Source organism: Opisthocomus hoazin, chromosome Z (genome assembly GCF_030867145.1).
Source record: "Opisthocomus hoazin isolate bOpiHoa1 chromosome Z, bOpiHoa1.hap1, whole genome shotgun sequence".
Classification (NCBI taxonomy): Eukaryota; Metazoa; Chordata; class Aves; order Opisthocomiformes; family Opisthocomidae; genus Opisthocomus; species Opisthocomus hoazin.
This window is the reverse complement of record NC_134454.1, coordinates 56,412,589-56,556,767: the sequence shown is the minus strand read 5'-3', so window position 1 is coordinate 56,556,767 and position 144,179 is coordinate 56,412,589. Positions and strand designations below refer to the sequence as shown.

General features: G+C 41.8%; 2 protein-coding genes across 6 annotated transcripts; both read left to right on the top strand.

Annotated features, from left to right (window-relative positions):
- The first annotated feature begins 28,127 nt into the window (after window positions 1–28,127).
- On the top strand, window positions 28,128–126,791 carry MEGF10 (multiple EGF like domains 10). Of its 2 annotated transcripts, none has more exons than XM_075411005.1 (25): window positions 28,128–28,198; window positions 51,094–51,225; window positions 53,235–53,336; window positions 54,665–54,765; window positions 62,233–62,325; window positions 76,383–76,629; window positions 77,246–77,366; window positions 79,242–79,378; window positions 82,827–83,039; window positions 88,973–89,147; window positions 90,008–90,128; window positions 92,497–92,660; window positions 95,104–95,206; window positions 104,961–105,107; window positions 107,341–107,475; window positions 107,849–107,977; window positions 111,045–111,173; window positions 112,702–112,830; window positions 115,374–115,502; window positions 116,029–116,265; window positions 117,148–117,275; window positions 117,445–117,568; window positions 119,526–119,570; window positions 121,138–121,344; window positions 122,328–126,791. In XM_075411005.1, exons 2-25 carry the CDS (start codon window positions 51,110–51,112, stop codon window positions 122,486–122,488), a joined length of 3,393 nt encoding a protein of 1,130 aa, XP_075267120.1. In that variant the 5' UTR covers window positions 28,128–28,198; window positions 51,094–51,109; the 3' UTR covers window positions 122,489–126,791. The 2 variants fall into 2 exon arrangements, with proteins under 2 accessions (XP_075267120.1, XP_075267121.1); XM_075411006.1 differs by having other exon boundaries at window positions 28,128–28,235.
- A 588-nt stretch (window positions 126,792–127,379) lies between these two features.
- PRRC1 (proline rich coiled-coil 1) lies at window positions 127,380–142,671 on the top strand. Of its 4 annotated transcripts, none has more exons than XM_075411476.1 (9): window positions 127,380–127,462; window positions 128,506–128,616; window positions 130,246–130,632; window positions 131,891–132,036; window positions 132,797–132,899; window positions 134,774–134,937; window positions 136,100–136,203; window positions 137,865–137,967; window positions 141,138–142,671. In XM_075411476.1, exons 2-9 carry the CDS (start codon window positions 128,526–128,528, stop codon window positions 141,345–141,347), a joined length of 1,308 nt encoding a protein of 435 aa, XP_075267591.1. In that variant the 5' UTR covers window positions 127,380–127,462; window positions 128,506–128,525; the 3' UTR covers window positions 141,348–142,671. The 4 variants fall into 4 exon arrangements, with proteins under 4 accessions (XP_075267591.1, XP_075267589.1, XP_075267592.1 ...); XM_075411474.1 differs by having other exon boundaries at window positions 131,879–132,036; XM_075411477.1 differs by lacking the exon at window positions 141,138–142,671 and adding an exon at window positions 139,292–139,945 and having other exon boundaries at window positions 131,879–132,036.
- The last annotated feature ends 1,508 nt before the right edge of the window (window positions 142,672–144,179 follow it).

Here is a 144,179-nt window from a genome sequence, read left to right as displayed (position 1 = left end):
TGTCCTCTCCGTGGTCACGCAGGTAGAACCACAGGATGCCCCAGGATGTGTAGCCTCTGTATTCGCTCTCCTGAGCAGACAAACGCTTGCCCCTAATAGCTGAGACACTGGCCCGTACAGGTGGGGAGTAGGACATATTCTTTTCTAGTCGCTTGATCAGTTTCTCCACGGCTGAGACAAGGGAGGAAGAGAGACTTTCCTCATATTGCCGGAGTCTGACAGCCACCTCATCCACTGTTGGTGCCTCTTTACCTTTCCAGTCTACTATTGCCAGTGAGTTGGCATGTGAGGATGGTGCGCTCTGCACAAACTTCCTCCACATGGATTGTGAGCACTGGAGTTCATCTGGGTCTGTGGGTACCTGCTCATCGTCTGTGTCACAGTAAACCAGCTCCCACACAGCTAATTCCCTCAAGTACTGAATACCCCTCTCCATATTGGTCCACTTGCCAGGATAGCATACAAAATCGTCACTGAAGGGGTACCTCTCCCTCACGCCTGACAGAAGTCTCCTCCAGAGGCTGAGGACTCGTTCCTTTCTCCCAACGGCCTTGTCAATGCCCCCATCCCTGGCCAGGGATCCCAGCTGCTTGGCTTCCTTGCCCTCTAATTCCAAGCTGCTGGCCCCGTTATCCCAGCCCTGCAGCAGCCAGGTGACAATGTGCTCGACAGGGTGGCGGCTGAAATCTTTCCGCATGTCTTGCAGCTCGCCCAGGGACAGGGACCGGGTGATGATCTCTGCCTCTATCTCCCGCGATGACCCTGGCTCATCGTCCTCCCTCCCGGAGCGATCTGCTCTCTTTGCGTCTTTCTTTAGTTTTACGGGGGCGACTGCTACCGGCACAGGTTGGTCATTGGGCTCAGTCACTGTGCCTGTGGCTGGAGCTGCAGCAACTGCTGTGCCTGCTGGGGAAACCGAGGCAGACCCTGCAGCTGTGGCAGCGGCAGTGGTGGTGCCGGTCGAGGGGGCTGTGACTGCCTGCTGGGCTGGAGCGGCTGCAGGGCCGGCTGGGGGGGCAGCGCCAGTCGCAGCGCCTGCCGCTTCGTTTCCCTCCCTTCCCCTTTAAGGCACTGAACAGTGTTGAACAGGGCAGCTCGGTAGGCGTGGGCCAGACCCCAGCACGTTGAGGTGGTTTCTGTCTCTCTGGAGTTCCCAGGGTGGCAGCACACTTTTTGCAGGTACTTTACTAGTTTGTCGGGATCCTGCACTTGTTCAGGGGTGAGTTTAAAAAACATCGGGGGTGTCCACTGCCCTAGGTACTTTCCCATGCTGTCCCACACACCCAGCCACTCACAGCTATCCTGCCCTGGGGCAGGTCTCTGCACGATGTTCTTAACTACCTGTTTAACCCTAAACAAGACCCAAAACCCATTCAGGAGGCAGGACAATAGAAGAGTGCTGGCCTGAGCATCCCACGGGGACTCGAAATTCTCAAAAGCCATTAGGACCAGCCTGAAGGAGAGAGGGGGGGCGAAAAGAGTGGGGGAAGGTATCCCCTCCAGTTTTCCCCACAGATTGGGTTCGATTATTAACAAATTTTAAGACATAGGATCCGAGGTATGGAAATGACCGCAGTGCCGCAAGCAAATACAAGCCTAATTTCATGCACAGTGATGTTATCATGTCATAAGTCGATATCGTACAGTACAGCAAAATTATCATCCTGATCTTTTTCCCAGCGATGATGAACAGCACGGCATTGAATACATACTGCAAATAAGGATTCAAAAACCACAGTAATCTGATCTAAGTCAGCAACATTTTTTACCGGCGACTGTTTAACTAACACAGAAAAATGCCTATAACAAAATTTAACAAAATCTAAGAAAGCAGTTTTAACACCCGCTGCTCAGCCCTGTTGTTATCCCAGCCCCACGCTTGGGTGCCAAATTAAATGTTGTGGTTCGGCTGCAGCCGGCAACAAAAGCGCCACGTGGCTGCCCCTCCCCCCACCGGGGTGCGGAGGAGAATGGAAAGAAACAGGCAGAAACTGGTGGGTCGGGATAAGGGCAGTTTAACAGAACAGCAAACAGAGGGAACGGGAACAACAATGATACTGATAAGGGGAAAACACGACACAAACCGCACGACCCAGAGACCTGTTCTCCCGGACCGCACTGCCGCTGTGCCCTCCCAAGCTGTGACAGTTCCTGCCGCGCCGCCACCCCCACCGGAACCCAGCATGATGGCACATGTATGGAATACCCGGCTCTGTTTGGCCAGGTTGGGGTTGGGTCAGCCCACCCGGCTGTGCCCCTTTCTGGATTCTGGTGAAAACTAACCCTGTCCTGGCCGAACCCAGGACACATTCCCACTTTGTAATAAAAATACCGAATCATACAAACTGCAATACTAACTAAGATGCCATGCAGCTGTCATAGAAGCCTCAGGAGCATGATCCTTAGGAGGGGATGGATATGGTCTCAATCTTCCATTTATGCTTTCTGAGAATAAACAAATACAGAAACATACCCTCCCCAAGCCCTTCAACATTTAATTTGCAGATGCGTCACTCAGTCTTGTCTGTGCCACGGAGCTGCGGCTCAGCGCCAGCCCCACACATGCTGCCTCCATGCGAGGCTGCTGGGTTGTGGCCATGCCATTAAGCTAAACTGAGCCACAGCAGTAGCGTGAAGTATTGGCACACAAGTGTCTACAGCATTTTCTGGTTAGCTTGCTCCCTTCAACTTTTCTGTGGAATGCATCTTCTAGGACTCTTCTGAATAATGCTAGGTATGTGCAGGTGAGCGCATAAGCTAGGGTCTGCGCTGGCCGGCATGTTCTCTGAAAAAGTGAACATTTGTTTCTTTGTTTCCAAATGGAATTATGGGGATAAACCACATTTATTCATAGTGGTTCAACGGCAGAAGGGGCTTCCAGGTCTAGGGATGTGGCAAGCATAATTTTAATGCTAAATGTTTTTCCTTTCAACAGTAAGATGAAAGACGAACAAAGGGAAAACTGTGCAACTTCAAAATCCATATAGAACTTGTCTCCTGAACAGAACTATTCCAAGGCATGAGAATGGTTACACTGTGGATTTATTGTTCTTTTCTTAAAGAGGTATCTAAAGGCATGGAGGACTGTCTTCATCATTCTCTGCTTGGCCCTTTACGTGGACTTTCCTCTGTAAAATATGTTTCTTTTTTTCACCAGCTGTTTTAGCATGCCAAGATCACAGGGTGATGGTCCATGGGCCTTTTTACGGAAATCTGGGGGACCATTAATATATTGTGGTGAGGCAGGAGAGTCTAGAAAGGAAGAAGCTAGCTTGAAGGTTTGTGGAGATGTCTGTCTTTTGGGATATTTGCACAGCAATAGTTTCCTTAGTCTGAGGATGCCCAGACAAGGTTTAAACATGCTGTTTGGCTCTTGTAGCAGACCTAGAATGAGTTCAGGCCGTTCTAGTTTACTGCTTGACTTTGGCAACAGCCATATAGATAGACCTTTTATTTGTATGTTTAAAGGAATTGGATTGCCGAGATGAAAAGGGTTTTATTTCCTTCAATATAATGTGACCTAGCTGAACGTGATGTTACTATTCTTTTTTTGCAAAAGAGGGCTCTGACTTTCTGTGTAAAGCTTGTGTTACCTAAAATATGTTGAGCTATATGAACTTTATTATGTAGAGATCTCAAGGATTTGGTTTGACAGCAGCAAAAATCAGTTATGGTATGCTGCGTGGATCACTGAATGGATTAGATCTCAAACGGCATTCAAAGCTAAACTTCTAGAAATGGGTATCTCCCTAGCATGCAGGGCAGCACTGTCCCTGATACAAGAGAGACACATGATAGGCTAATTCATACCTTGGGTGTTGCTGTAATTATGATCTCATGGCAGAAAAGTTGTAAGGTGACAATGACAGTGACACCTGATTATTGCTACTGATGTAAAGCTTCTCATTGTGCTTTATCAGCTGCCACGAGGCCTTTGTAAAATAAATAGCCAGAAAGGATGACAGCTTTATTTCAGCAGCATTGCCCAGTTAAAGCAATTCAATGGCAATTTATGCAGAGATGCTATAAAAGATGAGCTTTTGGTTATATTCCTAATCAATACAGATACACCACACCCCACACACCCCTCTCCCTTCTTTCTGTTTCACTTAATTTCACAGTATTTCTGTGACTCCATTCAGTACCTTCTTTGAACTGTTAGGTTAAACTGGAGATCCTACAACTTGGACAGACAACATGCATATACTCAGAGTGGGCATTTTGTCCTTTCTATCCAAAAGTCAAGATTTTATCCAGCAGTAAGATTCAGCAAGACGTGTGTTTTTCCTTAGGTGTAAGGGGGAACGGAAGAAAGAATTTACTGTTTTCTAATCAATCCTTCAGCATTGGGCTTTTCATCACCTGAACAGCTTGTGTGTTTGTGCATGTGTGCATCTGTTAGCGGATTGAAAATAGGTAAAGGAGAGAGGGTCCCACAGTATTCACCCCTTTCTTCCTTGACACCTTGTCTCTCTGTGGGAGATCAAATCCTCAAACACAGATTCAGCTGCTGTTTTAAACTGAAGATTCTTTATTCTGGACCTCTCTCTATGGTCCAAATAGAAGTGTAGCTCATTAAGTACTTCTTTTTTTCCTTTCTGTTTGTTTAATTGTTAGTTCTGCAGGAGAAAAACAACATTAATCTCCCTCTGGGTTCTCCATTGCCACCTTTTTTTCTCTGTCCCTGTGGAATATCACCATATTGTGTGTTACTCAGGCTGGGCAAATTCAACTCAGATCTCTCTTTCAGTTGTTACTTCTCTGGTCCATCTTGAACTTGTCATAAAACATCTCTAATCCATGGCCTTTCCTCTTTATTTATCCAGCTAACATTCTTGACTGGGATCCCAATTTGCTGCTTGGTTGCTGCAAAAGCCTTTCTTTGTCCTTGAGAAGAGGAAAGAGGAAAGATGCAGTCTTGCTTCCTATGCATCTGTTCTCAATGTAAATAAAATTTCCTTAGCCTATTGTTTTCATCATGTCACCTGTCTAGTTTCATTCAGCCCATGACTTTTGCTCTATCAACTGTAAGCATACTCCTTGCTTACACAGCCCTCAAAGCTCACCTGTCATCTCTGATTTTAAATATAATCTATTATTTTTATATATAGTCCAGTATTCATTTTGCTGTGATGATGACCTGTTCAGTCATACTAATTGTCCAAGCTTCTCCAACTATCCATTTTTATCTCTGGCCTTATGCTTAGGTTAGATCTTTGCAGCAATTATCATAGAATCAGCACAGAATCATAGAATGGTTTGAGTTGGAAGGAACCTAATAGATCATCTGTTTCCAACCCTCTTGCCATGGGCAGCAACACCTTCCACCAAAGCAGGTTGTTCAAAGCCCCATCCAACCTGGCCTTGAACACTTCTAGGGAGGGGACATCCACAGCTTCTCTGGGCAACCTGTTCCAGTGCCTCACCACCCTCACAGTACAGAATTTGTTCCTTATATCTAATCTAAATCTACCCTCTTTCAGTTTAAAGCCATTACCCCTTGTCCTATCACTACGTGCGCTTGTAAAAAGCTCCTCTCCAGCTTTCTTGCAGGCTGCTTCAGGTACTGGCAGGCTGCAGTAAAATCTTCTCTTAGCCTTCTCTTCTCCAGGCTGAACAGCCCCAACTCTCTCAGCCTTTCCTTATAGGAGAGGTGCTCTACTCCTCTGATCATTTTTGTGGCCCTCCTCTGGACCTTCTCCGACAGGTCCATGTCTTCCTGTGCTGAGGGCTCCAGAGCTGGACACACGACTCCAGGTGGGGTCTCACCAGAGTAAAGCATACAGGCAGCATCACCTCCCTCAACCTCGTGGTCATGCTTTTTTTGCTGGAACCCATCCTTAATATGTTGCATCTTTGTATGAGTCAGCCTTGACTCTTGATTAGGTTTCCAAAACTGCTACAGTAATGTTAATATGAATAATATTATCTGTTGCACACTGACAGCCAACAGAGAGATCCATGTGTTGACAGCGTAATGTTCTCACAGCAGTCAGCTTCTGAACTTTGCTCAAGATAACGATGCAGTTCATTAGAAAGACTTTCTACAGAACAGGCTATTTTTGTTGAAGATAGCTAATTTTATTATTTCAGAAACTAACTGGACACAAAACATGTAGTCAGTTGGTACCTGTACTATTCATACATGTGCCTTCATTTTCCGTGGTTTTCTTCCACTTCCTTCAGCTGTTCTTTCATACTCAAGATAAAAGGACAGTGCTGTCAGGCAGCCTGTAGCTTCAAGAAAAATTGTGGCTAGCTTCTTGGTACATTTGTATAATGCAAAGCACAGCTGGAATGTCAACAAAATTGATTTCTGAGAACAACTCCAGAGGCTTCCGCAGTTATATTACCAGACTTTGTTTCAGTATGGTGTGTTGCATTGTACTTACTTTTGGTGAGAGAAAGGGATTGAAAGATATCGTAAGAGTGGTTCTGAACAAGGTAAAAAGATTTCTAAGTGGGGAAGGATAATTAAGTAACTCAATTTTAGTCCTGCAATGCAAAGGACAAGCTAGTTTTATCTAAGCAGTATAGGCAGAAAGTTTTAAAAGAAAATGCATAACTCTTTCTTTGGCTTCGTTGGGGCTGTGTAGATAGGGATTTGGTGAGTCAGTCTACATAGAAAATGAGCTGCATCAGAGCTTCCTCACGAAAAATTCTTTAATTCCTTGATTTATCTAATTTATTAATCTCTCAGACATGCTGCAAAACTTATTCCTTTGGGTGAAATTTTGGGTAAAAGGTGAGGAACAGTCCTGTTTTACTATCTTCCTGTCAATTAGTGGAAATCCAATATCTTGGGAAAAGAGTGTTAAGTATGGACAGGATCAGTTCATACTGTTTGACATATTTTTAATTCATACTTGGGTGCTAAGTATAGTGCACGAGTACCTACATGGTCAACGCAATACTTCAGATCAAAGAAATGAAATAACAGATGAAGTAACATATCTGGACTTATGATGATGGTAAACTTGAAGTGCAGTATTAGTAATTTATTGTAGCCACTTCTTTCTTTGCTCTCAAAAAAATAAAATTAAACTAGTTTGAGTGAGAAGCAGCATTCAGGATCTCTTTTAAAAAGTATTCCTCATGTGTCAAGGAAGTTCAGTTTTGTTTCAGAAGATATGCTATGATGTGCCTTTGGTTTCAGCTCAGTGGAGTGCTTGTCAGGAGGCAAAATTCAATTTGCCTCTGAAGCCTTGAGACTTTGTACATAATTATCTATTCAAGGACTTTCAGTTTGTCAGAACAGAACAATACACCCTGATTAAAAAGCTGTAAGCAGGACAGATTGAATTCTTTTAAAATGTACCTATGATTCTTCAGCCAGGCAATATAAATCCATCAAAGACTTTGAAACAAGCAATCAACTTTTGCAGGTGTAATATTTCATTGTAATCAACAATTCTTCACTGTAATGAGCTTCCTAATGCTTCTTGCATTTGTTGAGTTTCATAAAGCCATATAAAATTTTAAGTACTTTTAATCTTAGGTTTAATCATGGTTACAGTGTGCTAACATGGATAAAGAATGACATTGGACTTCCAGATATTATCCTTGGGGATAAACTAGCATTGTCTGAAAAACTGGACAATTAAACAGTTGGCAATGAAATAATCTTGAAAGTCTTGGAATCCCTATATTTAATCCTTAAAATCACAAGTTCAGTAGCATCACTGGAAACTATTATTTAAATTTGTGGAATATAACTGAAATAAATTCTAGTGTTTCAAACAAACTCAGATGCAGGGTCTCTGCCCAAAGAGTTCAATCTAAACAACAAAGTTCATGAATTGACAAATTAAAAGAAAATGGGAAGCCTCAACGTTATGTAAAAAATATCAAATCAATAGCTAGATGTTTTGGTTTGGCCTGGATAAATGCCAGGTGCCCACCAAAGCCGCTCCATCAATGCCTCTCCACAGCTGGACAGGGGAGAGGGAATATGATGAAATGCTCGAGGGTTGAGACAAGGACAGGGAGAGATCACTCACCAGTTACCATCACGGACAAAACAGACTGAACCTGGAGAGAAAAGGAAAGTTTAGTTTATCACCAATTAAATCAGAGTAGGGCAATGAGAAATAAAAGCAGATCTTAAAACACCTTCCCCCCACCCCTCCCTTCTTCCCGGGCTCAGCTTCACTCCCGAATTCTCTCCCTCCTCCCCTCGAGTAGCTCAGGGGGACGGGGAACAGGGGCTGTGGTCAGTTCGTCACACGCTGTCTCTGCCGCTCCTTCCTCCTCAGGGGAGGACTCCTCGCACTCTGCCCCTGCTCCGGCGTGGGCTCCCTCTCACGGGAGACAGTTCTCCACAAGCTACTCCAGTGTGAGTCCTTCACAAACTGCTCCAGTGTGGGTCCTTCCCAGGGGATGCAATCCTTCAGGAACAGGCTGCTCCAGTGTGGGTCCCCCATGGGGTCACCAGCCCTGCCAGCAAACCTGCTCCAGCGTGGGCTCCTCTCTCCACAGGGCCACAGGTCGTGGCAGGCGCCTGCTCCAGTGCGGGCTCTCCATGGGGTCACAGTCCCCTTTGGGCACACCCATCTGCTTCGGTGTGGGGTCCTTTATGGGCTGCAGGTGGAGATCTGCTCCAGCATGGACCTCCATGGACTGCAGGGGCACAGCCTGCCTCAACATGGTCTTCATCACAAGCTGCAAGGGAAAACTCTTTGCTCCGGCATCTGGAGCACCTCTTCCCCTGCTTCTTCACTGACCTTGGTGTCTGCAGAGTTGTTTCTCTCACATCGTCTCACTCCTCTCTCCTGACAGCTGTTTTCCTGCAGGTTTTTTTCTTCCCCTTAACTGTGTTATCCCAGAGGCACTACCACCGTCACTGACTGGTTGGCCTTGGCCAGCAGCAGGTCTGTCTTAGAGCCGGCTGGCACTGGCCTTATCAGACATTGGGAAAGCTTCTCGCAGCTTCTCACAGAAGCCACTGCTGTAGCCTCCCTGCTACAAAAACCTTGCCATGCAAACCCATAACACTATATAAACAGAAATGAGAAGAGTTCTGAAAACTATTTTGTACAAGAAGATATTCTGGCTGCAAAACTCCAACTCTTTGAATAGGATTTTTATGCACTATTACTTGTGCCTAAAGTCTCTTTAGCCATTTGCTGTCTTCTCTTTAGAGCAGCTGAGGAAATTCTGAGCTTTGACTTATTGGTCCCATGAATACTGCTCTAACACTGCACATTAGAGAAGAGATGGTACCGTGTTGCTTTATTCTTCTGCTAACATTAAACTATTTGCAGTCAAGTGCTTGTAAACAAAGTCTTCAAATGACAACTACAAAGAGATTAAGTGTTTTTCCTATTGCAACTTGCAGGACCTACTTATTACAACTTCAAAATTTACACAGTACCCTTACAATTGCTTTTTATACGTCAAATCAACTTACAGGTCATTCTGTGATGCACATGATCTGGTGAAAAGTAATTTGACAATACAAGATAAAAGAATCTGTTCCTGGGACACAAACTAATTGTATACTTCACTCCATATGGGCAACGTAGCAGAATTCCGTGGCTGTCTCACAGTCATTAAAGGTTTCCTTCCATATTGAGCCTTCTTACACTGACATTTGATCAGCAAATTTTCATTTGTGTCCTTGCCAAAACAGTGTAAAGCAGCCTAAGCAGAAGTGAAAGTTTAAATGCATTTGCAAACTTGAACTATCCAATGTTTATTCCTTTTGAAACTGTTGTATGGAAAGATATGCCTAAAAATGTTTTGACATCTTAAGGCTTTAACATAAATTCAGGACAACATATTAGTCACTTTTACTTCATTCCCAACTTTTCTGCAATCTTTTCATTCAAACACTTACAATCTTCAGTAATTGCACTGACTGCATTGACCTACCTGAAATTCATGAGGAGCCTGTGGATATCTCATGTTACAATGAATCAATCATTATTCATTACTGAATTTTAAAAAATAAATTTTACCCATGAAGAAAAATTCCCATGTCACAACAAGGAATTCCTGAATTCCATGGAGTTTCTGGAGATTTCCTTCCACAAAGCATTCAACAGTCAGTCTGGAAATCATATCCCTTTAAAACAAGACCATCCTGGGAACAGTCAGATTTTTTTTTTTAAGGGCTTTTTTTTGTTATATAATGATAACTGTATGGTAGTAATTAGCATGTACACTCTTCACAAATCTAAGAATTGAACCGAAGTGCTATGAACACTTGCTCTTTGATAGCTGGATGATAAATCTACTGAATATTATACTTCCATGTACTAAGAAAACCCTAATAAATAATCACAGTCCACCCTTTCTCCATGATATTTTGATCTTATCTGCCAATATAGCAAGCACTCTAGTTCAGCGGCATAACATTTTTCACACTGACTGATTTTCCATCCCTGATTATGTTCAGTAGTGAAATGGTATGCACAGAGAATTTCTAATGGTTTATTATTATTTTTGTTATTATTATTATTAGTAGTAATACTCTAACATTTACTTAATAGGTTTGGAGGTCTGGGTAAATTTATAGAATGATACTGGAAATACTGTATTATAGTGAATGGAATCAAAGCACAGTCTCTCAACAATATTTATGTGTAGTTGCACAGACAGGTGGGAAGTTTGCAAAGAAAATAATTGTGTATTTATATAGGAATGAGTACAAGATTAAAATAATTTTGACAGTTTATGCTTCGATATTCATTTTAGTGTTTACCATCCGTTAATTTTTTAATACCAAATCCTATCATAGATGTTTTTGGTATTCTTTAACCCAGCTTATCTCTCTCTGCTGCACTGCATGACTTTTTTGTAGCGGCTTTTTGAAAATAAATATTGCAGTGTCCTACCTGTAGTAAAGTTAGTTGCTATGTATTTTTTTATTTAGCTTTGCAGTTGGTTTTGCATTGCCATGAGGAGGTGCTGATGACTGGATTCCATTCGTATGTTAGAACCTCAGAAAAAGGTATAGGAGGTAGTTTTCGGTTCTTAGCTGAGAACTAAGATGAGAAGTGTAAGCAACAGAAATTAATAAATCAAAAAAATCTAGGACTTACAGCGAGCTGAAGTAGGATAGTCTTCTGTTTGTCATGTTTCTACAGCAGTTGATAGAAAAAGAATGAAATTCTCCTCAGCAAGGTAGGTACTAAAAACCAGGAGAATCTGTTATTCTTGAGAATTAGCACTGCAAGCTACTACAAAGTCAGCATACATTTCAGCAAGCACTTCTGCACTTTACGGTTACTACAAGAAGCAACTGTGAAGCATTATAATTTCCTTAACAAGGTACTTGCAACTTTCCTTACAAAGTAAACAAATCAATAATTTCTACTGATCAAGGAGAGCTGACCTCTGCCAAGGTGATTTTATTACAGATTTTAAACCAATCAGTGCGGACCATTTTTTTCTTGAAGCACACACTGGAAATAGCATTTAACTACTTAAAATATACTTCATATACGGGAACCGGTTGCCCAGAGAGGTAGTGGAGGCCCCATCCCTGCAAACATTCAAGGCCAGGTTGGATGGGGCTGTGAGCAACCTGGCCTAGTTGAAGGTGTCCCTGCTCAGTGCAGAGGGGTTGGGATAGATGACCTTTAAAGGTCCCTTCCAACCCAAATCATTCTATGATTCTATGATTCCGAGACTTCCAGAAGGCATTTGCAGCTGAAGAATGCGACAGATTTTAAATTAAGGAGAAGTCTGCGCATAATACCGTAACAGGTGGAGCACCATGATCTTGGGAGATCAGCTCCAAAACGTTAAGAGCCTGTCCAAGTATGGTACAAACTAATTACACCATAGACTAAAGCATCTGATCAGAATTTTATTTGGTGAGGGAGCAGAAAGAAACAGCGTTGTTTGGAGTTTGTCTGGCTCTATCTCTGTGCCGTATTCCCTTCTGCTCTGGATTTCATTCCTCATTTTCATGGGTTTAATTGCAGTGAAGAAATCATAACACACCTTTTAATTCCTCAAGGAGAGTCTTCAGGATGCAAAATCATTCCTTGGCTCTTCTAACTGCATTTCCAGGTATCGTCACAACTTTTCCTATGGTCCTAAATTTGCTGGGCAAGTAAAATGGGGAAAATGTTGGCTATTTGACAGTGAGAATAGCGGCACCCTGTGGCTTGTGCCTGGCTTTGCTTTGCAACATTTAAATCCTACAGTAAAATCTCTCTGGCTCCCTCTGACACGTGCTGATTATTATTCTAATACACATCATACTAAGTGATTTATTTTAGCTCATAAAAAATAGCATTTTTTATTTTAGAAACCTTGATTCTCTGTATATGAGATAGAGAGTATTTGGGGCAAGAATGCCCATCTTTGAAAAGTTATTAAAACACAATAACTTTCATCCTCTGCTGTTTAACTTCTCTACTTTGTGTCTTCATATTTTGTTATTCACAGAAAGCTATGAAGCCACCTCTGAGCTCATGTACAGGCATGTATATATCCAACAATATGGATTACGATGAATAAAAGTGACTTGACCTCAAGTAGTGCCTCAAGTAGGGCTTTGCCAGCCTAGTCTCCTGATATTTAGAAACCTAATATGTATTACTTCAATTCAGTTCTGAAATAAGGGCCCTGCTAGTAATTTCTGGAGGCCCTGTGTACCCCTCTGTCTGCTAGTGCAAAGGACTGTCAGTAATGAGACAGTGTTCTGAGCACCTTCCAGTATTAGACTTGGTGTGTCCCTGTACACCTGGCCCCTGGGATCTGGGCTGGGGGGGACAGAGGGAAGCTCTGTGACACCTTTGAGTGTCATTATCACTCATGGCATTTTGACAAAATTCTGCCACACCTGTCACAAAAGTGAGGCAGTGACATAGTAACAAAGGTGCCATTGCTTGCACTCTTACTCTCGTTTTATTTATTCTTTGTAAACCAACCCTAAAATCACTACAGTTTGTTTCACAGCCTATGCAATGATATTCCTCTATTAGTAAATCACTCCAGAGACTGGTGCTTTACTTGGAAACAAATGCAAACATTGATGTGGTTCTGGTTCACTAGCCACCAAATTTTCAGTGCTCAGCAGGGCTCAAACAACAGAAGACCTTGGTAATGGATTTTGTTGAAGCAACACAGACCTATGGATCCTGGCTTGAGCATGCAATATAAAAAACGGGTGCTGTTTCTTCATGAGTTAAGTACACCTAAAGCACCCAGAGAAGTATAAAGGATGTTAGCTGGGCTGAGTTTGGGTGGAATATTGGTTATATAGGTGAAAATGGCGCTTAAATAGCCCATGCTACCCAAAACCAAACCAGGCTGTGAAACACTTCCAGGAGTATCTGCTGGCTGTTGCATTCACACATTGGCAATGCCAGAGGTGCTTGCTTCATAAGACACACCCAATGCATCCTGATTTTGCACCGATATTTCAGGGGTTTGCCTTAGATATCAAAACAACAACCAAGTAGCCTGTGCTAGCTGACATTATTTCTCAGACACATTCAAATGAGAACTACCATTTCAGTGTGAGTGATTGACAGTCTGGTTGTGGCTGGAAGGGAGGCAACAGCACTGAAGCAAGAAATTCAAAAAAATCCCCCCAAAAATCCCAAAGCAACTTGACAGGAAAATGTAAGAAAAAGGGGAAAAGGGCAGAGAAAATGGGTTGGTGAGTGTACATGTGCATGAACGAGAAGAAAGATCTTTTTATTTTGTTTTTCATTTTGGACATCTAGCTGTCAGATATCCTTCCATTCAGAAGAATGACAGCCACACAGCAGAGATACCTGAGCTTTCTATGAACTGACTGCACAGAATACCAATCACGTTAGCTACATCATTGTAGAGGTCAGTGGGGAATTTGCCCTAATGAGAAGTTAACCAGCACATTTATGTACTAATGGCTATTTAGTGTTGTTATCAATAGTACTAACAGGTACTTGTTATCAATACTCAATGATGCCAATAATCTCTTTCTGGTTTGAGCTGTTAGATATTCTGTCAAGGGTTTAGGAACCAACACTTTTAGAATTATACAACTATATAGCAGGAAATTTAATTGAGAGAACTTGAGAAAATATTGCATTGTCTGGACTGAGTGGATTTGTGAAAAGAACACATGATTTTGGCCTCTGATATAAACATCAGGTTTCATAAGTACATTTACAATAATATATCCATTGTAGTTCTAATGCAGAACAGAAGTAATATTTTTGACACATTGTTTTGGTTTCGGCTGCCGCCGGCAACAAAAGTGCCACGCGGCCGCCCCTCCCCCCGCCGGCGTGCGGAGGAGAATGGAAAGAAAGAGGCAGAAACTGGTGGGTCGGGATAAGGGCAGTTTAACAGAACAGCAAACAGAGGGAAAACAGGAACAACAACGATACAAATAAGGAGAAAACACAACCACGAACCGTACAACAGCCGCTCTCCCGAAACCGGACCGGCGCTGCGCCCACCCAAGCCGCGAGTGCCTTCCCGCCGCGCCGCCCCCCCCCACTGGAACCCCGCGTGACGTCACATGGTATGGAATACCGGGCTCTGTTTGGCCAGGTGGGGTCAGCCCCCACCCCCCGGCTGTGCCCCTTCCTGGAGTCCGGTGAAAATTAACCCTGTTCTGGCCAAACCCAGGACATTATCCACCCCTTATTCCATACCATCTACGTCATGCCCAGGTCCCCCATAGTCCAGTTGATCACCACCACTTCTCCTGTCTCCAGATATCATTCCTTTAGTCTATGGATCATCACTCTAAAGTGTCCATTGAGTTCATTTAATCCATGACTTCAGGCTCCATCTGTCGTTATGGTCTTCCGTGGCAGGGGAGGTGATGTGTGGTGATGGGCGGTCACTTGCTGCATCCAGAGCTCACGGCTGATGTATCTGGTGCGGCCCGTGCCCACAGTCTGCAGGAGAGGTTGATCTTGATGAAGTTGCTGGATGCCAGTTGTTGAAAACCAGGTCCAGTTCCATCATCGCTGTGCTCTGCTAGGTTTTCATCGAAAAAGTCCATCCTTCTTTAATCTGGACGATTCTTACTATGCTACTACTGGTACAAAATATAACAATTATAACAGTGATAACAGACAGTGACAGGGCTATTTAACAACTAACTTTATACAATTTATTTATGGACTATTCTCGCCCAAAATTAAATCCCCATGAGGTACACATCGGACTTCCCCATCCTTCCGCATTACCCACCAGGTACACCCAGGTCCTTGAGCAAAAGCAATCCCGCGGACGGGCTTGCCTTTGCCTGAGGCAGGACTAACCCAAACTGTCTCCCCTAACATGTTCCGCATGTGCACTACAGGGACTTTATCACCTTCTACTGGGCGCTGAGGTTTTGACTGGGCAGGACCAGCCCGGTTGGTGGACCCTCTGGTGTTCACCAACCAGGTGGCCTTTGCTAAATGGGTATCCCAATTTTTGAAAGTCCCACCCCCCATTGCCCTCAAAGTGGTTTTTAGCAGCCCATTGTAACGTTCAATCTTTCCAGAGGCTGGTGCATGGTAGGGGATGTGATACACCCACTCAATACCGTGTTCTTTGGCCCAGGTGTCTATGAGGCTGTTGCGAAAGTGAGTCCCGTTGTCCGACTCAATTCTTTCGGGAGTGCCATGTCGCCACAGGACTTGTTTTTCCAGGCCCAGGATGGTATTCCGGGCAGTGGCATGGGGCACAGGGTAGGTTTCCAGCCATCCGGTGGTGGCCTCCACGATTGTGAGCACATAGCGCTTGCCTTGGCGGGTTTGTGGCAGTGTGATGTAGTCAATCTGCCAAGCCTCCCCATATTTATATTTTAGCCATCGTCCTCCATACCACTGAGGCTTTACCCGCTTGGCTTGCTTGATTGCAGCACATGTCTCACATTCATGGATAACCTGTGCGATAGTGTCCATGGTCAAGTCCACCCCTCGGTCACGAGCCCATCTGTATGTCGCGTCTCTTCCTTGGTGGCCCGAGGTGTCATGGGCCCACCGAGCTATAAAGAGTTCACCCTTATGTTGCCAGTCCAGATCCACCTGAGCCACTTCAATCTTAGCAGCCTGATCTACCTGGTGGTTGTTTTGATGTTCTTCAGTGGCCCGACTCTTAGGGACGTGGGCGTCCACGTGACGGACTTTTACAACCAATTGCTCCAGCCGGGCAGCAATATCTTGCCACAATGGGGCAGCCCAGATAGGTTTGCCTCTGCGCTGCCAGTTGTTCTTCTTCCATTGCTGCAGCCACCCCCACAAGGCATTGGCCACCATCCAAGAGTCAGTGTAAAGATAGAGCACTGGCCACTTCTCTCGACTGGCAATGTCTAAAGCCAGCTGGATGGCTTTCACCTCTGCAAACTGGCTGGACTCACCTTCTCCCTCGGCAGTTTCTGCGACTTGTCGTGTAGGGCTCCATACAGCAGCCTTCCACCTCCGCTGCTTCCCCACAATGCGACAGGACCCATCCGTGAACAGGGCATACTGTTTCTTATCTTCTGGCAGCTGGTTATACAGTGGGGCCTCTTCAGCACGTGTCACCTCCTCCTCTGGCGATGCTCCAAAATCTTTGCCTTCTGGCCAGTCCATGATGACCTCCAGAATTCCTGGGCGACTGGGGTTTCCCATTCGGGCGCGCTGGGTGATCAGAGCGACCCACTTACTCCACGTAGCATCGGTGGCATGATGCGTAGAGGGGACCCTCTCTTTGAACATCCAGCCCAGGACCGGCAATCGTGGTGCTAGGAGGAGGTGTGCTTCAGTGCCGACCACTTCTGAAGCAGCTCGAACGCCTTCATATGCTGCCAGAATCTCTTTTTCAGTGGGAGTATAGCGGGCCTCGGATCCTTTTTATCCCCGGCTCCAGAACCCCAGGGGTCGACCTCGAGTCTCCCCTGGTGCTTTCTGCCAGAGACTCCAGGTTGGGCCATTCTCCCCAGCTGCGGTGTAGAGCACGTTTTTAACATCTTGCCCTGACCGGACTGGACCAAGGGCTACGGCATGACCTATCTCCCGTTTAATCTGTTCAAATGCCTGTCGTTGCTCAGGGCCCCATTCAAAATCATTCTTCTTCCGGGTCACGTGGTACAGAGGACTTACAATCTGGCTGTAATTTGGGATGCGCATCCTCCAAAAACCCACAACACCCAGGAAGGCCTGTGCTTCCTTTTTGCTGGTTGGTGGAGACATAGCTGCTATTTTGTTGATAACATCCATTGGGATCTGACGGCGCCCATCCTGCCATTTTATTCCCCAAAACTGGATCTCTTGCGCAGGTCCCTTGACTTTACTTCGCTTAATGGCGAAACCGGCTTTCAGAAGGATCTGAACTATTTTCTCCCCTTTCTCAAAAACCTCCTCCGCTGTGTCGCCCCATATAATGATGTCGTCGATGTACTGCAGATGTTCTGGGGCTTCACCCTTTTCCAGTGCAGTCTGGATTAGTCCATGGCAAATGGTGGGACTGTGTTTCCACCCCTGGGGCAGTCGATTCCAGGTGTACTGGATGCCCCTCCAGGTGAAAGCAAACTGTGGCCTGCACTCTGCTGCCAAAGGGATGGAGAAGAATGCATTAGCGGTGTCAATTGTAGCAGACCACTTGGCTGCCTTTGACTCCAGCTGATACTGAAGTTCTAGCATGTCTGGCACGGCAGCACTCAGTGGTGGTGTGACTTCATTCAGGCCACGGTAGTCTATTGTCAGTCTCCACTCTCCAGTAGATTTTCTCACTGGCCATATGGGACTATTAAAGGGTGAGTGAGTTTTGCTGATCACTCCTTGACTCTCCAGTTGACGGATCAGCTGATGAATGGGGAGAAGGGAGTCTCAGTTGGCACGATACTGTCGCCGGTGCACCGTTGTGGTCGCGATGGGTACCCGTTGTTCTTCAACCCTCAGCAACCCCACAACGGAAGGATCCTCCGAGAGACCAGGCAAAATGGACAGCTGTTTAATTTCTTCCGTCTCCACAGCAGCTATGCCAAAAGCCCACCGATACCCCTTTGGGTCCTTGAAATAGCCTCTCCTAAGATAGTCTGTCCCAAGGATGCACGGAGCCTCGGGGCCAGTTACAATCGGGTGCTTCTGCCAGTCCTGCCCAGTGAGGCTCACTTCAGCCTCCAGTAGACTCAGCTCTTGGGACCCCCCTGTCACTCCCGAAATGCAAATGGGCTCTGACCCTTTGAACTCTGATGGCATTAAAGTACACTGTGCACCAGTGTCCACTAGAGCTTTATACTCTTGTGGATCTGACGTGCCAGGCCACCGAATCCACACCGTCCAATAGACACGGTTGTCCCTTTCCTCCACCTGGCTGGAGGCAGGGCCCCTCTAATCCTCGTCAGAGAAATTGCTGCTCACCTGCTGTAAAAATGACTTGGAGGTCCCCTCCAGAGGATCGGAATCAAGGTCAAACTGTCTACCTGGTCTGGAGAGCTGGCTTTTGGAAACTGGAGCGGCATTTTTCCTAACAGAGTCCCCTTTTGTGATTGTTTTACCTCGCAACTCACAGACTCGGGCCTCTAGACTTGAGGTGGGTTTTCCATCCCACTTCCTCATGTCCTCTCCGTGGTCACGCAAGTAGAACCACAGGGTGCCCCGGGGTGTATAGCCTCTGTATTCCCTCTCCTGAGCAGAGAAACGCTTGCCCCTAATAGCTGAGATGCGGGCCCGCACAGGTGGGGAGTAGGACATATCCTCTTTGAATTGCTGGAACTGCCGGGACAATTTATTCACAGCTGAGACAAGGGAGGAAGAGAGACTTTCCTCATATTGGCGGAGTCTGACAGCCACCTCATCCACTGTTGGTGCGTCTTTACCTTTCCAGTTTACAACTGCCAATGAGTTGGCATGCGAGGAGGGTGCGCTCCGCACAAACTTCCTCCACATGGATTGTGAGCACTGGAGTTCATCTGGGTCTGTGGGTACCTGTTCATCGTCTGTGTCACAGTAAACCAGCTCCCACACAGCTAATTCCCTCAAGTACTGAATACCCCTCTCCATATTGGTCCACTTGCCAGGATAGCATACAAAATCGTCACTGAAGGGGTACCTCTCCCTCACGCCTGACAGAAGTCTCCTCCAGAGGCTGAGGACTTGTTCCTTTTTCCCAACGGCCTTGTCAATGCCCCCATCCCTGGCCAGGGATCCCAGCTGCTTGGCTTCCTTGCCCTCTAATTCCAAGCTGCTGGCCCCGTTATCCCAGCACCGCAGCAGCCAGGTGACAATGTGCTCGCCAGGGTGGCGGCTGAAATCTTTCCGCATGTCTTGCAGCTCGCCCAGGGACAGGGACCGGGTGATGATCTCTGTCTCTATCTCCCGCGATGACCCTGGCTCATCGTCATCCCTCCCGGAGCGATCTGCTCTCTTTGCGTCTTTCTTTAGTTTTACGGGGGCAACTGCTACCTGCACAGGTTGGTCATTGGGCTCAGTCACTGTGCCTGTGGCTGGAGCTGGGGCTGGAGCAGCTGCCGTGCCCGCTGGGGAAACCGAGGCAGACCCTGCAGCTGTGGCAGCGGCAGTGGTGGTGCCGGTCGGGGGGGCTGGGACTGCCTGCTGGGCTGGAGGGGCTGCAGGGCCGGCTGGGGGGGCAGCGCCAGCTGCAGTGCCTGCCGCTTCGTTTCCCCCCCTTTCCCTCTTAAGGCACTGAACAGTGTTGAACATGGCTCGGTAGGCATGGGCCAGACCCCAGCACATTGTGGTGATCTGTGTCTCTCTGGAGTTCCCAGGGTGGCAGCACACTTTTTTCAGATATTTTACCAGATTGTCCGGATTCTGTATTTGTTCAGGGGTGAGTTTAAAACACACCGGTGGTGCCCACTGCTCTAGACATCTGCCCATGCTGTCCCACACACCCAGCCACTCACAGCTATCCAGCCCCGGGGCAGGTCTCTGCAGGATGTTCTTAACGACTTGCTTAACCCTAAACAAAACCCAGAACCCGTTCAGCAGGCAGAACAAAAGGAGAGTGCTGCCCTGAGCATCCCATGGGTACTCGAAATTATCAAAAGCCGTTAGAACTGGCCTGAAGGAGAGAGGGGGGGCGAAAGAGTGGGGGAAGGTATCCCCTTCGGTTTTCCCCACAGACTGGGTTTGATTATTCACAAATTCTAAGACATAGGATCGGAGGTACGGAAATGACCGCAGAGCCGCATGCAAATACAAGCCTAATTTCATGCACAGTGATGTTATCATATCATAAGTCGATATCGTACAGTAGAGCAAAATTATCATCCTGATCTTTTTCCCAGCGATGATGAACAGCACGGCATTGAATACATACTGCAAATAAGGATTCAAAAACCACAGCCATCTGATCAAAGACAGAAACATTTTTACCGGCGACTATTTAACACAGAAAAATGCGTATGACAAAATTTAACAAAACGTAAGAAAACAGTTTTAACACCCGCTGCTCAGCCCTGCCGTTATCCCCGCCCCACGTTGGGCGCCAATTTAATGTTTTGGTTTCGGCTGCCGCCGGCAACAAAAGCGCCACGCGGCCGCCCCTCCCCCCGCCGGCGTGCGGAGGAGAATGGAAAGAAAGAGGCAGAAACTGGTGGGTCGGGATAAGGGCAGTTTAACAGAACAGCAAACAGAGGGAAAACAGGAACAACAACGATACAAATAAGGAGAAAACACAACCACGAACCGTACAACAGCCGCTCTCCCGAAACCGGACCGGCGCTGCGCCCGCCCAAGCCGCGAGTGCCTTCCCGCCGCGCCGCCCCCCCCCACCGGAACCCCGCGTGACGTCACATGGTATGGAATACCGGGCTCTGTTTGGCCAGGTGGGGTCAGCCCCCACCCCCCCGGCTGTGCCCCTTCCTGGAGTCCGGTGAAAATTAACCCTGTTCTGGCCAAACCCAGGACACACATCAGAAGAAAACATGACTGAAATCTGTAAGTGTGACTTTTCAGTGATTGTGCTCCATCCTGTCTGTAGTTAGTGCAGGATGGAGTTGTTACCAGTTCAAGACCTTCCATAATTAGGTTTTTTGAACATTAACAAAAGTCTGAAAATTATATAAATGGTATAGAGAGCTTCTCAGGTCAAATCTGCTTGTGTTTAATTTTAAATGTACACAGGTGATAGTGAAATTTTAAAAAAATTCCAAATATTCAAAATATTTTTTGTAGGATATAAGCTTTCTTTGCAAAATATGTGTTGTGTTTCATGTTGAAGGATATTTTACCATTTACAAGTATGCACAGCTTCCTGTGCTGTGCATCATGCAGGGGGCATCTAGCTGAGAGGCTGGCTAGGTTATTGAAAAAAATTTTTAGAAACTTAAATAAAAATTCTTAAACTGTCTAACATATAAAACTACTTTCTAAAAAAAAATACTATCATTTAATGATAATCTGATTTATATATATATATATATATCAATTTCTTAAACCAAATAGCTGCTTTTGAACCTTCAAGGATTTTTTAATAATAGAAAAATACTTACAAACTATACTCTTAGATGTTCTCTCTGAAAATTTCCTGATTAATAATAAAACTGCAGAAGTATTACTTTTGCTTTCTTCATAATGTCAGCTGTTTTTTTAAGTTGTTATTCTATGGAAAAAAATATTGAGCTATGTAAAGTACCATCATCTCACCAATCTGGGTGTAAAAATATATACTACTGTAATGGGTTGTATGCATTGTAACTCGAAGAAAGCTATATATTTGCAAATACTAGTTTGTGAAGAGCCCATTCCTTAAGTCTATGCATCCAGTTTTAGGACAGCTAACAATGAACTGAATGAAAGAGGTGGAGGTTTCATCACAAACTCCATTCATGTAAAGCACAGAAAGATATTAGGCAGAAGCAGCCTTTCTTTTTAAATACTATGTGGCACATAAAACTTTTCTGAAGGAGGAGAATAAAACTCCTTAAACCTCTGGTAGCTTGGAAAGTCCTTCTTAATTTTAAAAATCTCTCCACAAGAACTTTACTCAGCAGAAGACTATGCCTCAGAAATTTCAAGAGGAAAATAATTTATTTGATATGTGCCAAATGTAAATAGCTGCTTAACAGAGTATAGTTTTATCTATAAACTAATTCATACTTCACCATAACAGTGGTTTTATAAGCATTAATGTATTTACCATAGTAACAGTCTGCTCATAAACTCTTGCAGAGAACAGGGACTAAAGTTGTGTAAGTATCCTTTTGCTGTATGTATCAAAATGCTAGAAAAATGTCTTTCAAAATAAGAACTCTTGCTTTCAAATACCTTTTTTTCAGCTAGACTTCTACATGAGACAGGAATATCTGCTTTGAAGTGTATTTTGGAGAACAGAAGACAGAACATGAGGTAACTGTTCAGATTTTTGGTAATCCTTCTGGTAACATTATGGAAAAGGCTGTGACAAAATGAGTCCTGATGTACATGGGCAGTCCTGGCATCCCTACCAGCCAAGTGCTGCTGCGGGTGCTCGACCCTAGGCTCAGCCCATGCTTGTTGCCTTGCTTGGTCTCCATTGTCAGTTCAGGGCAGTGCATACATACTTGGGGTAGCTCTGAGCAGATTCTTGCATCCGACAATTTTTATTTTCACCTGATGCTCTGCTTATACAAAGATATCGCTCTGCAGATGATGTCCTTTGCAAAGCTCTAAGCTGATGTGCATAGGCTGCTTAACAGATACAGAACACTTGAAGATGTCATTCAGACATACACTGAGTAGCCTCATATGAGCCTCATCTAAACCATCAGTGAGAGTGTGGCCAGGAGGAAGAAAGCACAGAGACAGTATCCCTGTTGCATGACTATCCCTGGCTTACAATCAGTGGCATTCCTAACTGTGCACTGCAAAGTCAGAGGAGAGCAATTTCAGCTTAATTCTGGCTTTCTGTGCAGGTCACCGGAAACCTAAAAATCAATACACAGATATCCATGCTGACATTATTAGCTCTGTTAGATGCTTTTGATTGCAGTTTTGGGTATGAAGTTATATTTTCTCTGGAAGTGCCTAAAACTGCACAATAGCTTTGACTCCTTTTTCCTGGAAAAACCTACAAAAAGAGTCTTCTTTGCCCCTAAGACTTGTGTTTGCCGTCTACTTTTCTTGATATTTATACTTAAATGCATCATAGCGTCTGGAGTGGCTGCAATTGTTCTTGAGACAGTGCAGTGAACTGCAGAGTAAAGTACCATGCAAGTGTTCCCCTGCTACTGTGTTGTGCCTTTTCTGATTGTGAATCTATAACACGGTTGATGGACCACACATTAACAAGCACCACATCAGCTTTTGCACCTTTCAGTTGGTGAAGTGCAAAAATAGTGTGTCATTTCTGTTTTATTATGTGGAATAAAGCAAACGTTGTGATGGTAGACTACAGCATAAAAAAAAAGAAAAAAGAAGAAAAAAAACCCCCAACAAAACCCAAAGGTAATTAATAATGCTAAAAACTCATACTGAGCTGCTGGGTCCAGTCTGAGGCACACTGAAGCTTCTGTGCCTGATCTACTGCCCTCTACAGCATAGGTATTTTGCTGTCAAGACTGCATAGCTGCAAATATGATTGCCTTATTGATTTCTTTCCCCTTAGACATCAATGTATGCAGCAGTAGTGGAGAGCTGTGCTAAACATAGACAAGTGTGCAATGTCTTGGACTTGCAGGTGACACCTGCACGCTTTCTTTGCAATTCTTCTTCCACATACCTTTTTCAATGCAACCATCCCTGGTGTGCTGCTTTCAGAGTAGTGGGCTGCACTTCCAGATGCCTGCCACGTTAGAAAATTGGAAATGCAGAACTCCGTAAAGAAATGAACATTCAGGACTTGAGATAAAGCAAAGTGCTGGTAGGAAATAACCAGTGGTACCTAACTGAACTTCAGGCTACTGAATGACTTTGGAAGGTATGTGGCAGTATTTCCCACTGTCGTTTTTCTAGCCTGGCAAGCTTTTCTAGTCTTTCAAATTCCCAGCTCTGACAGAAAATGTAGCTGCTAACGCAGCTTGCATTAACTTTGAAGAACATCCCTTTAGTGAGGAAGACTAATTAGCTGTTCAAGCCAAATTTGCAATTCAAAAGAATAAATCCCAAAACACAGTTTTCTTAAAAAAGTAAACAAGAAAGCACTAAATCTTTAAGGATAGTTGATTACTCCCCCCTCTTTTAAATGCTACAGAATTTGCTATATTTAAACCCTGAGCTAAACATATGAGGCATCTCTGACGATTCCCAGTGCAAGCTAGTTGGGCAGCATTCAGCACCAGGCAGCATGCAGCACTCCAGAGACATTGACATAATTGGCTGATGCTTTTCTTCTGTTTTCTGCATATAAGAGGTGTGATTGATTTAAACTGCACTTCGTTTTATGAGGCCCTGAGCATCTTAATTTTCTGGTCCAAACTTTGAGGATGAATTTGACTAAAAGGATATAACTTATTATTTTGTTTTTAGTTTTCTTTAAAACAGATTAGACTAAAAAATAGAGCATAAGCTGAAGAAATTTTTAACAGCCAATTTACATATGGCTTTGCCTCATCTAACTCTTTTCTAATTTCTCTTTGATGTTAAATTACTCAACATACCAGCCTCTGTTTTTTTGTAGCAGAGTTGTATGTAAAGATGTTTACGTGAACACCTCTGCCACCAAATCTCAGTTTCCTTTGTTTCCATATGCAAATGAGATCTATCTTATCAACAGGTCACAATGAAGTGGAAAATTAAATTGTGTGTTCTTATAAGGTACTAAAACCTGCAAGGGAAGCACTATATCTTCTTGTGGGTTCAAGAAAACCATTTGCTTTTATGTAGTGCAACAAACATAAGTGTTTAAATGTTACTTACACAAATCGGATCTAACTTGCAAATAAGGCTTTTAATTTATGTTTTTTTTTTCTTACTGTGGGATCTAAATGCAAGTATGGCAACATCAACTTCATATTCTGTACTGAAAAATGTGTTAGAGAGCCACATTAGCAAATTTTTTGAAAATTATAGAGTTTATCCATCACCTCAAAGAAATATACTAATATATACCATTCATACACATAAGATCTATTACTTGAATAGGAGAAATTATGGTTTTATGCTAGACACTGAATAAATAAAATTGTATGCCATGACTGTTTTGACTATAGGCACTTCACCCGGAGTATGTGAGCAAGTGTCTAAGGAGCATTTCTGTAGCGCAGTGGTTATCACGTTTGCCTTGCATGCAAAAGGTCCCTGCTTTATAACTGGGCAGACGACACTTAATTTTTTCTATAAAGTTGGACTCGAAGATTTTACGGGTCTTTTCCAACCTAAAGGATTCTATGATTCTGGTTACACAGAGCAGAGGTTCATCTGTTGTCACCACGTAGATAAAAATTACTTTATTAGATTGGAGTTTTGTCTTGGAATGGTTGACCTTTACATATATTCTTTTTCATTTATAGGTAATGTATCAGGCTGAAAACCTGCAATTATTGATGCAGAAAAGCAAACATTTTCCCGAAAATTAAATTTGAAGACTTTATTGGAAACCTTCAAGAAATTGAAGTGGCAGGTTATCAGACTCTAGTGCAATCAGAGATTTTGGGCTATGTTTTTCAGAATACCAAAATTTACTTGTGATGGAGGGAAAAACCATTTTTAAGAAGTAATATTGGGAAGCTGTGAAATTAAAAAGTAAATCTTCTTATTTTCTGCAATGATGGTAATCTGTTGTTTTTATTTCTACTCGGTGGTCTGTTAACTTACATGATGTTGTCTTAAAAAAAAAAGAGATTTTAGCTAAGAAGTCTCTTCAGAGCCATACTTTTAAACTGAGAGGTTCAAAACAGGAGATTACCAGAAAAGTTACGGCAATTTTTACTGTGTGTTATTTTCTTTTCTGCATGTGGTTAGCTAGTGTTTAATTAGCTATTTCATTGAAAGTGGTACTGTTTTATATCCCTTTTCTATGTCAGCGCTCTGAAATCAAAAGCATATTTGAAATCCATGGATGCTGCACCGATGGAGGGATAAATTCTTTGCAGAAATGTTGCACATATATTCATATATGATACAATAAATAATGCCTATGTATAATGATCTATAAAAATAATTTATATACATATATGTGCACCTACACATATAAACTTGGGTTTCTGTGACCTAAAATAAAATTCTAGTGAATGTTTGGACCTTATAGATAGTTATTTCTGTTACACTACAAGCATAATACCAGCTATTAAATGAAGAAGATACGATAGCTTTACTTTCAACAGTACATGTAAACATGTGGTAAAGCACAGTGATTGATTATGCCAATGGCTGTGTGCTGTTTATGGCCTAATAACTCCAAGGGACATAACTAGGTTTGTTGCATAAACTAGACATAGTTTCTTTCTTACACAAGCTTTCTGTGATTATATTGACTTGACTGTTCTACAGAACAGAAAATGGTTTAAAATTTGGCACCAAAATATCACAGAATGGTAGGGGTTGGAAGGGACCTCTGTGGGTCATCTAGTCCAACCCTCCTGCCGAAGCAGGGTCACCTACAGGAGGCTGTAGAGGACCTTGTCCAGGCGGGTCTTGAATATCTCCAGAGAAGGAGACTCCACAACCTCCCTGGGCAGCCTGTGCCAGGTCTCCGTCACCCTCAGAGGGAAGAAGTTCTTCCTCATGTTCAGACGGAACTTCCTATGCCTCAGTTTGTGCCCATTGCCCCTTATTCTGTTGCTGGGCACTACTGAAAAGAGTTTGGCCCCATCCTCCTGACACCCACCCTTCGGATATTTGTAAGTATATATTAGGTCCCCTCGCAGCCTTCTCTTCTTCAGACTGAACAAGCCCAGCTCCCTCAGCCTCTCCTCGTAGGAGAGATGTTCCAGTCCCCACCATCCTTGGAGCCCTCCGCTGGACTCTCTCCAGTAGCTCTTCATCTTTCTTGAACTGGGGAGCCCAGAACTGGACAGAGTACTCCAGATGAGGCCTCACTAGGGCAGAGTAGAGGGGAAGGAGAACCTCCCTCGACCTACTGGCCACACTCCTCCTAATGCACCCCAGGATCCCATTGTCCTTCTTGGCAGCCAGGGCACACTGCTGGCTCATGGTCAACCTGTTGCCCACTAGGACACCCAGGTCCCTCTCCACAGAGCTGCTCTCCAGCAGGTCCACCCCAAGCCTGTACTAGTGCATGGGTTTGTTCCTGCCCAGGTGCAGGACCCTGCACTTGCCCTTGTTGAACCTCATCAGGTTCCTCTCTGCCCAACTTTCCAGCCTGTTGAGGTCACGCTGAATGGCAGCACAGCCTTCTGGTGTATCTACCTAACATTTCTCCCATTTTTGTGTCATCAGCAAACTTGCTGAGGGTACGTTCTAACTCTTCATCCAGGTCGTTGATGAAGAAGTTGAACAAGACTGGGCCCAGTACTGACCCCTGTGGGACACCACTAGTTGCCGGCCTCCAACTAGACTCAGTGCTGCTGATGACAACCCTCTGAGCTCTGCCATTCAGCCAGTTCTCAATCCATCTCACTGACCACTCATCCAGCCCACTCTTCCTGAGCTTCCGTAGGAGATGTTATGGGAAACCGTGTCGAAAGCCTTGCTGAAGTCTAGGTAGACAACCTCCATGGCTCTCCCTTCATCTACAAATAACACATCAAGTATGTTAAAAGACGTCCAGCTTCCAAGAACGCATACATGTGCTTTAGTATGTTATACAGGAACACTGAACTCAAATGAAACGGAACATGTGCTTTTGCATTAGATTTCAGAGACTAAATAGCAAATCAACAGGAAGTCCTATGAACTTCTTTGTTACCCCAGACCTTACATTAAGCATAATTTTTGTACAACTGTAAAAGTTGCCGTAAAACTCTATTTCTTAGATAGGCTGTAGCTCTGTTGTGCTACAACAAACAGGACCTCGTGCTTGGCTAATCTGAAATGTGGCTGTCGTTAGGGTACCTAATTTGAATCACCCCGAAAGCCTTCATTTCTATTTTCGTGTTTGCCATCTCAGTGCTGCTTCTTAGCGGTTCCTCATCATCCAGCCTGGAGGTCAGAGCAAGCTCGCTCCTCCTCCCCGCCATCCGGCTCTCCCGAGGGACCCGCTGGTCCTAACATTTGATTTCGTGACGGCGGGAGGCTGCCTCGGGGCGGCGGGGGCGTGGCCGGGGGCGCGCCCGGAGCCGGGGGCGGGGCCCAGGGCAGGCGGAGGAGGGGCTGCGCCCCGCCGGCCCCGCCGCACAGCCCGCCCCTCGCCCGGCGGCAGCGGCGGCTCCCGGCGGCGGCTCCCGGCTCCCGGCCGGACGGGGAGGGCGCCCGCGGGACAGGTAGGAGGGACCCGTCCCGTCCCGACCGGACCCGCAGGTGCGGCGGAGCAGCGCGGCGGCGGCCCGGGGGGCGGCGGGACGCGGAGCGGGGGTTGCCCCGGGCGGAGGTGCCGTCGGGGCGGCGTGCGGGCTGGCCCGCCGGGGACGGTGCGTTCCAAAGGCTGCCGCGCGTTGTGGAAGGCGAGGGCACGCGCTGGGGCGTGCGGGGTGCGGGGCGTGCGTGTGTGTGACCTGCGCGCCGAAACGCACATCTGCTTAATAACGCGTCTGCGTTCCAGCCTCCGTCCTTCAGCAGAAGCTGCCTACAGACGCTCTCGGTTGCGCGGTGTCCGGTACAGATTTTCTTCTGGCGACGGCCACAGTAGTGTAAATATTTCCCGTTTCGCGTTCCAGCCAAGAAGGGGGCTCTGTCTGGGAGTGCAGGCGTGAATCAGTTGGCAAGAGCAAGCAGCTGCTTTTCCGAGAACGAGCTGGGAATGCAGGGCTTTTTGTAACCCTACGAATTACTTCAGTGTCGCTGCCAGTCACAGGGTCCCTAAATGCAGTCGAAACAGCCACGCATTTCTCAGAGTTGCGTACGGCTTCGAATTTTTTCTCAAGTACCAACTTTTGATTATAGAGCAAGTTTGAAAGCTCGGCTTGGAAGGTACTGTCAGTACTGAAGACGTTTCACGGCGTGCTTTCTCAGGTTTGTAACCGAGCTCTGGCAGCGGCACTGTGGAAAGCAGCTTAACATAACGACTCTGTTTAGGAAAAATGTTTTTATCCAGCAACTTGGAAGAACAAAAAAACCAAAAAGCCGAGCCTGGAGAGTGACATTTGTTTCCCAGCAGATAAGCTGCAGACCTAAGCTGGAAAGTCTGAGATGCTTTGACTGAGCAGCCTGTCTGATGCGGGGCTGAAACTGAAAGCTGGCTTCAGGCCTCAGTTTCCCTGTCCACACCCCGAAATGGGGTTTGTGCCCAAGAACACAATACAGGGAGCAAAGCATACGCAATGAGGTATGCGCGGCATTCTTGAAGCGCAGGGCGGGGTGTGCAACTGTCTGAGCTGGAGACAGAATTTAGGAAAATAACAGCCTGGGTGGCCGAATTATCTGTATCGCTTGCTACCCAGCGGCCCTGCAAATGAAATGGTATCAGGAAGCCTATTTTTATTTTCCGTCTCAAGTCAGAAAGGCCAGCTGGGCACATGTGCTCCAGATTTTTAATAAGCTGGACAAACAACGTAGTTTCGGCCCAAGTTTCGACTTGTTGGCTGATATAACTCATGCACCTGCACAACATCAAAACATGGGACCTTATCTAGTAAAATTTATTTAATTTTTCTTACACAGACAACTGTAATCACCACGTGGGCGTGTCATACAGTGAAATTTAGATGCGTATTACTCCCACAAGAGGTCGATCAGTTGCGTCATGTTAGTGCCCATTGTTAATATGCTGTGGAGTCAGCATGGTTTTGCGTTTGGCTTCTTAAGATGGTGCAGTTGTAAGTGTGGAGTGTTACAAGTCTCTGCTAGAAGATGAGCAGTTCACAGGCCTGGCACTGAATTTTCTGTGGCTCGCTAACTGGTTACAGTCTGTCTTGCAAAAACCTTCTCAGCTGCTGTCTCCTCAGTGACGTGTGTGAAGTAAGCGGATTGTATCTGTGCAATTGCCCTGGAAGTCACTTGTCAGAGTTGCCCTGTTGTGAGTATGAGACGGTGAAAACGGCCCAGAGTCTGCACTGTTCTCCGGAGGCAGGGCTGCGAGTGCTGGCTCTGGCTCCCCGCAGACAGCCCCGGCTGGCTGAAGGAGCACTGCCTTTGCCGGAATAGCGTGAGGCTTTAGCCCTTTGTGTACCGCGGATTTTACCATTTAGCTGCTGCAGCTGAAATATGCGTGGCTGGTGCCAACACTTTAGATGCGACTGGGGGTGTGGGATTGTGCCCTCGCAGGGTGGGCACCGGGAGGACCTGCCTGGGGGCTGCCATGTGGAATGAGCTGTTCCTGCCCTCTGCGTGAACAGAAGAGTTTGACCCAGTGAACAGTCTTGCAGTGACTCTCAAAGCGCCACTTTCCACAAAAGGATGTGTTCTGCTGTATGGGGACATACACCTAGGGAAGCGAACACGGTTGAACAAAAGCAGTTAACTCATCTATGCAAAGAACATGGGAACTGTGCATTAACGTACTTAGGTTTGATTAACATCTAGCAGAGTTTGGAGTGGGCTTTTGACTGCAGCTGGTAAGGATCCCTGGAATTTATATTCAGATCACTTGGCAGGAGTTTTGCACCAAGTCTCTGTGTACCTTTTTCTTGCCTAGGCATTTACGCTTCTTCTCATTAGGGGAAGTAAGTGGCTCTTGAGGAAGGGATTAAAAACCCCCAGATTCTTTGCATATGTGCTACAATTTTAGTCAGAACAAAGATATGTTGATTCTTCCATAGAGAAAACCACAACGTGGATGTTATCCAGTATATTAATTTTTTAAAAGGAACAGTGAAATAGAGCAGTGAAAATCCTCTGTAAGCCTATCTTTAGGTGTGGAGTAGAATGGTATAGTGGAATTACAGTCAAAGTTCTTGCATGCTTGTTCCCATTAAGCAGTGTCTTCCTTGATGAATGATGCCAGTGGCACCAGATTTCACTTTATAGTAGTTACGTTACCGACTCACTGTCAGCAGTGGAATTTGAGCCTGATTTTTAGTTTTAAGAGATGAGTTTCCCAGTAATTGGTACTCATATTCCCCTTTGAAGATTTGAAACATAAGCTAGAATCAGCATATCGTGAACTTAGATATAACTGTGTTATTTTTTCATCTATGAGAAGAATCTGTGTCTTGATATTTCAAATGTTCATATGAAAAGAATATGTATCATCTAAAGCCATCTGTCAGAAAAATAGGAGTAGTATTCTGAGGATGGATTGGATTTACTAGAATAGCTTTATTGATTGTGTCAGCGTTCTTGTTAATTAACCCATTCAAATCGTCTGGTCTTTAATTGATGTTTTGCTTGTGTAAGGATTTGTGGTTCATGCCTTTGGATGTACACATAGGGTTTATATTAAAATGTAGAGAGCCAGCTCTTCATGTTTTATCTGTGTTTTGTACCTGATTGTCAGAGAAATTAGCCCATACTCAGCAAGGAGGTACTGATCCTGAACCCTTGCGATGTGCAAGACAACAGAAGAATATACATTGGGAAGCAGACAGCATAACTTTAACTTTGACACTGACTTATTGTGTGACCTCATGAAAGGAATTTAGTCTTTTTACTGCTGCTGTAAAAGAACACTCTTCTAAGCCTACCAAATTACTTTTCTTGAACACACAGAGGTGCAAGTTAATGCTCGTAAAGAAACTTGAATATAAAGGCTTCGTATTAATGTGTCTCATATTTAAGATAGAAACACTAGCACCAACAGCTGTAGGTTGTATGGCTCTAGTGTCCCACCACTCCAGTCACAGGAGCTGTACAACAGCACAAAAACAAGCAAAAATGATCTTGCCTTTTATAATGTAAAATTTAAGACAAAAGACAATAGGAAATAAGGAAGGACAATGAAATAATGAAAACAGCTGTCAAGCCAGTCCTATTATTATTCATAAAAAATAATGGAAATTAAAATGTTTAAAGGGATTAATGATAGCTCTTTTTCAGGTTAAGAGTCTTCCAGTAGGAGACAGTGTAGAACTACTTCTCTGAAACTCCAGTATGTTACCAGTGAGGGCGGGTACTGTGGCCCTGCCAAAGAAGGGGTCAGCGTCTTGTTGAGTACGAGAAATGTCTGGCATGGGAAGAGACTGTGAAAGGCAAGGGGAGGCTCGGAGAAGTCTAACCTTAGGGTGATGCAGAGGGTGGGTTTGTCAGTCTGGACAAGAGAAGAACAACAGGGTTTTGTGGTGTGGGTGACGTTTTCCAGGCAGGAGGCTGGGAGTCCTGACGCAGCCTGGTGGTTTCTCTCATGGGTAGTGCTGGTCTGGGAGGGTGTGCTTGAAGCAGTGGCAGAGGATGTAGGGAAGAGGGAGGGCTGGTCGGGGCTGCTCAGGAAAGAAAAAATGATCAAGAGAGCAATAGTGCATGTTTAGGGCGACTGACACGCTTATGAGCAGTAGCAGGGTGGAATACAAAACCAGAGTTTACAAGAAGGTACCTTACGTTGAGGGACTGCAAAGGAAAGGGAAGTGAACTGAGCAGAAAACGACAAGCAAGCTGCTAGTTTGTTGTTGCGTGCACACTGCTGCTTCTTTTGGAAAGAAGCCGTTGCTTTGTAAGATTTTCTGTACACTGCAAGCAGTATGCTGTGAGTTCTTGCCGCATCACACCTTTCTTCTTCAAGGGCAGATCCTGTAAGCCAACTTCAAAGTGAGCAGCGCGGTGTTCCATAAGTAACTGCATGAGACAAGTATGTGCAGTGCAGAATGATTCAGAGAGATAGTAAGGGCAGGAGGATGTCGTTCTTAACATATTTTGGCCTTAGCCCCGTGAGAATATTTTTCATTAATGAAAACAAAGAAATCTGTGCAGGGTCTCAGTGAGTGCAGCGTGTTCATGGCATCTTTTGAAGCTTCTCCTACACAGAAATCTTGTTTATCTACTTTTCAGGACTTTTTCTGGGTACGTGGTGAATTTAAAGGATTTACACAGCAAGTAATAATATTGTCACCTGGTAAGCTACTCATCTTTGTCTTGTGGAAATGTTTTGATTTTATCTGGCAGACATTTTTCTGAAGTACAGGAGAAAAATGTTCAAGGTGGGGGTAACTTTGACTTGGGATTTTTCCCATCCCCAGCTGTTACATGGAACAAAACACCCTGCTGTCAAGGGACTTGGAAAGAGTCGTGATGAGATCCTCAATCATGGTTCGTGGTGATGCTGGCAGTGCCGCGCAGCCCCGCTGTCGTGCCAGCACCGGGTGCGGGAGCTGCTGGAGAGCTCTCCAGCTCGCTTCGGCGGGGAGCCGGCGTGTGCTGGGGGAAGCTGCGTGCTGCGCTCTCATTCTGACGTGCGGTTTTGACCGTTCGTGGTTCTTACGTGGAGATCAGGGCTGCAGGGTATGGCAGACGCAGGCGGGAGCAGCGAGGTTGCTGGCTGGTGGGACAGAGGGGAGGACTTTGCAGCTGCGATGCTGTGCTTGTCTTCTCCTAAACTGGGTGCTGGGGAGATGCCGCTACCATGGCGGTATCCTTTGGACCTCACATACTGCAGAGGTGAACTAAATCAAACTTATTTCTACATTTTCACTGTTGTTGGTTTCACTCAGACTTTCTGTACTATGGCAGTCTGTTTTTTTTATTAACCGTGTTGCTGAACACTTGACTTGGTGTTGACTCACACGCAGTGATTTAGATGATGACTATTTTATATTACCTGCCTCTTTTTTCCTCTGACCCATAGAGCAGCTTCAAAACCAGTTGAGACCTTTGGAGTTCTGACTTTTAAAATTTTGTCACTGCGGAACTGATTAACTAAAGAGGAGCGAAAGAGGAGCCCTTTCGATCACAGGGCTCTGCCAGAAAGAGCTCCCAAAGTGAGCATTTTGTGTGAAAGCACGCCTTGCAGTTTGAGCCTGGAGTGACAATGGCTGTAACGCAACGCTGTTCATGTGACGGCCGGACAGAGAGGCCATTGTGCGCGGCTGGCTGGCGTCAGGTCCTTCCAAAGCCAGCAGTCAGACTGCGCTGGGTCACCCCGAGAACGTGAAGAACTGGAAGAACTTGCATGCTGAAAAAGAAGACGACATGTGCACGCGTGTGTGTGTGCACACGTGTGTGTGTGTGCGCGCACCAGGGTCCGGTTCAGTTGTACGAACAAAATGATGTCGTTGATTTGTTTGTGTATTTTCGGAAGTTGCTGTCAGAAATCGGCAGAAGGCATGTAACGTAGCACTAAGGACAGACGTGGTGGGAGTAAGTCAGAGCGTGCCAGCAGGCCAAGCAGATCTTCCAGTTCCTTTGCTCTGTGCTACAGGACTGCTTCCTGCAGCGTGCTTTTGAGCATGTCTAACTGGTTCTTAGCTTCCTCTAAAGCGCTGACAAAATTTTGAACCACACTGCTGTTGACACACACATGTTGTGATCACTGGAACTTAGGCACAAATAATAGTTATGTGTGTTTGTGGGGAGCGTTTGTTTGGTGACTTATAAACCCTCTTCAGAGGACTCAAGACCACTGGCAGAAATCAGAGCACTTGACACATGAAGAAGTGTTCCTGACAACTTGTAAGCTGTGGCAGTCTCGGCCCCAAAGGCAGCATTCTTGCGTCAGCCGTTGTAAATCTACTTAAAAAATAGGATACAGCAGCTGGAGTGGAAAGCTCTTCAATTAGAAATGTATTTGTTTAAAAACAACTGTTTCGCCTTGCAGCCCTGAGGGCTGGATTGTCTTCTCCAGCGCACAGGAGGTGGCACCCGATAGTGGCTGGAGTTGTGGGTGATCACACCCGGCAAGGGCGCTCTGGCCTCATTCCCCAGCTACTGCTCTACGTTACTTTCTCTCCCCCTTTTTCTCTCCCCCTTTTTCTTTCCCCCTCTTTTACTATTTTTTTTTAATTCTCATTGAGGACCTTATTAAACAAGTGTTTGCTTTTGAATGGTGTTTGCTCCTAAACAGTTAGCTTAAGGGGAACACCTAATTTCCAGAGCAGTCTTTGCCTGTTTGTTGGTGTACTGAGACTGGTATAAAAACAAAGCACCATGAGTTCAATTTCTTTAACTTCATGCAAGGTTCAGATATGCTTTTTCATTTTGCTCTTCATGTTACACTTTCTGAATACAGAAATTCAAAATATAAAACGATTTTATATTCTACAGTTGTGTTTTGTTTATACTGATGCATTTTCCCTACTTTGTTTACACTTTCCTAGTGAATATTTTACTTTAGAGAAGCTTTTGAAGTGCAAAGAGGAACAGAAAGCATTTTTTGCAACTGGTGACAGACTAGTATTAAATAATTCATCTTTTTATTTATTCAGTTCTCCGTAATTAGGCTTTTCTTTGGAGGGCTTCTCGTCTATACTTTCGGGAGAGACGATCACCAAAATTACGTATGCCTACATTAAGAGTTTTGTGTCATCAAGAATTAATCTGAAGATGGTCAGGCTGGTTTTTGTGTTTGAGGTGCAAATGATAAACCAAGAAGCGTGGCGTATTGGTAGTTTTATTTAAATACACAAGTGCCTGAAGGGCTGATGATTCTTTTACTCCTGCCTGCACCAGCGAAGGGCCAAGCTCAGTCCTGCTGGGTGCAGCACCTGCACTCACCCCCCGCGCTCTGAAAAGACGGCTCTTGGGAATTGTTACAGGCTCTCTATGAACTTGGCACATTTGCTCACAAATTCCTTTTTATGCCAGCTTGCTAGCGGTTGAGGATCAAAACTAGGATTTTGTCTGGATTTTACATGTCAGTAAAAATCCCAGCCAGTTTTGGATGTTTTTTTGGTGGTGGTTGCTTCTCTCTTTAACCTTAGTGTTCTTGAAGAGTCTCGCTGCTCCTAGGAGAAAAATGGGAGGTGTTTGGTTTTGGGGAGCAAGATTGGCATTCCAGCCATGAACAGCTTCTTCCTCTGGTGTTTACCCTGTGTGATGTTTTTGATAGAAATACTGAGGATATAGTCCAGCTGGTGTCAGAGGGACACTGAGCTGTCAGTCCAAGAAATTCAGTGATCTGTCTTGGCAAGTCAGGTGAATAAATGCTTGCTGAGGGCAAAGCTGGGCTAGACACAGTGTTTTTGTTCAAACAGTCCTCAAGAAAAGGACTGGCACTTAAAAGTTTCTTTAAACTGTGTTAGAAGGGTGCTAGACCGTGTAGGAGCTAGGATTCACTTTTCTCTTGCAAGCACTGTGGAGATGGTTCTTGTGGTCTCTGTATGTGCTGCCATTAAAGGATGTTCATGCCTCACTGCACAGCCTCATGGCAGCAGTGGATTTTAATTATCCATATAACTACTTTTTTGTGCGTAAGAAGCTCTTCAAGTATAATGTGACTGTGGATGTCCCAAAAGCGCGTGGAACAGCATGTTGTCTGTCTCCTGAAGACAGCAAAGCAAACCGCCTCTCCAAATCTGAAGTCCCATCTCTTGTGTGGCCCTTTTACTCCGTGAAAGGAAATTATTACTTCTGAATGCTAATGTTTGGGTTTGTACAAATGAAGTCAGGTGTGCTTTACTGCTTGCATTGCATCCGCCTGTACCATGTGTGGTTTTGGAGCCACAAAAGACAAGGACATTTGAGTAAGTATTTTGAAAATTATGGGTAGGGCTTAATGCAGAGAGGGTGCTGTTGGATTCCTGCCCGCTAGATAACAGTTTGGTATAGGTGTTGCTATCTTGCATGGTGTGAGCTCTCAACGATCCTGTTGATGTTGTCAGCTCCTCTCATCTTTTTGGCATTTTCTGATGCTTTGGAAGTATCCAAATTACTGTATTTGGTGACATCAAAATACGGGAACTTTGAATCTTGTGAAATGTATCACACAGCTAGGAGACTTTCAGGAATCTAAACACCTCAAGAAGATTTTGTAGAAAGATGTGAAGGAGATTTATCAGCTGTGTCCAATGAGTCTCAGTTTATATCCTCTCTAGACTGGTTTTTACTTTTGTAGGAGATAATAGATGATTGTAGTAGGAATAAACAGATGCTGAAGTCTAAACAGAGTTTTTGTGAACTCAGAAGTGGCAGTCCCATTTGTGCCTTTGTCCTGTCAGCCCCTGACTTTGCCATGCTGCTTCCGGAGCCGCTGCTGGCGTGCTGCTCTGTGAGGGCGAGTGGGCGGATGCCCACAGACCCTGGGCGGTTCTGCCGTCGGAGACGGCGTGCGTGTCCTTTGCTGCTGCCTCACAGACCCTTCTCCCGGAGAAAGGCCGCGCTCCTCAGAGCGGCAGCGGTGAAGCGGCGGAGAAGTCGTTGATATTCACATCCGCATGGGCTGCGTGTTGGCTGGAGAGCACGGGCGAGAGGCAGGAGAATGCCTGGTGCCGCTGTTCCCTCGCTGCTCTGCCCTTTGGTGGGAGTTTCTGAAGCACCGCAGCTGAGAGGCGTTTCACTGGCTGCAGTGCACCATTATTCTTGTTATTTTGTTTTATTTATTTATTGCAGTGGTTTTTTATTAACCACGTGATTGCTTTTCATGCAACAGAGTGCCAGTTAAGACACTGATTTTTTTTCCTGCCATGACGAAGGTCCGGGCATCTGTGGCTGGACAGCTGCTGCCCCTGCTCTGTGCTGGGCGTTGTCTTCCTGACATGGCCCGTAGGAAAGAAAAAGTACGTAACGCCATGCAGTTTCTCAGCATCGTATTATCAGACATAACATCGTGTTATCATCAGACATGGCTTGGGCAGCGCAGGGCCCCGGAGGGGGCGTTCGCCCGCGGCGCGTTGGACCCGCGGCTGCTGCTCTGACCACGCCACACGCGGGTGACCCGAGCAGACCCCCGTCAGGAAGACAGAAGCCCTGTTGTGTGTTTGTTGAGCAGTTGCTCGGAAGCTGATGTACAGCTGTGGCCGGGCTTGTTTGGAAGTGGAAAGTAACTCGATCTTTTAATCTTTTTTTTTTTTTTTTTTCTTCTTTCTTTTTTTCCCCCCAGGCTGATATTGTAAATAACAACTGTTTCTGAAGTGTGCTTGCCAGTGAGAGTCAAATGTGTATTTTAAATTGAGGGGTAGATTTCATGAAGACTTTAGCTGTGTGCAAGGAATGTGCTGTATTTTCTTTTTATAAATTAATTTTAGCTAGTTTCATTTCTTTTAAAATAAAAGTCATAAGAGCACAGAGGCTGAGACCCTGATTTTTCTTACTTGCATTGGGTAAACCAGGAATAACTCAAGTGAAATCAGTGGACTTTCAGAGTGATTGAGCTGAGGTGCACGAACATGGTTGTGCATCATCCAAGTAGTGCGTTGTAGGATCTGTGAACACCCACGCACGTCTGGGTCATGCAGGTACCCTAAAGCTGTCTCCACCAAATCCAGAGCAACTGGCCTCTTTTAACAGATTATGATATTTTCTTTTACAAAAAAGCTGAATTGCCAGCTCTGTAGTGGACTCTGCTGAGAATGTGTAGCAGTATTAGTGCTCATCAGGGTTGTTTTGGATTAAAGGCGCTGCATGTTGTGCATACTGCTACGCAGGTGTGCCACGGGACTTCATGACTTTCAGACAGAAGAAGATGGTACTGAGTAGAAGTGAGTTCCACTAGTTGCAGGGAAGTTGTTGAAACCCTGAACCCACAAAAGAGTGCATTTTTAATCTTTGAATAAGAAGATTGGGTGAGAAGTTGTTGAAAAATAAAAACACAGCAAGAGAGAGGCTGCCTTGCTTGAAGTATCCCCGCTGCTGTCAGTAGATTTTTCCATCCCCATAACCCATTTCAGAGGGCTGGGAGACTTAATCTCACCTCTGGAACAATATTGTTCCTCTGCAACTTTAATGCACTTTTAAGATACACTCGATTCTTTTTTGCTAAACACTACTTTGTGCCAGTTTGCGTTATGTATGAGTAACGACAGCCAGGATATGCGTTCTTGGTAAGTGAACCTCAAAGGATGCAGTTATTTGGGGTTCTGGTCTGCGCTACTAACATACAGAAAAATTTTTTTGTCTCTTTGCAGACTGTCAACCTTTCTGTGTGTACCACACCCTTTAACAAGTCGGTTTTTGTTTTGACAGTGGCTCAACTTCAGAAAACAGATTTTTATTTGACTTGCTTTGGTTTGCTAAAGTAGCGCTGGGATGCAGGGAGGAAATGCTCTTTCTCGTCTAGCAGTGAGAGAAGAAGTAAAAAAAGTCTGAGGTTGCCGCCTCTTGGTCTTCAGTAGAAAGTTTCTGGAATGAAGTAGAGATCCGTTGCAGTCACGCCAAATGTGTCTAGTGGCATTCAGAAACATCTCTGGAGGCTGAATCCTAGGATGTACTTCAAGATTCCTCCTCTTCTCCTGTGGGAGTGTCTCACTTACACTTCCAAAAATTACCCAGCTTTCTGTTGTATTGCCTATCTCCAGGGAAATACCAAAGTTTTAGTACATTGAGGTTTTGTCTTAGGCATGTGTGTGGGTTTTCCTTCATTGCGGTTTGCAACAAGAATACCAATGGGAAAAATAAAGAAACGAAAAAGCAGACAGACAAGGGGGCATTATTGGCCTTTTCAGAGGCGACCCAAATCTGTTAAAAATTCTCTCAGTTGTGATACTGTGTGTGGTGATTCCTTTGTAAATAACCAGGACCCAGAAGTCTGTGTTTCATGGTTTTCATGCTACATTCACAGTGAGCGCTGTAGGCATGTTATTGCGACTGAGGCAAAGCACTGAACTGGAGGTGTACATCCTAAGGGTAGGCTGAAAATGGGGACTAGCAGACCCAGATTCTGTTTCCAGCTCTGCTGTTGACTTGCTTTCTGAAATGAGATAAAACTTTTAGACAGGAGTTCTAAATACTTTCCATATACAGTGTGGTTATTGAGAGTAGCCTTAAGAACAAAAAGCCTTACAGCGTTAGAAGAAGTGGTGTAGATCTTACTGGGAGGTACATTGGTAAAAATACTTTATACAATGTTATTACATAACAAATACCTAAAAAAAAGTGTGCTTGAGTAAGTGAATCCTGTTTTTTGCTGAATTGAAGAGGTTGAGGGGGATCAGGTACTTGGAAAAGGCACATGACCCGAAAGAGAGGCACGCGGAAACTTTCTGGAACCACTCGCAGCATGAAGCAGCCGTGGGCTCCTGAGAGGACAACAAAGACCTTCAGACGGTGACAGAGAGCATCTGCCCCGGCTCATCTCGCCCGTCAGGGGAGACTCTTCCCAAAAAACGGTCGCTTGCTCTCCCGGAGAGAGGGAATCGGAGTGTCCCAGTCTGCCCTCCAAAGAGAAGAAAGATTTATTCAGGGATCAATTTGCCAGGCAGCTGATGGGCTGGGTCAGACGAAGTGCCTGTCGCATGCCCCAGCCCGTGGTGGACAGCGTTACTTTAGCTTTCAACGTAAGGGCATCCTTCTGCCTTTCAGGAGCGGATGCAATGGATATCGGTACAGTTTTTGTTGCTCTTCTACGCATTCTTACCTTTCTTCACACTCTCTAGAGCAGCACAGAAAATCGGTGAGGAAGGTCAAGTAATCCCTTGCTCCTTGCTGGATGAAATGGATGAAAAGAAGTAATTTTAAGCAGTATGGCAGCTGGCCTGTCCATCTTCCTTGCTGACAATAGCAGCATACATTTCTGTGCTCTTAGTAGAAAGTCTGTGTGAAATTGGAAATAAGCAGTTAGTCGAGGGAGAAAGTGTGTGCTAGCTCAGAGTCGTTTTGCTGTGTCAGGCCTGTTAGGTACTACGAGCTTGGTTTTTAGAGCCAAAAGAAGATCAGCTGGTAGTAAAAACAGTGCAATAACAGTTATTGGCCAGCCCAAGTGTGGAGTTCTTGCCAGGTGTCGTGATTGTGAAGCTGAGTTTTAAGTCATCAAAAGTCGGTTGTCGGCAGCGCCCAGCACACGGCCGTGGGCAGGAGGGGGGATGCACTCCCTCCTGGCAGCATGTGGTCCCTCAGGGTGGCTCCTCCGACCTCTGCCTCACAGGTGGACTTTCCTTTCCTCTGCTCGGTCGCAGTCTTTATTACTGTTAATTTCCCTTTAAAAAACCCCATGCACAATTCGCAGTACTAGGTTTTATTTTTAATGAACGACTGAACCAAGGCCAAAGTTCCTGTAGTTTTAGCTGAGCAGCAGCAGAAGTTGTGACAGAGATGCTGCTCGTGCCAGTTGGTCTAGAAGTTGTAAGTCTGCTTACGAAGTTTGCCCGTTTTCTGGCACGGTCTCTGACACACACACTCCAGTCAATCACACTAAAGTGCCTCATAACAGATGTGGCAATTAAGCTGAAGAATTCTGTCTCTCTCTTTTAATTTTTATTACAGAGAATAACAAAGTACCTCATTAAACCCACCATCACAGAGATTTTTTTAATTTGGCATACAAGTGTCTGCAAAAACTAGATCTCTGAATAGGGCACCTTGTTACTGAAGGTGCTCCGTCAGACGATGCTGTGAATAGACCGTCTTTGTAACGACAGACATGTGCTCGTGTTACTGCTGTGCTTTTACAGCCCATACTGTAGAGAGGTACAGGTTTAAAAAAGGCAACATGTGTCCTGAAGGGTAACATTTTGAGGGATTTAGGGCCTTGGGCTCAAGTTAATAAAAAAGTGGTCTTGATTCTTCTGGGTTCAAGTTACACTGCCTTCAGCTGGAATCAGCAGCAGACATTTAGGAAGGTTTCAGATAACCTGTAACCAGAGTAAATTAACATATTTTAATAAGAGAAGTTATCTTGAAAAAAGATACTAATTGCAGCCAAAAATGTCTTCTTTTGATTGTTAAAGCTTCTAAGGCATTTGCCTTCATTAGTTTCTTTTAATGATGTACTGGGCATTCTTTTTAAAGGAGAGTCTGATTCATCATTAAAAAAAATTAATTTAAGAATTTAATGATTTGAGATGTCTTAAAGATTATGATAAGAGAAAACTGAAACTGATAAAAATCAGAACTGGGATCTTTGACATGAAATTACTCTTTTAGTATCAAAGTGTTTTTATGCATAAAATACAAAGTTGTTTGCTTTGTTGTTGTTGGAAAGAATGTGTTTTTTTACTGCCCATCACGAGTGTAGCAGTTGGTAGTAGCAGTTTTATTTTTTAGAGGTAGTAGTTATTCACCAAAGCACAGTGTCTTGTCTTACAGCTTCAGCTGTTTGTCTCAGTGTATACTGAAGCTGTCTGTGTCTGTGTACATTTAGCTGCGTGGATATATATGCGCCAGTGTGCAGGCACGCGTGCACGCGTACACACACCTACACAGACACAAGAAAAAGAGAAAACCTGCAGGCACCATTGGCACCCGGACAAGCTGAATTTCTCTATAGGAATATGGTTTTTTCTTTGCTGATGGATAGGGAGACTAAGCACTAAAATTATATAACTGCAAACACGGTTTTAACTTTGTAAAGTTTTTTAAAGAGAATGTAATGTTGAGTTTAGGTGTCGTAAATGTTGACCTACTCTTTAATCTGTTGTTTGTATTATGTCTATGTCTGCCACAGATAGGATAATGAGACCAAATTGTCACCCTGTAATGTCAAGGAGCCAAGCAAATCAAACAAGCTAGTGAGTGAAGGTCAGGGACAAGGTTCATGGATATAAGCATTGTTTCCATAACTGCATATGCTTATGAGCATTATGAAATCTGTACAGTTAGAATAAAACTGGAGCGTTGCCTCAGCTTTCCTGGGGCAGTAACAATGATATACAGCTGCCACCTGTATAAATGGACACGGTATGATCACTTGATGGCATCTCGTTAGGGCCTTCAGCAGTAGCAAATTAACTGTGTCAGGGAGAGAGAGGGAGATGGGTGAGAAGCGAAATTAGTAGGTGGGAAAATGGGTCTTGTCTTGCACGTCGGTCTGTAGAGCTCCTTCCGTTTATTCCAGCTAGTAGCAACTCCAAAAGATGCACTGAAAGAATCTCCCCATGTTATTGAGACCGTTTATTGTGAAAACCGCAGCCTTACGTGTTGCTCATCCCATAGGATGGCCTGATCAGGTCGTGCTGTGGCCTCACTGAAAGCTGTTCAGGGCAGAATACCCTCTAACGGGAGGAGGATTTGTCCTCTTAATTGTGGTTTTGTTAAAAAGGTGGAATTAACCAATCTGTCTTGGTTTTGCATTACGGTTGTCCATTTTCCCCTTTGAGGAAAGAATGCAGGAGTACTATGTCCATTCTAACCTTTGCAAATGCCAAAATAAAAGATGGAACTAGTGAATGATTCGAGTGTCAGAGAAGGTGCTTCCGGGTTCCCGATTCAACAAATCATAGATGCTTTGATCCGGATCGCTGGGGGTGGAAAGGGAAAGCTGAGAAGCAATGCATTGAAATGTGCAGAATCTGTTAAAATTAGATGGCATCAGACTTCATTTTTTTTTTTTAAAGCAGATCGTTGGGGTCTGTAACAAAGTACTGTGATAAGGATTTACGGGAGTGAAATGCTCAGTCTGAATCATGAAAACAGGAGCTAACTGGGATGACAACTTTGTTTTCTGTAGAGCCTTAGGTGCAAAATGGTGTTTCCTTGGGTGATTTACAAAGACAGATGTACTGAACTGGTTTTACCAGCAACTTTGTTCACAAATTGTAACACCTTGTTAGCAAATACGGATGTTCATATGTCCTTTTTCTGTAATGAAAGAGTCCATTAAAAGGTGGTGGCAAGTGTGGGGAGCTGCAGACTGAAGAATTTTGCCAGGCTGTGCCTGGGAAAGGGAAGAATCTAATGTATGATGGAAATGTGTGTGGAAAAAGAGAACATCCGTGTGATGGGGGAAGGGAAGAAACAGAGGCAGTCTTTGAAGAGGACTGAAACAAGACAGTAGAAGACTCTTAAGGGAAGGCAGGCATGTTTGACATGGATCCTAAATTGCATCGGAAGCTAAAGGAATTGTCTGCGTCCTGTGATTGCACTCCTTTACACGCTAGGAATAAACTGGAAGTGACAGAGTGTCTGGAAGGCTGGTGCTTGAGCTAATAGTGAGAGAGAGGTCACAAAAGCTGCGGTCAAGAAAGGGTAAAGCTGTGAATGAGAATTTCCGCAGCAGTGGAACCAGGGCAGCAGTGTGTTTAGGCAACCACAGGATTGTCCCAGGCAACTTGTCAGCAACCACAGAGTTTTCACAGTTGTGTCCATGAATACAGTATCCTTGCTTATGATTCCCATTAGAAAAAAATGAAACATCAGATGTCTGGTGATGCTGTCTGCTTAAGGGACTATGCTAAAAATTCAATCGAGATTTCTATCATGTTATTCTGTAATAAACAGAGCTTTCATACATGCCACTAACATCTAACTTGAGAAATAACTTTCCTTAAACATATGCATCCAGCCGTTTTTGCACTTAGCCTGCTAGCCTTCCCCTGTGCTATTAAAACAGCCCTAGGATTAATATACAGCCTGATGGTCCGGTAAGGAGTACATTATTTGATTAAAAAAAGAAAAGAGGAAGAGGGGAGAAAGGAAGTCTGTGTGAATATGGTTTTGTTATCAAGCCCTGTGCCATATAGCCGCTATTAAAATATGTGTTATTTGCTTTCATTTAACTGACTGTTAACTGTCCACAGCGACCCTGGGGAAGATGCCCAGGGCTTATAGGTGCCATCTGCGTGCGCACGGAGAGCTGCCGGTCCCTGCGTCGTAGCCGCGTCCCAGCCGGGTGACGCCAGCATCCAGCCCCTGGCTCCCGCCTGTCTCTGCGTCCTACCGCTGTGTCCTTCCAAAACCTGGCCTGTGGCTTCCCCGGGGGCAGCTGGCCAGCCCCGGGGCAATCCGCAGCTGTGGAGAGGGGCTGGAAGGGGAGGAGGAGGACCTTGGAGCTCTGGCTGGAGACAGCTGCCATAGCTCGCCCGTGGACAGGCAGTCGTCTGGGAAACGGAGACTGCCAAAGATCCGCATGCGTGTAAGGGAACCAGATGGTGGCTGAGGGCAGCCTCTCTAAAACCCATTTGCTGTGTGTGCTTCCCTGTGCGTGGAAGGGGGAACCGCTCTTGGTGCCGAGTTTTCCGCTGGTGACAAGCCGCGCGTCGCCATTACCCAAAAACACAACCTTGAGGCAATGCTGCTATCAGCACTACACACACGCTCTGGGAGCATTTTCATTGGTCTGTGTTTACAAAACTGGTGTGTTATAAATTCTTTTTAGAAAGAAATTCCTTCTGTTTGTCCTTCCTCATCTCGCATATAGCTTCTCTGTCCGTCGCTTACACTTGTTTCATTATTTGGCTTGGGATGAAGGTGCATCAAGCATCTTGAGGAATTTTCCCTATTTTTTTGATGTGAGATCCTGAAGTGAAAACAATAAATTATTGCCTGCTAATACCCAGACCAGAAATAGATAATAAGTATACTTTGAGATGGTTTTATATGGTTCACTTAAAGTGTCTTGTGTAAAAGGAGTATAGCAGAGTTTATGTTTTAGCTGTTATTTCATCTTCTGATAGTGTGCTTTTCAGATACTTTGGTATGGATTTTAGACAGCTTTGACTGTCTTTATCTGGTAACTTTACACCTAGATGGGAAATAACCGGACAGCATGCTTAGCTGAAAGAGTTCTGTTAACAGTCCATCCTGTTGACTTCTCGTGTGAATCATCTTTAAGCATACAGTACCATGTGCTGTAGGTAACCTTAATGATCACAGGTTTGCATGTTTGAGAGATATACTTGTTATCTGCCTGAAAAAAAAGAAGTCTTTAAGTGTGAATAATGCTCTGATTTAGTGGACAATGACAGCTACAGTGATGTTGGGCAGCGTGCCTCAGAGGAATGATAATCAGTCCTTCTACAAAGGATCTGGCATGCTGGCATTTGTCTTTACCATGCCTCCTTGCCCTGTGCAGACTTGACTTCCACTGAACTTTCTTTCTCTCTGCTTTTAATACTGATTTGAGGGAGAAAAGGGCGGATAAATGGATATATCATCCCTGCCAACTTAGTGGCTGTGGAAGCCCTTTCACTGTATGGTGAGAGTGTTACATGGCAGTAAGTGAGGTTGGTGGGCCAGAAAGAGTCTTGCTTTTCAAGAGACCAGAAGATTCTAGGGAAACGATCATCTGGTCTTTTACAGTAAGGACAAATCTTGTAAACAATACTGCCGAGTGATTTGCAGGGAGACGTGGAGTCCTCGAGGACCTGGTTTACACTGGTGATGGAACAGCGCTGTGCCTTTGGGTCTGTTCTGCAGTGTGATGATATGGAGGGGCCGGCCACTTGGGACCGTGCCGTGGCACTGGGTGGCATTGCTAGTGTCAGGCTTGGTGCTTGCTGAAGAGTTAAAGATTTCAGTTTCCTCCCGTGTTGGTAATTACCTGATTTCATTCTGGAAATTGAACTCTCCTTATAAATTCAGTCCAAGAGATTGTCACTTACAAAACAACATGCAGTGTGACAGCTCCCAACCTCTCCAGGCTTCCACCTGAAAGTTGTCGTGTTGAAGTAGAAGGTGACTATTCCAAAATACAGTTTATCAGGTGCTTGCTGTTATTGAAGATCAGATCATGTATTATTGCATTTATATTGAGAAGCCATTGTCCAGATATGCACCTTGTGAAATGGTAACAGTATTTAAAGGATTGCGATGCCATAGCTTTCAAACCAGGTTATTTCCATGACTTATGGGCAGACAAAGCCAGATCTCTTCCAGGCTTGCGGGTTACCAGTGGGTTCTCTGGAACCTGACAATTCAAGACTTCTGTTTAAAGAAGTGCGAGCTAAAAGGTCAGATTTGATTGAGCTGCATCAGGAAGGGCCCTTGTAATCTCTGATCATGTGGGGTGCAAAAGTGTTATTCAATTTAGGGCACTATTGGTTTAGCACCTTAGCTGTCCAGATCCCACACGTTTTCTGTCAAGCAGAGTCTCCGCCTTACCAGATGGGTTGCACGTTGGTCTCTTCTGAGCTCCCTTAACTGGTGATGATGCCTTCAGAGTGACAGTGACAGCCAGTCTAGGGTCTGTGTCACAATGCTCCTGTTCAGGTTAATTCGTATGTCGTTTAGGAGTGAGGTTTCATGTGAAGCAGCATCAGACCGGTTTACTGATTTCCAAAGGAAAAATGACTTCTGCTCTTCACCCATTAATTCTCTAATGCAATCAATAAAAGCAATCAGTTTTTTTCACAGAAGTTAACATGGGACTAATCATCATTGACAAGATTAGGTCAGGTTCAGATTTTGCTTTGCCTGACATTGGTAGTGTAGGAGATGATTGGATAAAGAAATTGTGCCCCTGGTAGGGGAGCTGAACCTAAGGAGTGAGGAGAGTGTAATGTTATGAAAAACACTACATAGGAAGTGAAGGACCAAACAATTCTTCACAAGAAAGTCTTTAGAAAAAGCCTTTGTCTTATTTGGAGCCGTGATTTCCAGTTGCGGGTAGCGGTCACTAGGTCTGTTACGGGGTGCTGGCTTTGTTGTGCTCTGGAGAGGGCGAAGGCAGAGGCACCAGCGCGGGACCCTGCAGTAATGACTGTGAGGTTCACCATTGAGCCTGGTAGTTCAGCTATGATGGACGGAATGAAGATTTTTAAAAATAGCATTTGCTGTGCATGCAGGTCAATGCAAGGTAAGTGTAATGAAGAACAGCCCATGGGATTACAGTAGTGAACAACTTGACGTACATGTGTGGCATCACTGCAGAAAGGCAGAAATGAGTCTTGGGAAACCGTAGAGATGCCGAGTACGAAAAGCTCTTACTATTCTAAAGTCTGTCTTCTATCTAAATGGCGTGTTCCTGCTGCATTTTTTATGTTGCAGTGGTAAAGATGCTTTTGCAACAGCAATGACATAGCTGCATCAGCATTTCCCTTGGTCTTGGGTCCATTATGTCACGTCAGCGATTGTGCCATACTTTTCTCTGTTGCTCATGCGATTCTAATCCTGCTTAATTCAGCGGCAGTGCTTGTTCTTACTGACCAAAAAATACTTGTTCACAGCCTTCAGCAACCTTCACTTCTCTTATATCTTGTGTTGTTTCACCTTCCCCTGCTCCCCGCGTTCCACTCGTGTTTATTTACCTTTCATTACGATAAATCCAAGGTAGAGCTGAGTGCCCAGAGTTTTGCTTGTGGCTCTGCTTTGGGTGGGTGGAGACACTAACTTGTAGCCGTGTCTCAATTTTCACTATGTAGAGGAGAAGCATTTGTTTACCTTTTTTAGTTATCTATTCTGTCTTCTGGTTTTGATCCTGAACTCCATAGGAAAAAAAACCCAAACCAAAGCAAAACGTGCAAAATTGTCAACACAGTAGTGGCACAGAAAATGCCTACAAATCTCAGGCGATGGGTAGTAGTGGTTAACTGTCTGCAGTTATAAGGAGCACCTACAGGCGTTTTCGTCTGCCTGCGAGCAACGCAAGTGTAGTTTGTGTAGCTGCTCACATTAAAATGTATTTTAGGGGAGTACCTGTAATTTGTGGGAATATATTTTTGGGATACCTGTACACCTGTTACACCATTTTAAAATGAGCTTGTTAGTAATTATAATATGCCTTGGGATGATCAGACTGATTTTTTAATATGACTACTATTGATGACTATTAATATCTTCCTCTGATGTAATAAGCGTGTAATGAGCTAAATTTCCTTAATTAGATGACAGAAACTTAGGGAGTAGTATCCAGTTACTTCATGCAGCTGCATTGCTTTTGTGTTGCCATTTTTAAACCGTGAGCCTCTCTTAAAGTCCAGGGAAACAGAGAAGTCTCTGAGCCAAACGGGCCTCATACCACACAGGACCTGCCTTACGGATCCTGCCCAAATGAGAGAAAAAGTGCAGCTTTGTCAAGTGAAGTTTTTGCCTTGAGTAGTATAAAAAAAGCTAAGGAATGATGAGATTTTAGCATTCTGTTGAGACATATGTGTTCTATCATGTACTTTAATGGAAGAAAGACCTGGCAGTAAAATGCCGTGGGCTAGGCTAAGTTTGTTGTGTGGTCGGCTGGGTTGTGAAGTCAGAGACTTCGCCTGCACGGAAAGAGTCATACGTGCTGGTTAACGACCCAAATGATTGGAAAACATATTTTGCTAACTCCCATATGAAGCCTGAAAAATGTCTTCCCCCCACCCCCAGTACATCCAAACGTGTTGCTGGATACTGGATAGCGTTTGGGAACAACCTTTTGCCCCGCTGAAGTTCTTTTCTTTGAGGTCAGTGGTGCTATTCACAGCAGAAAGCTCGATGTCTGGTATCAAAATTCCTGTTCACAGCTCAGGAACATAAACGCTACAATTTGCTATAGGAGGTCAGAGGAGCTTTCTGTTTTAGCATGAGTTATTTAATCTCTCATACATCTACTAATCACTAATTTGCCTAGAGAAGATGTTCTCCAACATGAGCATTTTCGGTACTTAAACCACAGGCACTGTGTGTCTGTAGATAGTGAAGTACCTGATGTATTATTGGTTGAGATAATTTAAGCAATGTATAATAAGGAAAGTGAATCCCTGCACAGGGTATCTCTGTGCAGGCTGTGGACGGCAAGAGTTAAATGAGTCATCTACATTTTTTATTGCTAATATAAACACTTTAGCAATGCTAATCAGTTGTACTGATTTTCTGTTTTGATTTTGCGTAATAATTAAGCAGAAGATCTGGAATGCAATCAAGTTTTACACTAGGGGGTTCATGCAAATGATTTTTTTTTTAATTTTACATTTTGTTAAATGTATCCAAAAGGAAAGTTACTGAAGTTGAGAATAAAAGAAAAAAATGAAATACAGGAAATACAGTTCACAGTCTGCATAATCAAAGTGACTATTTTCAATGAGGGAAATCATGACTTTATTAAAATTCTTAGTTGAAAATACAGCACTTATGACTGCTTTTAAAACAGCTGTACATTGGCTACTGTGCTATGCAGTGTGCATACAGAGAAATCGTTACAGACCATGAAATGTCTTTCAGCAGCTCTGATTTTTCAAGAGGGATTTAGCAAAGTGGGATGATCTCTGTATCCTCGGATATCTTAAATATAATAGTTTCTTTTTGTGAGCTTTTTTATGTTGACTTCTGAAGAAGGTATTGTAAAGTAAGTCTCTATTTTTTTTTTCATGGCCCAGTGGACTTTTTTCTCTTAAAGTTATTAATGTGCTTTGCTTTATTCTGTTCTGTAATATGTAATGAAAGAAATTTCTGTTTCTGATTAGTCTGTTAAAGTATTTGTATTCTTTCAAAGCAAACATTTATTAGAAGTTTTTTTCTTATTATGCTACGGATTAGACTCAATGATCTCGGGTTTTTTTTGGTGACCTCTGTAGCCACCTAGCATTACAATTTCTGTTAAAATGAGGACATGAGGTCAAATGTTCACCAGAAGGGAAATACAGTAGCTTAAGTCATTGCAAATTACCTATTACCAGCATTCATTTTGGCATTTGTGGATTAATAGCAGGTTAAAAGTGTTCCACTATGTAAATTCAATTAATTTTCTTGAAAGCAAAGACAGACCTGGTCAAAGTGTTAGGATAATCTTCTAGTTTTAGTTTTAATTTTTTTTGTTGTTACAGTAGCTTTTTTAAGAATACCTATTCTGTTTGGGAATTGTATGACTGGCAGAGGAGGGGTTATTTTTGCAAACTGTATTGGGAATTCAACTTAAAAGAGCAGTAACAATGCAGGATAACATGTGAGGCTGTCTGTTAACTGTGCAAAGCAAAGTCATTTAAACCCTTACCCTGATTAATTAATTTGTTTGCATGAGAACTATAGGTCAGTTAGTTAGCACCATACCATTTTTCGAAGTCCTGAGTTCGCATTGCACCTTCCAATAGTGTTCAGCATCTTGAAGAACTGATAAGGAGTATTCATGCATATATATAAAACTTCATATATATTTGTATACTTTTATTTATGTATTTGCTTTAAAAAATAAACAGCACCATGCCCTGAGTCCTGCAGAGTGTCTTTATACTGCTCATTGTCCCTCCGACTTGCATCTCTCCAGGTGCTGCCACTACCCGGCCCCGTGGGAAGGTGGTTTGTGGAGGTTCGCAGTCCGAGGCCAGCCTTTATTTCAAATTGCAGCTCTGTCACTTGGTGTGGACATACCATCACTAAGCAGACTGAGCCTGCCTGCCTGCCGTTTGATGGGACAGTGGGACCTCTCGACTGCAGTTCGTTCACCTGCCGCTCGTGAAACTGTGCCATTTGGGTTCTTCTTTCAAAATGGGCGTGATACTGCTGCCACTCGGCAAGCAGTCTCTGTTTCCTGAAGTACTTGTCACTTTATATCATTGATATTGATTATATATGGGTCAATAATTTTAGCTCCTTTATCGTTTGTGCAATATTGTTAATGTATTGTAAATATTTTTTCTTACAGCCACCTTTTTGGAAAGATGGCCCTTCATTCAAACTCCTTTTTTTGCTTCCCTGTCATACTCTTGTACCATTGGATGGGGACAGCTTTATCTCTGAATCTGGAAGATCCCAATGTGTGTAGCCACTGGGAAAGGTAATGCTTTCTTCCGGAAAATACATGACACGAATTCTGATTGTAATAACTTTGTTTTGTTTTACCTGGCACATTTGAAGTGGTTGAAATGTTTTAGCTGAGTAATGAACTGGGAAAAACATTTCACATTACTGCATGGTCAAGATAAGTTCATGGATAAGTAAAAGAGTATTTCATGCTGGGCTGAAATGAAGTCATCTTTGCGGTAGGGATTAGGGTGCAAAAACACTACAGCAATGTTACACAACCATCTGGGTACAAGAAGAGAATAACATTAGCTTTTGGAATTTAAGTGAAAAGAAGCTTTTACATATGCAAAATGTAATTAACCACACTGGAGTATGGCCAAATTTGATTATGCTGATTCTTCCCTATTCAGCATTCACAGAGTCTGAATTAAAATTTGTTGTTTAATTTTTTTGATGAGGTTCAGAAATTTGTAACATACAGAAATAAATTCATCAATTTAGTTGGTCCGTTCGTTCATCCAGTTTCGTGTTAGTTGCAAGGAGAACGCCACAATGGGTGGGAGAGGTTGAGCCACATGCGTTTTCTGTACGTCTTGTCACTTATAGTAGTGAAACCAAGCCTTACACAAGTGCTGTGTGCTTTAAATAATTCTACCCCAGCCAGTAATAAAACAGACTCTACAAACAAACTGCAATCACAGCGAGACGGGGCAGAGCATTCCCTGCCTTGAGCAAAGGGCGCGGAGCTGCAGGCAAGCGTCGGCACCCCACCGATGTTTTGTCGGACGAGGTCAGACAGCTGGGTGGATGAGGGTTGATTGCCTTCATGCAGACGTAGGAAAAACAGGGAGTAAGTTCTGGGCAGTTGAAGTAAGTGGGTCCGGATGTGTTTTCCCTCCATGTAGATGATGGCACTAGGAAGAGGAGATTTGTGGCCGCTGCCCTGCAATAGGTCAAAGAGGGCCTGAGTGGAAGCGAGTGAAAGCCGGACAGGCTGCATACTTCGTGGTGTGTTTTGGCTGGCGCTAGGAATTAGTTCTGCTGCAGGGACTTGCCGTGCATTCCCATATTTTCTGACCCCCTTGCGCAATCAAGGGCTGACTGACTGCCAGCACAAACAGCCTGCTGAAGAGTTTTCTAAGACGATTCAATATTTTTCCCTTTTGCAATGGGGCTCTACTCCTCTTGCCCCACTGACAGCCCTGGAGGGTCTGGACTTCATAGCGTAGATTTATTTCTAGGACAACGTGCTTATAATTTGGCAGAAAATAATAATAGGACTTCAGTATTTCTGAAAAAGAAAAGGTTTCTGCTAAAAATTAGCCAGTAAACAAAATAAGGTATGGACATTGATATTTGGTAATTTCTGATTGCTTAGTAGACTGTTTGATGACATGATTGTTGTATCATTTTCCAATCATTTTTACTTACATGTATTTCTGTGCTAACACCCACTTAGTATCCATGTACACTGTCAGACCTTTGCGCTACCAAAGATGACGTTTTGCTATGGATACGGCTACAGTTTTTGAAAGATACTTCTCAGAAAATCCAGTGAGATTTTTCAATTTTGTGTGATAAAGGAAGAAACCAGATTTTCTGGCTCCTAACTAGTTTTGCAGCTATCCACTGATGTTAGTAGAAGTTTATTGCCACAGGAGAACACGCACTGCACACTGCTTCAATTTGCTGCTGATTTGAGATACAGGTGTTTTGGGTTTTTTTAAGTTTAGGCTTGCATTACTTTTCTTTAAATGTCTCGTAGTACTGTTTCGTCAAATGTATTGCATGACATGATGGCTCTCTGCATATAGAGTTTTCTTTGCTTGGTGGAAGAAAAAACTTTCAATTGGTATCTTCTGTTTTATAAAGTTAGAATGTTTGTGTTTTACTTAAAATTTCTGTGAGTTTTTGTTGCATATCAGTATTTCATTTATTCCTTTCTATACCAGACATCTGTAAAAGACTTCCTTAAATCAGAGTGTACCATAAAGGAGTTGCTTGATAATCTGTCTGCTGTCTCTCTCTCTCTCTCCCCAGTTATTCAGTTACAGTGCAAGAGTCATATCCTCATCCTTTTGATCAAATTTACTACACCAGTTGTACTGACATCCTAAACTGGTTTAAGTGCACACGACACAGGTAATGTCTAATTGTTAGTATTGTCAAACTGCTGATGTTGTAGATATTTGTAAAAATTTTATCTGTCAAAATCAATCATGACATGTAGGATATTTTAGCTATTGTGACTACAGTCTGTGGCAACTGGAAAATGCTTGTCCAAGCAACATCACGTATGTTTTATTAGGAGGTCGGGGTGTATCATCCCATGGAGTGCTAGCAGAAAACAAACAGGCTGGGAAAAAGCGTGCAATGCACAACGTTAGCACCTTATGTGCTGGGGAAAATGTACACTCTGGAGAAAGTGCAAGGAAAATGAAGAGACTTGTTAAAGAAAACTCCATGTGCTTGCGGAAAGTAGGCAAGAGGTGAATGATTAAAAACTGGTGACAGCTGTAAAAAGCATTTTCCTTAGAGGAGTATGCCCATAAGCATGAACCATCAGCAGTGGGAAAGGCTCCCTGGGGCACAGCAGCTGGAGGAGACAGAGCAGTACAGGTAGCAGGTAAAAAGGAGATGCTAAGTTCAAGGAGAGATTGCACTTTGTTTATCTATGGCACCATTTATGTACGAGCTATTCTTTGCTGGGGGTTCAGACTGTCTTGAGTGTTGCGGGGATGCGTTTGCTGCTTGTTGGAGTATGTGGTCAGCAGCCAGGAGAGCTGGGGAGGGAGATTTACAGATATGGTGAGGAGCAGAGCGGAGAGAGCAGTGGGAGAGCCTGCTGCTGATAAATACTGCTTGTTCGTCTCAGAAGGAAGCTATATTTTCTGCAGTTCTTGACGGGTCTATGTGCTGATTTCTCTGTGTGCTGCTCAGCACTGCCCTGCACGGCTGCATTTGGCAAAATGAGAGGCGTGCTGCACTGCCGGCTGCCCAGGAGGTCCGAGCTCTCCTTTCAGCCCTCCCGTCTCTTGCCTTAACCAGAACTGTGCTGCTCACGACATCTCTGCCCCTAGAAAACTGGCTCACCCTTGGGAGGGTGATCCCTAGAAGTCTTTCCCTTGGAAACTGGTATCTGTAATGATCCAGCAAACTGATTTGTATTGCCAGGCTTTAGCCTCTGTAGGGGATGCTAATGGCAAAGGCAGCGATGCTCTGGTTTGCCTATTAGTTAAGCAGCCAAAATCCTTAACTTTTTTTCCTGCTGTCTGGCCACCCATGCACGTAAGGCTTGTTGGGCATCCACTAGGACTCTTGAACTCAGCAACAGATAAATCAAGGTCTCCTCGAGCTTCTTTTCTCTCCTCTTACTGATGCCTGAACGTTTTTTAAAATGTGTAAGAATGTGTATTGTTTTGTTTCTCAACCATGAGTGGTATGTAACAACCATTCATTCTTTTCTTTAGGATCAGTTACCGTACCGCCTACAGACATGGTGAAAAAACAATGTACAGGCGTAAATCCCAGTGCTGCCCTGGATTTTATGAAAGCAGGGAAATGTGTGTCCGTAAGTTTGGCTTCTTTTTGCTTTGAAATTTCATACATTTGTCACAATGCTGGTTTGACTTCCATTTGATGGGTGTCTTGGGCAATCTGAGTTACGGGGGCGCAGTTCTTCATCAGTGTTGCGTGTGCAGCTCTCGCTGAAGTCAGCTGGTGTTGTGCATGTGCATAGGATAGGGTGATCGGACCTCGGATGTCTAAGTATCCAGCCTTGATGTGATTCTAACTAGTAATCATGTGGAAAATGCACAGCATAAGTGTCGGTGCACTTTCCAACACAGTAAATAAACACAAAGTTCAAAACCAGAAGGGAAACACAAGGTTTTTCTCCTTAGCGTGGGCCCAGGTTGATACCCATGCTTAGCCTCTTCTCCAGGCACAGAGATCTGTAACAAGTGTTTAAAGGCGGCAGCACTGCCTTTCATGTGGCACACTCCTCTGTGTCCGCATCTTCCGAAGTCTGAAGAGGGAAGACCCGTGTCCGGAGCCTGGTGGTGGCCTTGGCTCAGCTCTCTTTCTCTCTCTTTTATGGCCTGGTGCAGACCTAGGAAGGTCTGATTCTTAAAGTGGTATTCATTCAAGAGCATAATAGATAGGCAGAATGAAAATGGAAGTGGTGTTAGTCCTGAGCCCTGGAAGTGTATGATTAGTAGTTTAACATAAGGTTGTTCAAAGTCATATGATGCTTGTGTCGGCAGGACTGACAGCAGGGAACTTGTGATAGGTAAACAATTGTGAAGGGTAGCGTGTCCTTGGAGATGAGCAAATGTGTAGGGCTGAAAATGAAATTAATTCAATAATATTTCAAATTGTTTTTCCCTGTGAATGTACATGCACAGCACAGACTGTAGTGGCAAGTTTTCCAGAAGTCGGGGAACTAAACTACTTCATATTTTCATCTCCTTGAAAAACTAGGCTCATCAGGGGCAAACTTTTGTCTGTAACGTCATTTGTGATGTTGACCTGAGCATATGATGTATTAATTTTAGGAGACAGAAAGTGCATGCGTTATAGTGGAAAACAGGTACGTGCATTCCCTGGTTTTGCTTTAGCTCTTCTAATAATGTTTAAAAACCTGCAGAACCTTAACAGACAACGTCAGAGGGACTGAGGCGGTATAGTTGAATTTTTTCTGGAAATGTGGGGCCCTGTAAGAGCAGACTGGTAAGGGGCTGGAGCCTTTGGACTGCTGGGGTTGCCCTTGGGCTTGCTGCCCAGTTTCTGAGCAGGCAGCCGATGGGCAAGCCTTGCCAATGGAAAAAGGTGAAGAGCCCAGCTTACTGGGAAAGACACAGCCTGAGCTGTGATGGCGGCTGCTTTGGCTCCTCTCACGTGCAGATCTGCGTCACGTCGCCGAGTCAAACCCCGACTTGGCTGGTCTGCGCAGGGAGCCCACTGGCACGGGGGCTGAGGCATGTGTGGAAGGCTGGCTCTGAAATGGCATGTTCTCCGCCCAGCTCTCTAAGGCACGTGGCTTTACCTGGTGTCTTTTTCTCAGCTGAGAACAAGAAAAATGGAGATACATTCGCTGCTTTATTGCAATATGTTATATGCTGTAATGACAGTGGTGAAGCATAGCCGTCAAGGTATGGAGAACCTTGTCCAGGAAGAGTTCTGTGAAATAATGGAGAACAAGAGATTTGTCATTTGTTTTGCAACCCAGCTTAGGAGGTAGCAGTGTGGTGGATAAGTGTTTCGTGCTTACCAATAAGCGAGAGTCTGAAAATCAATATCAGTATGTATGTTAAATTTATTTATTCAATGCAAATGCAAAATAGTTTCTTAATTTGTGCCTTTCTGAGGTGCATACTGGAAGTTACCAACAGGATTTATTTGTATCCCTGGGAAATTATACACTGGGAATGTCATAACACCTCACACTATCCTCATTTATATTTTTGTTTTACAGCACTTCCTGGAATTTGAAAATGCAGCAGTAAGATCTTTTGAATTAAAGTGTTTTCTGCACACAAAAAAGCAAGGTCAAAATTACATTTTCAAAAAACAATTTTTGAAAAAAATGGATCTATCTGATATCAGATTACTATTTTTTATTCTTTTTGCTCTTAACATGTTTTAGACTTACAAGAACCGATTTTTAACTACATTTGGTTATTATACAGCATTTGTGGATGATCATATTTAATTTTTTGATTAAGTAGTATACTTTTTGAAGTATGTAACAGTTTGATCACATGAGAAGCGTTATGATGAGTATCTTATGTGGCTACAGCTTTTACATAGTTATAGTATGTGTAGTAAATTAATTCTGTGTTAACATAGTGACACTCAGAACCCAGGAAATTCAGGTCACATTGGATGTATACATTTTTTACTGTTATTACATAAAAAGATATCAAATGCTGATATTTAGGACAAATCTGCTCTGACTTTCAAAGCAATTTTGGAGTGCCTCAGACTTCAAATGATGTAAAAAGAAAGATTCTTCAGTGCAGCTAACTTTACATTTGTTTGATTCTGCAATGGTTCACCGTGGAAGTCATTGAGAGACCTTCGGCCCTCATGATCTTCAGCAGGAGCTGAGGATTCAGGGCAAAGGAGGAGCTCAGTAGTCAACAGAAGGCAAAAAATATTTTGTGCTTTCCATTCTTTCAACCAGCTTTCTTCGTAGTGAACTTGTTCATACTAGAGTAGATGGTGCAAGCATACACTGTGATAATACTAGTCATCCAGTTTAACTCGGAAAGCAAGTGTGATACTGTCAACTGAGATCAAATGGTAAGAGACAGTGATATGGGGAGGACTTTTCTCCTATGTAGCAGAAATATCACTTCCAGAAAGGCAACATAAAATCTTTTTCTGCAAGAAAATGGCAACCACACAGAAAAACATGCATGCACTTCCTCCCTTTTTCACCTGTGTTTTGGTTTGGCCTGGATAAATGCCAGGTGCCCACCAAAGCTGCTCTATCAATGCCTCTCCACAGCTGGACAGGGGAGGGGGAATACGGTGAAAGGCTCGAGGGTCGAGATAAGGACGGGGAGAGATCACTCACCAGTTACCATCACGGACAAAACAGACTGAACCTGGAGAGAAAAGGATAGTTTAGTTTATCACCAATCAAATCAGAGTAGGGCAATGAGAAATAAAAGCAGATTTTGAAACACCTTCCCCCCACCTCTCCCTTCTTCCCGGGCTCAGCTTCACTCCCAAATTCTCTCCCTCCTCCCCTCGAGTAGCTCAGGGGGACAGGGAATGGGGGCTGTGGTCAGTTCATCACACGCTGTCTCTGCCGCTCCTTCCTCCTCAGGGGAGGACTCCTCGCACTCTGGCCCTGCTCTGGCGTGGGCTCCCTCTCACGGGAGACAGTTCTGCACAAGCTACTCCAGCGTGAGTCTTTCACAAACTGACCCAGTGTAGGTCCTTCCCAGGGGGTGTAGTCTTTCAGGAATGGGCTGCCTCAGTAACTTGTGTTCCGTTTTCACTTTTTGATGAAAATTCCTTTTGTGTTTTGTCTTTGGAGTCAGTGTGTGTGTATACACATATATGGAATATACGTGTATGTGGATATATATATATGTATGGAAAATATACAAACAGGCCTTTTTTATCACTCATATGAAAATTTATTCAAGAGTGAATGTTCCACTCTGCAGATATGCTCTGTTTCAGAAGTGGAAGTTGAATGAGGCACAGGAGTCACTTCACTGAGCTGAAATACTTTAAGCAGGTATAGTGATGGAGGAGCAATCTGTGTCTTGAACCGCAAGGGCTGTATAGCTGGACCTCATCGGCATATGAGTAGGCATTTGAATTTCACTCTTCCCTTGAGCTGGAGCACCATCTCCCTCTCTTCGTTGGTATCAGTACGAGACACGGGATCAGTGTTTGAAAGTGGCAGCTTGACCTAAAACAGTATTACACCTTCCATGCCTTTAGTGCCGTCACTGGCTTAATCTCCCCGATACGAGCTCCTCGCCCGAAGCTGTGGTGCTAAGGCTTGTCTGTGAGTGTGTTGGCCACGCGCTTGCCTCGCATTGCTTGCAGCTTGCTGTAGTAGTGGTGTCAGTGGCCTGGGTGTGTTACACATGGCTTTTCACATTGAGCCACTTTGCTGAGCTTCCTCAGCGGGGCATGTTCGTTCAGCTGGTCACAGTAAGTACCAGTGCCTGCAGCTGAGGTGGGAGCAGAGGTCAGGCAGCCTGGTGGATTTGTGTCCAGGCGACGGTGCAGCTCCTCCTGTGGTGCGGAAAGGGCTGCTACAGGGAATATCATACGCAGCAGCAGATATTTTATAGGTGCTTCAAGCTGGCTGATACTCTGTAATCAGAAAGAGCGTATCTACCTTTTGTTTTTTAAGAAAACGAAAGGATATGATCTGCTGAAATAGACCTGTAAGTTGGACAAGGCAAGATTTAGAGAAGATTTTGAAGGAAACAGTAAGACATAGAAGAAAAGGGGAAAGAAGATATAAAAGGAAATTCCAAGAGTAAGCTCAGATTGCTTTTTGTATGATAATTGATTTTTCCCTTACAAAAGAAGATACCACTTGCGCAATTTACTGCTGCCAGTGGATTTCTGGTGTTTCTTTACATCACTCAGTATCAAAAAGATTTCATGTTAAGTTTTTCGCTTGCTCTTGCACATGAGTATTTTCTTGTATTATGTCCAAGAAATCCGTAGAAAACCAAGAGAAAATAGTTTTTCTGTCCCTGATGTCATTCATGTCTTTTCAGCTCGTGGTAGTGCTTCACATGTTGTCCTCACCTTACACTTTTTTGTAGGTCACGTAGTAAATTTTGGTTCTCTATCCCCATGTTCAGGGTAGTAATTTTTTTACAGATGCTGTCTCTTAGGTGTGTTAGCTAGGATTCATTTGCCAAGAATCATTTAGCCCATAAGGTGTCTAGAGAATAATTTCTTTCTGGTTACAATATAGGTTTTTATGTATGTCCAGAGTGTAGAAAGAAATCATTCTTTGGTCAGATATATTTTGGAGCATTAAGAAACTTCACCAAAAAAAAAAAAAGAAATATTGGATGGTTTTAATTCTGTTGTATATTGTGAACATTTTTTGAAACATTCTTGGCTTCATTTTAGCTTCTTCAACGTAAAGAATTACATGTACGCCTTCTTTGAGAAAGAAATTTGTATACTTGTATGCCATATATATATATAATTTTAATTGATCTTCACTGATTTTATTTGGAAGCAGCAATATGTGTATTATCCAACTTCCTTCAGTGGTCCTTATTGCATATTTCTTTGTCATTAGAGTCAGCAGGGTTTTGGCTGTCAAAACCCCCAACATTGTTACCTATAGATAACTTCTGTGGAGACTTAGTAGTGGTACCCTGTTTTGAAGAGTTGTGTTTGATTTATGTTCTGCTACTGGAAAGCTGAAACACCACTTCAGTGGCTGAAGAGAAGCTATTGGTGATTTATGCTGTTGTGGCTGAGAAAAGAATACAGCTCTAATTTTCAGGATGACTCTGCATTGTAAATACTCTGACCCAGCTTTTCATCTGTTGTACATTTCTTCTAAGACAATTCTATTTTAATATGTGACGTCATTGGTGATCATTTGCAGAGCGCCATAGAGTGTGCTGTTACACAGGGATTGTAGGAAGGACCGGTGTGCTTAGCATGGCATGAGGACAGTGCAAGGGGAACCTCAAAGAGCTTGTTCTGTACCTCTAGCTGGGTCCAGTTTCACACAACATTTTGATTTTTGTATTTTTTATCATCTGTCTCACAGAGTATGCGATGAAATGCCGCTGTATTGTATTTAGCCTTAGTGGTCAGGAATTTGGGTTGAGTATGTTGGTATTCACCGCTATTTATACATGTGCACATGCAGAGATGTGTATGTGTACAGTGACCATCTGCTTTCTTACAGTTTACTAGTAAGATTTTTCACACATTTGATTTAGGGAGAGCTTCAGTGCCCAAGGCAGCACTTACTAGGCAAGAATCTTCAAAGATACAAGTAATTCCTGTCTAGTTATAAGACTAATGGAAAATTTTGTTGTATTATTTAAAGTCATTCTTTTCATAATAAATAAATACAGAACAATGAAATAGCTTTGTAGTAATATCTGGTATCATCTAACACTTAAAAATTCATCTTCTCCCTGTTGATTTCTAATGAAGATCATTTTAATGCACATCTGAGAAGCAGCTTATTGGAAATAAAGGCTGAGAATGAAAATCAAAGGCTGTAAAAACATCCAGTTAATGGCTGGGATCCCAGATAACCAAACATTTTAATAATATATATGATTGATCTCTGTGTGGCTTTCTTTTTTATTAGCCACACAAAATACAAAGATGACCAATATTCTTCGTCATGTTTAAGTAGGAAAAAAACAGGACATTTTGCAAGTATTTTTCCTAAGTACTATAGAGCATTTTCAATGCATTCAGAACCAATATGATTCGCATTAAACTTCTCATAAACAGCAACTTTGTTGTTTTCCCGTCATTCACCTTGTATTCATTGGTATACCAACCACATTCCTGTCGTATTTTCTCTGGAAGTGTTGGTACAAAGAAAATGCTCGCCCTAGGCACATTTTTAAAGTTTTGTTGGTGTTCAATCTAGAAGGAAAGTGTTCCAGTTTCTATATTTTGGAAAGTTAAGGGTATTTCATGATTAATATGATGCCATTAAACTCTGTCTGGAGATTCGTCCTCTTCAGTGTATTGTATTCTGAGTCAGTTACATCAATGTGCTGGGTATCGAAGCCATTTCAAGTTTTTCTGAAAAGTTTCAAATAAAAGCTCTATTTCAAAGTAAGCCTCAACTGTAGAAACACATGCTTGCAAATCATTAAAAAAAATTATAAAGAATAATTTCAAGCAACTCTGCTTAGCACTTAGAATAAAGGTTGCAGTGGTTCACAGGATTTATAGCTCGTGCCTTACCTTAATCGTCATCACTGTTGTGTTGTGATTCGTGTGAACTGTGCAACCATTCAGCAAAATTAATATTAAAGTACAATGTGTTGCAAATAGTATTTTATCCATGCTGTTGCAAGAGAACCCCTCTTTTCATGCATGCAGAAGTTCTCCTCTTTTTCTTCACATGAGAGTTGGCTTCAGGGAATGACAGGGTCCTTGAGGTTGGAAGGGACCTGCGGAAGTCGTCCAGCTTCCCTGCTCAGGCAAGGCCATCTAGGGCCTCTTGCCCAGGACAGTGTTGAGACGGGTTACCAACTACGTCGTACTATGACTCTTTTCTCATTAAATGTGGACAATTTTCTCTTTGTTAAATGCAAAATTATTTGAGTAGTTTTAGGTGGAGCCTTCAAACTTAGGAGAAATAGAAGAGAGTGAAATAATAAAATTAATTTTGAAGAGGTACCATCAAACGTGAATACATTACTGTTTATTTTGCTTTTAAAAGATGTTTGAGACATGAAATATCTGGATTAGGAATAAGTTTAGAATATTTTTCCTAGTGCTGGGAGTTCTTCTTTAATTCTTTGTTTATTTCCTTCTCTGACAGCTCATTGTGCTGATAAATGTGTCCATGGTCGCTGTATTGCTCCGAACACCTGTCAGTGTGAGCCTGGCTGGGGAGGACCCAACTGCTCCAGTGGTGAGTTTTCACCTGCTTCTGCCTGTCTCATGCTCTTTCCACGATGTTGTCCTCTCTTCTGGGCAGATTGTCGTCGATCCTGTGCTTGGGCTCCTGCTTTCTGGTCAGGCGTTGTTCCCAGTTATCAGGTTACTCTGCATGACCTGATTTTTCTTCATTTACTTGCAAATGAAGTTATCCCACAGCAGCACTAAATGTCATGAGCTATTCTGTGCTCGGCAACATGCCAGATAACACAGAGCTTAGTAGCTGGAGTAAAGTAGGTAAAATCATATTTTAACTACAAGAAAATCTCAAATTTTTTGTTCTCCTAATGCCTAAAGTATGATGGTGTCAGTTAGTGTTTAAAAGCTATGAGCAAAGCTTCTTCACAACCCTATCCTCCTTTTTTGCTCTGCCACTGGCTCGTCCATTTTTGCTCTCACTCTGTTGCACTCCTGCATCATTATTTGCTCCCTGTCTCCTTCCTTGTTACTCTCACTAACTAGTCAAGTTTCCCCAGCATTCTTCTTCCCCTTTGCCAGGAGAGTGGGTGCGGGAGGTGAGAAGAGCAGGACAGGAGCATGAAGGATACATGGGGCAGGAGACCAGGGCAGGCTGGCACCTTTCCTGCTTGGCATGTGGTTGCAGTCACATGCAACCTGACGAGCAGGTGGTCACGTTTAATAAAGAAATTATGATGATCAAGGCCATCAGACGCTTGATGCAAGAACATAGCAAAATATCAAAAACACAAAGCAGAGTAGCAAAATAATATCAGTTAATGACCTGTTCAGTCACTGCTCTTTTGTAGACGCTTTGAGTGTAAAACCAGGCACGGCAGGCTGCAAGAAGGCAGTGACATCTGGACAGAGGGGAGAAACCCCTCAGTGGCAGGGCTGACATTTTTGTGCACTGTCCCTTCCTCCGTCAAGATAATCCTTTGTGCAGACCACAAATTGCTATCTTTTTCTTCCCTTTGTCTGAAATAGATTTTCTCAGAGTAGTTGTCAATACTTTTTTTAATTATGATTTGTTATTTATTCCATCTTTCAGTTCCCCTTTGTAAGGTCTTTGGAAATGTACTATTTAGGCTAACGTTACAACCCTGTACTTCGTTACAATCAAGTTCAAAGTGGGTTACTGCCTGTCCACTTGAAAGGAACATATTTTGGTCAATAATAATAAAATATGTTTATAATTTATGTTTCACAGACCTTATAAAATTCTAATTCATAAACCAGAGCTTGATGTCTTGCAAAGATACTATGGTGCTAGTTGGCTTAGTATGGGATTCCTATAAAAATAACAACTGTGAAAACCTTAGATCATCAGCAGGACAAAAATAATATGGTTGTATTTTCACCCTCATTTTTTTCCACTTAACAAAAATAGGGAATTTTTTTTTTTTTTTGCAAACAAGGTGCTATAGTGAGTCTTCATCTGGAACTGATCTGTTGTTCAGGCAGCATATTTTGTGAAATTTGAGAGAGCAAGCAGGAATAAAAATAATTAATAATAAATTACATGAGGAAGAACTTAAACATTTAAAAATTATTATATTTGTGGTATAGTCTTTGTATATACTTACATGTGATTCTTTTCATAAAGAGCTCTAAAGAAACATCTAGTTTTGCACAAGGCATAAAGCTGAAAAAGTTAGCAAAGTGATGTTGCTGTAATACTGATCTTAATCTTGTGTGCTAAATTGTGAAAAGAAGTTGTCAGAAAATGTTATCTTTCCTTCTGAAAGCCTGATGTATAGACCTCTTTTGTAGCTAATCAAACAGGCAGAAGAAACGTGTATCACTAGATAGCATAGAATGGGGAGATGCTGTTATTGATTGAGATTTCCGAGTCTGAAACTCGCAGAGAGGTCACTTTAGGTGAGACAGGAACCTCTAAATCTGTCTTTGGAAATAATCCTTCCTCTCACAGGATTTTCTAGAGTCCATTTCCCTTACCTGTCTTGTATAATTCATTTTGAGTATATGTGCAGCTCTTTTCCTCTGCTTCGTCCTCAGTTGGTTGCCTTTGATTGCTTGTCATAGGAACCTCAATAGCAAAAATACTTTCTGGTGTGCATTCGCAACAGGCCAAAGCTGAAAGAGCCTTTGTTCATGTACCTTTGAACAGTGTGGTCTCTGGAGAGGCTGGTGTTCCTCTAAAGGCTTCTGAGCGACGTTAGAGCTACCTTGAACTGCTGAAATTTGTTTCGGATCACTAGTGTAGTCCTAGAAGAAGGGGGGTAGTCTGAGGAGGAGAATATATTTGTGCATGTGCTAGAGGGACATTTGTTTTGGAATTTATGCCATTCCATGTGGACAAACTTCAGAAAGATGTTGCTTTCACCAGATTGTCCTTCTGAGTTTGCTGCTGTGAGTGATTTCCTTATCCGTGTGTCTGAGAGCTACAGCGCAGACCAAATTGAATTGAAGAGATAGTGTTGGAAAGACAGTAAGTGATAGGGTTTTGGCTCTGTAGCACTGAGTTTTATTGTTACTTGCCTTGCATAGGACGTTTTCATGTTTTGCCTGTAACTGTATTTTCTGCATGAGCCCCAGCTGGAGTAGTTTTAGTAACAGAAAGGTACAATGAGATAAAATGAAGAGATGCATTTTTTTAATAGTCATTTTGTTGGTATGGCAAGTTATTCATTCAAGAAAAATGCAAATTGCCATACTGTAATTATGCCTGTCATGTAAACATTTCAACCATGTACCTACTTAACTGAGTAATGCAAAGAGACAATGATTAGGCGGGAGACCAGTATTTTTGTAAGGCGGGCACTCAGGGATTTAATGGTTACTGATGACCAAATAAAATACCGTGACTGAAGGGGACAGATAATTCTCGAAGTGTGGATATTAGGTGAACTTCCCAATTTAGTAATCTTTTCATTTTCATGGACATGAATGTGTCGGAATCAACTGTTCTACCTAAGCACTAAACTTTTTTGTAAAGCTGCAGAACTAAACTTTTTCTTCCAAAGTACTATCCGTTCTCTGTTGGGATTGATTATTCTCACAAAGGAATTTAATCTGCAAGTATCTGAGAACAGAGTTTGTCTTATTGCAGCATCTGTCCATCTGCCAACCTCTCAGCTTGATTTTATCTGTTGTTTCGCAGTTGTATTTTGGGTAAATACAATTTGTGTTTAAAATAAATTTTTAAACCATATGCCATGGCTTCTGCGTGACAGTGGCTTTCTGGGTAGTAATTGCAGATAAATGCTTCCTAAATGCTGCAATGTTCTCTCCAAAAATGACAGTGATTGCGTGGACTGCATTGGTGCATTGTGCAGGAAGAGCTGAGTCAGCAAGCTCTCCTCCTTGTCTTTGCATACCACTGTGTGCTATGGCCTAATAACCTTTCTACGGACTAAACTCTTTGGAAGACTCTCATGTCCTTTTGTACCGACCATTACCTCCTTTTTGTGATGAGTCTTATCTAATTCCTAACAGCCTAGGTCAGTGGCCGCTTTCAGCTGAGGGAGAAGAGAGATAAAGGTTTGACTAGGCTGCTGAGGATGTCCTCTTTCAGTGCTTAGTTGTAGCCCAACCCATAACCCTTCTCTCCATCACAGCCTCTGGCTTTCTGAAAACCTTACATCCCAGCCGAGAGGAAGATAGAACTGGATGTATTCTTCTGTGATTAGAACCTGAGTGGTGGTCTTGGAATTTGGCTAATTAAATAATATCTGCTTGGGGAACATTTTCCATGCGAGATGTATTTTTTCTTCAGGTCTTTTCTTTTTAGCTAGTGGAAATACACCGTATTGGGCAATGTTTGCTTGCAGTAAGTTTCGGTGGGAGGTGATGGAGGAGATGTTGATAATGTACGTATATCTGAAAAGAAATACTACTTGGATTGAGACTTCACTCATTTGCAGAACACTTCCATTCTAGTGGGAGAGACGATAGTCATGTGAAACAAGTTATTCTAATAAAGATTTATTGACCAAACACAGTAGTCAGGTCAATGACAAATGAGTGGACAGAAGACGTGTTGAACCTATCCCTTGGAGCGAGTCAATCAGCACAACCAGCGCACTGGCAGCACCCGTTTGAAGGGTTTGTGAGCTTCAGGAGTAGAAGTTGATTGGTTCTGGGCTGGGGACAAGGACAGATTTTAGAAAAAAAAGACACAATGGTGAAGATAGGTATTGTTTATAGATTAATAATGTAACCAAATAGATCTTACTGAAAAACAAACCAACACAACCTTTCCCTCCCACACTGATTATTGTTGATATCAAATTTCTAACTTGCATGTGTCACATTGGATTGTTACATGTTATAAGAGCGTTTTTGAATACAGGTTGTGTCTAAAGCAGTCTTCTGTAAAAGTTGGTATTTGACTGTAGAGATGATTAAACCGTATTTTACAATTGTAGATTATGTTTTTTGCCTGTTTTCTGCTCACACTCTTGCAGTAGTATTTGCTGTAATACATAATATATGGACCTGATTGTCAGTTTTGAATGTGTGTGCAAGACAGATATGCATGCAGCCTAACGTGGAGCCCCACTAGGCAATCGGGCCATTCACTTTGTTTTTGTTCTTGTGCCTAGCAGTCCACAAATAATTCCTTCAAAATCAATAGGACGCTTTCTGAATAAGCTGGAGCAGAGGCAAAAGGCCAAAATCAATAATGTACTGGTTCGTCTGCAAAGGCTATATAGCCTTTGTGATCCCCTAGCTGGCCGGAGTAGTAAAGTGAAAACGGGATGATGTGTTTTTGGTTTATGACAAGTATGTTTGTGGAAATGTGAATAGGCATTTTCTGGTTTTATTCTAATCAAGTAATCTGAGATTTGTTTGAATTACTGATTTTAATTTGTAATTTGGTTCTGTTTATTAATCATAAACAGAGTTTCACTGGGACTCTAGTCTGAGGGCATGGGGGTAGATCAAGTGGCGCTAAGGTGTAATTTGGCTTCAGGGTTTTATAAAGCATGAGAAGAAAACCGGCTTTTTCCTTAATACATTAAGCTGAGCATTTAAAACTGGCATCTCAGAGAAACATCTTTTAACCTTTAAATGCACTTGTTGAGGAAAGTTTTAAGGTACAGTAGCTCTGCTACTGTCAGATTTTCTTCACTGTCACGGGTGTTTGTAAAGTTTGCGGATTCCGTGAAAATCTCACTGTTTTCTTCATGGGACTTGGCAGATGCAGACCATGGCAGAAACTGGATCCCTTGGCATAGCTTGTGTGAGACACTCACGTGAGCTACAAGCACTGCCAGTTTCTCAGTGGAGCTTATAATTTCCATTAACCCTGCAGAGGTGGATGTGTGACTGTTCTCCGCAGACACACGTGCACCCCAAGTGAGTCAGCCCCTTTTCTGTGGGTACCAGGTGAGGTGCCTGTGAGCATCGTGTGCGCTCTGATGGCACAGCTTGTGCATCTCAAATTGAGCTTCTTTGACCAAGGCATTGCTTTCCTTTTTGTTTGTCAAAAGCATTTCGACTAACAGAGCTTGCAAGATACGCTTAGAGAGCTAGCTCATCCTTAAGTTTTCCAGGCCATTCAGTGGGCTGTAGAAGTAGGTTCTGCTTTTAGCCACGTGCTCACACCACAAAGGCTTCTTTCCCAGAAATAAGAAAATGCTAAGCACAGAAGAGGAACTGCAGAATATCCTGACAGAGAGCTATTTGCTTCTGTGAATAATGTAGAGCAATAGCTCATTCAAGTCATGCAGAGCAGCCCTCCACCCCGACTTCCGAGCAGCCACGTGCACAAATGCATCCTGCTAGTAAAAGTGACAGTGGGCTGTAACCAGTCTTAGATTTAACCTTTTCTTATTACATGTGTCTTCCTCATACTCTACCCTGAATTCTTCTGTAATTACTAGTTCTGTAATTCCCCTAACTCACTTTTCCTCGGTTTTGCCAGATGAACTTACTTCTTTTCTTCTCTAACAAGACTGAACATCTTTGGGTTGAGAAACTAACCCACCAGCAAGTTAGATCAGGTGCAAACAGGGAAAACAGGTATTAATGGAACTTGCCATCACCTTCGTTGTTGACAGAGTCATTACAGTGTCACTGTGATAGGCGGTATCAAAATTTCCAGGGCTATATAGCAGCTGTGCTTTTCTAGAGTTCAGTATGATGATGTATTTTAAATTGTATTATTCACGTGTTTCATATAATTTCACTCCTATAAAGCATTTTGGTTTTTATGTTCTAGGGAAATTAATAGATTTTATGAACATGCTTCAGCATTTTGCTGAGTTACAGTTCCAGCCTTTAAGCAAAAGCAGTAACAAAATCTATTTTCTACAAAACTGAGTTATTAGTTTTAATTATGTTGAGATTTACTGAAGGAAGGCACTGCAGTAAATGGTGATAGTTTTACTAATTTGTAAGTATTTTCTGGATCAGAGATGCTTTTCATTTCTGCTTTTCACTATTTTGTAAACTCAGTATGTTTGTGGTGTTTACCTAAGTTGCTTTCTTGAATAGTATCTCTGTATTTTTTTTTTCTAGTAACAATGCAAAAGTATTTTTAGTATTGGTTGAATTTCAATCTGCTGTGTATATTGGCAGACTTACGTACTGTCGATGGCTTACTTAGCAGGTTTTCAGGGAGGTGAAGAAGAAAGTTTGTTGCTAATTTAAAAATTAAGGTGAACTTCAAGGCATTACAAAAATGAAAAAGGCTAATTTATGGTCCTACAAGGAGATCTGTGCAAAATCAGAATTACGGGCAACAGTCCATTTTGTACAGTGTGATTAGATCCTTAGAGTTTTGTAACTTTTCCTATAACAGTGATGATTTTTAACAGGTCTTATCTCAGTAGCAAGATAAAATGAACACGAAGACTCATCTGTGTGTGTTTCCCTTAGCAATTATCCAACCTTGTGTTCTGATGTCCAAAGCACTTTAAAGGGTCTTCTGAAATTTATGGCGTGTGAAAGGCATAGAGTTCCATTCTTTTGTACGATCTGAGAAACACATTTTTATTGTTCTTCCACTTCATGGATCAAAAGGCTTTTACAAAGTAAAAAAGAAAAAATCCCTAAATTAAATTAAAGCTTAGCATTTTGAATAAAAATCCTTTCTTATACACAAAACAAAAAGTAAGAATGAAAAATATGCCAGAGGGTAGGAAGCCTACCGTGTAACAAATGAAACCAGATAGAAACAAAAGACTCAAAGAAAATCTAGATATAATAGGAAATGCATTCTGGAAAAAAACACTACTATGCATTTCTGTGTCTGGGATGTAGGTAAAATAAGTCTTTTACTAAAAGACATTGATGTTTTATCATTATTATGAATGATTCTCTAAAGAAAAGAGACTTCTGATGTGCATGTGCATATATATTTATAACATACTGAGGTGACTAGAACAGCATATAAAAATATGTGGAGAATAATCTTAATTTTATTAAATAGACTTTGAAGGTTTGCTAAAGGATGTTTTTATGCTACTTTTCATAATAGCTGGCTTTGTTTTCTGTTTTTTTTGACTCATCTCTGAAATTCCTGTTTGCCACGTTCCACATGTACTGTCTTGCAATCCAGGCTGACACACAGGTTGATTTCACTAGCGGCTTAATGCATCCTCTCGAATTTTGAACACACTTGAGTATTTACAGTTTTCAGAATCAGCAGGATTTTACTTTTATTTGGTTTAAATCCCAGTTGGGAGAATTATTATCTATTTCCTATCCTGCAGAAATTTCCTAAGGGAAACAAATGCCATCAATTTAGATGCGCAGCTAAGAAAATTGTAAAAGCAGAGAGTAGTTTCAAGAATAATTTCAAAGCTTTCCAAAAAGGATAATGTGGATTTAGGTTAGTAACAACATTCGTGTTTTTTTCGTGATTTTTGCTTAGTGAATCAATGAATGTTGTTCTGAACACAAACCCACTCAGAAATTAAGATTAAGAGTAGCATCTACATGGCTATGACTTCTTTCCTGTCAAGAAGGACATAAATCCTGTTTTCTGACAAAATTTTAATCTGTAGTGTGCTGTACTCCGTGTCTTTGCAAGTCTTGCAAGTGTTGTAATTATGGCACTCTTTTTGGGCAAAACAGTACACACATTTCCAGGTATGCAAAATACCAGACTATCTAACACATGAATTAGAATTAAATTTTCCTTCTGTTGACACTTGAAAGTTAGATGGGCGTATGTTGTTGACAGAGAAAAGGGAGGACTTGTCCTGGGTGTGTTTCCTTCCTAAAGAGTTGAGGTGAGTGACTCCTCTCACCTATGAATTTGAATGCCACCTGTGTAAAAAGTTATTGTGTTTTGTTGTGAAATTCTTAGTGAGGTACATAAGATTCTACTTAACTGCCAGTTAGCTATCTAAAATATAAGTTCCACTAATGTATATTTGACAAGCGTGTTTCTTGCTTCTGGAACAGAGGTAAGGGTCATTCTTCCAAATGCTAAACTCTGGACAGCCTTAGGGCAATTTATTCTAACAAGATTGTCAGTGGCGTGCTGCTTTGGGTAAATCAAAGTTTTCTCAGTGTTGGCCTATTTTACTTACACTGGCTAGCTATTAGTGGTGGTTATTCCCTGATAATGCAAGTCACTTGTGGACCCTGCTAGAAATGATACTATTTTTTTTATTTATATCCTCTGCTTCAAAAGACTGGAGTAGCTTTTAAGCAAGTAAAAATACAAACCAGAAGGTTGCCACTGCCCCAGAGAACCTGTGATTGAAGGAAAAGAAAAGGCGTAACACAAGGCTGGAAACACATAGGAGATAAGGAAGGAAGCAGACACTGATAAATGACTCTGGCAGGTAGTGCTTTTGACGGACTTTCCGCATCAACTTTTTGCGGACTCCACAGGAAGGAGGAGTTACAAGGTAGGAACGTGGAGGTGGACATCAGGGCAGTTTTATGACTTGGGGTGTGGAGAGCTGTGCCATGTTGCAGTGGCAACTTGGGGAGAAACAAGGAAGATGATAGTCTGAAAATGCAACAAAGGGTCTGATGTCACGGGCGATGTAAATGTGGGGGTTGATACTTGGATACTGGATGAGAAATGATAGATGAGGGATAGACCATAAAGGCCATGAAAGTAAGTACAAGGCAACAGAGACCTGAGAGTCAAAGGAGGGATGGAAAGGAAGGCACATAGATTTAGACTTGACCTTGATGTGACAACCTAGAAAGGAAGAACGGTCAGTGGAAGATGATGTTGAAGTCATGAGCAGCTTCAGTTTGTTTTACGTGGTGGCACAGAGGAACATAAACTTTCGCTTACTAAAGGCTGTGGCTCCTTGAACCTGTCTGAAGAAATTATGTGGGAGGTTTGAGGAGACAGAGAGACAGGAATTCTGCATATTTGCTACTGTTTGCTTATTTTACGTTTGTACTTTGCAATATTGCATTCCAAGTGAGGGAGCGTTCACTTTGTTTCTGCCGTCTGTGGCAGGGAATTTTGTTTTCACGTGTTCTAAAAGACCACAAAAACTTAGAAGTCTAATGCTGTAATAAGAATTTTCTCTGTTTTGGTGACAATGGTAGATATTTCCAGAAACACACAGCAGTGTGTGTGCAGAAAGACATGTAAACCGGAATAAAATCTCGTTCTGTTGTCCTGGTGCATAGAAGACAGCTACCAAAAGTGTTAGCAAGAAAAGTAAAGCTTAATTTTGCTATGATTCTTCACTTGCACATGCCATCAGCAAAAAAGAAAGCAGAAAGAGAAGAAAGATCTTAGGAAAAGCATTGCAATAAACATTGTCTGGCTTGAATATCATGTTATAAAGGAAACCGTAGTGTACTTAAAAGATAGTTGCAAGTCAGAGTTACTGAGGAGGTTGTTCTTCTGGAATGTTCTTTGACTTGATTTGACAGTGTTATTTTGTTCTCATTATAGGCCATTCTTTAGAGAAGTACGGAATTGTAGGTGATCAGGGTGGGTTTGTCAGGAATAAACTCGGATTCATTTGCACTTTTCTTTTTGTTGCCTTTTCATGAAATCAACAACAACAAAAAAAAGGCAGAAAAAACCCATACAAGCATGTGACCACATTTGGTTTAAAATATTGATAAGGAGCAATGAAGGAGTTAAGAAATTCTTCAGATACGCTTCAGATTATTATAAAAATTCATACCTTGTGCTATGAAATATCAGGGCTCCCTCCATCCCAATTTGCAAATCACCAGCCAGTCACTGAAACTGTGTGCATAAAACCACATCTAGCCCACCATAATGACAATGTGCATTACAGTTATTGTACTTGGAAATACAGGACTTTAAATCTTCGAAGATGCTACAAAAGGCCCCAAATCAATAGCAATTTGCATCACAGATTTCAATTTCTTCTTGAAGGTGATTTTTTCTCTGTTCAGTCCTTGAGCTGCTCCAGTTGCTGCTTGACACTCAGTTTCAGTGAGCGTGTTTTTATGATGGTAGACCTGTATTGTCTTACGGTTTCATACCTTGTCACTTGCTCATTTTAAGTGAGGGTTTATATAACGCAGGGCCCTTGTTCCCAAAGGCAAACTTTCGCTTTCACGGAGTAGCCTTTTGAGAGGAAAGCTCTCTGCCCTGTCTTTGTAGTGTTGTGTGATGTGCACAGCACGTACTGGGGTGACAATAAAGATATTCACAGATGAACAGAATGTATAAAAAGAAAAATGACAACAAGATACGGCATTAATACCACGGTGTTTGTTAAACACTCACTTCGATTCCCCCCACCCCCCGCTGCGTGAGGTGAAGGCAGAAAGGACCCTGTGAGTCTGCTGCAGAAGCCGGTGGGGACCGGTACAGCTATCTGGTTCATCTCTGTGAAACAGAAGCACCTGGAGTTTGCCTACAAAGTGTGAAAAGGCAAAGGGGAATGACTTTTGTGAGGAAGATGCTCTGCCTAAAAGAGAGCAGCATTAAGCCCGTTCTGTATGATCAATGCAGAGAATTGACCCTGGTTTACTGATTGGGTTTTGCATTTCTGCAGGATTCAGAATGTTTCCAGGAGTTACTGGGGCTGAGATACTTCATCCTTGTGTCGAAACCATTCTGAACATGGGGCACTTGTCTCTATACTTTGCCTCCCTTTCACATATACCCTGTGCTGAGACAGATGATTTACAGCTCCAAACCTGTTCGGAAGCCGGTAGCTGATGCTTTTGCGGGTGCGTGCATGTAGCGTTTGCGTATGTGCATGTGCCTGTGACCTTGGTGCCATCAGGACAGTGAGAGCAGCCATCCTGATTAAACTCCAGCTGACAGTCTGTAACCTGACGATAGTCATTAACCCAGAGACTATCCCATTCCACCAGCTTAGCAGCTGTGTGACTTCCAGCCCAGCTTTCTTACTGTCTGAATACTAGGAAGCAGCAGAAAGAGTCTGATGTAATAGTTGGTAAATTTAGCCTCCAAAACTAATTAAAAGTAAACAAAACTCACCACAGGAGACATTTCTCACCTTCTTCTTTTTCAGTGGTAAACTAAGCATTGGTTTCTGACAAATCACTTTAATTTCATATGGGGAACGTGATTGATTACCAGTCAGGGGACATAGAGGTAAAATACGTGTTTTATTCATCTTGTTCAAAGTTATTATTTATTCCCATTAATCCAGCAAATTTCTCCACTGATCTGCCCATAAATCACAGATAGATGCTAGGCTGGTGACAGACCTTGAGTAAAGGACTATTGTGCAATTGTACTACAGTGGGGCCAGCGTTGTCCTGGTGGAATGCTTCACCATTGCTCTGCAAATTGCATAGTTAAAATTTGTTACCCACCTGGCCGTTGGCAGGAGAACGGTCATGAGACTGGAAATCCTATTAGCAGCCGTATGATGCTTTTTGTTTTAATGATTTCCTGCAAACGTGATGAGAAGATCACGCCAGGAAACTAATAAATATTATGTACTGTGCAGTACCTGCTTTTACAGTAAAATAGTTGAGAAAAGTTCAAGTTCACAGACACAGCATGTTCACCTTGGACATCAGTAAATCTCCAGGAGACAGCAGGGCTCATGCCAGGGAGGCAGACTGGGGATGGGATTGTGAAAAGAGCAGAGGGAGTACAAGGCCTCCACTGCTTCAGAAGTGGAGCGGTTCCTAGGAAGGCAGTCTTGGCGCTTGGGTGTTGGATGCGATGGCAGATGCGCGGTAGTAGGTGTTCCCGGTCTGTGTGGCTCTGAGATGCGCTATGCCAGGTCTTCAAGCAGCTACAGGAGTGTTGTTGCACCAGATACCTCACCTCCAGCTGCTGGTGAAAGAATGCAAGCTCGCACTTAACAACCAAGAATAAGTCTTCTCTTGGCTGTCATGTCTTTGTATCTAGGGTGTGTTCAGGCCACAGTCGTCCTTAACTGAGCTTTCCACTGGAACAGTCATGGTCATGCGACAGTCTGAATTCTTCTGTTTATCAGACATGCCAGGACAGGTTGTTTTTAACTATTTTTTCTTTAATTACTCCAGGAGGAATGGCTGAAATTGAAGTTGTCTGTTTTGTCTGGTAGCAGGAGGAAGACTTATCTGAATCCAGACTAATGTTTCAAGCCAAAAAAAAATGTAGGGGTGTCTGCTCAATCACGACAGAACAAGCAACTGTGCCAGACATCTCACCACCCGTACATATATTTATGTGTACCCTAGAATAGCTGACTTCCTGACAACAGTTTGAGGACTGGTTAAGCATGAGTATTACACTTGCTATTCCATGCAGACATGTTGAAAACAAACATAGCGCAGTTCTGAATGAATGTGAGTTATCGTGGGGAAGGGCAACTTGCAAGACGCTATGTGCTGCAGACAGCAGCGTGTTGTAGTCCAGAACAAAACCCACATATCTTCAAAGAGAGAGGCCAACAATAAGATGGACAGTTGTTCTGTTAGGTTGACAGTATTTCTGGGTATATCTAATGCAGACAGTACTTTCTGGTGCTCTGTATTTTATTGTGTGTAGGTGCTCACAATATCTCCATTGTGGATGCATGTTCTACTGACCTCTCCTGGAAAAAGAAAAAAAAATTTAAGGAGTAGATTCTTTAAAAGACCCTAATCCCTTTTCATTTGTGTAGCCTGAGTGAGCAGCTCCTATAGCTGAATAATTCCTGCCCTGAGGAGGGTTCTTGAATTGCTTTGCATTAGTCTAGGAAAGTGTGCCTGTTCTCTGCCTGGCTTTTTTGCCCCGGGAGAAGACTGGGAGAACAATGGTTGTCAGTCTCCAAGAGGAGAGCCCAGGCTTCCAGTTGCTACAATGCAGGCTTTCCTGTTGTAGTGCTGTTATCAACAGAACATAAAAATAAAATCAGATCATTTGACCATATGATTAGCACATTCCTGTTGAACTCTAGGTGACCTTAATCTTCTGGCTCTTTGCAGAACTCCTGTGTTTCTCACTTAAGAAAAATTTCTTCCTTAACATTAAGGTTTTTCTTTCAATGCTGGAATAACCTTGGAGTGGTTTGCTTCTAGGGTTTTAATGGGCTGCATTGTGCCAGATGAGAAAAGATGCATTTGAATGATTGTGAAGACACACTGGATAACCACATTTGTAACATTCAGATGAAGTTTAACCATATAATAAGTAATTTCTGTTGCTTAGTGAAACACTTCTTGTGTTTTCTTTTGCCCTATAAGTATATTGCAAGATTGAAAAGGAACTATTTGCAACTATATCAACAAGTAGGAGCTTCTGGATTTGAAAAAAGTAATCTTATAATCTTATATTGAGTAAGCTTTGCAACTTCCCTGTGGGATTCAGACAGTTGTTTATGAATTTAGGCTACATTTTTTTACTTTTTTAAGTTAGTAAGACTTCTCTGTCTAAATGGAAGCTTACTGCATCCATAACTGTTTTTTGGTGGTGAAGGGTAATAATGAAGAGGCTAGAACTTGCCTTTACTTAATATCAACACATTTTAAAGTGTTTGCTTTTATGCTTAAGAAATTAATTTATGTGCATAAATTAAGTTCTGTCTGCCTGCCAAGATTTTTGAGGACCGAGGAAAACTGAGGAAGTACTATGTAACTATTTCCATTTTCTAACTTTTTTTCCTTTTTTCTTTTACGGTTGACTCATGGTATCTTGAGCTATTGTAAAAGTGCTGTAAATTTTTCCTTCTACCCCTTCAGCATGTGACAGTGACCACTGGGGACCTCACTGCAGCAGCCGTTGCCAATGCAAAAACGGAGCCTTGTGCAACCCCATCACTGGAGCCTGCCACTGTGCATCGGGCTTCAAAGGTTGGCGCTGTGAGGAACACTGTGATCCAGGGACATACGGAAACGACTGCCATCAAAAATGCCAGTGTCAAAATGGAGCCACCTGCGACCACGTGACTGGAGAATGCAGATGTCCTCCTGGATACACTGGTGCCTTGTAAGCAGCGGGTATATGATTTATGGGGGAGAGAGACAAGTTTTGAATAGTGCTAACAAGAGAAATGAAGTTTAGATTAACTTTTACCACTATGCTGTTGGCTGCTGTGTAGTACAGGGAAGTAGGGCTGGTGGCTAAGAAGCAGCTGGGCAAACCGTGTTGCAGTGCATGTTCAGATGTGTGGCTGAGAGCAAGCCCTCTTGATCTGGACTGCTAAGTAAAAGCCACAAAAAGCAGCAGCAGGAGCTCCTTCATGACAACCATGAAAACAGTTTGGCTGCAAGTCTGGAAAATCGCATTGAAACCCGCAGTTATTTGGCTTTGTCATTCTAGAATAGATTTTGAGCTTTGTCAGTGACAATGAACGAATACCAAGCAGTGTAGAAAGAAAGATCTTTAAGAAGAAATAATTCCAAGATTGCCAGGTCCGTTTCTTTAGGTTTGTTGCGTGGATGCTATACAGTATTCAGTGTGCATCTCTTATTGTTGGACTGCTTTTTGTTTCGTACTTTTGGCTGGAAAAGCTAACAACAGTGTTAAAAATAGAGAGGTGGCTGGAGACTGGAGCATGTGCCGAAGTAACAGTTGTCTCTGTTGTACCCCACCACCTCCCCAGCTGCGAGGACCTCTGTCCCCCTGGCAAGCATGGGCCGCAGTGCGAGGAGAGGTGCCCGTGCCAGAATGGAGGCGTCTGTCACCACGTCACCGGGGAGTGTGCCTGCCCACCAGGATGGATGGTAAAAACACTTGCTGGAATTGACACAACCCCATAAAACTTCCGTGTTTGTAGATTTTGGGCAGTGTCAGAAAAGAATAGCAAATGAGGATACCAAATGCAGTCTGCCTGTAAGCCAGGAGCAATGAGAAATGTGTTTTAGCATGAAGGACTGGAAAAAAATACTTGCAGAACTGTCTGTTACTGAAAATCCTCTGTTTCTGCCCTGCCTTTTTAACCATATCGGGTTCTGGGAAGCAAAAGACACGAACCGTCATGTGACGAGGCAACATCCTTTAGATTTTGGCTGGAAGTCATTCATTTCTAAATATAATTTGATATTGGGGGGAGTTGACACCATTATACATTTTAGCAGTGGGTTTTGTGCCTGTTTTCATATATACAGTATGCATGGCAAAAACCCCAAACCTTTAGATACTGTGTTAGATTTTGGTGATGGAAATGGGACATCAGAACTTTGACATTATCTTTAGACTTTCTACCCCTTTGTCAGTGGGTATGGAAAGAAGAATTGAACTCAGAGCTGCAAGCAGCCGCCCGTGCTACCGGGCTGCCAGCTCCGAGTTGGCAAATAGTGGAGTTGGGAGGTAATCAGAAGGCTGGAAGGTGATCAAAGCCCAAATAATTTCTTTAAATACCTTTGTAGATAATATTTAACAATAGTATTTATTAATAATGTTTTCTATTTAAATGTCCGTTTTGGGTGAAAATCCACATTTACTGAACTTTTAATTATCTCATGATAACAGAGATATTATGTTGAGATAAGCTGTGGCAGAGGTTAGTCTTTCACTGACTAGAAAACATAGCTATAAAGGATCATTTCTGTTTGTGTGTTTGAATAGCGCCACTCACCTGACTACCTAACTTGGATTATTGCCATTTTTACTTCTTGTTCTACTTCATGTTAGAAAAACAAAATTATTGGTCATGGAATACAAATGTTTGCATAAATTCTTGACTCCCTTTATGTGCCTAAATACAGCTAATGAAAAATGAGATAGCATATGAAGCAGTGATAGACATTTTATACTAGGGTATGTCTTAAGAAGTAAATTACTGTTTAGCCCTTTGAGTAATTGTCCGTTCCAAGTAGTTGTTTAAGCATAACTGTTAGTTTTAGATTTTTCAATTCTGCGTAACACAATTTTGTCAGTATAACCTTTTTTTGCTTTTCATGTAGGGAGGGTTTAAAGTAGCCAGGTGTAAATTCTGCAGTACCTGATGTTAGCTGAGATACCTGCATGTCTTTTGTCTGATGAAATGCCTTGAAACAGCTGCTTAAACATCTTAAGATTTGATGCTCCCCTAGCTACACAAATGGAGTTCATTCCAAGGATGTAAATAGCAGTGCAGAAATTCAAAACCCATTTAAGGGAAGCAGACATGCTACCTAAGCTTTTAGATATGCTGCTTTCAATGAAATTACAAACAGCTTTTCCTTTCAACAGAAAAAAACCCAACTTCTCATGAAGTGGTATAATTGGGGCATTACAGCAATTACTGATTTCTACGCCACTACTCACTGGAGGGCATTTCCGGATGTCTTGATATGTACTGCTCTTGATAAATCATTTGGGAAGAGCTTGACATCAATTAGTCTTAAATGTCTAAGTGTTTTCACTGTTGCTTAGAGATAGTGTTTTCCATTAGCTTTGGCTTCCAGAATGGAAATCCTAGAAGGTTATTCCTCCAGTGCTGAAACATGCCCCGCGTTTAAAGCTGGAGAAGAGTCTGGCATTTCCAAGATCAGCACTGGACGAGTGACACGAGATCTGCCTGATCTTCCTTCATTACAAACCTTTCTTCCTTGCCCATTCCAGCTCTAATCCCAAATCTAGTATTAAGATTTTTTTTTTTTTTTCTGCACATGTAGGGCATGGTCTGTGGTCAGCCTTGTCCTGAGGGTCGTTATGGGAAAAACTGTTCCCAGGAGTGCCAGTGCCACAACGGAGGGACCTGTGACTCAGCAACAGGTCAATGCCATTGCAGCCCGGGTTACACAGGGGAACGGTAAGAAAACTTACTTTTGCCAGGCTCCTGAACCTGCAAGAGGTCTGCTATGACAGAGAAAGTTAAGAAGCTGGTAGAAAGCAGAATGAAAATATCTGTGATCTGATGAAGAGTCTTATGAAATGTTTGCTGTGTCACTTAGCCGATGCTGGGTCACAGATTGAAAGTGCCTATGTGATTGCCCTTCTGTGAGGAGCTGCCTGGTTTCAGGACTTTCCTGGTATGGCCCATGCCCTGGCAGTGTCTGGTGAGTTTTCACTTCAGCAGCTTGCAGAATGATGCAGGTTGGAATATGGTAAAGGGGTGAGGAGGGAAGCTCTTGGTTTTGTGCAAATGTTTGGCAGTGACAGTGGCAAGGGCAGCACATTTGGTTCCTCTTCAAAGTGAGCAAGCTGCAGAGTTGTCTCCCAAAGTGTTTCATTCAAATGAAGAAGTGAAACCGCTTTATTTCCTGACATGATTGTTAAAAATTGTCTTTGGTAGATTGGAAAGATAATATGGCGAGGCATTATTTTTGAAGGCAGTGGAAAGTGATGAAAGAAGTGTTTTCCTGCATGTATATTAAACAGCACACAACTCATTTACTGAAGTCAGCACCAGCTTAATCACTGGGTCAGTACAGGGGATTTCTGCCAACAATACTAGGTATTATAACCATAGGCACTTCCTATGCGAGTGTTCACGGGACCTGGGGAGAACTATGCCAGACATAAGGGGAGGAAAACCTCATGAGGAAGAGAAACAATTAGTCCGGAGACATTTGGATGCCAAAATTAAATTTGCGTCTGTGAAGAAACAGTGCAGGAGGTGGTAGATGTGTTTAAAGAGACACAGACAAGTCAGCAGGGTAATCAAAGGAATATCCATAAGAGAGTCTGCGCACTGCGCTACACTGGTGCTTTTGAAAGCAATTCAATTTTTTGTCTTGGAATTTCAGTCTGACTTTAATCTGAAATGCCTTACAGGCTGCAGCGTTTTGGTCACTTTTGCAAGACTGAGCTCCCTCTTTTCCTGCAAAACAGGCTTTATTTGCGATTCTTTTCTTCTTCGTGATGCTCCAAGGGCAGGACTGGGTCAGAGGCAAGGTTGTAGACCTGGTTCTTATTTCATGTTAGTGGACTGGCAAGGTGGGCAAGTGTTACAAGAAATGTGTGGGCATTGGCTGGGCTAGCACATACATACCAACAGCAAAAAAGACAGTTTTTAAAAATGCTATTCTACACCTGTAGGTGTAACTTCAACAGCATTTGTCTGAGATTTCAGCATGGTGATGGCTCCTGGAACTTGGTCATGCAGGAGGAAAAAGAGGACTGCTAGAGCGTGTAACAGTTTCTAGGCGATCTGAGTTAACACGAAGGAATTGAGTGTAAACTACCTTGTTCTGCCTGATGCCCTTAGGCTGATACCTGTCCTCACTACGAAGCACAAAAGGGTCTTTCAGCGGTGGTGAAGATGTAATTAAAAAAAAAAAAATTGCAAGGTTAAATTTTGTCTAATTTGGCTGGCATTCCTGATCGTAATTTGGAGAACATTCATTCTCAGCTTTATTTGTATAACTTCATTAGGAAACATTTAAACAGGTTTATTAGCTCTATTATTATGCTACTCTTCTGAAGGAAAGGGCATTTTATTGGTGGTTTCAGTCAGGGCAGAGTTACGAATACCGTGAAACTTCTGGATAATATTGTCAGATTGAGGTACTGCAGAAGCATGAAACGTGTATACCCATTCTACCTCAATCAGAGGGCTCTGCTAAATTCTGTTACATCTTACAGTGCTTTATATCATGTATCTTTGAAATTCTCCTGTAATAAACCAGCAATCATAGGAAAAAAAAAAAGCAAAAAAACCAAAAAATGAAAGTATCTAAGAAAAATGGAAAGAGGCCACCAAGGAAATGCTTTCATAGGACTGAGCAAATAAGCAGGTTATGAGCTGATAACACCATTACTAATGTGTTGTATTATCAAGTTATATTTTTTGTACCATCTATAACTTGATAAAACTTACAGGTACCCGAATTACAGATGTTATGTGCCTGATATCACCTCTGGAGTTCACAGCACACCTCAGGACTTCAATGTGAGCGTGTTCTGGCCCTGAAGCTTTGGGATTCAGCTGGGGTGTTTTTTTTTGTCTACGTCAGCGTAGTGCAGTTTATAGGAAGCTTGTATTGAAAAATATGGGGATTTCCCCTGACACGTTAGCTATGGAATGTTTTAATCCTTGTCTCTGAGATGTGAACCTGTTGAACTGAGAGGTCTGCTCCCACACACATAGTCTAATATTTTAAGTGCACTTTGTGCTGGAGCAGCATTAGTGCATTTAGTAAAGCTGTGCTAGTACTGGCATTCTGAGTTTCAAGAATTCAGTTACGAAACACAGAGAAGTTAAAGCTGAAAGCATCAAGCTCATATTGTATCTCTTAAGTATATTGCCAGATGAAATTGCTATCCAGAAACTCACTGGTAAATGAGTTGCGAGCTTTAGAAGCAGGATACTGAAAATTGTCTTTTTGTAGTCAGGCTGGACAGCTAAACATACGGTCTGATCTGTCGATTAAATAATGCCTTTAATATGTAAAACAAGAAGCGAGTAAGACTGTTAGCTAAAGTAGGTATCTTCTAAAAAGCTCTGTGAATGAAAGAGGAAAAGTTTGGTGAAGAAGTCTCTTAAGATGTACTTTCCTTAAGGAGCAACAAAAATCGTTGCTACCCTTCCATATGGGTTAAAGTCAAGTCTTTACTAATTTTCACTTTCATCCATTAGAAAAGCAAGATGAAAAGGAAGGTTTTGGATTCCTGAAGATTTTTCCATGTCATCCTATGAGTTTTTGAAGGGCAAAATCAACAACAACAACAAAAAGGTTTAGAATGAAATTCTGAAAAGAAAAGTGTTCTGGAAACACCATGTGTTTGGAGACACGATTAGAAAATAATCTTGTCAGAGACTGCTGAGCGTGATTGCCAGGGAACTTCCTGGCTGGAGCGTCTGCAGGGGCACGGGTGTCTGCTGGCCATTCACACTATTTATTGCAAAGTGAAGCACCTAGATCACTTTAAAACTTACAGATGCACAGCTTATGAAGCAAAATACTTGAATATTTATTCCTTCGTACTTCGGGCCTAATATAAGAGGGTTTGGTTTGGTTCTGGTTCCTGGATGCAAAGTGCAGTAGTCTGTGTGTGCACATTGTCTCCTTGCTTGGAGAGAAGGGAGACCATTGCCAAAGGAATTTGCAGAGCTGGTGGTTTTCAGCCCGTCTAGTTAGGCAGCAAAATAAAACCAGAGACGGGCACTTTTAAATATGAAGTTACAGAAATTCCTGCTCTACTGAAGAGATGTTTTAGACCAGTATAAGAGGTTCCTCATAAACCATGTTTCCTTTAAATCCCCAAATTAGTAGCTAGGGGAAATAAAACTAACTGTTTGTCTGTTTTTCTAACAGATGCCAAGATGAGTGTCCAGTGGGGACTTATGGAGTGCAGTGTGCTGAGACCTGCAAATGTATGAATGGTGGGAAATGTTACCATGTTAGTGGTGCCTGTCTCTGTGAACCAGGATACACTGGAGAGCACTGCGAAACAAGGCTTTGCCCTGAGGGAGTTTATGGTCTCAAGTGTGATAAAAAGTGTCCCTGCCACATGCCCAATACGTGGAGGTAAGCTTTACACCCTTTAGCCTGTCTTCTTTCTCTGTATAGAGTGTGGAAATCCAAATATAAGCTGAAAATAAATATTTCTTGATTTTTTCCAGTACTTTTATGCAATCTGAAGCAGCTAAAGACTTGTAAGAGTATTTGGTATTGTCTAACCATATCAAGAAACAGTATATCAGCGAAAACCAGCTTTTGAATTTTAGGGCTTGCAACTGTATTTGATCTTAGTATTCACCACTGTATGTGGTCTCTGACCCGCGAAATAGATGTTACGACAAAGTGTCACCTTTGTCTATATTTACCACATGAATAAATCATTACGTTGTTCACCATAGAAAGTCAGTATATATGTCTCTCACACATTCTGGTGTACCGCAGGTGAGAAATAACTGAATTAAAATAAATGGATATATAGTCTTAAAAGTCAGACATGAAAGGAGAATCCATTTCTTTCTCTCTCTGTATACATATATAAGAATTGGTGTACATGACTGTTTTAATACAAAATTTCCAAAGCCTTTACAAAATGTAAATACACATTTCAAAAATACATTTTTTTCTAATTCAGATTATTTTTCTAGAAGGCATATAAAATGTGATCCCTGGAAATTTAATGAAAATAGTTTTCTAATTGGCTTAACCTTTTACTACCTCTCCTTATTCAGGTGGTAGTGGGTCCTATTTTTTGAGTTTTGTGTATCTTTGTGGATTTCACAGTGTTTCAGCATATTTTTGCAAAAATCTAAAAACCGTTTATTTCGAGACAAACTTTCAGTGTGTGGGAGGAATGTCAGATGTCAGTCAAGGTGAGCCAACATATTTATAGAACAATTCTGGACAGCTTTCTCTTGTTACAAAACACAGTTCTTCTGATGAAATACTTTGGCAACTGTGCATTCACTTACACGTTCACTTGCACTTAACTGCGTTACTAGTCGCAGTACTTTAGATAAGATTTGTGAGCGTAATCTAAATTTTTGCTATTGAAAATAGCACTGATAGAAATTTGCAGAAACTATGGACTGTCACATAGAATGCTGCTGTATGTTGTATATGAGATGCACGTTTGCTCAGATAAAACAAAAGCCTTTAGTCAGGATTTAGCAGTGATGTTAAAGCACTCAAGCCCATACTTGGAAATACCTGTTCTGTCAAAAATGACTTCGTGGATTGTGGTCTGAGTTGTTCAATATACCTTTCATTGACAAACCATGTGACAGCAAACTGAGTTCTCTTCCCTTTCTGTTCATAGGCTTTTACAGTTGTGCAGTTGCGTGCTTGCACTTTTGTTTATCCCATTTACTTCAAATGTCTTTTGAAAAAATACAGAGTTTTTGACGGAAAATCAAGCAATTCATTCTTTCAGCAATGCATTCAAGAATCAAGGGTCCATAATGCTGACCTATCTAGCTCTCAAAGTATGGTAGTAGACCAAATATTATTGTATTATGAATTATGGTGGCTGCTTTCCTGAAAATTTGTCTGCAGATCATTGTAGCAGCCTTGTTCGACAGCAGTGCATTACACTGTATTTCTGATATTACAGGGATTACTTCTGATTCATGTTCAACACAGCTGTTCCTTCATTTATACCGCTGGAAGACAGCTTGTGGTCAAATCAGATCGCAAATGTTCACATGTAACAGCAGCATATGGCTGGTCTTTTTTTGAACATTTTCCCCCTCTGTGTGATCAACGAAAAGGCACTTAACAGCCTTGTAGGTGTGGGAGCATATTTACAAGGGCGTAATGATCTGTGAGGAAAACAAAGGTTTTCATGACTTCACAAGTGTGTTTTTCCTGTATAGGTTCTTCCTCCTTGGGTCAGGAAGTGATTAAGACTACCAAATGACAGAAATCAAAGGGCATCTGAGTAATGGTACAGAAGACAAAACTCCCTGCGGACACTTTATGCTTTTGAGAATCTTTCAAAAAAGCCAGTTGTGTCTGGCTGTCTACATCTTTCACTAAATATCAGTCAGCCAGGAGACAAGTTTTTAAGCAGTTCGGGAAATATCCTCATCCCTTACTCACCTACCACAAGTACTATGTGGGTTGGCTGTAGCCGAAGGATCTTCTTCATAGCACTAACCCACTTAGCAGCACGGCAACAACCGATAATCCCAGGGCACAAAAGAGGGGGCACAACTCCCTCTTCAAATACACTTTGTGTGCCTGTAGGTCTAGGATTCTGTTAGGACTAATAAGGGCATTGATACTGTGAAAGCTTTTTTTCATCTGGGTATGACCACTAGTTTAGATAGCCTCGAAGAGGAGCTGTTGGTAGGCTTAGAGCCCTAAGTTACTACTTACATTCTTAGTATTCATAGATAAGGAAATGAAGTAAACGTTAGTTAAAAAATTGCTTAGCACCAAAAAATACAGCTGTAAAATATGTGTACGTAAGTCGCAGTATACAAGTATGTGTCTAGCCATTTTCTTCAAATACTTAAAGGTACAAAAACATTATGATACACCATAGTTCAAAAATGTATACATGTTTCTATTACTGTTTTATGGTTGAGGAAATTGCATCAAAACAGCTTTGGCAATAATTCGTAATTTGATTTTGGATAGGCTAAGCTACAGGGATTCTGCTGCTGCTATTGGTTGATGGCGGCTGCTGTGGATCAAAGGCAAGCCCATCCTTGTTCTTAGTTGTATCAACAGCCTTGATTAAATACGTCGTAAAGGATTAGATATAGATACATATATTTGTGAGATTTTATTCTTTTTGAGGGGTCCAGAGGACGGCAGCAGGTAACAACCCTCCTGTGCCAAGAGTTTTTTCGCAGATGGTTCTTCTCTGTTGCATCTTTTCACTATATATGAAAGGATATGAGCTTGAGTGCAAATCAGGCACAGTCCTCTGTGACTATGTGACACTATGAATTTTTCCCTTTTTACTCAACAGTTAAGAAAAAAATTAAAGTGAGTGCTAGCTGGTTGCGACTGACCACGTGAAACACCCTTCCTCACTGGGGTACAATAGCAGCGCTGTGAGTTGATATGAGCAGACCCTTGTGTCCCTGCCACTTCCATCCACAGTTTGTGGGGCCTGCAGAAACTTGTCATCCTGAAGATTTAGTCTGCAGGAATGAGTGAGAAAGACCTTGGTCTGCCTTCGTCAACGTTGTTGCTTAGTTTTGTGCAGGAATGTTCTTCTAGCCTAAACCACTTTCAGGCCGGGTTTTGTCATGCCTTTACTCAGGTAACACCTGGTGATCATTCAGAAAACGTAAAAAAAGGGCAGACTGTAGCTGCGTATTTATCTAGAAGGTTTACAAAGGAGGTTTGTTACATCTGTCTTAGAGCATATGCACTGGTTTCAGGTTTATCTCCAAGCTAAATCTGAGAAGTCCCTTTTTTTTTTTTTTTTTCTTTTAAGCTTTTTCTGGTGATCTTCCACCACTGCTTCACGCCCGTAGGTAAGATCAGCTGGGATCATTCTGTATCACCAACTAATTTGATATAGTTCAGGCTGGAATTAGAGTTTATTCATGACATGAGCTCTAATGAGGTTTCTTTTGTGTCATGCTTTGTCTGAGATACATATGTAGGGTAGAGTGGAAGTTTATGCTGTGGCAAATGCATAGTTCATATAGTCTGGGTGTTTTTTTAAAGTCAAGATAAGGGTATCTTGCAATTTTGCATTTTTCTAATGGACTTGTACGTATGTGTACAAGAGCTTTTAATGGAAATTTTATCATACATAGGGTGCTACAGAATTTAGCTGGATATTGTAATAGTGAAACATCTGTATAAATCATATGAAAATCATGAAGGTCATCTGTGTTCTTCAAATACGGAGTATCAACCACCTACAAGTATTCTTTTGTCTCTGTACCGGGTAGGGTTGTATTTCCAGAAAGTGTGAACAAAAGACCAGGAATAAAAGCAGATGTGCTGGCAGTATCTCGCGACATCTCTTTATTTCCCTATCTTAATATATAAATCTTATTGCTAATTAAGCTAACTGCATGATAACCCATCAAAAAGCTTCAAAAGTGCTCCAGCTTCAAATTACAGAATACTAATTTTGGTGTCAATCAATAGATGTGCAAGTATGCCTTAGTAACACTCACTGGGGGGCACAAAATATCAATGCCTCTGCTTCATACCTAGTGCTTGCTCATGTGTCTGGTCTCCCCCTCTCCTGAAAGGGAAAAAAAAAGCCACAACAAAGAATAGTGCGATTTGTGTCTTAGAATGACAGTACTACTAATTTTATGTTACAAATATATTCTAATTCATGTCCTACTGACTTTTCAGTTGTAGACTGAAAAAATCTTTTTGTATTCCCTGTGCTGTATTCTGCCACTGATTAGAAACATGGGAGCTGGATCCAAAATGCCACTGGGTGCCTACAGGAAGTTATAAATAGGGTAGAAATCTGATTATCTTGCGGCATTGTGTGTTTTCATGATTTTGCATGTATTTTCTTTGCGAATGTTTCAACTTATTTCATGGCAGGTGTACTTATAACTGAACAAATTACCAGAACTGTTTACTGTGAACACCGTGAGTTTTGAAGCATTTCTGCATATATCATTTCGTTGAAAAGACCTTTCCTCTCAACTTGATGTAAACCAACTTAATACTGTCAAAGAGATTTAAGTATCTCCAAGACATCCAAATTCTTATGATGTCAGAATGAGTGAGATAATATATGGAGAGCAGAGTGCATCATGACATTCCAACCTTTATAATTCGTACTTTCCTTGATCAGCAGTATTTTGTCAGTTGGCAATGGGGAAGTCTTAGTTTGACAAGGGTAGTCTTCGAGTCCAAGAGCAGTTGCAACTCATATTGCATATTGTCATTACTTATATTATAGCACCTAAAAGTACAGTAGGTATTTTTGCAAACTTTCAAATGGTTGGAAAAATACTCGGTTTCAAATACATGAGGAGTCAGCAAATCTTGCAAAATCAGCCTCTTGTCATGGGTCATTTAATGCGTCTGGATGAAGGCACATTTTTTTTCCAGCACACTTAAAGGAACTTCACTTCAATCAGTGGCAGACAAGTATCTTTAAACAGTCTTCCCATTGTGAATATATTGGATTTGGATATTAAGGCTCTCCTTTGGTGAGAACTAAGCAAGTGCTTTATCTGCCAGAATGCTACAGAGTACCCCATTGTGTCCGCTTTTCCAGCACATACATCTTTGCACAGCTGAGGATGTCCATTTGTTATGAGGCAGCAGCTGTCTGACTGGCCCTTCAATGAAACTGCTGTTCCAGGTAGGGACAGCTGGTTTGCCACCAGGTATGGCCGAAAGACAGGAGATAGATACTCTCTACAAGGTCAAAGCTCTGATGGTATATATGACTTCTCCCCAGTGCAAATGATTTCATATCATTCCCAGAAAAATGCCAGTTGTCCTCTTTTCAACCAACAATTTAAAGAGAAGAGCAGGCTTGCTACTCACTGGGTGCTGTGTTGTTTTGTACTCGATGCCATGCTATTTTACTGAAGCACTGTATTTCTCAGACAATATGCTGCTGAGTTTGGACAGTGTTCTGGAAATGATCCTACTACACTTGGAGTGGAAACCTAACAGAACATTTTGGGGAAGTTCGTGGTTTCATCACCTTAATATTTGTAACCGTGGAAATCTATGGTAAAAGCTGTGTTTCAGATAGGTTTCTTTTCAACTAGCTACAGAAAAATGATACCTCTTTTCTTTCATGTCTTTCCAAAATGTCTGTATGTTGTATGATGTTACATTTCTTATCTTAATTGGCATGCATTTATATATACGTATGCAGAGCCCTTTGCTTTGTGGTTTGGGGAGTAAAACCGTCTCTATGCATAACTTGCAAAATCCTTTACACAACCTATCTATAATGGCATTTTGTTCTCGAGGGAGAAAAAACATATTGATGTAATGTTTAGTCCTGAATTACTTATCCTTTCATCCTTTCCTGGCAGCTGTCACCCTATGTCTGGCGAGTGCTCCTGCAAGCCCGGCTGGTCTGGGCTCTACTGCAATGAAACGTGTTCCCCGGGATTCTACGGCGAGTCGTGTCAGCAGATCTGCAGCTGCCAAAACGGTGCTGACTGTGATAGTGTGACTGGAAAATGCATCTGTGCCCCTGGATTTAAGGTAAATGGCTCTCACTTTCACGGTCCATTTTTGACTGAACTGCCTTTAGTTAAGTGCAAAATTCTTCAAGATGCCGGAGTGTCTTTTCGTCACCATGGGAAAAGAGAAGTAAGGATATTTAGGTACCACTGTGTGTATTATAAGACCCTGCAAAGGCAAAATTGGTGATTGGTTCTCAGTATTGAAATGAAGCCGTTTTAAGAAAGAGAAGTTAGTTGCTTTAAAAGACATTAATAAGAATGAGAGTGTGCTGTTCAGATGTGAACGAAGGGAGGAACGATACATTTCAGTCATTATCTTACTGCATCAACTCCTCATGCTTCATCCAGAGAAACTCTAGACAAAGGTGCTTGTTTTTACAGTTCAGGACAGGTTATTCTGCAGCTTTTACACAAGTTTGCTGTTACCTGTGCAATGGATGCTAATCTAACATAGAAAACGTTTTACAGTATGACTGTTTTTCTAGGGGTAATAACTGTGAAAACTTCAGCCAAACTTATTCTTAAAAATAATTTACATGTACACGTTATTTTCCATTAAACTGCTGTCTTACTGTGTTTTGGTTTCATAAAGGGCTTCTTTATTACTGAAAATACTCTCCATTGATCTAATGAAGTGCGGTTAGCTATGTGACCTGAGGTCTTACGGAAACTAACAGAAAACTAATGCTTACTGTAGACTTAGAAAGCATGAAGGACTCTCTCTCCCTTAAATTCAGGATAACTTAGTGTCAGCCTGGGACAATCATGGGCTGTATGTTTTCTGGCTTTTGTAGCACCTGAGTCAGTCTAGGTCATTTATAAGTTGTATTGTCTGAACCTCCTCAAACAGTTTTTAGACTCTATTTTTGTATAATTCAGGGTGCTGCCTGTGGTACTCCTTGTCTTCCGGGGACATATGGAGTAAACTGTTCATCTGTGTGCAACTGCAAAAACGAAGCCATCTGTTCACCAGTGGATGGTTCTTGTGCCTGCAAAGCAGGTAAGTGTGTCTTCAGATTAAGTTTCTTCTTCTGTAACCATAAAATGAAAATGAGTTTTTGAAGTAGAGAAGGAGAAAGAAACAATAAAAAGCAGACCACTTTGAATGCCATATTGCTAGATACTTTATGCTTCTGCTGCTCTGGGAGGTGAAAAATAGGAAAACATCTGCGTGAAGAAGAGTGCACACACCTTGTGTTCATGTTTCCTCAGCGCAGTTCTCGGTGGGCTGGATACTATGGCTGGGTAAATTACTTGTGTTAGCTGTGAGACGGGCTACCGCTTGTCTCTTGTGGCAGTGCTGTGGTCTGGTAGAAGGCCTGCTGGTATGCCATTCATCTGATGTCTGCCTTCCTAGTTGAAATACACAGCCCAGTTCCTCCTCGGCCTGGGTGAGCACCAGCTCCAGCTGCCACCCTCACCCCTCGCAGCGTCGTGGAGGGAGAGACTTCATCTTGCCAGTTTAACACTGACATTGGTATCTACTGGCAATTTTTTCTATGCAAAATATGCTTTTCCTGAACAATTCTCTGACAAAACCTTGCCTAACCCATTTCCCATCCTGTGCCCTCTACTGTTCTCTGCTTCCTCGAGAGAGCTTCTGAATCTCCCAATATTGGCGTGAGTGGACTCACGCTCTTCAACCCCTCTGCCTGGCTGTCTTCTCCCAACAGTAATTTTCATGGTCAGTGTACCTCCACCAGAAGCTGTACGTGCCTGCCCGCCCCTCTGTCTCCCAGCAGCACATGCCTTTGACTGGAACAAATATATCTCAGACATCTTCCAGCGCTGGTTCTGCAGGGACCTGTTAGTGTATAAAGGTCTACAGGTCCACACAGTGTTCCTGTTCAACCCAAAATATGCTATTGAGCTCCACTTAAAGATCTGGTTTTGCAATAGACTTGTTCTCTTTCTCACTTCTGCAATGAGGAAGGGTTTCAAGTCCAGCGTGCCTCAGCTGTGGTGCTGGATTGCTGCGAAGAGAGCAGCAGGCTGTTGAGAGCTCCCAAGCAAATCCCACGCCCAGCCCATGTTGTAGACCCCCTCCCCATCTAAAAATGTTTTTCTAAAAATACGTGAAGGTGGAGAGTGGGAGAGAAGTGTTAGAGTTACCTAGACAAATAGCCACTGTATTTGTCAGGGACTGATACCATTAAATCAGTCGTGTAGCAGATGCGGAGAGTTTCCAGCCTCTGCTCTTGCCAGAGACAGCGGAACTGATTTAACTCTGTTAAAGTAGCCAAGTAGCTAATGCTAAGTGGCTAGGTCATGAGTAGAAAAAGTATTCCTTGAGCCATGCATAATCCTATCTTCTTGTGCATCGTGCAGTTTTAGTCATCCCATGATGAAAAAGGGACAGCAAATGGTGAAATTAAGGTAAACCAGATACTTGTCATGTAAATGAAGGAAATGTGTAAATCCTGGAAAGACACTTGAGAGAAAGTGTCTCTATTTTCTAGCTAGTGTAGTACAACATTTTTTTCCTGAAATGACCCCTAAATACGAAGTTATCAATCCAGGGCACGAGGCAAGTTCATTTCAGTGCATGTGTTTTGTATAGTCTATTGATTAGGGTCAATGCAGAATTATTTTTCCCTTTGCTTACTGTAAACAAGGTACAAAATTAGAAACTTGGCTTGTGTCACTGCTGATGATAACGTGTGACTGACTCATGCTGCTTCTCTTGTATCCAATATGTGGTCACATTTTAAGAAATCTATTTACATTTCTGTCTGTCCAGTGCACAGTCTGCGAATCATTGCTGTCAGGCATAACTAGTGGTGAATGCTGCATTTTAGAACCATTTCCCGTTACAATTTTTTTTGTACTTGGAGAGATGTATAGAAATGATCTAAAAAATCTGCAGTGTATCCTTGGAGAAGTCCAGTTTATGCACTACTTTCACGTTTTCTCTTTTTTTGTGTCTAAGACTTCTGGTAAAACCATATTGCAGAGCTCCCTGTATTGAACACTGGTGGAAGAATTAAGAAAGCAGCAGCTTAAGTGTAGGGAAAATATTCCTAATTTTATTCAGGCTATGCCTTAAAACTTTCAGTATTCTTTAGTCCTTCTCAGTGAAATTTCAAGGTGTCTGTTTTCATTTCAGATCTCCCATCAGTTGCTTTTGTATGTTGGCAGCCATCTGCAAATGTGTGCTGTGCACAGATGTTACAAGGTGCCCTTTAGCACCTTTGTTCAAACCTGGACAAGTCCTCAGCTGAAACTGCTGATACTAGCCTGTAGTTAGTGTTACCCTGGTACTGTTCATCTCCAAGAGATGCCACGTGGTAGCCAGAGGGAAACATGTCCTCAGAGAAGAATGGGGGAAAACCTGATTAATTTCTCACTTTCCTTCTTATTTTTGGCAGGTTGGCATGGTGTAGATTGCTCAATAAACTGTCCCAGTGGTACCTGGGGACTTGGGTGTAACTTAACTTGCCAGTGTCTTAATGGAGGGGCTTGCAATGCTCTGGATGGAACCTGTACCTGTGCCCCGGGCTGGAGAGGAGAAAAATGCGAACTTACTTGCCAGGTAGTTTAATAGTTTCACTGAATTTTGCACTGTAAGATGATACTGGGCAGGCAGACGTTCCTGTCATTCTTCTAACTTCATGGGGACAAGTCCCTAAGGAGCACTGCACCTCGTAGCCCATATACCACAGGGTGCAAGACCAGTGACAAGCACCAACAGTTGTTCTGGAAGAACTCTGATGCGCAGCGCACCAAAGCTCACGAAAAATGACTACACAAAAGGAAGTTGCACAGAGGAATACTATTTCTGCTTTCACAGTTCAAAGTTGAACATCAAACTTCTCATCAGCTGCTTTAGAATGTGTTGAAGAACACAGAACTGAATCTTTCCCTTTCTGTCAGCATCAAATGCTATCCAAACTGCTTCTTTTAAAATACTTGAGATAAAAATTATGAAAGAAAAAAATGTACTGAAAATACAATCCACATCAAAGAACATAATTTTAATTAAATTAGCTTATATCTATGGTACAGTATGAAGAACTTCCATTCCTTCTCTGTGAGACATGAGAAGGCACTCTTACTATCCAGTCCCATAACAGGTCTTTGCGTTCTAATGAGGCTCTGACTTCTACTATCTCCTGGACTCTGAGAACTCCAAAATTAGAAATCATTGTGCTGACAAAGGCATGCTCCTCATCAGTTCTATTCCACCTTGTAATATGTAGTTTGAGGAAGCCATAAAAATACATGATTTCAAAATCTAAAGCGTAGTAAAATTCAAAACTGATCTGTTTTGTTATGTGACTGTTTGGTTTCAATTACATTTTGTACACAAAATTGAAATATTTTATGAAAAATGGGGTTTTCCAGAGTCCATCTTTTCCAGTGATGGACTTCAATCTTCCAGAAAATTTTGAACAAACTTAATTTTTTTAATAAACTTCTCTCTGCTCTCCTTTTCCTCTCCATTTTCTCGTCTTCACTTTTGCAATGCTGTTTGCGTAGCAGGTTGTGGGTTTAATATAATTGTAAAGGAATCACCTGAACTGAACACAAACCCTGTAAATTCCCCTCCCATATCACATTCAAGCTTCTGTCAGTTTGGACTAGCTCTACTGAGCAATAGCGTGGTAGGAGTAGCTGACGTACAACAAAAAACTGGAAACCATACCTTTTGTTTTGGATGAAAAATTGTTCTGTTGAACTGCTCTCAGAATACTCAGAAGTGATTTTTTGGGGGGTTGTTTTTGGTGTTGAGGTATAGTATACACTGATATAGTGAGTAAAGTGGCAAACAAATTCTAAAATATTCTGGAAAGCTGATTAGAGTACCATCTGTACATGTTTATGAAGTGTTTTCAACAATGCATCTCCATCAGAAGACTAATTTTTCTTTTTTTCTAGAGCAGATTTGTTTATCACTTAGTGTCTGATTCTGAGGAGTGATGAGATTCCCAAGTTCCATTAGCTCTTCCAAAACTGACTTATTAAAAAAGATAGGTGTTGTTTCAGGGCATTTGCTTCACTGTTCCAAATTTTAGCAAAATAATGCTTAAAAGCATTTGTATATCAGATAATTTAGCATGCCCATGCTCATTGTCTTTCTCTCTCTCTCTCTCTCTCTGTGTTAAATGATGTCCCTAAGCATTTCCATGTTTGAAAAGGATACTGTGCCTCAAAATTCCAGAGCAGGAGAATAAACAGAAAATTAATTCAAAGGTGTCCAGTGTTGTCTGAATTTTTTTTACTATATGAGCAGAGATTTTATTTAAATCAATTTATTTCAAGGTGTTTCAATAACTTCAGAAAATTACTGGTACTGCCCATATTGTTGTTCAAGATTTGATTGAAGTTTGGACTTCAGTCCAAACAGATAGCGGACTAAAAATACCATTTTTCAGCAACATAGTTGAGGATTTCCTTTCTTTCCAAATCTGATTATATGCAAAGGAAATGCTTAATCTTTTCTTTTTCTTTCTATAAAAATGTAATGTTGGGATGGGCAAAAGGCTCCTTATACTCAAGTAATGCAAAATTTTGTTCTGCTTTAGACTTGAAAGGCTGGGAATTGAATATCTAAATCCTGTGGAACTCGACAGAAATGTAGGCATGAACATCAAGGAACAGCAGATGAATTTTCGTATAGGTTTTATTGTGATCTTTAATGTGACTGAGACCAGTTTTTAGCCTCAAATTTAAATGACTGGGTTTTAAACCTCACATGTATTTTCCTTTTTTACCTTTGCTGTGGGTAACTCCAGAAGTATTACCTTAAATGATACTGTAATTAATTCTTTATCTTCCCCTCTTAAATGAAAGAATGAAAATGTGGGACGCTAATATATTCCAAAAGCCAGAACCATTTTATATTAAGAAAGTGGATTACAGATTCGGGAGAGATCTGTGGTTGCTTTTTGAGGCAAGGCTGACCAGAACTTGTTATCCTCTAGCTCACAGCTGTTGTCATCTCTGGATTGTTTTTTTTTTTTTTGTTGCCACAGGACGGTACATATGGTATGGATTGTGCTGAACGCTGTGACTGCAGCCACGCGGACGGTTGTCATCCCACCACGGGTTACTGTCGCTGTCTGCCGGGATGGTCAGGTACAAAAGAAGCTGTCATGAAGGACAGTGAGAGTTTCTGCTATGGTGGGGCTTGGTCTTGCCTTTTGGTTTTGTGGGTAGAGGAGGAGTATGTGGGGTTGGAAGGAGAAAAAGGTCAGTTCTGTGGCTCTTGTGTCCCTCTGTGACCCACAGGTGTGGAAAGTTTGTTGAGTGTGGGATCCGCAGAAAAATGGGAGTAGAAGGGGAAACCTTGAAACTTGGGTGCCTCCACAGCATGATTACTTATGAAAGTAGTGAATAACTGTAAATATTCAAGGTCGTGCTGACAGCTCTGGTAGGTAAAGCATCACATCCAGGAGCTCAGAAAGCTTTGCTCAGGCAGCCAAAAAGAGAATAAATCATGCAGAAGCTGTACTGCCATTGGAGTTTGTCAAACTTTGGGAAAAAAGAAGTTTTGCTGCACATTTTTTGTTTTGTATGAAATTTGTGGCACTTTTTCCACAAAGTTTCTTCAGTGTTTTCGTTGTTGTGTTAAGAACTATACATATTTAATTATTATGAAAATTTGTGTTTGACACTGTTGTTGCATTCTCTTGTTTGTGGAAAGCAAAATTTTTTGAAAATATGATGAAACTGTGAAGAAGGGCAAGCTATCATTGAATGTTCCCTTTATCTTTAGGAGGCAGTTTTTGTTCTTACGTAGCTTTCTAAGCTCTAAGTGTTGGGAAAACTTTCCCATCTTCAATAAGCATTAATTGACACTGCAAGTTTGCCCCTCTTGGAGTGTTCTGGACTTTGTGTCTTACTGTGATACTGTAGTGTTGCAAGGGTCAGATTTCATCTCACCCCTCTGTATGGAGTCCTTCTGTTTAAAAATGAGAAATTAGCATGAAAAACACACATTAAATGAACAAAGCATATTTCTGCTGTGAAAGAAGGGAGGGGTTTTTTGTGACTGCAGATATAACCTGGCATTGTTTGTTATCCACTCACTCATTTACAAGTTAATATTTTTCTTAACTGACTTGCAGGTTCATGATATAGTTGCTTTCTCAGGTGTTTCCAGACATAGTAGATGGAGGTAGAGCAGACACTCTGAACCAAGTCATTTATTTGACAAGTTTAGCAAATCATTGTGCTCACAGAAGTTTGTGTGGAGCTTATGACTTCCTCAGATACAGTCTTTACTGAGTTTTTTTTCCCAAACTTTGATTTTTGTATGCTTTTTATTTCTAGCTCTGTAGATGGATCACAGACAATTTGTTCGAAGTACATAATACTCTGTTTCTGCAGTTCAGGTTGATTAGTTGTAGCTGATTACAGCTTACACGGTGCTTTTTCTACTTTCTGTTCAGATGAACATGACTTTTATGACTGTTGGTGGGTAGGAAGTGGAAGTCTGTGGGGGATACAGATGTGGGCAGGAAGGGTTCCTGCTTTGCTTTGGAGGACCAACCCTGTTTCTTGTTTGTGCACTTTGTCTGTATACTAAACTTCTGCCAAGTTCTGTGAGAAAGCCTGTCTCACCATTGGGTCTCCCGATTGTCGCCCTTTTCAGCATGAAAGAGAGAGGCTTCCAGAGCCAGCACTCACCTAACTGAGCCAGGAGTTTGTTGGTTTTATTGTCTTTCCACAAGCTGCAGTGTGTATCAGTCACTCAGATAGCTCTGGAAAATGACTACCAAAAGAGTGCAAAAATAATAAAAGTTACTTGAATGAATAGTGGAGAAAATATTATCAGCTTTATGCCATCTATGACTATTTTGTGAGACACTACTTTGTGTTTATTTTGTTGTGATGTCAATGGCCTTTGGCTGTTCTTAGTTTCAGGGAGCTTCAGGTAATTGTGTGTGTGTGTGTGTGTTCGGACACACTGTGTCAAGCTTGTATTTGGATCTGTTCAAAATACCATTTCTTAAATTAATACACGTATTAAGCAAAGAATACCCACATTGAAAATATGAACAGTTGCTGATCTTGAGCAACCATGATGCAGGCAGTTAGAGCTGTTCACAAGTTCCAGAGGTACTGCTCAAAATACATCTTGTGAGTTTTCTAAAACTCAGACGAATCACCAGAGACCAAAAGTATGTTAATGGATGAAGCCAGATTAAAATAGGTAGTTTTGAAAGGCCATACTGAAAATCTAGCAACTTTTTATAACAGGTTATAAAAATTACCTTGCCGGTGTGATATAGCTAACCTGGGATGTGACAAAGGCTTCAAGCATACCACAAACCTTGACTGTGCTTGAACTCAGGTATTGAAAAGGAGACAATATTTTTGCCTTTAGTGAAATCTTACTTCGTCTTCATATTTAGGAAGGAAAGAGACTTCACCAGGAACAGACTTTGTGTGTGATTATAGATAAAATTGAATATCCGTCCCTGGGTGATGTCATCACAACAGCGTGTGTAAGAGGCTAGTTCCAACATGTCGGTGATGTCTAGACACACAACATGACATGAACAGCATAGTTTGCTTTATACTCGGTGTCTGGAAAAATTCTCCTCCCACACTTCATGTGTCAGAGCAATACCCATGTGGAATCCAAGTCTTTGTGTAGATACTTATATTTAGAATCATTAAAAAAAGGAGAGAATGCTTTAGAAACAGGTTCTCAAATAGCTGCACTGTACTGTTACATTGCAGAGATAGCATTAGATTGTAGGATTAAGAAGGGAGGTTGTATACGCACTTGTGTGCATAATAGGTGGAGAAGCAGATGGAGGATTTGTGAAAATATCAGAAGGTACTAAAATGCAACAAATTATGTTAAAGTAATTGAGATTTTTTCTGTTAGATTTGTTAAAGTAACAGTCAGACTTACTGGTTTTTGAAGGTTAGTATTACCTGCCAAAAAAACCAAAGAGGGGGAGAAACTGATTTTGGATCAATCTAATACTTGTCTAACCCAAATGAAAGATTTAGTTGTTTAAAAACCATTGGGAAGGTAGTGTTAAAAAGCAAATACATTTGAAGAAGCTTAAAAGTGTCAGCTTGGGAGTCTTTTCTTCTTTGCCAACAAGAATAAATTGATTTATCAAAGGTGAACTTCCCCAAATGTTTTGATGCCACCAAAATTATATAAAGCTTCTGAAAAGGTGTTTTAAATATATTTTTCTCAGCCCTGAGAACAGAGCAGTTGTCTACACTTTGTGCAAGGAATTTGATCAGAGGGAATAGTTTATGTATCCCTTTGCAGAAATAAATGAAGGGTGGAAGATTTTTCCCTTGCTGGGTCACACGGTTATACGATAACGCTGGGGGTCAGGAAGAATGCTGTGGAGGGGGGGCGGGGGGGGAACGTCGCTGGCCCCCCTGGTGTGGTGCACGGCTCCTTCAGGTAGCGAGGCTGCTCTGAGCTGCCGTTGTCATGTACCACAGGGCAGCCTAGCGAATGTGCTACCCTTTACTTTGGTCTCAAGACACAGCTGCAGCTGAGCAGTGGGTCAACAATAAGATGCTGTATGGTTTGGGTTTTTAAAATAGTTTTTTCTTTACTGTTGAACATGCCTAATGTATTATCTTTTGCTTGTTAGGTCCTAGTTATGAATGAAAGTGTAAGTTCAGTTATTGACTATTGCATTGTCATGGGCTGTTAGAAAAATCAAGAAATAATTAAATCTGGTTCTAATTTGATTCTGTTTTAATTTAGGGTGTCTGTTTTTAATTTAGGTTATGTTGCCTAAGAGGATACTTAGATTTTTTGTCTTAAACAAAAGTGACTTCTTTCATAGGACTCCTGTTAGAAATCCTACCCTCTCTGTAGTTTACACCAAGTGCTCCCTACACAGCAGCCTAATTCTGCTTAGAAAAGCAAGAGTTAAGGGTGATGTTTTTTTCCTGGCAGTCTGACCATTCCATCACGTTCCAGGAGCCACATGACAGGATGGCACAAATGAGAAACATCCGCCCACGCAGAGGATGATGTCTGCCCCAAATGCTCTCGTCCCTTGACATTTTCACTGTATCTTATGAATAACTTCTCTTCGTTCGGAGGGAGCGCAATAGCTAGACAGTGGAGGAGAGGAAGAACCATTAAAATAGAAAACAGAAGGAAGATGCAGAAAGTGTACTCCCCCAATAGGTAATGAGAATTAATTCTCCTAATAATTTATACCGAAACTTGAAGCTGACTTCCATTAAAGAGTCACGTCTGCCACTTCTCTCAATGACCACAATCCAGCAAGCACCACGGTAACTGTTAATTTCATCCCTTAATCTTGTCTGTTCTGCAAGCAGCTGTCAGAACATAGTTTTTCCCAAATTGCCTAAAAGATTAAAGAATTCATATTCTTGCAAACTGAGATTTCACGTTAAAGCACTGTAAAAAGGGCAAAGGTTTTTCTCCAGTTTGTTTATTACCGTGTTACAGTAATGTGGGTTTTACTGATAACACATTAACATCGTGCTTTGTTGGGTGCAGTTCTGTTGGACCTTTCTGTTTGTGAAGAAATGTCATGTCATACTGATACAATGTTTGCTATATTTAAAATCAATTTCAAGTTTATGTGGTGCCACGGATTATGAAATACCAGTAGTCTGCTATCTGTACCAAAACAATAGCTCTGGTTTACAGAAGAGACAGATGCAGTAATACTAGCCTACGTTTTACCATTGTGCATAGTGTTCGTGCATACGCCAGAGCAGATAGGATGCTGGTGACTTTCTGCTGTGCCGGACACCTGCTGACGCTCGTCACATCGCCCATCACCAGATGTGTTGTTTCTCTGAGGAAGTGCTGTGTCTTTCCATGTGATCCTGACATTATTTCTGAGAGGCACATTTGTTGCTGGATTATGAGAGGGAGGACTGTCATCTGACACCCACCCCACTGATGCAAAGAATCAGGTCCCCAAGGAAGTGCGAACTGGAACTCTCCCTTGCTCCTTAGCTTTTAATGTGTACACATTTTTCCCCCTCCTCCGTAGAAGAAAAAAAGACATACAAGAGTACTGTTATGGGTCTCCCTTACCTTAAGGCTGAGAAATGACCTGCTGCTGGAACGGCATGTGCCATGCTGGCACCCTGGTGCACCCAAGCCGAGAACCTCTTTCAACAGCATGAGTTTCGCTCCACCGTGGCTGGTTTCTCCTGGGCTCCTGAAGTCCAGCTGTGATGAATATTCAGTGTGTTTGCAAAATGCAATCACGTGTGGGCACTGTGTGATAAACAGTGTATTTACTTCCAAACTTCGGGAGAGGAGTTTTTCAGTGAGAGGTTTGGCTTACCCAATGTCTGGACTTCACTGTGTCTGTATCTTTGTTGCCTGTGTGTTGTGGTGGGTCTTTATGTGGAAGAGATACCACTGTTTTAAAAGAAGAACTTTATATCGGTAGTTTAAGTACATTTATTTTCTACCTATCAAGAAGGTGAGAGAAGGAAAAGTAGTATTTTCTTGTGTCTGCCTAAAATGTGGTAGATGAAAAGCACCCCACTGGGGTGGATGACAGTATGTAGCAACAGCATGACCTTCAGAAAGAAACCGAGGATATCTCAGAAGTGGTTCTCCCACTAAAATTTGCAGGTACTGAAGTTTGCCTCCAACTTTGATACAGCAGTGTTTTTGTTGACAAGTTTTTGTAGCTGGCTTCCTAGCAAAACTTGTGGGCACAAACTCTCCTGCTGCCGCAGTGAAGAAGCAACAGTCTGAACTTCTAGTGAAAAATCTTTGATCCTTTCATTAGCTCCTTAATTTGAGGCACTTTTATTTAGTCTTCCGGCTACATTCAGCTAGGGAGCAAGGTAATTCTCTTTGCTTGAAGATGGTGAGGGTGCTTCTAAATAGTGCCTATGAAGTTTTTCACCATATCCCTGTGCTGTTTCTCCCCTTGCTTTGGGCTGCTCATCCATCTTTTGACAGAGAAGTAGGGAAGCAATTTTCACCATCAGAAGTCTCATATTGCTTAAATGGAAGTGATCTGGTCTGCATTTCTCTCAAATATGAAGAGTGAGATCTTGGACCGTAATGGAAATGTATCATTAGCTTTAATGACACCAAGACTTCCCCAGGTTTTGAGGGCTTGATCCTTCTCTTGTTTAGGCTGTTCTGTATCCAGTTTAGCTCTGACATATGGGAAGTACACCAATATACAAAAAGGTTTTAAATCTGAGAGACTATACTGTCCATGTGTTGTGAAGATAAATTGTGCAGCAAATGCACGTTCTTTGTGGAAAAAAAAAATTCTTTCAGAAGTTAGGATAACTTTTTATCAGACTAATGGAAACTTAATAAGCTCAAAAATAGCACTTAGGCCCATAATAAGTTTGCCTGGAAGAGCGTAAGAAATAATTGGTACATTTTTTTTCTGCCTGAAGTGCTAAAATAAATTAGGTCTCTGTTGATGTGACTTGGATGGATCATTGAGCCTTAACTTAGAAATATAGTATAGGGAGTATGTAAATACTCTGCTAGCATGGGCTGGTATTGCTAAAGAATTATTTACTTCATTCATGCAATTAGGAATGCTGGGGGAATGCTGATTTAGATGTGAGGCCCCCGGCATAAAGCACTGGGCATTAAATGCATGAGCATTTCTTCAGAGCAGCTTAGCTGAAGTTTATCATGACCATTCAGCTATTGCCTAGCAACTTGTGAAGGCCATCAAAGAGCTCTTTGTCCATAACTCTGGCAAAAACATTTCCTTGCAGATACCCTTATCAGTATCGAATCAACATGAAAACTTACGAAAAACAATTTTATTGCATAAAAGATTAATACTTGCTTGAAATTGTGGCAATCATAAGGCAGTACACTGTTGATACCATTGTTGTAAAAGCCTATTCTAATCTTGCATTGTAAGTTCTGGTAAAAATGTTTCTTTTTCCTCGCTAATTTTTAGCTTTTCTGTAGAAGCATAGCTTTCTTTGCTGAAATGTCATATAGAGCATCAGAGTCTGGGGTATTACTTTTAAATTTTTCAATCCTTTTAACATTTCTAACCTGTTCTTTCTCAGAAATACACATATTTTGATTTTTACAGCTATAAGTTGTGAAACTCATTTTCTTATTTTTAAGTGCCTTGTGAACTCACCTAAGTAACAGTGAGCGAGTGAGATTTAAACCTATTTTTATAAGTAGAAGTGCAATAAATCACTAAATGAATTAGTATTTCTGCTTTGCTACATTCATGCTTGACACACACAAAGGAGTTTGTGTTTGCAATTTGTGAAAACTGATTTTTCTTGTGATCATAATAGTGAATATACTAAAATTCCTTTCATAGTGAAACAGAAGTAATATTCAACACTCCTGCAGTATTTTACGTTGCCATAATTATTATTCAGTCATATTTAGGATGCGGCGTTTCTTTGCTAAGTAGAGGGATACCGTTCTTCACCTGACTACTTCCTTAGAAGGGGTGAAAGTGGGAAAGAGAAGGTAATTTTTTCAGTTTCCCTAATGGATAATTTTGCCTTGTGTGTACTGGAGGAACTTTTTCCTTTTTCATTTTTAATGGCAGTTGTTGGGTCTTTTAAGTATCGTGGCTCCATGCAGCATGGGGTCTGTTGTCTTTTCTGTCCCAGTGAGCCCAGTATCACCCTTTGACACCATGCTGTCATAAAGCATCCTCTGTGCACAGATCAAGGCGATATAATTGAGCCTGGTGTTATTGTATGTCACTGGTCCACATAATCTCAGATAATGCGCTATGGTAACTCTTGGCAACCGCTGACTTGTAAATAGTGACCATTGTATACTGAACACTGCTGAAACCCATTAAGACTCAGTGAAAAATGTCTTTTCTCTAGCAGGGTTTACTGAGTGAAGCTGTGTATGATATGACAGATGACACTCGTGAACAGAATGCCAGGCTCAGTTCTGAAATACTCTGCATGTGTCTGCTTGTGCTTTCACAGACATGTAAATTGGAGTTTTCAAATTTGGGAACCTCAAGCAGAGCACTGTTATGCATCTGAAATAAGTGGTCTTGTTCCTAAAAAAATGCTGTGATCTCATCCTGCTTATGTACATCAGCATCTCTCAGAGTCAAACCACTCTTTTTTATCTATTTATCCACAAATAGGTAGTTAATGAAGAAGCTGACCAGGGTACTGAGAAGCAAGTCTACACTGCCTCTCAGATGTAGATGAAGATAGGAGAAAGACATTGCCTATGCAGGCAAAAACGAAAGAGTAGTGATATAAGAAGCCTTTCAGTTTTTGACGGTAGATTTGTTTTAGGTCAGTATTTAGGGCTTTTAGGTGGCCCATATACTGTCTGCTGCTGGTTAGCATCTGGGTTCTGAAAGGCAAGTGCTTTCTCTCTTGCTGGCAGAAGTTTGTGCAATGTGTTGAACAACGTATGTGATTATTCAATCTGTTGATTGTCTTGCAGAGAAACAAACAATCTGAGGGTCTGGAGTTTCACCTTTCCTCTAATTAGAGAGTGGTCTTTGAATATAGGCAGCTTTACAAGGCACATGCTGTGGGGGTTGAGGAATCACCTCTGAGTCTGGTCTATCAGTAAGCAGTGTAGTTATTTTTCAGTGTTGCTACACGAGTAGGTTTTGCTCTTCAAAGTTAAAAGATTTTTTTTCATGTCACATGTGAAACTGTTTTGCTTTTTTAAGACTCTGGCAGCCAGTGAACCTGTGGCACATTTTGCTGGACATACTTACAAAGCAAGACATGCTTGTGGTTGGATTCAGTCCACTTTTCCCTTAGCGAAGGGCTTCATTCAGTAGAGGCACTGCAATAATACTTAATGCGAAGTACTGTAGACACAATACGGTCTGAATTCCACAGTGGTGCCTGCTGGCATTTAACACGCAGCGTGCTTTTAGAAGCAGATAGTGGAAAAAAACAAACATGAAAGTTATGTTTAATATTGCTGGATTGCAAAGAAAAAAAACCATCCTATGACTGGATGATTATAATTAGTGGTTTATGTTATGATTTATGTGTAGAGGTTCAGGTTATGGCCATTTTATAATCAATTTGTGCCAAAAATAGTTAGACAAAGCACTGGCTGACCAGCATCCTTAACGCAGTTGCTGCTAAGCTTTTTGGAATGCTCACATGGTGTGTTTGGAAACCCGTTGTGTGCACTACTTTTTTCCGTTTGGTGTGAGGGTTAGCAGTAATCAGCTCACCACTAATTAGAAATCACTCTGAGTCCTGTACCCCATTATTACACAAAATTGTGTCAGACCTTAAGAATTTTTACATTCAGAAGGAAAAGTTTCTGCATTGTCTTGTGTCACGGACTTCCCTAGCATAAAATTTGAAAATAAGCTTTTGCTGTTTTGAAACAGCCATTATGGAGGAAGCAAAAGCCATTATTTGCTTCATTTGAATTACTTTCTACTTTCAATTCTATTTATTGATAACAGTGGTGAAAGTGAGAGGAATAAAAGACCTTTTAAAATTTTTGTAGGTATATAAGTCTTGCAAGATTATAGAACTCTATACTATTGAGAGGTTTGCATTCATGTTGGTAGATCTTAAAGTGTCATCGGGCAGAAAGCCTGGAGGTAACATCCCATGGAGGTCTTAACGTTCCATGTAAATCTGCAGAAGTGCTTTCCTGTCACAGAACTCAGGATCAGCCCATATGTACATCTTGTCGAAACTGGAATATGAAAGAAATTAACTGTTATGGGGGAAGGCAGGAGCAGAGATGCAAGCTTACCTTCTTGTCCTATTTTCCTGATGTTAGTGATATATTGTAAACAGGTTTTGTGAGCCTTGTTTTTAAAAACAAGCCCTCTGAGGACCAAAGTTTTGAACTAACTAGGCAGAAGAGTTCTTTACAAAGGCTGACAGTTTTCTTTATTTGTGGTTGCAGGCATTCACTGTGACAGTGTGTGTGCTGAGGGACAGTGGGGTCCAAATTGCTCATTGTCTTGTTACTGCAAAAATGGAGCATCCTGCTCTCCCGATGACGGAATCTGTGAGTGCGCGCCGGGATTCAGAGGCACTACTTGCCAGAGAAGTAAGGACAAATAAATGCTTTAAAACCTCTGTTCCTCTCTCCTTTACTTGGAATACATACAATGTAATAACCATAATGCTTTGTTAATTCTAGTGCGAAGTACTAGGAAGCACTCCTTGATTAGACAATTTGTCAAAATGTATTACTATATAGAAATAAGTGCTATCTGAAATTAACAAACGTTTCCAAATAGTAGTGCTCTTGTTATGGTACTACTTTACTTTTATTCACTGTCTGTGTAGTGATGTCGTTATGCACATGACTTTCTAAGAAACAAATTTAATAGGGGATTCCATTCTAAAGGGAAGCATTTCCAAATGTGGTTGGTGAACATCTATTTTGTATGACATATTTTGGTAGATAAATAAAACATGCATGAGTTTCAGAAGCTATAAATCTGAGCTTCACATGGAGCCTAACAGAAATCCTTGGCTTAACTCTTGCTTTTTTCTAACACTTATTATGAAGCAGCAAAGAATGGCCAGTGAGATCAGGCCTCACAGCAGGTAGAGGATGTCATAGGTACCCATAGTTGCATTTGAAAAACTTGTCTCTGTGAAACTTGAATGTTACAAGAAGAGAGATACAGGTGAACTGAGGCAAATCATACCAGAAACAGGGAGGCAAAAATAAGATGATGTGCAAAATATCTGTTCTCCCAAGCGGATTTGGCACAGATTGCCAGTAGTGTAGCTGCCTTCAGTCTGAATTGTTGAAGCTGTGAGAGAAGGGTGTTCAGAGAAGACAAGTGAGAGTCCTCTGCGCTTGGAAGGTAGCCCTGTTTCCAGAGGAGGTCTCCCAGAAACAGGGTCAAGAAGCAGGTGGAGTTAGGCTAAGCAGAGGTGTTGCTGGGCCCTCCAGAAGAGGCTTAAAAGGCAGGAGTTGACATGAAATAATTACTAGAAGGTAGAAGGAGAACCAGAGGAAGATTAAGTCCTAACAGTCCAGGAATGGCAAGATTTCAAGCTGAAGAATGTGATTGCCTATGGCACTATTAAATCCCAGACTAGTGTGGCATTAGTATTCCTTAAGCATTTCCAACGAAGTTCGGTAATTACTCTCACTATCTGATCTCTAAAGGCCTTGCAGTTAGTTAATCCAAAGGCAGACTAAGTGTAACACTAAATGTAAAAATGTTCCCCGTGTGTTGGAACTGTGCCTGTAACCTGGACAAGAGGCTTCCAGTCCTGTGGCTCTCAGAGCCCCTCTCTGATGCACAGTCCGGAGGCCAGGAAGACAAAGGTCATATGAATAATTTGGATCCCAGTCAGAAAGTGCCTTTTCAGTAAACAGGAAGACCTTTTGGCTCAGTTTCACTTGGAAAAGTTAATCTCCCTACAGGAATCTGGGTACATAACTTGTATCAAGTGTATAATTAAAAGACTGAATCTTGAATGAAATTTAAATACTGAAAAGATTCCAGGTTAGTTTTTGTCAGTGCTAATTGCTGCTGTGCAACAGGTATTTCCTTGATGAATTACCTAATATTCTAATTTATCAGGAAAGAAGTGCCAAAAGGGATCAGAGAAACAAGGGAAGTGATTTTGTGCAACAGACTTTTATTTTCTCCCCCCTTTTTTTCTTTTTTCTTAACAAAGTAGTACCTTTAGCGTATGAATTAAGTGGACAACTCTGTATTTCGGGTCTCAGGTTCTCTAAAAGTTAGGTGATGCGTCGCTGTCTGTACTGTGTAATGAGTACAGTGAGTGCCTAAATAAAAGGAGGACTGGAAAAACATTTCTATGTTTTCACCAGTGAAGTAGTGGCTATTTGTACTCCACGTTAGGAAACACAGAAGAAGTCAAGGTCTAAGACAGCCCTACTCATCTATGGATAAAACTATCCACTCTGTTTCTTAGAAATTGCTTTTCTTCAACTATACTTTAAAAGATGTTCATGTTCTAGAGGACATACAATGCATAGCCAGATAAGTGTAATATATTAATTACATATGCATTTCAAATGTCACCCAGGTATAGCGTGGCCTGACAAGTAGCAGAATGTCAACTAAGTCATTACTGGCTGGAATATAGTAACCCTTGAGGAAGATGAGCAAATCTTCTTTTGTGAGTGTAAAGCATTAAACTGTATGAATAATAACAACCACCACTGGAGCTCTTGTGTATTTAGAAAGCAGAGCTAATTCAAAGTCAGGAACAGGCGCGCTGAAGAGTAGTTTGGGGATGTACAGAAAGTGTGGGAAGCCGTGACAGTTTGTTCTTTCTAATTTCAGTTTGTTCCCCTGGGTTCTATGGACACCGCTGCAGCCAGACGTGCCCCCAGTGTGTACACAGCAGTGGTCCCTGCCACCATATTACTGGCTTATGTGACTGCTTACCTGGATTTACTGGAGCCCTCTGTAATGAAGGTATGAGTTGTAATAAAGACCCTATGGGACGTGGAGACCAAGCACTGTATGGATTTTCATTCCATCGCCTGGAAACTATAAAACCAAAAATAGTTTCTGTTGTAGTGCTTGCAGTTTATAATTAGGAATCTTAAGCAGGTTTAAGCTGTTTGAACGTTTGATCCTTATGTATGAAACCTACTGTATTCTTATTTATATTGTTTGTGTAATGTATATGCGTAATGTGCTTACCAGAATTTATAGTGCCTTACTTTAACAATATACTAAACAATATGTTTCTTGATCCAAATCTCAGTTGCTTTCTCTTGAAATGAAGAACATACAATCTTGTCCTGATTACTAAGGAGTTCTGATTGTGACAACTTGTTCTCAGTGTGTCCCAGTGGCAGATTTGGCAAGAACTGTGTTGGAGTATGCACCTGCACCAATAATGGAACCTGTAATCCTATTGATAGATCCTGTCAGTGCTACCCTGGCTGGATTGGCAGTGACTGCTCTCAGCGTAAGTATCTGTTTTTTCCTTTATTTTTAAAACAATTGATCAGGGTTCAGCTATTTAAAATGCCTACTTTTTGGTAAAGAAATACTGTCTAAGTCAGAAATGAGGACTTCATGGTATATAATGAAGAGGTCCTAAACTTTTTTGCATTTCATTGGCACTATCAGAAGCACATTTGCACTACGATTTTTCTGATAAGTGGGCTGGAGCATACAGCAGGGGGGATCAATTTTCAGTCTTCCACTGCCCAGAGGACAGTTGCAGAGAAGCTGGATTAGACTTGTTTCAGGAGCACGCTGTGAAAAGGCAAGAGGTAGTGCTCACGGGTTGCAGCAAGGGTGACTTTTACTAGGTACAACCAAAGAAATACTTACTGTGAGACTGGTCAAGCATAGCAGCTGTCCAGAGAGGCTCTGAAGTCTCCAGCCTTTCAAGACGTTGTGAAATGATCATCACTGAAGATCCTTTGAGTAGGATGTTGGACTAGGTGATGCTAGAGGTCTCTCCCGACAAGAAAAAGTCTGTAATTTGATGAATCTTGCATTGCAAAGAGGATTCTTGAGCTGTTGTTTGCTTGCCTGCAATTATTTAGTCTTATCACAGCAGTGTTATGAACATCCCAGGGCTTATAACCTTAGGACAGTCTTATGAATCACAGAGGTATTGTTTTAGAAATAAGGAGCTGAGACACTGAAATACAGGGTGGTTTTCCTTAACTACAGCTGCACAGAGAGCTACCGGCAAGGCCCAGAACAAAGCTAAGATTTTCTCAGATACAAGTTAGTGTTCTGGCTGCAAGACTGTCTTTATTCTTGTTAAAGATTTGAACATTTTTTAAGAAATTTTTCACTATGACATTTTTTAAGTGCTTATAACTTTTTTGATGGATTTTTCTCTTTCTTCCTTTTACAAATGTTTCACAGATACACATTTTTAGTGTCTCGTTCTACCTCACTCAATGAGTATTGCCTTGGTAAGCTAAACTCAGTAAAGCTTTTGTTACTGACTTAAAACGGAGAAGGGCTAGACCCTAATTTTATCATGTTTCATGGGGTTATTTTATTAACTAATTAGGCATTCTCCAGATGCCTTGCTGGTTCTAGGCAAATTACTAATGACAAGAAAAAAGTATCTGAAGGAAAATTGTTGCAAGAAGCGTATCCAATTCCATGAGGTAGCAAAATCCACACAGTCTGAAACATATGCATGTCAAGATTTCAGCCAACGCATTTTTAGGAATAAAAGAAGCTGTTCCAGACCCTGATGTGTCAAAAGGCACTGTGCTGGGGTTTCCAGGGAGGTGCACTTCCCAATAACACGCCTCATTGGTTTGTAGCATTTATGGTTTGACTGGTCCAGGTTAACTGGCTCTGTACCAGTACAATGTTAACATCTGGTCAGTTTGGAAAAAAACCTTTGCTGGCTAAATTCTGCAAAGTGATTAGCATGCACAACTCCGTATGATACCAAAATAAATCTTGGGCCTATTCCTGTGGAAGCCAGTAGTAACAAAGGTCCCTGTTTTTATGGTAAAATAAGTAGGTGGTTGGGGGAGTAGCAGAATAGGGGTGTTTAGGAGGAGGAGGGACTTACTCACTGAATCAATAACAAGAAAATGGTACCAGCAATATGAATGGAAGCATCTATTGAGGCTGTGCTCATGGGCCGTAACAGAGGAAGTTTATTTGCTTTGTATAAAGGCCTTTCGTTCACATGGAAGATAGTGATTCCATTAATTTCTTTTGGATCTGGCGTCCTTTTTGAAACTTCTAACCTTTCGTCTGTATGTTATTTACATTCCTTCTTAGCTGACCACTAATTCCAAACAAAAAACAGTAATAAAATCATTACAAGGCACAACTGAAGTGGAAACAACAAAAAACAAACCTAGTACTTCTTTTTCAATGCAGCATAGCGTTTTTCTTGATGAAGTGAAATTTGGACAAGATAACACATTGCAAAAACACAGCCCACACATAGATGAGTCACTATGCAAACATTTAAAGGATTCAAGAGTTTCTGTTGCTCTCGGGCAGGTCTCTGGACAACCAAGTCAGTACACAACAATAAGGAGTTACCAACCTTTTTAAACTTACACAGGAATGACGCTAAGGCTTTGATGTCTGACATGTTTCTTCTCTCCTATGAAATACTTATGTTGTACTTCTGCAAAACTATGTTTAAATTATGCATCTCTTTACTAAAGAAACAAAAACCCGAAGTTGTGCATCCTAATCGACAGAAGAGGGCTATTCTTAGAGTACCCTCTGCCCTTAGTGATACTTTGGCATGAAGAAAGTTATCTTTTGCTATCTCTGGATAGTAATTAGCATTGTGGAACCACTTCACTGGTCTAATGGCAGCATATAGTATCTTTTTGATTCACCATGACATTTTCAAAGCAGTCAGTAAAATTCTGTCTCATAATGTGTCGACATGATTGTGAGTGAAAAAAATCACTGCTTTATAATTACTGTTTTTTTAGAAATATTATATTGATTAATGGGCCCACAGAAGCAACTTAGTTAACTTCATTAAGGTACAGTGCTGATTATGTGCACCAGGTTTAGGCAATTATGTAGAATCTAACAGTGGAAATACAAGAAGTAAGCTTAGTATTTGGTCTAAAGCTATAGGCTGTAAGATGTGTTTCGACCCTCTCCATTTGTTCTCCTTCACTTTCGATGCTTAAAAGCCTTATGCCCTTGACTGTGCTCAATTGAACTGCATGCAGATTAAAAAACAAATAAAGAAAGGAAACTCACATGGCTTTCTCTATGAGAAAGCTGGTATGACTGTCCTAGTGAGTGTGAAGTGTGTGTTACTGGTTTCTTTCACACATACAATCTTTTCCAGCACTTTTTATCTAAAGTAAAACGATTCCTTAGTTAAAAAAAAATAAAATCTGTGGCTATTTGCTCAGAATGGAGCAGCCCCAAAAAGTGCGTTCAAAAGAAAAAGAACAAACCCCAAATGAAGCAGTGGTCATATGTCCATGTAAGCAGCTCAATTCATGGGTATCAAGGATCTTTGTCATTTGGGATTAATTAATTGCTCTGGGTTGTTTTAGCTTGCCCGCCTTCCCACTGGGGACCAAACTGCATCCACACGTGCAACTGCCATAATGGAGCTTACTGCAGCGCCTACGATGGGGAGTGCAAATGTACCCCGGGGTGGACCGGCCTTTACTGTACACAAAGTAAGTGACTTCTGTTGCCCATTCTTAGACTACAAATCAGTGACAGATTTTTCCTTTAATATTTTCACACTTTACTCATTGATTTCTTGCCATGCTGCTGAACATTGTTTGATCCAGAAGATGCAACCTCCACGGCTGCAGGGCAGGCCCCTGTGTAAGCACTGGCAGAGTGCTGGCCGGTATGGTCTGGCTCCTCTTTAGCCTTCCTTCAGAGAAAGACAACTTTGGCCGCAGCTGGGCATCCCTGTGGAAGAGCCGGTCATGCGCACACGCAGGATGAGCGACTCTGCCATGCAGATGCTACCACTGCAGATGTGTGGTTATGCCTGCAGTATGTAGCATGGATAGTGTCAACTCTGGGGGCATCAGGGACCCAACAGCCAAGATTGTGAGATAACACAGAGCTTACCGAAGCCATGAGAATAGCTTCTAGCTTAGCTGTGGCTGTGGTCTGCGGAGGCATGGTCCCTGTTGTCACTCCAGTGTGATTGTGCAGTACCTCTCGTGTCTGTAATTGCTACCTCCCGGGGACAATTGCAATGTTATAATCGTAATGCTATAATTTGTTCTGGAATTTTCTTCATTTAATTAATGCATTAATATGATTTTTTTTTTCCAAGAGCTTTTCAATACAATAAAAATACAAGCAGTGCAGTGACTGGGTATAGGTTTATAGCACTCATTATTGGCTGGATAAGAGTTAATACAAACTTCGAGAAATAAACATTGGTTATAGATAGGTATTGATAAAGTTGCCTTCTTATCTTTATCATTTTACGGCTTCAGTTTGGTTTGTCTTCAGTCCAGGCATCCCCACTGTCTGTAGTCCGGGCACAACCACTGTCTTTGAATTCAAGAAAAATATGACTGCGAACTATGTTTTGCATACGGTGTTTAAATACATGCTTTTCATAAAATCAGAACTCTCCTTTCTCAACTGAATAATGTCATAGTGGCAGAAAATAACAGATATATTTAGGGCCATATGGATGCAGCTCTGGAAGACATTCACTCTACTGGTTCAGCTGTCAGCTATCACGGTGATTGTGCTTCCTGCTGGTGAATAATGATCTCTTCGCCCTGATATGTCTTCTTCATACTGAAATAGTATCTTTGTGAGGAGCTGAGATACAATATGTTAGTATTTTTATTTTTTTATGCCTCAACATCCACTGTGCAGAAAATATATCCAAAGGTTTATTAATCACAGAACAGACTCCCTGCTCTGATTCACAAACTGCCCTCTTTCTCCCCCTCCAAATGTCTTCTTAAACCCATTTCTTCGAGGAGCCCTTCTTGCTGTATTCTTCTGAACATCTGCTGTCTGCACAATTTCCCAACCTCATTTTTACATATTTTAAACCACTGAAAACTGGGTAGCTCTTGATCTATTGTGTTTATAGAATGCCCCGTGGAGTCACAGGGCTATAGAAATGACTTCTCGATAACCTGCTTGACCAGAATATTTGCATTTTGTTTCCGGAGCGGTTGTTTTACTCCTTTTCCCCTCCCGCTCCTTGTGTTGCAGGATGTCCCCTAGGGTTTTACGGGAAGGACTGTGCGTCGGTATGCCAGTGTCGGAACGGAGCCGACTGCGACCACATCAGTGGGCAGTGCACCTGCCGCACAGGGTTCATGGGAAAGCACTGCGAGCAGAGTGAGTAGGGGTGGGAATTGTTCGTGCCCGACTGCAAATACTAAACCCTGAGCTGACCCTCTGTTGTTGCAGCCAGTGTTGTGATACAACCTCTTCGCTTCCATGGGAGTTTTGATGGGGAAAGTGCTTCAGGAATTGGACTTAGGCTTTTTCCAAACAGATAAAAGCCTGCAGAATTAGTTACCAGGACTGATGATGATTGTGATGGTGGTTTCTTTTAGTTTGTAGCTACGTGTAAGAGGCATTTGCACTACATTCTAATTACTTTGGACATTATGCTAAAAAACCCCCAACAACTCTGTCACGTAAAAGTAACAAATGGATCGAAGTAATTGTCATTAGCATAAAACAGAATGAAAACTAATAGAAAACTAAAGATAAGAAGTACCACATCAATCCTAGTGGATAAAATTAATCTTTGCAATGTGGTTTTACAATACAATTGGTTTAGAAAAGCAGAATATATGGTATTTTGTTTTCATACTTGTGTGATTCTTTACCCAAGAAAATCAAGAATAACACCAGTGACACCAATGGTGGTATAGCGTTGTACAACATTAAAAGAACAATCTGATTCGTAAGCACAGCACTGTTAGTCCAGCTTCTGCCAATGTTACAGTGGTGCTTCCACACTGCATGCGTTACACTGCAGTGCAAAGCAATCCATTCAGCCTGCTACTGTGAAAGCTTAAACTTGTGTTTGGCATCAGCGTTGTGCACAGGGCTTTGCTTTTGATGTGTGGAGGACACTGTGTGTTACCCGTAACCAGGGTTGGTTTAGCTGCATCTGGATGCTAAGGGCTGTGCAGTGGCCGAGGTAGCATGTGTTGCACCTGACAGCGCTGTAACAGGAGGGAGGGGAGGTCACCGTCCCCAGGGACACACGTTATTCCCTCAGCAGTGGGTCTAGCCCCATCTGCAATGAGAGTTATGTTTTTAAGGCCAGTCAACGTCTATGGTAGAACCACTAAAATTTTAAGAAAAATACAGCTGCGACAATATCTGAATGGTTTAGAGGAATATATCTATTTCAATTAAATAGCAGCTGGAAACATGTAATTATTAGCTATTCAAATTTTCTTATTCTACTCCAATGATTTCAACGTTTCACTTCAAAAGAGTAAAGGTGTTTAGGAAAATATTGATAAACTTTTTAAGATCCTCTCTTGCTGTCATGTTATCAAAAAATAATTTTGAATACTTTGGCAAACCTAACTTTACTATTATGTTTTACAGATTTTATATTTTATCCTATAGTTTGATAATAATGATTTAACAACATTAAACTAAATGTTTTGCTATTTCTGGATTTGAATGTCAGTTTTAAAAATTGACTGTTCATTCCAATTCAGATTTCAAAATGCCGAAATGTATTGTGATGGTTTTTGCCCAGCCATTGACTGCAGTGGTTATAATCCTGCTGCTTCACTGAATGTAATCAAGAGAAGGAGAACGTGTATAAGCATGAAATTCCGCTTGAGTCTGGATTTATCAAGACTGCAAGAACATTCCTCTGGCACCTGTTGTGTCACGTGATCTTGTAAATGATTGTAAATGATGAATACAGAAAAGATTAGTTAGATTCTTCTAAAAAGACAAATTCTTTTAAAAGAAAAACAAGTTAATATAGTTAGAAAACTTCTGACAGATTTCAGAAAATTGAGTCTCAGAAGGTGAAGAAATACCACACTTCCTCAGACCATTAGAACTACAATAATGTAACAAGCCACAAGTGTGATGGGATAGAAGAAAGATTTTTTATCAGTGTAGGGTAGTTCTTTACTATGCTAATCACATGATGTAGGAGACACTTTGATCGGTAATAAATTATTGTATTCAAATCATTCTGGGAGAGAAAAAAGTCACGTAAAACTCTTCCAAATAGCTTATTCTTCCTGATTTAGCTAGCTTGTTCTTCATGATTTAGCATTTTTCTCCTGTAGGTAGTTTCTCAGTGTTTACATCACAGTATCAAAGTATGCTATGAGCAGCCTAGGATCAGTTTTATTTTTATGTAAATGCATGCTGTGTATTAGACTCACGTTTATGGCCCTTATCTCTTGCTCTTTTACTATATCAGCACTTCTGTCATGTGACATGACACCCGCCAAATGTCTGGCTCCACTCATATGATTAAGTGATTTTTCAAACACTGGGACCTGAGTAACCTGGGAGACATTCTGTTGTAGAACTGCACTTTGTTCACCGTTTGTCCCTTTCTTCAATCTTCTACCCCTTTAATCTTTTGTGAGTGTTTTTCCTTCTTAATTTCACTGCCTTAGTGGCAGCAACGTTACAGGTAAAGGAAAATCACTTCTGAATACAATTTGCTTCTCCTTGCCAGCGCATATGCATAAACACACACATACGCAGAGAGGTCCTCTTAAGAAAATCTCTTCCATGGAGGTCTGCCACTAGTAACGCATTGCCATCTGCTGGCCATGTACAAAAACTGTGACAAGTGTGGTGCTGTAGATTTGTAATAGCAGAACATTTAAGAAGTACTGACTATGCCTAATTTTTATTTGCACTTTTTTCTGCAGAATGTCCTCAAGGTACATATGGGTATGGATGCCGGCAGATATGTGACTGTCTGAACAACTCAACCTGTGACCACATCACGGGAACGTGTTACTGCAGCCCAGGCTGGAAGGGGGCCAGGTGTGATCAAGGTAAAGCCTAGACACAGTAAAGTAATTGTAATTGTGTTGTACAAACTTGGAGTAACCTATTAAAAGCCATGTCTGTATCATTCGTCAAATTAATCTGGTAAGGCATGTGTGTTTAAGTAGTCCATTCTATTAAATTATATTTGTTCTGTAGATTTTGTAAGTATTAAATGCCTGAGTGACATTTTATTGGAGCAAAGCAATGAAGTGTAGATTGCATGAAATGTTTTACAGTGCTGTGCTGTCGAAAGCTGGTGACAGGGCACGTGCTTTACCCACTCTGTGCTTTTGCCTAGAGAATGTTCTTATTTTTTCAACTCCATCAAAGTATCTCTTTCTACAAAGAAGATCAATGCTTTTGATTAAGGCTAGGATTGTCTTCCCACTGGTTTCTGACATAGTTCTATTTTGGCATTATTAAATACAGTTAAATTAGCTGAAACATTTAGAAGTGAAATATTGTCTTCTGCTGCTGACACATAGGCCTCTGAATTTTTGTCAAGTATTTTTGTTTCTTCTTGTATTTCAGCTGGTGTAATTATAGTGGGAAACCTGAACAGTTTAAGCCGTACCAGTACTGCCATCCCTGCTGACTCTTACCAGATAGGGGCTATAGCAGGCATCATCATTCTTGTCCTGGTTGTGCTTTTCCTGCTAGTGCTGTTCATCATTTACAGACATAAGCAGAAAGGAAAAGAAACTAATATGCCAGCAGTGACCTATACTCCTGCTATGAGGGTCATCAATGCAGATTACACTATTTCAGGTAAGTGACATTTATAAGGCTTAGGGTTTTTTCTCCATCTCTTGACTTTTTGCTTTTTTAGCTGAACTCTGAAGGGGTTCAGATTTGCCCCTAACAGGGCTTGAATGTTTCACCTCTTTGTGTTAGCGAGGGCTGCTGTGAGAAGGAACATACTCGATTCTGAAAAGGGTGTCTACAATTCTGCCTTGGAAGCCTTCCTGGAAGGAGAGGCAGGGGAGGGTTTCCCTCTTCAGGAAGAGGAAGACTGAAACACAGCTCTCAACTGCCTTCCGCAGGAGAGCAGCCCCTGAGACCGTGCTGACAGTGGACCTTGCTTTACAGTGTAACACTTTGCACCCCTAGATGTTTTTTGCAATGCTCCTGAAATAAAAAAGGAGGTTTTGACCTATGAAAGTGCATGTGAGTTGGGATGCAATGGGTGCGTGAAACTTCGGGCAATGCTGTCTTTTGCACACAGCTGTTAATGAAGGCAGAAGGTAAGCAAGCCAGCAGAAACAGTGGTCAGAGTCAAGAAAGGTGTGTCAGCAAAGTTGCTGGTGCTCCTGAAGCACCAGAAAAAGTTACAGTGATCTTGATGATAGAAGTGTCTATAATGAGGACAATGCTATGACTATAGAGACAAAAGAGAGTGAGGAACCAGAGCAGGAAGAGAAGTGAGCAAGTAGCACTTGTGAGTGCCCTTTGCTGAAGGTGAGAGCATGACTAGTCAATTGCTGCTCTGTATCTCTAGTTTCTTTAAATGAATGCAAGATTTTTAGATGTTTTTTTGAAGAAACTCTAAATCAGATTCTGAAATCAGTGCAGCACTGTCAGAAACATATCCTGAGAAAGAAATGTTCTTTGTAGTTGTTCATTTCCCCCCCCCCTTTTTTTTTTTTCCAGAAACCATCCCTCACAGTAATGGTGGAAATGCTAACAGTCACTATTTCTCTAACCCCAGTTATCATACTCTAACTCAATGCAGTACCCCACCTCATGTCAACAACATGGACAGACTGACACTGGCAAAGGTAAAGTATAAAAATCTTAATGCTCCTATGTAAATTAGCCTTTGATTTATTTTGCTTTGTTCCATGATATTTCATCTTTGGTTTATTTTGGCTTTCCCTGATTATCACCTGGAAATTCAGCAACTTCCCATCAGCTGCAGTTTCAGTTACCTATCTTTCTTTGAAATAGGCAAAAAACAATCAGCTGTTTGTGAATCTTAAAAACGTGGAACCTGGAAAACGAGGCACGGTCATGGACTACACAGGAACATTGCCTGCAGACTGGAAACATGGTGGCTACCTCAATGACCTCGGTAAGAACAAAAAAGGAGGAGAACATGAGTGTTACTCATTGTGTTTGGGATGGATTGGAAAGCAGGGATGTTTTCCTGGTTCTCCACTCACGGTAGCACCGGGCTTGTAAGACTATGTGTGAGGTTCAGGGTTATGGGTTTCACCTTTCTTTAAGGCAGTACCTTCAGACATAAAAAAGTGAGTCCTTGTGAGGAGTGGTGAATCGGTCTGATGCCCACTGCAGACATGATATGCAAAATATCTCATACTGTTTTTTGTAAAAAGATCTGCTTATTAATTAGTTTCATAAAACAATAGGTATTGTACAATAAGTGTCTGCTTTGGCAAAATTATGTATTCTTATTAAATAAATGAGAGGTTGAATATATCCTTTTTATTATTATAATCCCCACCAAACTGGTGGGGAACTGGTGCTTTAAAAAGTAGTTTCTCAAGTAGTTTCTCATCATCTGAACTGCCTGAGATGTAAATTCTAGGAGCATCTTCCCAGCTAAGCTTCCTGTTTGCTAAAAGATGGAGCATTGTCCTCAAGAATAAAAACTTCCGAGAACTGGTGAGAGTTGCTTTATCCTGTTTTATGCTATCTTTTGCTGCCTTTTCATCCTTTGCCAGTCTCATGCATTCCAAAAAGGCTGGATTGCGCTGACTGTATCTCTGAGCAGTGAAAGCCTTTAAGAGCGACTTTCAGTGCAAGTGTAATTTAGGTCGTTTAACTACCTTCATTTATGGTCCTTATCAGTATCAGATTCTGGGAATCAGAACAACAGTATGCAGCGTTATTTTTTTTCACTGCTCATCCCGAGTCTTGGTCTAACCACAATTCAGGCTCAGATCTGATTTTTTTTTTTTTTTAGAAAAGGATTTAAGTCAAAGTGCTCAATGTTCAACTTTACGTTTTCTTACAGCATTTGTACTAGCACTTAAAACACTCCTAGGAGACAGTGGCTGCAGTTAACCCACTGCAGTAGATCTTGAGTAACAGGGAGATTCTAGAGGACAGGATGAATGCTGATATCTGTTTTCTGGAAGATCAAAGAGGATTACTTGGGTAGCTCTACACTGGTGACCCAGACATCAGCCTTGGTAAAAACAGCAGAACAGCTGGCATGAGATCTAGTAAGTAAAGATGGGGTAGGAATAAAATTAGTTTGTCTAGGTCTCCTCAAATAACAATTTTGTTCTTGGAAAGTACGAATTTCATTTATAGAGATATTGTGTCGATAAAATGATTTTAGGATTTTGTAAGGCTTCTAGCATAGTGCCACAATATAATCAGATTAAAAATCAGCGCTCCATAGTATCACTCAAAGCTATTTGAATGGGTTAGTAACCAGGTAAGTGCCAGGTCTCTGAAGACAGTTGTCAGGCATTGCTGATTGCTGATGTTCATATTGGGATTTCTATTGAGAGAAATCTGTTACTAGCAGATAACTGCAAAGCTGTAGGCTTAGGCACTAGGTGCTTTGGCCATTCCTGCAGGTCGAGGGACTGGAACAGAGTGACCTTGGACAACACAATGGGAGTGATTAACTTTGGGGGCAAAGTACCAAGAATTGGAGTGAACTTTGCATACCCTGAGATTTTCAGGTCAAGATGGTACACCTTTCTGTAGATATGGTTTATTCAGACAAAACACGTGCTTTAATCCAGCAGCAGCTACTGGGCTCATTCAAGTGCAACTGAGAGAAACGTAATGGCCCGTGACGTGTGTGAGGTCAAACTAGGTAATGCAGTGGTCCTTCATGACCTCAGCCACCTTCCCTCTTCCCTGAAAGTGTTCAAGCAAATGTGTCTGTGATCCTCTACTGGGCAGTTTCACAGGGCTTGTGCAGGAATTATTTGGCTAAGGTGGGAACTAGTCCCAAAGCAAGGAAATTTTCAAACCTTTAGAAGCTGTTATCTAATCACTTTATTTTATTTTAAAACTACTCTGGTTTTTTGTATCGTTTTCCTCAGGTGCTTTTGGACTTGATAGGGGATATCTGGGAAAGTCCCTGAAAGGTGAGGTTATTTTCTCCTGCGTTTAGATGAAATTACGTAGACATTCAGTTTACTCTTCTAAATTATCTTTGGTTTCTATGTGAAGACAACATAAAATAATTTTGGACTAAATTATTCCTGGACACTGAATCAATGCATGAAGTTTCTTTGCTTGGGTTTTTTTTTTTTTCTTTGAGGGGAGGCTTTTTTTAAAAAAACAACAAAGCAGGCCTTTCTAAGTCCCTGTGTGTCACATACATCAAATATGTCTGTAATTCTTGAGTCACAAAATGGCTTTGTTTGACACAGCAGAAGGGGGATGGCCAGGTAGGGACGCGTGCTGCCTCTGATGAAAGGCTGTAAAAGAGAGCCAATTCCTTTTGCAGCCGGCATGGTCAATGTGGGACTGCATGACCAAGCCTGCAATGCGTCATCACATTCACTGCAGGACTTTGGAAAGGATATCAAAATATAAGTACATAGTGAGGAATGAAAAGCTTCAGAAATTCAGGGTAGATATTTTGATCTTTTAAATTACGCAGTTTTCTTATAAGACTTTATACTGGACCGTACTGGTGTGTGTCACTGTTCTTGTTGTATGATTAAGGCATGCCAAGGGTGACTAGAATGCTTGGATATCCAAACAATGAAAAAAGTGTAGCGAAGTCTGTATGAATAATGAATTAAATATGTAGACAAAAGCAGCTGGTTTCTCATCTTGTGTGTAATACAGGACAATTAAGCTGAAGGAATGATTTATTGTACCTGACATTTCCTGGTTTTGGAGGATTAGGGGAAGCCCAGTTTAAAGTATCCTAAAGGAGTCGCAAAGTTATGAACCCACTGACAGGTTCGCCAAGGCCAGTCTCTTGCTGGATGTTCAGAGTCGGGAGCAAGCTGAGAAAGTCTCGGCTCTAGAGCTTAAATAACACAGCATGTCACAAAACAACACAAAAAGTAACACGGACACCACAAAACCTCATCCCAGCGCAAGAAAAAACATCTTCTCTTAAACTACAGTTATCTGTCCTCCAGTTAAATCCTGGAACGACAAGCCACCTGATGTTTCCTTTTCAGTCCTCCTGTGCACCTTGCAGAAACGTACGAAAAGCTGGTTAGTCCTTTAGCGTGGCTGCGTACTCGAGCTTGGCACTGAACTGGCCGTCCCTAGAAGTCACCTCACCGTCTGCCCAGACGTTGCTACTGGGAACAGTCTCAGATCAGTTATTTTAATGGTGTTCTGAGTTCAGCACTTAGAAAAGCAAAAAGTATTCTGAGGTGCCTATTAAAAACTGATTCTACACATTATCTATGTTAACTGCTAGCTACTATTTTAACCAGAATTGAAGGTGGTCAAGTATGCAACAGGGATTAGCTGATGGCAAGATCAAGCCCATAAAAGAGTGCAGCAGTAGAGGTGCTTTCACTCATTGCTGTATAACATTTTTGAAGTGTTATGACTGGTTTCCATTTACATATTCATTTATGAGTGACTTTTTAGAACTGAAAATTAATGAATGCCCTGTTCAGTAGCAATCTCCATAGTACGTAGCATGCTTGCGAGAGTAACATCTTTTTCTTTTTGCAGATCTAGTGAAGAACTCAGAATACAATTTAAGTAATTGCTCATTAAGTAGTTCTGAGAACCCGTATGCTACTATAAAAGACCCACCAGCTCTGGTACCAAAAAGTTCAGAATGTGGATATGTTGAAATGAAGTCACCGGCACGCAGGGACTCCCCGTACGCAGAGATCGCCAGCTCTGCTTCAGCCAGTAAGAACGTGTATGAAGTTGGTAAGTACAAAATCTACTGCTGGACGTTAAAGGCTGAGAACAAAGAGCATGGGACTTTTTTTTCGTTGAATCAATTTAATCAAAACACATGAAAAACCACTGAAAAAAATGGTGATGCGTTCAGATTCTGTTTTCTGCTCAAAAGCTGTTACAACAATCTCATTCTTTCCAGATACATTGAACTGTACAAGAACAGAGTTTGAAATACCTTCAGCTCTGTTCTGTAATCTAGAGGTACCTCTGAATCTCCCTGGCTTGAAGGCTTTGCTTTGAACAACAGCATAAGATAAGCTTAGAATTTTATTGAAATACCATTCAACTCTAAATTAGGCTGTGAAGTACTGAACGCAGCTGAAGTAAGTGTATGGGAGGGATAGAAAAGATCCGTTTCACCCTGTTGATCAGAAAAGCCAGCATCTTCGCACGCAGATGCAGTATTTCACTGGTGTGGGCCCCATGTAGCCACTGCACTACTGTAGTCACTGCAGTTACAGAGAACTTTGAGGTCTTCTGGAATGGCAGTTAACCTAATGGTCTCTGAGTTGGAATAAAGCATATGCCACATGTCATAGGAGACCATTTTCCTATTCTGTCCCCAATTAGAGGTTCCTCTGAAATCCATCAATATCCCTGTTGTGTTTCTAAGAACTTTTATAAAATCCTGATTAGAAGCCCCACGTTTGGGCTTTTATGTATTTTGTCCACACACAAAGAACGGACACTGGTCCACTTGCGTCTGTCAGTAAATATACTCACAGCAGGGCTGTGCTGCAAGCCCACGGGTGTAACTCGGTGCAAAGACAAAACACTTGAACATCAACCTTTGTTTCCACGCCTGCATTTCAGGACTCAGCGTGACAAGGAATCTCTGTATGGAAGCAGAAAGGAGAGGATATTTTGTAATGCCAACTGGAATGAAGTACAGTGTTTGCCTTCTGTTTGGCACTTCTGGTGTTGAATGTGTGTGCTCTCTTTTGTCACAGAACCTACCGTGAGTGTTGTCCAGGGAGCATTCAGCAGCAGCAGACGTTTCAGCCAGGATCCTTATGATCTTCCAAAAAACAGCCATATTCCGTGTCATTACGACTTGCTACCCGTTCGAGATAGCCCCACGTCCTCTACGAAGGAGGTCAGCAGTGAATGACCCCAGAAGCTGATGCGTGGCACATTGGGACTCTCAAGGGGCACAGTGGCGTGGTCGCGCCCCTTCCTCTCGTTGACCGTCATATTTGGCTCCCAACCTGTCCAGCAGACAACTGCTGTACACTAAACAGAATCTCAGCATGGGGTTTGTATCGTGCATACAAGTGACAGATGGACAAACGCCACACTCTGGGGATCCTGATCATTTCTTTTTTCATGGCAGTAAATTTTATAGAAACAGGTATGCAACGCATTTATACTGTAATATACTGGCTCAGAAATATTAGTTTGCAGATGAGTTTTGATAACATCGCATTTCAGCAACTCTAAATATAGACTTCATGTTTGTCTTGTTTCAGAGTAGAAATCCTCCCAGGACAGTGCAATTTACCAAATACCACTTTGTACAGGTGATCTGATTCACTAGTTGTGTAGAAGAAAAACTGCCTTGCCAAATTTTACCTTTCATTCTGATCTTTAATCAAGACATACTAAGAAACAAAATCTGATGGGGATAAGTAAGCACAATACTGCAGTTGTTTGGGAAGTCCGTCACCAGGCTTTTTGTCCAGTGTTGGTGGTAGGTGTACCTTACTTGCATAGTTTTGGAGATAAAAGCATTGCATACGTCAATATTGTGTGATGCCTAAAGATCTCTTGGTACTCCAAGTGCAGCACCAGTCTTTGACAAATCTTTTGCTACCGTTCAGCTCTGTATGTTGCAGTTTTGACCACTATTTCTGCCGTACACAATAATACATAACATATCAGTAATTACTTCATAAAATATGTAAATTGAATCAGTTTATTTTTGTCACCATGGACTGATTATGTAAGGAGTGGACAAAGGTGATGACTGCTGTAAATCTTAACTGCAAGGAAAGGTTTACATTTAATAAACAGGTAGTAATAATGACTGTAATATAGGATAAAAGTAGTAAAGTGTTCTGATTTTTTAAAAAAATAACTAAGCAATCTCTGTGCATACTTGCTAAAAAGGCACCTTTTCTTTTTTTATAGCTGATGTAGGGAACCACATGCTTAAGCTGGTCTTTTGCATTGCTAATAATGTGACACTTGTACCCCCATTCTTCATTAACTCGTGTCTCCATTTTTACGCCGTGTGTCTGTGTTTCTAGTGATCTAGCTTGTAATTGCAAAAATATTCTACTGTGTGTCCATTTATTTTGCATTTTTGCCAACTGGCCTTTATTTTGTTTGGTTAAAGGGACCTCTGGGCAGAGGGAGAGGATTAAAGCAATAATTCATGTCATACTGATGTCTATCAGAGATGGTTAGCTAATACGTAACAGTTTAACTTCATGAATTAATTTGAGAAAAAAAAACTCAAGGCGTTGTTGTCGGGGATAATAAGAAGAACGCAGAAGAAAAGAAAAAGACAGTGCCTCTCCAAAGTTTGGCTTATTCTGTTGACTATATGGATGGAGACCATCTTTCCGAAAGGCTCCTTTCTCTCCCTCCAAAACAGTCTGTTATGAACTGTGTGAACTGCAATTTGATGGAAATTAAACTTGCCAAGGTATCCATCCGTTGAAGCAAAATTGTCTGCCAGACAAATCAGCCTAAAAACAAAATGGTTGATACAGACTGGGAATTCTCTTTCAGTGGAAAGTTACCTTCAGAAACCTAGAAATGACGTGGCACTATCACTTCCAGCTGCTGCGGCTGTCAGTGGTGCTACCTGCTAACGTGCTTCTAGCAGAATCCCCGCAGGCTTTTCCACCCGGTGCTGGCGGTCTGTAGCTTCATGCGAATAGCTTGTCCCGAGGGTCGGTACACCCCTGATTGATGGGGAGAGGATACCGGCGGTTGCATCGTGCGGCATGCAGTGGGAAGCACTAGTCCTCTTTTCCTGCTGTGCTGGGGTCACATTTTGGCACAGGAGACCTGTGGTATAGTATAGCAATGCGAAGGTGAAGAGTTTGCTTGATGTGCTCTCCGGGTTAGCACAGGGAGTGCCGCAGCTGTTGTGATCTTTACATCTGGACCGCAATTCAGTCGGAGACAAAGAATTACCACTATTGTGACAGCCTTGATATATTCCTAAGAAAATCACAACCAGTTGCCTTTGGAATACTAAATTCAACTGAGGATCAACTGCAAGAAAAAACAGAAGAACTTTTGGAAATTTTTTTTAGAAGGAACCCCAGAGCCGAAATGGAAATACCATTTTCTTTTATTTGTTGTCACTGCAGTGGTGACAAATGAGAGATCTGCATCCGAAGACATCGTCGTGGGTGTGCCTAGGCCTGAGAATGTGTGTGCCTGCATGAAGGGCCCCCTAGCACTCTTGGTCCTAGCTGGCCGTGAGCACTGGCTCTTCTGCAATTCCCTGGGCATTTCTTGTGCATCCTTGGAATAAATAATTTTACTACCTTTGGATTTTGCAAGTACAGAAATCAGCTACAAGATTTCAGAAGCCAGTTGTCGTTTAATCGCTCTGAAAGACACAGTGTTGGTTGTTTTTGTGTGCCTATAGATAACATGTAGAGCTACTGGTATGTACACGTGTTTGTACTGTGTGAAACAGACTTCAAAATAAAACCTTTCTTCTCTGAAGCCATGAATAGCAGATGCTGTATTTAGCGATTGTGAGCTCACGAAAATTTATTTTCTTACTCTGTATAAAATTTGGAGACCACTAGATAAATCAGTCTTCATAGTATAAACTGTTCTTTTTAATATAAAATAGTGAAGAGCTGAATAAATTATATTTGTTTGAAAATTTCCAGTGTGTCACCTATCCTGAAGTGATATATTCAGCCAAATATTAATGAAAACAGATGAATTTCTGGTCATTTCGGCTATTGTGTATATTGTAAATATACACATTGTCAAAGTCTGCCTTTCTATATGTGGGTAAAACTCCTGCTGTGTAGTGAGCATAAGCCATGTCTGCGTGTATCCGAGCCGGATTCGCAATACATATAGGTCAAGTAAATGACTTGTGAATTTACTTCAGTGAATGATCTTTGGTAGATATGCAGAAAATGGATTGCCTGCAGGGGTAATACATGCTGGTTAAATGCTAGCTGTGTATCATTCCAAAGCAAAAAGCACGTGGGGCTTGCATTAGCCATCCTGCTGTCTCCTGTACAGCTAGGGAGGCTTGCTCCAGAGCACGCTCTGCTGCCAAGTTAAGACACCCCCAGCTCACACCTCATGACTGTCGTGTAGCCCTTTTCGTACCTCCCCATGTGCTCTTTAGAGATCTGACATATTTCTGAACATGCATACTATACTGTTCTGGGAACTCAGTGAGTAAATTAATATCATGATTTTAGCAGACACCATCTACTCAGAGAATTGTGTTCACCGCAGACAGGAATGGAAGGCGGTTGCCCCGCCTCTGTACGTTCACATCACAGTAGTGAGAAACATGGCACTGAAATGGAGATAGCTGTCCCCTAGCAACTGCTTACCAGTTCGGTAAGTGCAAAGTGCTGCACAGAGTTAATAGCTGATTTTAAAGTAAGTAGTGAGTGTAAACGTTAGGTTTCAAATAATGTAGGCTTATTAATTCTGGTCATTTAGAGGCGTGATGAACCTGAATTTTTACTGTATCAAAGATTTTTAATCACAACACATTGTTAAGATTTGTCCTTATCTTCATCTACCCAGGGAACTCCCATTAATTTTAACTGGAGATTTGCATGCAGGTTACGGGGGAAAGAAGATTTCTTTGTTCTCATACTTTCTGCTGAGACAATCTGCAAAATCAAGTTAACGTTGAAGTGAAGTTAGAATAAAATAAAATTGGAAGCGGGGAATGTGTTATCTAAAATATATTGGATTTTCCAAGTACTGTGAATGCAGTTGAATTTGTTATTAGATATTTGTCCAAATAATGAGCCTTACACTGAGGCTCTAAAGTCCAGACCGAAGAATATAGAGCTAATTTTGACAAAAATGCTTTATATTAAAGATTGTATATATAGTAGTTTAAATGACTAAAAACAAATGGGTGCATGTTTATTAATTACTGTACAGAAAATCTTGTCATTCGGTACACTCTTATTAGTGCTAGAGCACTGAACCTAACTCTTCCATCTTCAGTTTTTTAGCCCACGAGACTTTGCTTTGATACAATTGAATTGCCATATATTTTTAAAGAAAACCTATTAAGGATGCCTGGCTTGTTTTCTTAGCTGTAACAAAAAAGTGTTTTGTTGTGAAAATATATCTGTTTTCCAAAGATGACCGACGTTCATCATCCTACCCTTCACTACCATTTATTTCACTTCACGTACCTGTAGGTTAATGTAATAAAGTTTCTGAAGAAAGACGGGTAACGTTTCGGAGTTTCTTCCTTTATTTTTAATTTGCTTAGGATGGATCTTGAAATGGCATGGGAAATACAAAAATCGCTGTCCTTGCCCGCGCTGGACCACCAAGCAATGTATTAAGTTTCCCCCCTTACAGAAAGCAAGTAGTTCATGAGATGCTTTGCGGAAAATCGAGGCTGATTTTGAATTGCTGAACTCCTGCTACTGTCAGTTCATGCAGGAATTAATTCTGTAAGCGGGGCAATCCTTTCAGGCTTTAACCTTCAGAAAGATGGGGAGCCGAGTTGCCAAAAGCGAGGCATTTACCGTTTTTAGTAGGATTATGGCCTCGGATTAGCCGTTAAAAAGCCAGTAGCCAAAGTACAGGCACGGCGTAAAGGAGGAGAACATCTCGTAATTTCAGTTCTGTAACTCTGAATCTAAAATTCTGCGGTTCCGTCCCCCAGCGACCGGCAAACACGGCGGCGGGGGCTGCGCACTGACCCCCGCCCGCCGCCGGGCGGCGCCCGCCCCCCCCCGCAGAGTCCGCCGGCCCGCCTTGCCCCGCCCCCGCCCGCCAGCGTGGCAGAGGAGGCGCGCCGCTCCCCGGAGCTGCCATTTTGGAGGCGGGGAGGGAGCCGCCGGAGGAGGGCGCTGGGCGGGGGGCGCCCCGACGCGCGGCGGCGAGGGTACGGCGGGGGCAAGGGCGCGGGCCGGGGTTGACGGGGCGGGGCCGGCTCGGGGCCGCCGGGAGCTGCGGTCGGCGGCGGGCTGCGCCGTTCGGACCCGGTGTAGGCCGCGCTGCGGGCGGAGCGGGCGCGCCGGCACCCGGAGGTGAGGGCGGCGGGCGGGGGGCCGCTGGGGCGTTTATGGATATCGTGCTGAATGGTTCAGTCGCTCCATTTTTCGTACGTACAATTGCTTTATGTAGGATTTTTATTTCGTTAAAGTTTCTTTAAGACCTGTTGCCTCAGGGAGCGGTTCAAATCATTGCTGCCCGGTTTACTAGTATTGGGAGGAAGCAGGGCTTTCTTGTGAACCGCCTCTGCACCGAAGAACAGAAACCTCCGGGTGTCCATGAAAGTCTTGATTTTTCCCCGCTCCTTTTGTTCCTCTAAGCCCTTTTACATTAGTTTAAGATTTTTAAATAAGCATGTAGCTTTGCTTTTCAAGAAGTAGTGTATTTTAAAGGTTTACTCAAAGATGTTAAAAGACACCCCTAACCTAACCTGGCCTTCAGAATGACAGCCAGAGTTCTCAGTTACTCTCAGTCCTGGTCATACCATCAGAGCAGTGCGGTATTCGGGTTTTACAGGAATTATTGGAGTTAATGCAGCTCAGTAGTGCAGCAAAATACTACCCCGTAGTCGTTTTTCTTGCAGCAGGATATGGGTTTTGCCACGTGTAATGACTGCTCTGCTCTTACTCATCAAAACAGCGCCAGTAGATAATGGAAGCAGTAACTGGGCGCGCAGGGTGAGATTTTTAGGAAGAGGCCTGGAGCTAGAGGTGTTGTCACAGTGCTGAAAGTGAAGGGGAGAGAAGAGAGAAATGAGACATGCCGGATAATTACACGTTGGAGATCAGTCAGTTTTTTTCTTTTTCCTGAAGTTGGCGTTTGAATGACCTGCTCTGTTCGGGAATGTGAATAACTGTGTTGTGGCCTTTACGTTCTAATGTAAAACCTTTTCCGTTGTTTCTCATGATAAACATTTTGTTTTTTTCCTCACAGCTTTTCACAGCAGAAGGAAAATGATGGAAGAGAGCGGAATAGAGGCGACTCCGCCTGGCACACCCCCACCTAGCAGCACAGGGGCCGCCGCTGCCACGCCTGTCTCATTAGGTACAGAAACTTCCTCAGCAGCTTGGCTGTGTTCGTTCATCTCTTCTCAAACACAGCCATTAACCCAAAAATGTTGCAGTCAGCATAATCACAGTGTTCTTCTCCAGGCTAACTGGAAGAATTTAAATTGTTTCTGGAAGACTGCTTATCTGACATGCATGTGACACACAATATTTTAAACATTTTTTTATCGTTGATACTTTTTTATGGAGTCATGTGGATGCACTTCTGTTTTTTAAGGATGTGGGGCCAGGGAAATAATACCTTCGACTACAGTGCGCGGCTAAATGAGCAGTGTAGAAGGGAGTTAAAAACAAATTTACAGTCTTATAGGAGATAGTGGTAAGCCTGGATAATCACTTGGTTTTTAGTATTGTGGGTGGTAAGCACAGCTCTTACCTGATTTTTCAAGAAATTTTTCAAGAATCTGAACACTATATTCTGAATACCGAATATTTAATTTTATGACACATCTGGTATTTTTATCTTCAGTCACACTAGTGCAGTGGACTCCAAAGCGGGGTGCCCTTACCCCAGGGGGTGTGCAAGGCAATCCATTGGAGTGCAGGAAAAAAAGCGTTAGAACTTCATTAAAAAATAATGAGGCTTCTTCAGTTACATTGCTCAAACTAAAAAATTGTCGTTAATGATTGTATTACATAGTATGCTAACCATTATTAACATACTATATCATTGTATTAGTATAATAAACAATTACCAGTGGGAGCAGAAAAGTTTTTGTACTGTTCATAAATAAAAAGTTGTATTTAAATTTTGTTATTCATCTTGATCTCATCCTTTTAAAGTTTCTATTGTGTATGCTTTATAATATGCATGATATACTGGTACAGTGGTACATGTAAATAATTTATATGTAAATAAATTTGCTCAGAAATATTTTACTGATAGGTACGTGTGATAATGTTTGGAGACTGCTGCATTAGTGCAGCTTGGCGTATCATTTGACTATCAGTGATGTTTAGGCTGAGGACAGTGGGATGCTTGAGCTGATTCAACAGCTTACTGCTATCAAAAATGGTAATTTCTGTTTATCTGACTTATTTTTCTGGCTGAACTTAGAGAGCAAAATTGGCTTATCTGAGGGTCAGCTGAGGGCCAGACTGAAATGGAGAACACAGAGAGATGAGGAGGCTGGATGCCAGGGCAGAGAGAACTGCCTAGTGCTCAGCTCATCTCGTAGAACCATACCTCTGAAGCAATTCCCTCCCTCCCAGATACTATGAGTGCATGTTTTAATCTTAAAGATGGGCACTTCCTGAATCATCATTACTCCTCTTGGGTAAGCAATCGATCAGACCGAACAGTGCTAGCTAGAAATTTCTGAGGCAGACGTCAGCTGCTGTAAATTCAGTAGTCGAGTGTCGACTCGTCTTTTTAAGCTTATGACAAATACGGTCATGCAAGAAAGAGATGTGCATTACAAGATACTGTCACCAAAAATTGAGTGCGGCTGGTGTATGCACACTCCAGCAGAATTAAAATTAACTTTGAAGGGCGAAAAGCAGACCAGGCCAGAACTTACTCGTAAAATATGTGAACAATTACATACCTGAGTCTCTGAGATTAAGGCTCAGTGTTTCTAAAATTCCCTTTTCTCTTTTTTCCTAGCTTTGTCCAGTCCCCTTGCTACACCGAGCATGTCATCTTCTCCTGCATACTCACCACCCTTGCCAGCTGGAGTGTCTCCGCTTCCTCCTCCTATGATGACTTCGGCTCCTCTTCCACCTGTGCCTCCTGCAACAGTTTCTACTACTGCACCACCTCTGACACCTGCCCCACCTCCAGCTGCCCCTTCAGCTTTCAGTACCTCCATGCCCCACTTCTCTACACCTCTTCCGTTAAGCTCAGCCACTGGCCCTGGTCTTCCTGCACCTCCCACTGGTCCCCCCATTTCAGGGTTCTCCATGTCTTCAACCTATGACATAACCAGAGGTCACGCTGGTCGAGCACCACAGAGCCCGCTGATGCCGTCATTTTCTGCACCTCCGGTCACAGGTAACTTTTTGTTTATTTGCTTTCGTATTTGCGAGACAGGATGAGGGAGTTCCTGGGTGGCTTTTTCCACCACTCTGCAAGAGTCCTGCAGGTTCAGCATCATTATTATTCCGGGTACACCTAGTTAGTGTAGTTGCACTCAGAAGAAGGGAGAGTAGCCCTTCAAATACAGTCGTCTTTGGTAGAATTCTGCTAGCATTCAGGTTCACAGATAAGTCTTTCAAAGTTTTATTTCTCATTAACTTGCACAGGAAAGCACAGCTGAACATACATACACATCTTTTGTTTAGATCAGGGTCAGCTTCAGCCATTATATTTCCACAGAATAATGTGATATGATATCTCAGGCTGTAACCTCATAATTTTCAGGTTTTTGTTCTGAAAAGCTATCTGCAACAAGCTGTCCATCACATGACACCAGCTTCTGTTTCGTTGTTTCCAGCCACTAAATTGCATTAGGACAGCTAAAAATACATACCTTCTGTGGAAGCAGTTGCCGTAGTTGCTGGACTGATGTCATTTTCTGCTAGTGTAATGGAAACTTGGCTCTTCAACTGCAGTGGGGCCAGGCTTTTACTGTTGTTGCTGATATCTCTTTTAAGTAGTCTGTATTAGGAAAATGTCTAAAAAGACGTATCAGTTGTGCAGTACAAAATAGAAATAATTCTCAATTAAGGCAGTTCTTGGTTAATCTCTTACAACAGGCTTGGCCAGTGGGGCAAAGGCTCATGCTTACATTTTCTACTGTTTGAGTTTCTTTTGCTTTACTTTAAAATATGTAAAGCTATTAATTTGGTTGCTCCTTTTTCTATTGCTAGTAATTTCCATCATTCAGGGTTTGAAAGTTTCCTACCTTTCTATTATGTATGAGAGCATTCTTAAATCTTTGTTCAGAGAGGAACACCCATTCCTCTTTTTCCTCTGCTGAGGGCTTACGAAAATTTGAATACAATAAAAAGCACCACTAACCTGCTAAGAAAAAAATAATTGTTTAATTTACACATAATGTGTAGGCAGTCTCAGTTCTATTACCAGATGTTGTTGAACTCATTTACTGTAGTTGTATCTGCTAAGCTTCAACAAGCAGAATTGTTCTGGCTCCTTCAACAAACGAAGTGAACCAGCCCGGTATTATTCTATTCTTCCTGCTCATTTTCCTGTTAAACAATTGCATGTTGCTGGAGTATAAAAAATTAAATGCGGTGAAATAAATCAACACTTGTGTTTTGTTCTTCCCTCTTACGAGGTGTTTTGGCAGATCCTATTACTCAACAGGCAGCTTTCTCATCACCTTTGGCTCCTGGAGCTGGTTCTGCAATCACTTTTCCTGAGGAGCGTGAAGATCCCAGAGTATCTACTGCCCAAGGCGGAGCACCTGCGGGAGGGCTGTGGGGGTTTATAAAGGTATGGGGTTTTGTCTGTCACCCCTCATGAGGAATTACCACTTTTTACTGACTATAATAAGACGTACCTTATTTTTTTGAAGTATGTTGCTATAAATCCTGTCTTTTCTTTGGCCTCCTGTGCAAGGTGGCTGTTTTTGATAGTGGTGTTTCCTGAATCTATTATTTTGCTCTTCCTCTGTATAGAAGAGGAAGGACTACACAAATGCAGATGTTCTAGGGTAATTTCAGTGTTTGTGACGGGAAGACATGCATGCCTAACAGGTTCTGTCACACGTTCTTAAATCGGGTGAAGCTTTAGAACCTCTTTAAGTAAAAATTAGCTTTCAAATCTTAACAACGGCTAGATGCAGAAACACATAGTCTGTTTTACCTCACCAGAATGATGATACCTGCAATTAGCACTGGGGGTCTACAACTTTGCTAAATGCTGAGGGCTTCCAGTCCCAGAATAGGACTAGATCGAGTGTGTTGCCCACCATCACTGAAGGGACTGTTTCTGCATTAATGCAGAAGAGGATGGCAAAGATGATATTTGTACGTTATGTATAACTGAAAAGTCACACACTGACATAATTGTATCCTGCAGCGTTTGTGATGAGGGATAAGATACAATAGGTGTTACAAAGTGTGAATGTGGTAAGAAAAACACAAAGCAGCTTAATATTTTGGTTTAGTTTGTTTGGTTTTTAACTGTAATGTTTTGAGTTTCTTGGGAAAAAACCAGAAGATAATATGGCAATCTGTTTGTTTAAATTCAGGGTGTAGCTGAGAATCCCATGGTGAAGTCTGTTCTTGATAAAACCAAACATTCAGTGGAGACCATGATCACAACTCTGGATCCTGGCATGGTTCCATATATCAGTAAGTATTTGTGACAAGCCATGAATGTCAGTTTTAGAGAGGTTGAAATAATAGCACACTACTTTTACACTTGCAATTTGTATATGTAATGTATTAATTCAAAGTGACAATACTGTACTGATTTCTCAAGTGTATCGTCCAGTGAAACTCGCACTGTGGAGGCTGACTTTTTATGTGTGTCTTGAGGTTCTTTTGACTTTTATATTCTGCTGTAGTTCAGGTAGTGGCACAGGTATACCTTTTAATTCATATTGTGAATGATGAAGAAGTTATAAAGAAACAAAAACAATTAAGAGACCTCGTCTATAATCCCTGTGTTACACACTGTTTTCTCCTGTTGTGTCTCTAAGCCTAATGGAGTTGAGTTTAAAACACACTGTACGTGTTCCGTTGGATCACGTGCTTAAGTACTACTGTGTAAGCTAGCACATGATAGTTAAAATAAGCCAAAAGCTAGGCAAAAGACAGAGGTATTTACATAGCTTTCGAGGCTTGCTTCTGACTTTCAGCTGTTCCGCTTTTTTAGCCTGATATTATTTACGTGACTTTTAGGAAATCTGGCAAACTTGAAGCAGTTCCTGAATCAATAGGAATGTTAAAATTCTACAATGGTCTAGTGAAATCGGAAGTGTTGCTGAGCATTGAGCATGGAAGGAAAAGCCTAGCATTTCAGTTACAGTTTGAAAATTAATAGGAAGGAGAAGAAATTCTCCCCACACTTCGTACCTAGTCTGAAAACCTTTTATGAAGTTCCTAGCAAGGAGTGGAAGAAGGGAAAGAAGAAGTTATAAACAAAACAAACCAAAATTTCTGTGTCAGCAGAAGAGACAGGAGATGCTCTGTGGTAAATGACAGTAGATCTGGTGACTTCTGTAGTCCCTTCTCCTTGTACTCCTTCATCATCCACTGCCATTGGACTAAGGATGACAAGAGGCATGTTAATACCTATTACTTTTAGTGCCTGCTTGTAGACGTGTTGTCCATTAATTCGTACTTTGCACTTGCTGATGCAGTTTACTTAAGCAGCGTTCTCTGATGTCATATTCCATGCTTGAAAAAACTTTAACGTGTTCTTAAGAAGGCTTGTCACAGCAGGGACAAGTTTTACGAGATGTTTTTGCATAGATGAAGTTTGATAATAAAAATGATCCAGCTGTGATAAAGACAGGTGTGAGGCATAATTAAGCTCATCAGTCTTTTTTGGTAGTTTTAGATTTCTTTTAATTCATGAACTGTTTTGTTTTATTCTAAAAAAGCTTAGTGAAAGCTTGTCCTTCTTTATGGAGATACTGCCACGTGGAAATCATTCATGAATACTTGGAACTTTTTGGTTCCGGTATCTAAATGCAGGATAAAGCTGTAGGGAGGCAGACAGGCAATAAAAGGACGCTGAAATTCACAGTCAAAGGACAATGGGAAAGTAATGTGAGCCTTTCTTTTAAAGCTTATGTAATTTGACAGCTGTTCACTGGGTTTTACGAACTGCATCTGTGTTCTTGTTGTCCCATTCATAAGGAAGAGTTTGTGTTCCACACCAACGCTCCGTACCACTTCCCAGAACACCCTTAGAAATGGATGTCTGAGTTACTCTCCTAAATCCGTGAATTGTCATCTAAAATGAGCGGTATGCTTTTTTTCAGTTCCTGAGCAACCATCGGTTCCTGTTGTCTGTCTTTCATCCACGAATCACTTAGCTATTCACCTAACTTTTACTTGCTAACTTTATTGTGCTTCATGAAAGAATTTTGTGCAGCGTGTGAGAAAAAGACAACCAGCTGAAGCATACTCTTAAGATGTAGAATGTGTTTGAACTAGCTTATAATGCCAATGAGGAAAAAAACATGCATATATGTATATATGTATGTATTTTACAGAAACTGGGGGAGAACTGGACATAGTGGTTACTTCTGATAAGGAGGTAAAAGTTGCAGCAATTCGAGATGCCTTTCAAGAAGTCTTTGGAATGGCGGTTGTTACTGGAGAGGCTGCACAGTCTAACATCGCACCCCAGCCTGTGGGCTATGCTGCAGGTTTAAAAGTGAGTTGATGTGTAACAGTACTAAAGTACCTCCAATGCAATGAGAAAGTGTAGTAACACTGACCCAGCAGAGCTGATTTTGCATAAAGTGGAGGTCAGTTTGTGGAACAGGTAAACAGGTAAACATTCCCTTTTTAAAAAAAAAAATTGCCATCTGGATCATTAGATCGGTTTAAAGCTGCTTGTTGAAATAGATTTTGGGTATTTTTGCAAACACATTCACAGCAAATGAAGAATATTTATGTCAGTTTTGTTATACTGTCATTGGTTGCCGTTGCATCTAACATACAGTGTGGCATTACTGTAGTTTCAAGTGTATCAGGCATTTCTTCTCAGTCTGCTACTAGCGCACCATGCTGGGAGTGTTAGAAATTAAAAAACACTCTTTGAGACTGAGTTGTCTCCCAGCTGATTCTGTAGATCAGAGACAGTTTGACCAACACTTGTCAGGGATCTTCCTGAAGAGATCTATGTTATGTTTAAAAAGTAGGAATTCACTGTGCACCCTTACAGGCAGCTGTACTGGCCCAGAGAAAGGGTTAGCAATTTCACCAGGTTTTAAAAATGTACGTGTTCATGTGGAGTATCTAGGTGCAGCCATCTCCTTGACCAATAACTAAAAACCCTGAAAACAAATATTTCTATTACAGCTTCAGAGTGATAACAGGTTTGGAGCCAAAGATTCCTACATCTTAGTTGGATAGGTACCACAACAAAGAGATTCTCTCACTTGGTGTCACAAACTTGGTCCAAAGTTCTTAAAGGATCCAAACCTGACAAATCTTAAGCTGTGAAAATGTCAGTGTGAATAACTGGAATATATACTGATGCTTATACGATAGCGAAGCTTGGCACAGTTACAGGTTAGGGATTCTTTGCGTGCTAATCTTGATCTTTTTCATGGAAAAATAACGAACTAAAAATACTCAGTTCATTTTATCATAGCTTTGTATTACTGTTTGGGGTTCTGTTATGACTTTTCATTAGTTTTGTTTTTTTTGGTTTTTCTAACATTGAAATAAGAGTAACTTTTCAAAATCTGTCATATTTTTTGTTTAACTGCAAAAGTATGTTCTAGGATTCTTTTCGCATTGATGTATAATGATTGTACTATGTTGTGGTTCGAAGAGAATGTTGTCTGACAGCTGATGTTACCATTTAGGGAGCCCAAGAAAGGATAGACAGCTTGCGTCGGACAGGAGTAATACATGAAAAGCAGCCTGCTGTATCAGTAGAAAACTTCATTGAGGAATTGCTTCCTGACAAGTGAGAACTTTAAATATATTCCTGGGAGGGGGAAAAAAAAAGAAAAGGAGTATTGTTTGTTGACTCCAAGGGGCCTATAAGAAGTTGCAGGCAGTGTCACTCTGAGCGGAAGAGGGGATAGAATCTGTCTTCAGTACTGCTTTGCCAGATTTGATTTCGGTGATGATGTTCAGCTATTTGTCCATACATATTGAGACTGTAATGTACAGAATCCTTGTCAGGTTGTTCCAAGATTGTCAATGTATCAAATATGTAGAGAGAGCATGTAAAAACACAGTGAAGTTATACTGACCAGACAAAATTATGGAGCTCTATGAGTTGGAATTTGGCTAGCAATTTGCTCACTCTTATGTGTGCGCTCTCTCTTTCTTTGAAATTGTATTCAGTTCACAAAGTATAATGGGAGGTGTTCTGACATTTGCAGTAATATGATTTTATCAGATAATATATTGCCCATTTTCCTTTCATCTAGAGTGTACTTACTATGTTTAATTTGCACTGCACCGACACAACAGTGGTGTTTTCAAATCTATTACAATGTGTTTTCATTATATGCTTTTTGACAGACAGTTCTTGAGGTAGCTTTATAATTAATTTCCAAAACATTAAGGACAATGCTGTGTTTTTCTTAACATTTTTTTTTCTAATGTTTGCATTTCTGTTCATGTGATGGGTTTAGATTTTTTTTTTTTTGACACATACTCTGTTCCTTCTCCATTTTTAAAGGTACACTTAATATCCTTAGTGAAAGTTGGATAGGGAATTTTCTAAAGTAAATAGAGCTAGGAAGTGTTTTAATTTTTGGTTGGTATTTATTCCATCTAGTCCGATTTAGATGTTTTATTGTGTTTCCACAAAGGAGTAAATATGACAATGAGATCTCTGTTACAAAATAATCACTATTCTCGTCCTCTGAATTTACTCATTCCTAAATCTGAAAGTGTTGCTTGATGTACTCGACATGAAAGAGCTCACCCAGGACTGCAGTGTTGGTGAAAGGAGTGTTAGCTCTTCTGTCCACACAATACAGGCCCCAAGAATGTCTTGAGCTTCAAAATTAGTTGCAGTAGAAATGAAGAATAACTTAATACATGCTTTAACTTTTATTCAGTGGGTAACATTGAAAGCTTCCTTGCATGGTGGTACAAAAAAAAGTTTGAACTATTTTTTGCCCTTGTTTTTTTTCTGCAATTAAATCATAGGTCATGGTGCTAGTAATTGATGAATTATTATTCTGAAGTGAGCGTGGGGGTGTTACAGTTTTGATATAGGGGATGCAGTCAGTGTTTTGCTGATAGTTTACCATACTTGCACACATCCAGAGAAGAGGAGTTTCCAAGTAACCACCCACCAATAATAAGAGCTCTGCATCTGACACTTGAACAGATCGGTCAGTGCTCACAGCTGGACTTCTCGGTTGTCCATCAGACAGCTGAAGGACATTACTTCCCCTTCCAGTTGCGTGTCCTGAATACTATTTGCAGAAAAAGTTGCAAACTCCCTTATGTGTATTTTACCTGTCAGACAAATGGTCATAATTCAACTGCTACCATTTCAAAGTTTTTACCCTTGAAAATGGTCATAATTTGACTGCTAACATGTTTTTCAACAGAGTGATACTCAGTACTCGTAAGTAAAGCTTGAGTTGCATGTTCTTGCAGGTGGTTTGACATTGGATGTCTTATTATTGAGGATCCAATTCATGGAATCCATCTGGAAGCTTTTACCCAAGCAACACCAGTGCCTTTGCAGTACGTTCAGCAGGTGAGGTTTCAGTTTTCTTACAAACACTGGATTAACAGCTGAGACATAAGACTTAAGTTTTAATTTCATTTATGATGGCAGTTCTTGCTGACAGTTGCTCCACTTGAATGTTTTAATGTATGAAATTAGGATAAAAACTGTTTTTGAATCATGTTTGTGTATTACCTAAAAATCTTTAGACATTCATGGCAAAGCAGTTCTTGATCAAGAGTGTCATTCTGCAATACATGGTAGCTGGAAGCAGTAGTTTTACTTTTCTATTAGTGGAGAAGAAATACCCCAAGAAGAAATTAACCAAGGGGAAATATTAACCAAGAAGAAATTAAGCACAAAGTACTCAATCAAAAAGGAAATACAGCTTTAATCACTGAAATATTACCATCAGTCTGGTTCAGTGACTCAAATTAACCCTCATGAATCTTCACATTGATAAAGTAAGGATGCTCATTCTCCCTCAGGCGCAGAAGGAGGTGTTTGCAGCATAAGTAATGCACTGAGTAACTGCACCAGGCAGGTGCAGTAAGCACTCTTATCCATCTGAAGGCTTGGTTTCTTTTGCTCAGCTTACTTCACATACCTATCGGAGTTTCATCTAATGCTGACAAAACTGTGCAGTAGTGAAGTGTCTTGTGTGCGCATGTGTACATGTTAGCAATCCAGTGAAGTAGCTTACATTTCATTTAGGCACAAATTTGTAAATTGATATCTTGCCACTCAATTTTTAATAGAGCTCATAAAGCCTTGGTATTTATGTTGTTATTTACCAGCAGGCAGTATACTGTACTGGTTAGTATTCTGAAAACTCATCCCTAATAAATAAATAGAGGATACACCTTCTTTAGATCTGTGCTTGGCCTTAATTCCACCGTGAACATGTAGACTTAAAAGGCAAGACCGATTTCCTCTTCTGACCATGCTAGTCTGACAAGGATGTAAAATCTCTGAAATGGAGAGATTTAAATCTTGGAAATATAATGATTCATCCCATTGAAAATAATGCAGTAGCCTACAGTTCTAAAATACCACCAGTAGAAGTTTTTTATGAGATTGTTTGCATTTTCTTGGGCACGCACTGGGAATTTCTCCAAACTCAGTCACTGCATGTTGGCTGACAGCAGATAGGAGTCATACATTAGTTAACTCTGGTCTGAAAATTCTTTTGAAATAAATGTTTCCGTGAAGAATTTCAAAACAAAACTGTTTACGGTGTGATCCTTAGGAGGTTATTTTGAGAAAACAGATAGTAACTGTTTAATTTTTTTATTTTGTTTTTTTTTGGTAATGCTAATTCCAACGGAGTGAACATTTGTGGGATTGGTTTTAGTTCTTATTTTTCAGAGTTCTTACAACTTTGAAAAGCTGATGAGTTGCAAAGGAGAAATATTCCTCTGTCTCTCTCAGTTTTCCAGAATGCTTTTCCAAAAGAGAGGAGAAAGACACGAAGGTATGGGAGAAAAATGTTAATTAAGCAGATACAGCTTCATTAACTAGATGATCTTTAAAGATGCCTTCCAACCCATACTGTTCTGTGATGCTGTGAAAACAGGCACAGCAATGTGAAGTCGCTACTTAAACAATTGTCACATTCTGTATGGAGCATTGATTCCAACTAAGTGATTTTTTAAAAGTGTCCAAAACAATAGGTATCTTCAATTTTTGTTTCACAGAATATTCTCTGTTTTGTTGTTTTAAAACTATATTTGATAGCTTAACTGAGAGCTTAACTGGACAGGCAATGTTATTTGCTATTCACAGTACAAAATATTTAATAGAGGCAACATTAAAACATTCCTCAGTTCTTGCTGGCTATGTGTTTTATTGTTCTGTGCAGTGGAAACAGCGGTAAAACTGTCTGTATAGAATAGATGCTCTTTTGTTAATGTCTTTACTAATTGCATAGAGTTTTCAGAGGACACAATGTGAAACTCGCGGCTGTTCATAATTCTAATAACTTGATTTGAGGAGGTAAAAAGGTGGGTTTGAGGGCTGGTTTTGAGAACTGTTTTCTATTATGAGACCAGCTATCATATTGGTTTTTGCTGAGACAGAAATTTCAACCATGATAGGAAACTACTGCAAGGTTGGTTTTTTTGTTTTATTTGAAGTTTAATGCTTTTTGGCGGTAAAAATACCAAATAATTGATTTATAAAGTCACATGCAATAGTGGATCAGAATGGAGAGGCATATCATAATCAGATATTCAGTCCCTGCTTACAACTAGATGCACTCGTGTTTACTGCTTGCTGCCAATGTGTTCTGGCTAACAGGGAAACTTTCCTGTTCATTTGCTTAAGAAATCTGCCTTCTATGTGTACCCTCTTGATAATAACACGTTATTTCAATATTGGAGCAGACTGCATATTCTAACAAACTCATATATGCTTATTGTTGCAAGGCAGTAGTTTTAGGAAGGCTGGAACACGCAGGTGGACTCTGGTCTGCTGTACATGCACTGAAAAAAGACTAACTTGAGTGTTTGTCAAAATGTGTATGAATAATTGGGCCCAATGTGCAGTGCTGTGGAGAGATGGGTAAGACCAAGCACAGTGTTACTGAGGACAAAAGCCTTCTGCCCTGTACTGTGTGTGGCAGCAGCCACAGGTGGTTGTCCAGGACGACCGTCAGATCAGGTAAACGCAGTGATGCCTGCCCCCCTGTTTCCCTTCTGTGTCCCGCTTCAAAGAATCACAGCGTGTGATCCGTCTGTGCTCTGGTGCAAAGAGTGCAGTCCTCCATTTCTGACAGGCTCGGCTCTCTTCTTGTGTTTGGCTGCTTGCCTGCTTCAGAGGGACTTTTCAACCATTTTTAAAACCTTTGGAGGGTAAGAGTCATTGTATAAATACGCATCATTACTGATTCCATCTGCTGACTACTTTAAAAGAGAAAATGACTTCCTAGTCATGGCAGAATGTCTTTATGCTCCTAAGAATCATATTTCATGTTCATGCTGTTCAGATGTCACTTGGATCATCATACATACAAATCCAAGGAGTATAACAGGCTAGGCAAATTATGGGGCAGCCTGAAGTTTGAGTCCTGGTACCCTTCAGTTTGCTGTGTGGTGCGATTGGTGTAAGAATGGTTACTGACAAGGGTTGGTAATGCTGAAGACAGAAATAAAACTACTCGTTTCAAACTCTGTCAATATTCACTTCTCAAAATGTTACAGGCGAAGAGTCTCACTCCTCAGGACTACAGTCTGAGATGGTCAGGACTGCTGGTGACCGTGGGCGAGGTGCTCGAGAAGAGCGTGCTGAACGTCAACAGGACTGACTGGCACGTGGTATTCACCGGCATGTCCCGCCGGCAGATGATCTACAGCGCGGCGAAGGCTCTGGCGGGAATGTACAAACAGCACTTACCGCCCAGGGCCGTGTGAGAGAAGGCCGATCCGTGACACCAGCCAATACTGGCCTTGAGGCGAAAGCTACATACTCTAATTCTCGGTGGATATAGCACAGATTTGTAATCAAACTGTCAGCTGTCTTGTACCTTTTTAGAAACGAAGGTAATTTCCCATAGTGGAAATGAGCAGTTGCAGTTTTTAACTCCCATATGATTTCCGGAATGATTCACGAAACAGGAAATCAGAACAAGCGCTTTTGGGACAAACAGCATTGCAGTTTATGCAGTGGAACACGCCTGACGCCTTGCCGGGCATTGGCTGAAGTATTGTAGTTCGTATACTTTTTGAAACATGGGGATCATTGCTTAGCTATTTCTATTATATTAGTAATCTAAACATGTTGGCAGCCTAAGATGTACATTACATATGCATTACAATCCAGAGAGACCGCCATCTGCGTTAGGTGTTTTCCTGGGGCCTGTGCTTAGGTGGTAGTTAAGACCTCGTAGGTTTGGTGTCTGCGTGGAAGTTCTGAGGAGTGATGGTGAGTAGTTCTTACTACACCTAACAGTGAGCTGCTGAAGAAGAACACAAATCCATGCCCCGTTAGTCATTGCTAAATAGATTTGAGATCTTGTTTCTCCGTGCTGCATCTTTTTTCTTTTTATGTGATGGTAATGAAATTCAGGTCTGATTAAAACACTAGACAGAGTTCAGGTTGCTTCAGTGGGTTTTGGATCAGGTACCACACAAGCATGAAATTACCTCAGCAGTCTCAAGAACATCATTTACTCCAGTGCTTCCAAACGTCATACTTAAATGGAATTACGTAATTTCTTCTGTCAGGTTATGGTCGTCAGCAATTTGATGTGGGAAATAGTGAGATATGTATCACTTCCTTTGCTTTCCTGTGTTTTCCAAACATTTTAAAGTCTTAAAATGCTGTTTTGATGTCATGAGCTCACTGTTTCTTGTGTCAGTCTTCAGTGGTGTCTAGTATTTTTGGTGGCTATAAATGCCCTCTGTCGACACACAATCTTAAATCTTTGTTGAGAAATACAGAAGTGATTGTGAAGAAAAAATTTTGGTAATAATACTTTTCTTAAGAAATGAAGTATAAACAAATGCTTTTTGTTTGCCTTAAAGAAGCAGTTTTTCAGGTGATACTGCTCTGCCTTTACCTTTCTTAGGTGCTTTCAAAGGACATTTTTATACACAATATCCTGTTAAGCCAGCTCATATTTGTACCCAGTGAAAGCCTGTCTATTTCCAAGTAATATATTTTGCCTTAATTGGCTTACTCTGTAAATCAGTTGAATAAACGTTTTTCCTGGAGGTCTGTATCTGTTTTGAAGGTTTGGTTTTTAATATAATTGATGAACGTCTGTTTATTGAAATTGTATTTCCATGGTCAAGTTGCAGACTCGTCGCATACTTAAATACCTATCTTGTTTGAAAAAACCCAGAACAATCGGAACCTGACTTTTGCGGTCTTGAGGCCTCTCACTGGGAGCTATCATAAACTAAAAGGATGGCACAGGGACTTCCGTTTGTTCAGTAAAGTCACTTTTGTTTTTACTGTGGTTTCAGTTTGCAGTGTGTAATGTACTGAATGCTGCCTTTTTGTCCCCTGCTTACAGCATCCTCCACGATGCAAAGGAAGAGGACACGAAATCGTCAGTAGATTTATGTGCCGTTGTGGGAGTTAAAATTAAAACTGAAGAGGAATTTCCATTTTCTTTCTCCCTTTCCTGGCCCTGGCCCTCACTGTTTTTCAGAGAATTTGTAGGTCTCTCTTCTCTTGTAGAAATTTGCTGACATTTTATGCTAAAATGAAAGCAACTGAGTGCTCTTAGTGTGCTTGCTCCTCGTGATTGGGTGCTGGAGTACGGTGAGGTCAAGTGAAACGGTCTTTCTCCATTCAAAATCTGGCTCAGTGAAGGTCCTTTGCTGTAGGCTGGACTACTCACCCAAGAATTAAAATGGCTCAGCTTGAGAACTTTTGATTCGTTCCCTCGCTTTACTGGGCATTGCTTGTTTATGTATAAGAAAATAACATCCTTGCATAAAAGCCAGGAGCTCAGCTTCATCCCTGAAAGGCCAAGGAAAGGAAAAATGTCTGCAGTATGTTCTGGAGAGCTAATAAAATTTGAAATTACTTCCTGTCGGACTGAAGGCCCTTTTCAGGGTCTGAGTTGCAGCTGGCATGGGTGAATTCTAGAGCAAATGAAGATAACATTCAGCTTTCTGCCATCTGCTGGGTCATGTTGTGGGCGATAATAGAGGAAGCTCAACAAGCAGGACGCTGACATCCTGTGTTGAATTTGTATTGAAATCAACTTAGAAAAGCAGAAACCAGAAAGCGTTTGGACATGTAAAGACAATTCTCAATTGCAGTCATCAGCGCAGCTAGAGCTGCAGAAGCCATTTCTGCTGCTTTGTGAATGGGTAAGTTTGCTGAAGTATGAGTCTCTTCAACAAAAGATCAGGAGGGCTCCCACATACGAAGATGGAGGTTATCGAGGGCTGCTGCAAATGGTCCTAGGATATATCCATTGGTGCCCTCCAGGACTCACCGTGGTCATCGTCACTGGTGCCCCAAGCCCAACGAGGTCCCCACCACCGGTGGCCTCCTGAGGAGATCCAGGGCCCTGCCTGGAGCTGGTTTTGAGGGTCCAAACCCTCATTTTTGGGCCCAAAACCTCATTTTTGGGTTCCAAACCCTGCTTTTTTGGGTCAAAAACTTCGTTTTTAGGGTCTAAAACCTCATTTTTGTGTCAAAAATCTCAGTTTTTGGTTCCAAACCCTGATTTTTGGGTCCAAAATCTGGTTTTTAGGGTCTGAACCCTGCTTTTTTTGGGTCAA

Excerpts from the sequence above, each read along its gene's own strand:
- PRRC1 (XM_075411474.1), top strand. The coding sequence starts at position 128,526 with ATGATGGAAGAGAGCGGAATAGAGGCGACTCCGCCTGGCACACCCCCA. Across the intron at positions 132,037-132,796 it reads GGCTGTGGGGGTTTATAAAG|GGTGTAGCTGAGAATCCCAT; the intron begins GTATGGGGTTTT and ends GTTTAAATTCAG. Across the intron at positions 136,204-137,864 it reads GAGGAATTGCTTCCTGACAA|GTGGTTTGACATTGGATGTC; the intron begins GTGAGAACTTTA and ends ATGTTCTTGCAG.
- MEGF10 (XM_075411005.1), top strand. The coding sequence starts at position 51,110 with ATGGCCCTTCATTCAAACTCCTTTTTTTGCTTCCCTGTCATACTCTTG. Across the intron at positions 54,766-62,232 it reads AAGCAGGGAAATGTGTGTCC|CTCATTGTGCTGATAAATGT; the intron begins GTAAGTTTGGCT and ends CTTCTCTGACAG. Across the intron at positions 116,266-117,147 it reads TGCAGATTACACTATTTCAG|AAACCATCCCTCACAGTAAT; the intron begins GTAAGTGACATT and ends TTTTTTTTCCAG.